Consider the following 133,670-nt stretch of genomic DNA (forward strand, 5'->3'; position numbering starts at 1 on the left):
GTGATTCAACAGATTCCGTGGAAGGAACTCAATAACACTATTCAAACCGTGGATAATTACCATTACTTATTACAAGAACTGTTTCCGTTGGATTTGGGTCGACGTGTGGTGTGTGTCTTAGTGACTTGTTTTCTTGGATTTCGTTTACCAATCGATTCCTTGTGGACTCTTTACCAACAGTACTTACCACCCAAATGGCCTTAAATGGTCACGAGAGACTCATTTTGCTCAAAGCCTTGCGTTTTCATCTGGATACGTCTCGACATCTGCGGGAAAAAAAAAAGATTCGTCAACTTTTAGGTACCGAAGACGTGTATGACGATGTGTGTATAGCTTGAGACTTACACCCCCATTGGACAGATGTCCATGACTGGAAAAAATGGGATTTTGAGGCTTGAACCCAAGAAGTGACCCAGCATGCTCAAGAGTTGTTCAAGGAGAAAGGTCACTTTTCAACCTGTGTTAGTGACAGTGCCAGAAGAACCCGTCCCCCAGGACAGGACTGTCATGGACATTCCTGAGAGGCCCTTTCGGAAGGACACTTGTGTGACCTTGCCCCTGTAGAACCTGTCAGAACCTTACCCAAAACATGTTGTACAGAAACATGTTTTTATTCCACGTTGATCCTTTCCATGTGCATTTTATTGTTTTTACTTAAACCTTTGGCTTTTATGTGTTTTAGTATTTCGTGTTCATTTTTAAACATCAATAAACATGTCCTGAAAAAAAATATAAAATCTCTTGTCTGTTTTTGTGTCACAAGTGACATTCCTGACACTATGGCTACATCTACTGTCTCTGCATCCTCTTCCTCCACTTTCAAAGTCATCGACGAACGCTTAGATTATATCACTTGGGAGGCTTGGTATCTTCGCCATCTCTTTAACATGGTCATTGGTGGACCTAGCGGTTCAGGCAAAACCGAATTTGTCAAACGTTTGATCGATCGAACATAAACATCATTTGATCGATCGTCCACCTCAACGTATCGTGTGGTGTTACAAAGAGTGGTAATCGGCATACAGCCTCTTGCCAGAATGTCAAGGCGATTCCATCGTCGTTTATGGAAGGCATTCCTAACGAAGGCTACGGAATCGTGTCTGACTTCCGTCAAACCCATTTGGTCATTTTCGACGACATGTTAGGAGAAGACGAAGAAGAAATTAAACTGTGGTTTACGCGCAAAGGGCATCATCGTAATGCCAGTGTCATTTTCATCATTCAACATTTGTTTCAACAAAGTAAAGCCCATCGCACCATCAGACTCAATGCTCATTACGTGGTCTTGTTTAAAAGCCCTCGAGATAAATCGCAAGTGCAAGTCTTAGCCAAACGGTTAGGAACGCCTTGACTCACTCAGGCGTACGACGATGCCACTCAAACACCACATGCCTATTTACTCGTCGATTTGAAACCCACTACCTAGATTTTGTACGATTTCGTACCCATTTCTTTCACCACTGGTATCAAGATGGAGAGCCTGTCCTGTACACGTCTCCGTCCACGACTTAACCTAAAATATCTATAAAAACCTTGGACACTTTTCGTCTGTCTTACACAGAGTCAACATGACGTCCATTCAGTCTCATCTTCCCGTCAAATTGATTCATGTCTTAGAGCCAGTGTCAAAGAAGTCTTATGATGGTTCATGGTGACAGCACGTCAATTACTGCAAAGTATCATTCAGACTCCTCATCAAACCAAACGCTTTTTTGATAGAAATAAAGTATCTTTGACACAACTTGCCGATCTCCGCATTGACCCTCAAACCAAAAGCAAATCATTTTGAAACCTGGAGGGAGTGGTACTCTAGGAGGTGTCATCATTCGCTCCCTCTTAAGATGGGATCCTAATGTTCCTAACGCTGTCCCCAGGAAAAAAGCCAAAACGAAGCCCCAAGAAGAAAAAGAGGGCCGGTGTCAAGACCAGGTCTTAACCCCGGAAAAGGAAACGTCCTCAGAAAAGGAAACAGAGAAGTCCTCAGAAAAAGAAAAGCCCACAGAAAGCAGCTTCTAGTCGCAAGAGAGGCACTTCGGCCAGGACGCAACCTTACATTCGCAAACTACGACCTGCAACGACGGTGACCGTGTATCCGGTAGCCTCAGGTTCATCCACTTCTCCGTTTGATGCCACCATGGAAGCCCGTGTCTCCAAGAACTTCTCCTCCAGTGGCGACACCCTCCTCTTTAGTGGCAGTGCCAGCTACTTACAAATACTCCTGCTCGCACAATCCAAGTCCACAAGAGATCGGGCATGTTACAGAGTTTACTAGATTAATCCAAGCAAGAACTGGCTCTATTTAGTCTCTTGCGAACCCCTCAACGACGCGTGTTGCCTGTCCTCAACTTGATACGATGTAAAGACAATCAGTGGCGTCGCGTTACAGTATAAGAAAGGTCTGAGACAAAGCATAATATCAGTGTTTTGGTGCTCCTGAAGACCCAAAGATGTCAGCCCGGGAAAAAATCCCTCATCTAAACACAAAGGAAAGAAAAGGAAAGGACTGCCTCCTCGTTTAGTCAAGCATGGGGACATGTTGTCTGTCCCCGTCCGAAGCTTCTCCACCTCTGCGAAAAAACTCATTCAAACGGCCTCCAAATATGTCATCGATACCGTGTGCGAATGTTGTTTGAACGTCTTGAAAGGCACGATCCCTTTGTCGAAACACCAGAAACAATGCTTAGGCAAACATCGTTACGTTCTTCGCCAAATGGTTCAAAAGAAAATCCAAATTCGTCAAAAGAAGAAGACGTTGGTCCAACGTGGAGGAATTTTTCCACTCTTGTTAGGACCTTTGGTGAAAGGAATCTTGGGAACAATGTTGGGAGGACAAGTGGGAGCAAGATGTAAAGGACCTCTGGAGGCCCAAGATCTCAGACGTGACCTTTGACTTCGAATGGAAGGACGAAAACTAGCTTTAGTGCCTTACAAACGATAAATGGAATACCATCGTTGGCAAGAACAACTAACCCCGCATTTACCTCCCAATCCTAATTTGAGCGAGATGACCCAGTTACAACACGAATTGGAGTATTGATGAACCGCCACGATTTGTCCGAAACAGAAAAATCGTCAACTCTTGCAACGACTGCAACCCTTTCACCAGAAAGCTTTAGATGAAACAGCTCTACCCACTCTAAAACATTTCAAGTCCTAATGAAAAGTCCATCCCCCCCACACACTACCATCCCTGAGAAAGAAGAGAAACGAGATGTTTTTCAAACACCGGCATCAGCTCCCATTTCTAGCAAGATTGCAGCGTCCTTGTTGACCCCTTCCCCCACACCCCAGAAAAAATGAAAGCCTGGGTTAAAAAGATGGTGTCCACTCCTCCTTCGACAGAAGTGAAAAAGAAAGAAGTGAAACCAGAAGTGAAAATAGAAAAGAAGACCAAAACCATTCCATTACCACCTCCACCTCTAGCTTCGACTTCTACTCCCGTGGGCCATCGGACACTTAATTCCGTTTCCAAGGTACCCTTTCGCCCCATCCACAGTAGCATCAGCGAAGAGTGGGTGACTTATTAACAAACAAAAAAATGGAGAAGGTGTTAGCCAGCATTTACTACGATCATCCCATCCTGCAGGTTACACAGGAGTTCAAAAATTGTATCGTGCTGCCAAAACTCGACTGAAAAGTTTTCCTCAAGTGCAACGATGGTTACAAGAACAAGCTACCTACACTTTACACAAACCCATTCGACGCAAGTTTTCCAGAAGTCACACCCAAGTGGAATGCATCGATCATCAATGGCAAGCCGATTTACCGATGTCTCTCATTAGGCCACCTACAATAGCGGCTACAAATATTTGTTTTGTGTCATCGACGTCTTTTCCAAATTGATTAATCCCGCCTATGTAAGAGTGGGGACAATAAAAGAGTCTCTGGACAAAGTGATAGAAGTCAGATGCTATTTGGAAGAGAGAGGGAAATGGTCAGAGTGGCCTTTTGTCAAAAGGGGTGGTGAACAATTGAAGAAAGCAGAAGAACAGACGAGAAAGGTGATATATGTAGAAGTGCAGAAAATCAAAGACAGGTGGGCATAAGATAGGAAAAAACAAGAGAATAGAATTAAAAAGAAAGAGTTTGAGAGGCTTGACCATAATTGGATGAAGATCCAAAAGAAGTTTAGAGCCATGTTCCACCCTGACTTGATGCCAGAGTTCCAAAAAAAGAAGACATGAATAGTAGGAAAGGTCAGGCAATGGCTGAAAAAGTGAAGGAATTAGAAAAAGAAAAATAATAATAAGAAGAAGAAGCCCAAAGGCCCTTTTCGGGGCCATTCATAGGTTTCTTAAAGAAATTGACTTTCATGCCTAATCCTTCAAACAATTTTAAATGTGGTATCTGTGTTTAGTCTCTTTTCTGTGTTATATCAATCTCCCATGTTCAATTCCCATTGTCCCTAGACAGTCCCACTATGTTAAATTTCCATTGTCCCAGGACAGTCCCACCATGTAGTCCCATGTTAAATTCCCATTGTCCCCAAAGTACAAACCTCCTCTTGTAACGTCAATTTCCTATTGTCCCCAGGGGGTCCCACTAATCTACTCTTACTTTATATAAACTTAGTATAACGAATAACCATAATCGACCCTAGGCAGCGCTTATAAACGCCGTACTGTATATTATGATGGATATCCAGATTTGTTGTAATAAGTCCTATGATCAAAAAGAACATACCATGTCACTGTAAGCAATGCAGAATTCCAGAAATGTTCTGTTTAGAAAACAGTTCTACTAAATGCACCCCGGAAAGGTCATCGGTCCCTCCTAGGCTTATTTTTATTATTAACCTAATTTAAGCAAAATAGCACCTGACTAGTTCACAGTTCCTACTCCTCCCCGACAATATAGATAAAGATAGTCATACTTGTGCTTCACATGGTGACAGTTACATAAATAGTCCAAAGTAGAGTCCCTAGCTAAACTTCTTATTCATATTTTCTTTTCATAAAATTATTTCTTCTGGTGATTTTCGTTTTCATTTTTTTCTCTTCTGGGTTTCTTCTTTCGGTTTCACTATAGACTACAGCCCTTCTACATTTCATTTTCGGTCCTTTTTTGGTCCCTTCAAGGCATTTGTCTCTTCCACAGCTGATTGTATTGGTGGAAGGAGAGGATGAAGTTTGCTGAGTCGAGATATCTCAGTTGACAATCCTCGTGTTTCATCATAACTAGTAGAGAGCCATTGCTGATTCCTTTAACATTACTTTTTTCTGGGGGTGGGGGTTCTGGACAAGTTTTTTATTTTATCGTAGGTTATTTATCTTCTGTTACGGATATCTGTATTGTATTATCTTCTGTTATGAATAGATGTATTGTATATTAATTTTTAATATAGTTTTTTAAGTCATTTAGGTTAATGACATTTATTATATTTTAATTCTTTAAATGCAGTGGCTGTCTTGTGTTATGGCAAACGTACATGTACAATACGTGCACATTTTCATTAATAAATCAAAGCTGATTTCAACGGTCAACGGTCAAGTCAACAACAATTTCGGTCAGAGACGAGACGCATTAATTAAATCAAGGTCAAGAAAGCATCGCAGGATACTAGTTGTACATTTGTCCTGTAGATATACTATGACGTTTAATTGTTTGCCTGATCGGATATTTACAACTTTGGTAGCGAACCCCCCTCCCCTTGGTGTTCTGTTTAACTCAGAGCTTGGTATTGGCGCCTAACAAATCTTCTCGAGCCCTAGCGTCTGTTTAATAGAAGAAGACACAAACGATTCCTTTCGTTGTCTTTAATATTGCAAGAGCAGTGGAAAACCTTCAGGCATTTCACCCCAAGCCTATTTGATACAATAACTACATCACGATTATATTTTTGATTTACCGTTTCTCTAGTCTTCTTTTTCTCAGGACGATACACATCAGAATCTCAAATCATCAAGCTTTCAGCCTTTATATACCTATTCCGTTACCCGTCGAGTCTATTCACAAGTGGACCAATCCATTCTCAATAAGGTGATACCTATCAAAAGGTGGACTTATGACGCAGGGGAAAATCACTACAATATTACCCATGCCCTAATTGTTGATTGGTAGCTTCCTGACCACTCGTCATCAGCTGGTAGCTATTAAAGGGTTCCCCCAGCTCTTTCCAAAGTTTGACGAATATGATAATATCCTACATAGGAAATAGTGACCCTTGCATCTATGATGCCATCTACAAAGTTACATGGAAGGATCAAATGGAAACCATCCAATGATTTTCGAAAGTATCAGTCAAGCAAATCTAAAAAATAACTTGAGTAAAAATGACTTTTGCCGTGCTTGTGTTGATTTTGTAACTACATATTATGGAACACAGACAAATAAGAACCTCTGATGAATATGTTAAGTAAGAAGACTACGCATCACTGGTGAGACAAATGTCTGTCTTTTGATGAAGGCCACCAGTTCATGCAGCTCTAAATCATTCCAAATATCAGTAGATGCTAATGACGTAGCGGTTGCTGGATTACTGTTACAGGAAGCTAACGATGGTGTGGATCATCCCGTACACTATTTTTTAAGGAAAGTGAATATGCACCATACAATTTATTCCAAGATAGAGAAGGAGTCTTTCGCTTTGATGTTGGCCTCGCAACACTTTAGGGTGTATGATAGTGTAGCTTCTTCTCGAATTGCTGTCTTCGTCGATCCCTCCCTTTCCTCAACAATATGAAGAACATGAATGGTAGATTGTTACGATGGAGTCTGATGACACACTCATATAGCATCCATGTCAGCTACATCAAGGATCAAGGGAGAATAAAATATGATTGTCGATGCATTTCACGTGCTTAGAAGTACATACTTGTTTTGTAACCATGACTGCATTATTCATGTTCTGAAACAATATTAATTAACTTGTTATGTTTGACATTTGACACAAGAAAGGTTTATTTAATAAATCTTTCTTTTCTTTGAGGAAGAAGGTACCACACACACACATTTTGAATGGAGGATCACCAAAAGTTCACAAACTAGGAGTCCAAAAATGTATATATTTGAAAATTTTACATATTTCTATATGAACTGACATGTGAAGTTAATAAAAGATAAGCACACAGTAAAGCAACAATTAGGCAGCTTATGCAAAACTTTTGTATACACTATGTTGATGCTATTTCATTATTATATATTAGTATATATTTTATATCATGTTTACTTGAAAACTAATTGAACAAATCAATCAAGTTTATGCTAACTTTGTCAGTGATTAGGTTCAATTTACTCAACAATATATTCCCAACAATGACTATTTCATCCTTGCAATTCTAATTTACTTCCTATCTCTCCTCAAACAAGCAAATTTAAACATTCACTATTAGGAATGTATTTATTTACTTTCACTTTTAGGATCTGAGCATTAAAGTATCAAATGTTTGTGATATATACGTATGGAGATGAGTGCTTGATCTGTTTATATTCAAACAATTTCGGGCAATGATCCAGTTTATATGTCAATGGTCTGGTTATATTGCCAATGATCTGGTTATTATGATCTGGTTATTATGTCAATGATCTGGTTATTATGTTTAATGATCTGGTTATTATGTTTGATGATCTAGTTATTATGTTTAATGATCTGGTTATTATGTTTGATGATCTAGTTATTATGTTTAATGATCTGGTTATTATGTCAATACTCTGGTTATTATGTTTAATGATCTGGTTATTATACCAAATGATCTGGTTATTATGCCAATGATCTGGTTATTATGTTTAATGATCTGGTTATTATGCCAATGATCTGGTTATTATGTTTATTGAAGTAGTTACTGTGTTTAATGATCTGGTTATTATGTTTAATGATTTGGTTATTATGTTTAATGATTTAGTTATTAGGGCAATGATCTGGTTATTATGTTTATTGAAGTAGTTATTATACCAATGATCTGGTTATCATGTTTAAAGATTTGGTTATTAGGGCAATGATCTGGTCATTATATTCAATGATCTAGTTATTCCGTTTAATGATCTGGTTTTTATGTTTATTGATCTGGCTATTATGTAAGAACTCTGGTTATTATACCAAATGTACTGGTTATTATGCCAATGATCTGGTTATAATGTTTAATGATCTGGTTATTATGCCAATGATCTTGTTATTATGTTTAATGATTTGGTTATTATGTCAGCAATCCGATTAGCATGCCAATGATATAGTTATTATGCCAATGGTCAGGTTATTATGTTTAATTAGCTGGGTATTATGTTTAATGATCTGCTTATTATGCCAATGATGTGGTCATTATGCCAATGATATAGTTATTATGCCAATAATCTGGTTATCATATCAGTGATCTGGTTATTATGTTTGATGATCTAGTTATTATGTTTAATGATCTGGTTATTATGGTAATGATTTGGTTATTATGCCAATGATGTGGTCATTATGCCAATGATATAGTTATTATGCCAATAATCTGGTTATTATATCAATGATCTGGTTATTATGTTTGATGATCTAGTTATTATGTTTAATGATCTGGTTATTATGGTAATGATTTGGTTATTATGTCAATGATCTGGTTATTATGATTAATGATATAGTTATTATGTCAACAATCTGATTAACATGCAAATGATCTGATTATTTTGTCAATGATCTGGTCATTATGCCAATGGTCTGGTTATTTTGCCAGTGATCTGGTTATTATGTTTAATGATCTGGTTATTTTGTCAATAGTCTGGTTATTATGTCAATGATCTGGTTATTATGGTAATGATTTGGTTATTATGCCAATAATCTGGTTATTATGCCAATGGTCTGGTTATTATGAAAATGATATCGTTATTATACCCATGATCTGGTTATTACTCAGTGTATTGAATGCTCAAAATTATATAAAAGAGTCAACTAACATAATTGATTTGAATGTTACTTTGTGCACAGAAGCTAAAAGAGATTAAGCAGTTAAAAATAACTGCCCCAGTAATAATTTGTGTGAGCAACTTGCAAGAAAAACAAAATATAAAACATATGAAATATTGCAATAGCTTTGTCAATGAATATACATTCTGTTCAATATTCGACATCATCGCCATAATAGCAGCACCCACTATGATTTTAATACAAATATATGACCAACTAAAACTGATTATGTCATAAATTTGAAACAATGTCGTCTCCTCGTCTCTTCTGAATTTTATTGGTTCTCAGCTGTCAAGTCTGGTACATTATTTGTGTGTTCATACATTTTTAGGAGTCTGAAAATAAGAGAAAAAGTATATAACCATTCGAGGCATATCACTAAACAATTACAAAAGTGAACTAATACAACTGAAGAATGATTAATGATAAGAAGATATCTGTGTTTTTAGAAAAACAAAGAATAAACAAAGACGGGTACATAAGGAGTATTAAACAATTATAAAAAATGACAAACCTCAATAACATGTTTTAATGATAATTCACTATATGGTTATTCAATGTCATTCCAGTAACCAAATAAACCACCTGTACAGTGAGTGATTCGTTATAATAGATCTATCGAACGATATACATAATTAACTTTCATTGTCAGTATATTTTTATTACAATCATATTTCTCATAGGTTCCATAAACTAACATATGCAGCTAAACCTCATACAAAATTTAGTAAAGATACATAAATACATTTCGGGAATTATTCTCTTAGTTTTAAGGGAGATGATCCTAATATTGAAACTATTTATGATTCTAGTAATGTAATAATTTATATTCCTCTGCTGTCACTTCCATTAAAAAACACAATAACAATTTGACATTCATGATTAATATATACAGTTTAGAAGTCACCAAGAGTACAAGAAACTTTAACTGCAGAATTCGCTTCAACTATGATGATATGGGACATATGCAAGCTCTTTTTTGAATCAAATGGCCATTTGAAACATTACCTTTCCTCGACTGAAGAGATGTTAACGACCCATCAATATTATATTGAAAGCAAAACGTTATTCTTTCTAATATGGATTGTGTTGCTAGATATGTGGTGGGATAATTTATTTATTGATGTTCCTAGTAAAGCATGGTTATGAAATGCAAAGATTTCATCAAATTGTACAAATCTACATTTACATAGAAAGCCTTGTGATGCCTAATCTGGCCGTGTAACGACAATTTTAAACAGACAAAGGTTACTTACACATATTTTAATTATAATGGTATAGGCTCAAATCACCCAGTATGCTTTAACTATAATAGTATGGGCAGAAATCACTCTGCATGCACATCTCTATATGCAAGACTTGTAATAAATATATTTATTCGCGTAATAACATTTTAATATGTGCAATGGAATGGATAACTAAAAGTTTAAATCAAGTGATGGAAATCCTTCAGTTAATTCTTTTCAAAACATGTGAGATGTATTTTTATTGTTATATTGTTTTGTATGCATACTTTAATTTTGTCGAAGTTGACTTTTATATGATTTCACAAAATCATCGAATAATTTAATGTGTAACATCAAGTGCTGAAATAAAGTGGTATACATGCACATGTATTTTAAGATAACGAATGTGTATGGAAAACACCAATGAAACGAATTATTAATTTCAGCTTTTTTCTCTGTGGAACTATCATCCCGAAAATGTAAAGTCTATCCTAAGAAACATTTGAACCGCCCTTTATTATACATATGGTGATAGAAAAGTTTGCACATATTGTATAAGTTGTACTGGGACAATATGGATATAATCAGGAAGAGTAGGGGTTGGTCATGGATGCGAATGCAAGAAGTGCTATAATTATTTCGTACTTGACAAGGTTTATTTTCCAATATTTATGAAATTGAAAGAACAAATAAAAATCCAGTTTTAGAAAATAAAGTTTATGGTCACATAACTATGAATCATTAAAGTTTACAAGCTTTAAGAGTCATCGGTTCATCTTAGTAACACAAATTATTTAAGACATACAAGTTGAGTCAACTATGCAGTCTTAAAAAATGTACAGCACGAAAATTAAAGTAGATGCTAATTACCATTAAGCTCTGAGTAGGGTCTTGATTCAACTCCAGTCAAATGCAGTCCCTCATACTCTTGTCCACTGGCTGCATCGTGTCTGACAGAGCTTAGTTTGTTTGAAAAGGTAATAATGCAAAACACATTAAATCATAGACTAAGTTGTATCTTCATCAAATAGTTTTAATTTAGTATCCTGTATCTGGAGCATATATTATTAAGGCACAAGTAATCATGAATTTGCTTCAGAAATGTGCGCATTAGCTGAATGATACGGAATAATTCAAGGCAGAAAACTAAAAAATAATATAAATTTAAATGTTAGAACTTTCCTTTTTACTGCCATGTTGCCTTTCTTTATCTCATTGCTATGCACTGTGCTCTATGTGGCCCACATTTCTGGTAGCAAAATAAGCAAATATCTCATTCTGCATCCCTATGTGAATGTTTGGTTTGATGTAATATTTGTTCTTTTGCTTTTATTCTTATTCTATCTATTTTTACATATGTTGTAAATCAATGACTTATCATCGAACATATGGGTATTTATATCCTTGCTGTCTCTTGGCAATGAGTCACTGACTCCTCCTAAATATACTGATACAAAAATGAATATATATATATATATATATATATATATATATATATATATATATATATATATATATATATATATATATATACTCATATCAGGTGGTTATGCTTGAAAAACTTATAACTCATTAGTGATGTCTGTCTTTGACAAACTGATAAAACCTCTTAGGTGGCTCTCTGTGACAAACTGATAACCCCTCTGAGGTGGCTATCTGTAACAAACTTATAACTCCTCTGATGTGGGTATCTGTGACAAACTTATAACTCCTCTGAGGTGGCTCTCTGTAACAAACTAACAAATCCTGTGAGGTGGCTATATAACACAAACTTATAACTACTTAGAAGTGGCTATCTATGACAAGCTGTTAACTCCTTTAAGGTCGCTATTTATGACGAACTGACAAACCCTCTGGTGGCTATCTATGACAAGACGATAATTCATTTGCGGTGGCTATAGGATTCCAGACAACATTAAATACAAAAGCACAATGCTTTATTGATTTTTTGTTTGAAATCTTGATATTTTATTTGTCATTTATACACTGAGTGTATGATGATAAGATACCTGTACGAATGAAAGTATTACATTTCTTTAAATATTCGTGTCATGTGTCTGTACCTTATGTTGGCATTTCTGTTGTCTTCTGATCTGATATCTGTGGAAAGATGTGATTTGCTAGAAATATCATTTTGTTGTATGCCATTCAGAACATTCGCCACACTGAATCAACCCAAAATACAAATATAAACATGGTTATGAAATGCAAAGATTTCATCAAATTGTACAAATCTACATTAATATAGAAAGCCTTGTGATGCCATTTCCGACTGAGTAACGAAAATTTTAAACAGATAAAGGTTACTTGCACATATTTTAACTATAAAAGTATAGGCTCAAATCACCCACTATGCTATAACTATAATAGTATGGGCAGAAATCAGTCTGCATGCACATCTCTTATGTAATACATATATTTACTTGCGTAATATCATTTTAATAAGTGCAATGCAATGCATTACTAAAAGTTTTAATCAAGAGATGAAAATCGTTCATTAATCCTTTTAAATAAATATGAGACGTATTTTTATTGTTTTATTACTTTGAATACATACTTTAATTTTGTTGGAGTTGACTTTTATATGATTTCACAAAATCATGAAATAATTTAATATCTAACATCAAGTGCTGTAAGAAAGTGATATACATGTACATATATTTTAAAATAATGCATGTACATGTGTGTGAAAAACACCAATCAAATTAATTTTTATGTCAGTCTTTTCCCTGTGGACCTACCATCCCCAAAATATGAAGTCTATCCTATGAAACATTTGAACCGCTCTTTATTATACACACCGTGATAGAAAAGTTTGCACATGTTGTATAAGTTGTATTGGAACGATACAGATATAATCATGAAGAGTATGGATTGGTCATGGATGTGAATGCAAGAAGCGCTATAATTATTTCGTACTTGACAAGGTGTATTTTCCAGCATTTATGAAATTGAAAGAACAAATAAAAATCTAATTTTAGACAATAACGTTTATGTTCAGATTACAATGAATCATTAAAGTTTACAAGCTCTAAGAGTCATCGGTTCATCTTAGTAAAAAAAGATCATTTAAGACATATAAGTTGAGTCAACTATGCAGCCTTAAAAAATGTACAACAAGAATTAAAGCAGACGCTAATTTACCATTATGCTCTAAGTAGGGTCTTGATTCAACTCCAGTCAAATGCAGTCCCTCATACTCTTCTCCATTGGCTGCATCGTGTCTGACAGAGCTTAGTTTGTTAGAAAGAGTAATAATGCAAAACACGATTCAATCATAGACTAAGTTGCATCTTCACCAAAATATATAATTTAGTATCCTGTATCTGGAGCATGTATTATTAAGGCACAAGTAATCATGAATTTGCTTCATAAATGTACACATTAGCTGAATGATGCGGAATCATTCAAGGTAGAAAACAAAAACTATATAAATTGAAATTTTAGCACTTTCTTTTTCTAGTGCCATGTTGTTTTTCTTTATCTTATTCCTATGCACTGTGCCCTTTGTGACCCACATTTCTGGTAGCCAAAAAAGCAAATATCTCATTCTTCATCCCTATGTGAATGTTTGGTTTGATGTAATATTTATTCTTTTGCTTTGTGTTCTTATTCTATCTATTTTTACATATGATGCAAAGTAATGACTAGTCATTGAACATATGGGTATTTATATCCTTGCAGTCTCTTGGCTATGGGTCAATGGGTCACTGACTCCTCCTAAATATACTGATAAAAATGAAAGAAATATATACATGCTCATTTGAGGTGGCAATGTTTGCCAGACCTATAACTCATTAGTGGTGGCTATCGTTGACAAACTGATAACCCCTCTGAGGTGGCTGTCTGTGACAAACTTATAACTCCTCTGAGGTGGCAATCTGTAACAAACTGACAAATCCTCTGAGGTGGCTATATGACACAAACTTATAACTACTTAGAGGTGGCTATGACAAGCTGTTAACTGCATTAAGGTGGCTATTTATGACAAACTGACAACCCCTCTGAGGTGGCTATCTATGACAAGATGAGAATTCATTTGCGGTGGCTATAGGATTCCAGACAACATTTGAAAAAAGCACAATGCTTTATTGATTTTTTGTTTGAAAACTTGATATATTTTATTTGTCATTAATCCACTGAGTATATGATGATAAGATACCTATACAAATGAACGTATTACATTTCTTTAAATATTCGTGTCATGTGTCTGTACCTTATGTTGGCATTTCTGTTCTCTTCTAACATGAGATCTGTGGAAAGATGTGAAGTGCTGGAAATATCATTGTATTGTATGCCATTCAGAACATTCGCCACACTGAATCAACCCAAAATACAAATATAAACATGATTATGAAATGCAAAGATTTCATCAAATCGTACAAATCTACATTTACATAGAAAGCCTTGTGATGCCATTTCCGACTGAGTAACGACAATTTTAAACAGCCAAATGTTACTTACACATATTTTAACTATAATGGTATAGGCTCAAATCACCCAATATGCTTTAACTATAATAGTTTGTGCAGTCTGCATGCACATCTCTATATGCAAGACTTGTAATAAATATATTTATTTGCGTAATAATATTTTAATAAGTGCAATACAATGCATTACTAAAAATTTAAATCAAGTGATGGAAATCTTTCATTACTCCTTTTAAATACATATGAGATGTAATTGTATGGTTTTGTTATTTTGTATACATACTTTAATTTTGATAGAGTTGACTTTTATGTGATTTCACAAAATCATGGAACAATTTAATATGTACCATCAAGTGCTGCAAGAAAGTCATATGCATGTACATGTATTGTAAAATAATCCATGTGCATGTGTGTGAAAAACACTAATGAAAAGAATTATTAATTTCAGCCTTTTCTCTGTGGAACTAATATCCTGGAAATGTAAATTCTATCCTATGAAACATATGAAATACCCTTTATTAAACATATGGTGATAGAAATGTTTGCATACTGCATAAATTATTTTGGAACAATACGGATATAATCATGAAGAGTAGGGATTGGTCATGGATGTGGATACAAGAAGCGCTATAAATATTTCGTATTTGAGAAAGTATATTTTCCAGTATTTATGAAATTGAAAGAACTAATAATAATCTAAGATTAGAAAATAAAGTTTATGGTCACATAACTATGAATCATTAAAGTTTACAAGCTTTAAGAGTCATCAGTTCGTCTTAGTTAAAATAATCATTTAAGACATATAAGTTGAATCAACTATGCAGCCTTAAACAATGAACAGCAAGAAAATTAAAGTAGATGGTAATTTACCATTAATCTCTAGGTAGTGACTTGATTCATCTTCGGTCAAATGCACTTCCCCGTACTCTTGTCCACTGACTGCATCGTGTCTGAAAGACCTTAATATGTTAGAAAGAGTAATAATGCAAAACACGATTAAATCATAGACTAAGAGTAATAATGCAAAACACATTAAATCATAGACTAAGTTGTATCTTCATCAAATAGTTTTAATTTAGTATCCTGTATCTGGAGCATGTATTATTAAGGCACAAGTAATCATGAATTTGCTTCATAAATGTACGCATTAGATGAATGATACGGAATTATTCAAGGTAGAAAACCAAAAATACATAAAATGAAATTTTAGCACTTTCTTTTTCTACTACCATGTTGTCTATCATGATCTCATAGCTAAGCACTGTGCCCTATGTGACCCACATTTCTGGTAGCAAAAAAGCAAATATCTCATTCTGCATCATTATGTGAATGTTTGTTTTTGTGTACTATTTGTTCTTTCGATTTGTATTGTTATTCTATCTGTTATTTTACATATGTTGTAAATCAATGACTAATCATTGAACATGTGGGTATTTATATCCTTGCTGTCTCTTGGCAATGAGTCAATGGGTCACTGACTCCTCCTAAATACACTGATACAAAAATAAAAAATAAATAAATAAATAAATAAATATATATATATATATATATATATATATATATATATATATATATATATATATATATATATATATATATACACATGCTCATCTCAGGTGACCATGATTGCCAAACTTATAACTCATTAGTGATGTCTGTCTTTGACAAACTGATAAAACTATCTACATGAAGAAAGCAAAACTCTTTAAGAAGAGGAGCTGGTCATGTGATACATATGATCAGATGCACTTGGATGATAAGTTTTGTTTTGGAACTGGATTTTATTGGCAAAGGAATGCTTTCTTATTTCCAGCATGGAAGTGGGTGATAACAAGATCCCACCAGCTTTCATCCACCAGGCCGTTCCTCCATATTTCCATTCATACCTTCTTTTCTAAATTGTGTGTCTCAAAATTTATTAGTATGTTTGTCTGTAAGATAACCACATGCCCCTGACATAAGTTTTAATATATGGTAAAATATATTGAAATATCAATTAAATTAACTTTTTAATATGTTGAAACATTTTTATATCCTACATCGTATATATATATATATATGGAATCATAACAGACATTTGATACAAAATTTGATTATGTGTATTTTTTCAATGTTGAAGCCTGGGTAGGGGTTCAGTAAGAGATGTACCTCCCTACACCTGCAATATGCTATTGGGAGATGTGACACAAAGGGATTTTAAATGACACCATTTCCAAATCTAAACATATTTCAGAAAAACAGATAGGGATAGTCTATCACGAGTAATTAAAGTCATCATAAAACTTTATTGTGAATCAACCAAAATGGAGAAAAAGAAGCAGAGAGACCGGATGAGGTATTATAATCAATATATAGTTGAGTTACAATTAACAGATAAATCCGGAATGATGTCATCATCAGCCATATCTGTGGTATGCTGGCAGATGTACATTGAGTTTATATGGTGTTTGGAAGTTTAAATAAATTCACTGAATATCAAGACACTGTTGAAATCATGTATACATCAAAATAATGTAAATCAAGCTTTTTATAGTTTCATTATTTGTAATTTATTACTTGATTTTGTTTCAGTGTGCCTTGTTCAAAATGGTCCGTTGTAGTTGCCGCATGTAGGAGAAACTGCCAGGTTGCCCTTTGTCCAGGCAATATGGGCAAAATATCTTCTGCTAGTAACTATCGGGAAGCATCTATACATTAATTCGGTTACTTAGGGTTATGGGTGGGATTGGTTCAAGATTTAGTCTAAAGTGTAAGTATTTAATTTACATGGCAAAGTACAGATGCAATGATAACTATAAACATTTATTGACAGCAAAGCAAAGTATATCTGAAGCAATACAGACATAAATATGAATATTTATATTCATAATAATAACTTGTAAATATTGAAAAGCTTCTGTTAAGTGCAAGATAAACATTTTTATTATCATCAATACATTTTAAAATGATTTGGCTTGTAATAGCTGTTGTCATTCCACTGTATGTAATGAGCTGAAAGATAGTTGTGACAAATGTGAACTATCCAAGTGGGAGAGCTATACATTTTGCATCTGTTTAAGGTATGTCTTTACACATTTCTTGCGAATGAAAACACAACATTAACTACAATAAATACATCCAAAAGTGTTAACGATTCTCACTTTATAACATTCAACAATGAACAAACATACATATGCATGTTTTTTCTAGAGCATTGTTCAAGCACTATGCATGAAACTATTATTTGATGCCGTTACAAGTATTTATAAGGTGCTTATCTGATCATCTTGCATGCATTTATAAGGTGGAATAATAATATGTTATTTAATTGACACGTCATTTATTATTTATAAGTAGAATGATTATGGGCATTTTGTGGGCTTTTTAATACTGAAATTGGTCAAAGTACCCCATGATATTTTCCGTAAATCAAACTCGGGCGTGATTTGTGTATGTGCACCTAAGCCTGAACCAGCCTCTCACCCCAAAATATTATCCAATTGTAGCTATATACCAAATGCCACAGTCTTGATTACAACTATACTACAGATGTGAAATTCTGCTGCTGTATGATCATTAATAACAACTGACTCTTTTCTGTATACTATATTGTACTGAAATAATTTTCTCTACATCCAACCTTTCGTGAGGACATGTTATTTTGGCAAAGCAACTGTGAATATATTTTATAATGACTGTACGGCAAGTATGAGATCATTTTTACATTGAAAAAATTGCCTTGGTTTATATAATAATCATATATAGTATTCTGAAACAAAATATTAATATGTCTAATAATGAGATTAATCTATGAGAAAATGGGTGAAAGTGTGAACTCCCAGATCTAGGGAAGACACTCTAACTACTCTGTTCACCTTTTAAGGTATATATATATATATATATATATATATATATATATATATATATATATATATATATATATATATTGAAATAGAGAGAAAAAGCTGAGATATGTTTTAAACTTTTAATGTTCTGCTTTTTAATTACTGATCTCTAATCATAATTTATTTTTCTCTGTTCATTTGTGTCTTTTGTATTTGAGTTTGTATAATTATTTAATCTTAAACAGTAAACCAAGACAATCTAATACAATATAATGCAAAAGAGGTCAGAGCTAACACAGCAGGTAAATCAATGTCATATTTTATGTGCACCAAAAGATAAGAAACTGAGAATTACACCTGCATCAAAGGTATTGTTTTATAAAAAAATTAAATAATATAAAGTAACAATTGCATCAGCATTACCTTTCCTCTTTCTCCATCTGTACATCGTTGTCTGTAATTAAAATAAATAATACCCTCCTCAGCCACAATAAAATTATTGAAATCGTAAATAATTTTGATAAAGTCGCAAATGGTCCTTATGTGACATGCATGTAAATTTTAAATGTAAATACAGTATTTTATGGGCTTATTATTATCAAAGTTTATAAGGTTGCAAGTTTAATATTTGCCTATAAAAAGCTATATTTAATTATTAAAAATGTATTGTCTTGGTGTTGACAAAATGAATTAGCTAATCATATTTTAACAAAGAGAAAAACTTTTTATGTTAGTGGATATTAGGAGACATAAATGTAATAACTACATACACATATGTTGATGGATAGAATGAAAGATACCTATATTTAGATATGAGCAGACTGGTAGTTGAATAATGAAAATTACTTATGGTCTCTTGTAATTTCAATTTAAACTGTGCATGGTACGTAATCATATTCTCTTATGAACGACACACTAGGTTGTAATATACACTATACATAAATTAAAAGAACAGGTAATATTATACACATTTGTAAAATATACGGTACAGTACATACATGGCTATGATAGGCATATATTGTGTAAAATACACGGTACAGTACATACATGGCTATGATAGGCATATATTGTGTAAAATACACGGTACAGTACATACATGGCTATGATAGGCATATATTGTGTAAAATACACGGTACAGTACATACATGGCTATGATAGGCATACACTGTGTAACATACACCATACGATACATACATGGCTATGATAGTCTATTTTATACAAAGTTGCTAAGTAATGATATATAGGAGTTGTCAAGTGAACACTAATAGCAGGTTATGTATTATACAAACAAATAAAGGTCACTAATTGGTGCAGTTATATTTTTTCTGCATAGATTATGTGACCATTTAAAGAAAAACTAGAACAAAACTTTGCCAAAAGTTAAAGTAATTGCAGATAAGGTATAATATGTCTTGTAAGACCACTGCTATGTGAGACCACCTGTCTTGAGAGACCATATTTTCAATGCACAATTTTATTGACTATGTTGCATTGTGACCTGTTATGAGAGACCACTGTCTTGAGAGACCATACTTTTTTAGCAAAAGAGATGGTCTTTCAAGATAGGTTCTGCTGTATTAACAAGGATGACTATAAGAATCAAAGACATGTCTATAATTTTCCATTCAATTACATATCCATTTAATATAGTATTTGATTCACATTTTCAGAAATTGATAATGACAATGAATCTTACCGCTATCAGTTTGCCTTTTATATCTTCTCCAGAAAAATATGCCCATTCCCACAACTAAAATGACCAGAAGACCTGCACTTATGCCTCCAGCTATCCCAGCGACTTCTACTCCTGGACTGTTAGAGGTACTTGCTGTAAATATGAACAGCCATTTAAATTATATCTAATTATGACATAGGTTCATCGTATCAGTTATACACCTGTTATTGATCTAATTATAAACATATGACACTTCATATCATTAGATGGGATCAGACTATTACAGAAGTTCAGGCAAAACTGTCCACTTTATGTAAAATTGTTGTTGAAGATTTGGTTCCTTTAGAAAGGTCTGAAATAGTCATAGCATATTTAAGTGATTAATTTTTGCCTAATTTCTTTTCCTTCCACAAGAAGTAAGGTTATTATTGTTCCCTCCCAAACATCGGTCCATTTAACTGTCAGCCTATTTCTGACAATGCATGCCATCACTTCTTCTACACTGCATGAAGGATTTAAATTAATGTTCTAAGTATGCTGATGCACTTTAAAGTTAACCTTTTACTCAGGTTCAATTATTTATAAATTTCTTCAGACTTTGTTCAAAGTAAGATATTTTAAGAACTCAACCCATCATTATTTCACCTTCATCACTACTTGGAATGGTTCCTTGAAACTGTGTAGGCTAGATATGTGTTTGGTGCAGATATGCATTCTGGAGTTAATTTTTTTCATTCATGGCTGAAAACGTTTCTTAATTCAATTCGCTGTTGTTTCTTGCCACACCAATTGGAAACCTGACGTGTAGCATGGTTTTAATGTATAACTTTTCTTGATACCTATCATCAATAAAACTGTGAATTATGCATCCTCACTGTGTTTCATGGTCAACTTGCTGCACATACTTTTGTTAAATGCCCTCATTATCTTTCACAGTTTATTATGTACAATGAAATTATTGTGCATAATATATTCCTTGAGTCATGTTTGACATGCATATCAATATGCTTTTACCTAACACTACAATCAAGCCATCCACAAAGGTTAGTACATGTCTGCGATGTGAAACTGAAGTTATTTTGTCAGCATCATTTTCTTCTTTCCATCACAATGACCTTATCCTTTGACATTTTGACTCTAAAATCAAACGTCTTCTCCCTTTTGTCAAGGGCAAGAACCCACAAGGTTTGTCTGATATATAGTATGCAGAAATGATGCAAATGTATGGCAACTATTGTATTCATTCATTCACAGCAACCTTGAACTTTAATCTATTTACTTCAAAATTAATAAGCCTCTTCCCAAACCAAATGCAAGCTATCCACATGGAGTGTGATGGATAGGTGATAGACAAATCAAGATACTATACAGAAATCATTGTATTCCTTTCAGTTCATAGTGAATTTGACCATCAACTCTTTGAACCTCAAATCCACAGGATATTTTATTACTGGAAATGCAGCTGTAGATAGGGAAGAACTCAAACAGTTATGTAAAAACAATTTTGTATTCTTTCAGGCTCAGTGACATCTACATTTAATAAACTGAATCTAAAATCAACAGGATTATCTGTTACCACTGGTGCAAGCAATTAACAAATTTATTAGATAATTCACATTACAAGAAGAATTATAATTAGGAAGTTATGCTAATATTGTTCAAGCAGTAACATAATTCTTAAAATATCATGTCAATGGAATCATATGCTGAAATATAGCAGGGAATGAAATGAAATAGAAAAGATACAACAAATAAATGAAACTAACAAGATCAAATGAACTGAAGTAACACAGGGTACTAAAAATAAAAGAGAATAATTATTGTAACATATTTAGAAAATGAAACGTTAGAGAAAATATTAAAAACAAAACCTACTTTTTAGTTTAAAAAATCAGTTGAAATGTTAATACAAGTTATTAAAGAGAAAATTTATACAACAGCCATATATATATATATATATATATATATATATATATATATATATATATATATATATATATATATATATATATATAACATTTGGTAAGAAGTTTATCAGGAGGCAAAAAGCACCCTGGTCCTAGTGGTCATTAAATAAGTTCATAAAATAAAAGTAGGCTTTAGAGTGGTTGCAATCTAAAACACTTGCAAACTATCATGGTATTATTGGTAGTATAATAAGCTAGACTTTAAAGGCAGTTGGAAAGAATTTATTTTAATTGGTGACTGTAATATTATATTGGTGGCTGTATGAATAGTTATTTGCTGATCTAATTAAAAATTAAAAATTGGCAACAAAAGATAAATCAGAGTGTAATCAATGATTGCATTACTTACTTCTACATTAAGTAGTCTCTAGTAGTCACTCTAAACAATATCATGCAAACAAATCAAGACTAAAGTGATCCTGATCCCTCTCTTGAATATGTATATTTTTTTGCATTCTTTCAGCTTTACATCTGAACTGTCAAAACTATTAAATTTTAACTCTTAAGTGGCACTGCATAACCAGTATTGTGCTGACATGTCAAACCAACTACCTACCCACCAATCTACCTAGTATTGTGACGATATGAAATAGAAAAACAGTACTTATGCATTTTACCGTTACTTATAAATATGTCAAGTAAATCAAGGGTGGATATAGGACTGACAGTACAAATAGTTCTAAAGAACGGGAACCAGCCTAGAAATGGGTGCAGATAAAAATGGAGTTTGGATGGCCAGGATTGATTGATAATGACAGTATGATTTTATTAAAAAGAATCTTTTAAGCGCTTATCCAAGTTATAACTGAAAAAATCCCCTTCTCATGTCCTGAGGCACTGCACCTTCATCCCAGCACTGGCAGAAGAGGTCATGTGGGTTTGTAAGCTTCCAGCTGCAGCTGCACGTGATGACTTCTGCAGGGATGCCATCCTTCCCTGGGGCTTTACTTAAGGACATTTTCTATAAGGCCCTTTTTAGTTCTGCGACAGTAGGTTTCTCATCCAATTCAGTTTCGGTCATAAAAGGGAAGTTTCCAATGCCATTGAGGGCATCATTGGTCACATGGTTCTCTCTGGAGTACAGTTCAGATCAGTACTCCACCCAATTCTCCATCTGCTTGCCTTTGTCATTGATGGTATTGCCTGCGGAAGACGTCAGTGGCGCTGTCACTTTCTTCGTGGACCCATTGCTTTTCATTATGCCATCGTACATGCCTCTGGATGCTCTGACAGAGCTGAAACCAGTATTCATTGGCGCACTGCTGTGCTAACCTCTGCACTTTGCTTCTGGTACACCTGCAAACATGTTGCTTCCTCCTCTGGCAGGGGGATTGCTTGTATTACAGGTGGGTGCTGCGACGTTCTTCTATGGCTCGCATGAGTGTGGCGGAGTTGACCTCAAACAGTCACTGTTCTTTGACTGCTTCTTGCCAAAGATCTGTATGGCTGTGTTGTATATAGTCTCTCTGGCACTGCCGTAGGGAGGTTCTGAATCGAATGCCTTGGAGAGGGCATACGTGAATTCCTTGGCCTTGTTTGAATATGACGTCTTGTTCACATCAATGCACGGTTTACCCTCTTGCCTAGAGCGGTGGATCTTTCTCGGCTTAAACTTCATTTTGTAGCACACCAGTGAGTGATCGGTGTGGCATTCAGCACTGTAAAAGGTACGGGTAAGAAGCACACTCTTCATAGCAGACCGTCTTGCAATGATCAAGTCCAGCTGGTGCCAATGTTTGGACCAGGGATGCCTCCAAGATACATTGTGTTGTGGCTTTGTCTGAAAGAATGAATTTGTGATGCCGAGATCATGATACAAGCATATCTCTAGGAGTCGCTGCCCGTTCTCATTTATCATCCCAATGCGAAACTTGTCCAGACAGGAAGGCCAAGAGTCATGGTCGGCATGCAATCTAGCGTTGAAATCGCCCATTAATATCAAGTTCTCTTCCTTGGGAATTGTGTCAATGAGCGAGATTAACTTGTCGTAGAACTCATCCTTGGTATCTGCGGTGATGCTTAGTGTGGGAGTGTAAACGCTGATCAGGTTGACGGGCTCACTTGTGATGTGCAGGCAGAGGGACAGCAGTCTTCAGTTTCCATGTTGGCAGGTTCTATCAACCCCATTAGAGAGGTCTTGACGGTGAATCCAACACCAAACTTTCTGGCTTCATCCGGGCTCTTTTCTTGCCAGAAGAATGTGTAATTATTTTCTGTGAGGGACCTGGAATCTGCTGTGTCTGCTGTAGTGAGGCAATATTGATCTATAGTCTTGCAAGTTCGTTGTTGATGATTGAAGTCTTTTGAACATCGCTGATTGCCTGGAGGTCATCTGAGAGCTCAGTCAGCATAGTCCAGACATTTCAGGTACCTATCTTGAGGATTGGAGGTTTCCTTGTTTGTTTTCTTTTGTTGTTTCTTGGTGCAGTAGTTACAGTCTGCTTGTTAGGTACTAATGTACCTTAAGCCCTACGCATACAGCAAGGCAGGAGAAATTTGGCGGGATGGCACCTTATTGACTGGGGGCTGCCCAGCTTGAGACTGGCAGTAGATGTCCAGTGAGACCCGATGCCGGTATTGAGCTCCACAAGTGGATTGGAAAGGCATCAAACACTCTCTCCAGGTTGTCGCAGAGAGTGTGGAACAACTGCATGCTGAACCTAACACTAGCGTAAGGATCTTAAACACTAAGATCTCTGTGTTGCATGCCTGTAGGCTAAGCACTCTCCTGTACGCCAGTGAAAACTGGACCCTGTACTCGTCACAGGAGAAAAGATTGATCGCCTTTCACATGTGATGCCTTCAACATATATTCAGGATCACCCGAGTGATCAAGTAGCAAACAACGAGGTGCTTGTACGTGTCAAGATTCCCAGCAGGGTCACCCTCCTCCGCCAACATCACAACAGATGGCTGGGCGATGTACGTCGGTTGAATGATGGACGTATAATTTGAAGCATGCCTCTGGCATAAGGTCGACCGGATGGCCACATCTCCGCTTCAAGGATGTCTGCAAGCACGACATGAAAGCCCTTGACATTAATGTCAACAGCATCAGCAGAGAGAGCGAACAACCTCTAATTGGTTCACTCTCCGTTTCGCAAGAAAAAGCCTTCCCCGGAAATCGCAATAAAATAAATAATCGAGAGAGACTGAACAACTTCTAATTTGTTTACTCTCCGTTTCGCAACAAAAGCTTTCCTGAAAATCGCAATAAATCGCGATCTTGTATGAGACAACCCTATCAACGAACTTAGTAATCTCTAATTGGACTTCTCCAGCCTTTCTCTGACTAGTTTTTCTGACCGCGATAAATCGCAACGATCGTGTCGGTGCCAAGTTGGAGGCAGCACCCTCGTTGCTGCTATTAATTAAAACTTTTAACAAGACTCACACGATATCGTGTACTGGGATCATATAGATTTATTGTTATAAGTCCGTGAGGAGTAGCTTGTGCTCGTGAAAAGAACTTTCTGATGAATATTTCGTAACATGTGAGTATCAACTCCGTTAAACACAGCAATAATATTACAATTATCCCTGATCACTTTAGGAATTTGTATATACCGCTGGGTTAAATAAATCACATCCGTGTTTTATGTCTCACCTCGAGAAAATATCTGAGCAGGGTGGCCTGTTTGTCCAGCAATGATCATCGTAAACGACCAAATTATTAATAGATCTGTCTAAATCATCAACACTCGGTGCTTCACCAATATCGGTTATAAATTCAATAACATCGTCTCCGTTTTCATTTAACGATTTTGCACTTTCATTAAAATCCTTTAGTACATCATAACTTCGTTGATCATCAACTGATGGTGCAACCAAATATAATTTATCCCACTTCATCCACTTCATTATTAAGTTAAGTTGCAGTTGTTTCTTACCACTTCCAGATGGACCTATGATAATCATTCGGATAGAATTTGGTAGCGCTGCATGATGCTTGACTGGTTCTCATTTTCTTGTTGCAGAAAAGTCAGTGGTTTCCATTTTATAAAAATATATTTAAATAATATGGATCTATATTGTGTGAAATGTAGGGCGCGTACCCCACCAAGTGATCTAACAACTATTACAACAAAAAATAATAGATCAGTGGTTACGGATAAATGTGAACGATGTGGTACAAATAAATTTAAATTTATTCCCTCACCATCAGGTGATGAACCAAAACCAAAGCCAGCATCAAAGCCAAAGCCAAACCCAGCACCAAAGCCAAATAATATTCAAAAAAAACAAGGAGGTGATATTGCCGCCCAGTTAGCCAAACTACCAGGAACTCCGTGGACTAAATACCCAGAAGACAAACACATCCCGGGATATCATTATTGTGGCCCTGGAACCATACTTGATATCAGACTTGACAGCCAAGATCTACCAAAACCAAGTGAATATCCAGTAAACGCTATTCATAAAGCGTGTCATGCTCATGGTGTAGTTATACAATTAAAGATTTAGAGCATAGACATTTCGCAGATGTAAAATTAATTCATGCGCTAAATTCCATAAAAAATAAATCTTTCAAGGAATCATTGGCTAATTGATTTGTAAGATCCGCTATGAAGGGTAAACTAGTGCTTGGAAGTGGAACTTCCCATGCTGGTAATTAATCAACCGATTATTATTATCAATGGAATCGATTTATTATTCCCCAAGAGGATACTGGAAGGGTAACGCAGCGATTAGTAAACTAGCTGAAGCAGCAGCGGTTACACATGTTACTGATAATAAATGGTTATCAAAACAGGCAATATGACAAATTTAGCTACCACCACCTAAACAAATTCACTTTGCTCATTTTGATGTCAGTGTTCCTAATGAAGTTCATCAGGCGGATATTTTATTTCTATCACACGATACTATTAAAATCCGAACACGTCAAATAACATACAAATACGCGCTAACTGTCGATGACATTGCAAGTAGATATAAAGATGCAGAGCCGCTATCAACAAAGACATCATCTGAAGTTGCTTCTGCGTTTGAACGAATTTATCAACGTGGTGGTCTACGATGGGCAAATCTGTTACAGGTTGGCCCTGGCAAAGCATTTCAGGGTGAAGTATCATCGTTGATGAAGCAACATAACGTCACCACCAGACGAGTGCATACTGCAATTCATCGTCATCAGGCGATTGTTGAGCGATTTAATCGAACACTTGCTGAGCGGTTATTTGGATATCAGTACGCGAAGGAAATCATTCAAGATACAAGATCTCGCGAATGGGTTGCAAGATTACCAAGTGTGATAACCGCGCTAAATAATGAAATAACTCGAACAACCAAAATGAAACCCATTAATGCAATTACAAAAAAAAAAAACATATATATCCGTACAACGGCATGATTTTTCAGCACAGCCAGTACTGGGTAATCTGACTTTAAGATATTTATATGAACCAGGTGAACTTGAAGGTGGTAAAAAAGAGCGACTGATCCTATTTGGAGTATTACCACACACAATATATCTAACATAACAAGATCTACTGGTAGACCCGCACTCTACAGACTGGATTCAACTGCTCCTTAGCGCAGATTTACACGTGAACAATTACAGATGATTCCCGAGGATACACAATTACCACCACGATCACTTAACTAGCACCTCTACGTCGATTACATTCAAGACAGGTCAGCATCACCTTTTCTGGTGTATGTCCGCGACTACTATCTTTTCTATCCACGGTAAATTGTCTTTTATTATTACTCGATTACTGCCACAACATTGCACAATTACAGCTCGCACAGTTCTTATTCTGCTCTTGCCTTAGCACTATGATAAATTCAACGTCGAGATCAAAATCGCGTTTTTTTGTCACTTTGTTTATAAGTAGCTAATTGTTTTTTTTTATTATATCGTTCTGAAAAACCCGTGATAAGTACATGATTCTATTCGCCGTTGTTTCATTTCTCTTGCGAGTCTGTGTGTAGGAGTTAAAACGATCATATCTGAATTCTGTCGAAATTATTCGATCACTCGAGTCGTCTTACCAGAACCACCCGGCCCGTTCAAATAAACCGTCTTGTGTCTGGATACCGGATCTTACACAGATGCTGCACTCGACATTTCCGATATCTGATTATTTTTGTGATAAATATCTTTAATCGTAACATCTGCGGATTCGGAATAATTATATAATAATTCTTCTTTATTCTCCACGTACCCCATGATACATCAATGTTTGTAACACCGGTTAACAACGTTGCATATTTCTTATCGATATAAAACGAATCCGTTACAACTCTAACTGCAGTGTCAGGGAATCTGTTTATCATCGATAGTAAGTTGATAGAAACATAAGCAAGCATTAAAGATCTTAAATGAGTATATTGAGGTGACTCTCCCTCAGTATAACCAACAATATTTCCCAGCTTTGTTCCGTCGGATAAATAGGCGTTTTCTCCGCTTACAAATATATTTATAAAATCGTATTTAGCATCATCTAAAGTTAATCGTGCATAATGTCGTTTATGATCATATGATCCACCCTGAGTAAATTTACCAATCATTTTTCTGCGGAGATCTTTTGCTTTTTTTTCACTGTTGCTGAGTTTGATCTCGATAATTATAAGAATATCATCCTCGGAGGTATTAGGGCACTTTTCCTTACATTCCTTAATGACTTCATCGAGACTGATATCATCAGGTGTTGGTAACCAAACTTCGGTCTGCTTCCGATATGATATAATTGCCTCACCTACAATCAACGATATCAGTATTGTACAATCAAGCATTTATCGTAATAAAACTATTGGTGCCCAGCGTTTTTCTAAAAAGTGTCATCCAAACCAAACATAACAAACCAGATGAAGACCTTTAGCGAATTAGAATGATACTACACGAGCGAATCCGTCAGGTCAAAATCGGGTAATGGTCCATTAATGGCCACCCGCGTCATCGAGCTCGTGGGGTGTCCAAATCGCGTAAAATATCCTGAACACTCACCCGCTCCAAGAAAACTTCCTGAATAACACGCAACCATATCAACTGATATCATATCATTATAATTATACTTAGTATTCCACAATCCGCCGTGTCCGTAATCACAGCAACTTCATTGTACGTCCTCGAGAAATTCAAATCGTGTTGGCTTCCACAAATATTTCCCTCTGGCTGCGAGAGCTGCAACTGATGGAACCATAAAACAATTAGTTGGTACTTCGTCAATATTCTCTGCTGAAAACTTCAGCGCAAGATTTTTCATTTCCTTGTGGAGAGATTCTTTACGGTATATTTCGCCGTTAGGTCGTACAAATTGATCCTATTTTTCATTTGTCCGAACTTTTAAATAACCACACTGATACGGGATCGTTTTTACCCATCTCATTAATGATATCAAATATATTTCTCCCAGAATTCCCCCAGGAAAACTTCGACGGGTAAAATCTTACAGTTCGATCTCGTGGAAATATTGCGACAGCGCTAGTCCATGCGTGCGCGTTATGATCAATAATTTGAATTGGTTTAACTTTTCCTTTATTCGCTGATTCATATAAAATTTCACCGGTTTTTACTACCATTGGAAATTTAATTTACTTGATAACTCAGTGACATCATTTATTGTAGCTCCGGTATCCTTGACCGATTCAGCCCACTTGGCTATTTTTGTCACCTCGCTGATCAGTCAGAACATTCCCACGTTTCACGTTTGTAAAATGTTCGATTACTCGCTAGGCTACACAATTCAGCCTTGACTCTGTCAAGGATGAAAATCTCATTGGTGCAAGATCATTGATGTTGGTTTTATCATTTAGCCAATAAATTCCATAAATACCGCGGTTACAGGATATGCTCGAGCGTAATAAGGTTTATCAAGGAATTATTACTTAACAGAACAGTTTTTTCATTAGTAAGGACAGGGTCCCGTTTGTCAGGGATAATCCACGTAGCGGAATCTGCTAGCACAATACATTTTATTCTGACAAAATATTTCTGATTATTGCGGTAATCGATAAGCGTTTTTGCCCGTGTATCGTTCATTGTAGCATCACTGACTTCGTCGACACTTTTTTAATGACGTTGTCCTTGATAGAGTCAAGGTGTATAATTTTAAATGTCGACCACGTGTGAGATGCTCCATCATCACGAAATTATTCTTTGGCATCCCTGATAATATTAATCAGATCAGTCAGAGCTCGTCGCCGCAAGTCAGGGGTTAGTCAATCAAGATCGAATCTGGAAGGCTCCCAGGGATTGATCTTTGATAATCTCTCGAATTCGTTCATATTATATTCATACAAATATTTAAATAAAAATAGTATATATATATATATATATATATATATATATATATATATATATATATATATATATATATATATATATATATATATATATATATACAATGTCTCAAATAAGAAATAAATGCAGATGGCTTATGGTAGGATCTGCAACTTCTTGTAATAAATCTAGCGCAAAAGAATTCTGCTGACAACATTTGCAAAGTGTAAAGAGAGGAAATTTGGACCAATACCATGATTGCGCTGTGATGTCGGAGTTAGAAGAAAAACACAGTTGTGCGCACATGGTGGTGGTAAAAGATACAGGGAACTCAAAAGATATTATGATAAACAAAATAATGATCTTGTCCCTGACAGAGTCGGGATTATAAAACGTGTAGAAGATTATCAAATTATGTTTTTAGACAAATTATAATTTAGACAAATAATATTATACATAAAATGGAACAAAAAGAATTTGTCCCAGATCCCACCATCAAGAATTATGAAGCATTTCGTGATGGTACAATCAGACATTGTCAGCGGAAAAAACCAGTTGGTGTTGTTAGTAATGTTGGTTATCTAAGGTTCAAAGTTGGGAATAAAATGTATCACAATCATAGGTTCGTATTCGAATGTTTCTTTGGAGAGATCAAAGACGGTCTTGTGATCGATCATATTGACGGAGATAAACTTAATAGTAAATTATCTAACGTTCAGGCTATTACACAAAGTGAGAATTCTGCACGTGGGAATACTGGTAAATGTAAAACAGTTACTAGGAGAACATTAAGATCTGTCAATAAAGATACTGGCGAAAAGATAACATTTCAGTCAATGAGAGCAGTGGCAAATATGTTGGTATTCACTAGCGTTCAGTACAAGGAGTCGCAGATAAAATATAAAAATCATCGTTTTCATATTTGCATGAAGCTTGGATTTCATTTTCTTATGCCCCACAATGGTGTTAAATATAGAAAACGGAGATAACTCCGCTGAGGATACGTCATGCGATTAGTTTCTTCCCTTTGACCATGTCAAAGATAATAATACAAACATATGTCTATATAAAATACTCGTGAATATATCTACAAGTCTGCATAAAATACTCGTAAATAAATTTTTTTTGTGGATTGTATATTTCTAAAGTCAGTTGAGAAACCGTAATATTCGACAACCGTTCTGAGTTGCAGAAAGAATGACTTACGGGAAGAGTATCGGTTATTTCACTTGTATTTTTCCCCGTTGTTTCATATTAAGAAATGTCATTACGATGTGTGTAATCGGTTTATCAGGGTATATAACGGGATAATGTTTCTTATAAAAAGTATTTTTGTTTTATTAAATAAGTTCGGTTTCTTGGTTCATCTGTTTTTTATGCGATAGTAATTAATAAAAAAAGAAACAACGAATATCCACACCGTTTCCCGAAATATTTTCGGGTATATATTATCCAATCTGACTTATTGGGTACAATCTTGAATTTGTGTATTCAGAACGAAAATTCAGAAGGCTAGTTCAGAACTAAAATTTAGCTGGGAAACTGTTAACTGTATAATGATTTCTCTGTCAAGTACATTGGAGCATGTCGCAGTGGTAGAGTGGATGATTCCTGTTCTGGGGTTAGTGGTTCGAATCTCGTAACGGGCGTATTGTCCACGATTTCGATAATAGGTTTTTCTATATAGTGGGGGCGGCAGTAGCCCAAAAAAACGTTCATGTACATCTCTCATCACGTCAAACACGTGGTGAATGCGTTTTGCACTACCCGGTGTTTGATCTTGGAGACGTGTACATAAACTGAAATGCACAGACAACCTTCTAAATATTCCAACATTTCGTTTCGCTTAGAAAATTCGCTGCAGGTATGTTTGTGACGCCACCCAAAATAACCAGTAGCGTCGATGCATAAGCTCTAAGTCACTTGGGTACCCCACAATAAAAAAACATTCAGAAAGAATGTTCGCCAAAAAGCAACGGTCATAGGGTCCGAGAAAGGTCTCAGAAAAAGGAGAAAAAAGACCATAAGAAAAGTCTCAGTAAAGATAAAAGTGACCCTATGAAAGACACACAGGCCAGTGAAATGATCCATGAGTGCTACTGTTTATCTTTGGTCTAAAAATATTTTGTTTTAAATATATAATCTATTAAATAATGAATTACGAAAATATCAATGATCTAATTTCTGCTATTAAAAAATGTGAGCGCGGCGGCATATATATATCCGAGTAAATCCTAAAAAAAATATTTCTACTTTTGAAACACTGCAAGAGCGAAGGGGTCAAGGAGATACCATCTCGATATAGATTTATAAAGAGGATTCAGACGGGTATGTGTCAATCGCTGGCTACAATAGAAAAAGAGCGAGTAAAGGAATTTGTTTCGTTGTCTCGTGCAATCAGAAAAATTAGATTAGCATTATCTTGTGAATATGAAGCAAAGAAAATAATTAATACTTGTGTGAGGCAACTAAGAAAAATTATGTCAGATCGTGAAACGATCGAAAATGAAAGTTAGAAAGTGAAAGTGGAAGTAGTATGTCAGATTTTCAGCAAAAAAATAAATTTCTGATTACATTGACAGCATATAATTCTTTTGCTTTTCACTGAAATGTTAGAGTTACACGATTTTGACTAATAAATGCACTTCAGAATTAACAAATCATTCAATTTACATGATTTTGACTATCATGTTACTTTCAGAAATAGCAAATCAGCAGATTTACACGATTTTGACTATTTAAATACCCACCAGAATTAATAAATGAGCCAGATTTTAAATGAAAAATAAATTTCTTGTGAAATCTGAAGAGTATTTGTCAATTCACCTCGTTGAAGTTATCCTTGATTTTATTCTTGATGTTGTCAAGGGAGAAAGGAGAATTATTTTTTTCCGCTGTTTTTTGAAAATCGTAGATTTTACGATTGGAATCGTAGATTTTTAGAATTTTACAAGTAAATTTATATTTACAGTCTTATGTTTCAAATCCAGCAAATGCCCGGATTGGTCAGTTAGTTTGAAATTTATTCTTGGTAACAGTGAATTATGACATCGTAGATAGACCGGATTCATCGGTTCTTGTACGATCAGATATCCGGGTGGTTCCTTTGGTGTAAACGAGTACAGAATATATCCTTGCTGCGTTTATTTGATATTGTTGTGTACGTGCTGTAGCTCCCATCAATTGCATCACACACAAGATTGACCGCGACCACCTGGGTTATATTTACGATTTTCAGCGATACATGTCGTAATTCTCTTTGAGGGTTATTGTCGTATCGGAGAAGAGTTGCCTGCGGTAGTGTTTCTCTCCATTGTTCAAGTATTTCAGAAAAGAACTGATCGATTGGTGAATTTTCTTAACTCGGTTGCGTTATACCCGGGAAATATAAAATTTGGTCTATCAGCTTCTGTTGTCCTGAATCTGCTAAGAAATATTTGTTTATAGCAATTTATATCTCTGAACTATTCCATAATAATAGTTATGACAATAAATTTAGATTTAGTTCCTCTGTTATTACATTCATGAATAAAAAAAACCCAAATAGACCTTCCTTACCAGCGAAGACAAAATTACTACTATCCAACATTGCATTTCTAATAGCAAGTAAACAATCTTTGTATGATGGGGTAATTTCGTGATATGATTGTTTGTCCGTGGTATAATCAGATGTTTAGGTTCAGGCGGTATCGGTAATGTCTGTGGAATAATTTCATGCCATCCTAACACTGTTCTGATCGATGATTGATATATATCCACGGCGTTGTCGAGAGAGTTTATCTCGATTGCGGCTGACAGCGTTGGTTCGTGAGTTGTTAATGTTATTCTGGATTCATTCTCTGTGACGTTTTGTATTCGACGTTGTAATTCCTCATTGATTTCTTCGATTTGATAAGACCCGGTTGGTATTCCAATAATGTTCCAGTCGGGCGTACCATCTGGTTTATTTTTATTTGCGAACACCAATTAATTATTTGTTGCTAATCCACCAAATGATTTTGATCTGATATTTGGCCAGCTGTGATATATTCACAACTGTGCTAACGCGATTTCTTTTGCTGGAATTGCAGTTGGAAATTAATACTGAATTCAGGTTTGGTTCAGCTTACTGTTATCATCGTGGTTTTCGGTGGAGTTGTGTTTGCGGCTATCTGCTGAAGTAGTTCTGTCATTATTTATTTTTTCTCCTTTCAAATGGCTGTATATCTCAACCATTAACGCGAATTCGGAATCTTATATTTTATCGTCGCTGAGGCTTGATGATCCCAGCAACGATAATTTAGAATATGCTGATGTGGCTGTGTTTAATCGTGTAATTTAATCGTGCAAGTTTGTGCTCGTGCACGTGGATATCTTTTTCGCGATTAAATTAAAAACACCTGCAAGTGCAGCTGATGCTCAAACGCATATTGTTACTGCTACTGCAGTTGTTACTGGCGTTAGCGCTGATAATACTACCCCGGTGGACGCAACTAACGCAGATATCGAGTATGAGAGCTCAACAAATACTAGTCAATGATGGTTTTTAACGTTGATTGCCATTCACGTACTTGATTGTATGTATATTGTTGAACCCTTAATGCTGTTAAGGACGCTGCCATTATTAATTTACGCAGTAACCAATTGAGGTGTCTCAGCTACAAATTCTAGGTACCACCAGTAAGATGTTGCTGTTAATTTCTTATCAGCTGCTTCCAGTATAAATGTTTCTTCGGTTCCGCTATTTAACTCAACAGACACAACTCCAGAAAACTTTTCAGTTGAATGACACCATGGATACGTTGTAAATATCTCAAATTTTGTAGCGCTGAACAGACAGCCTGTACACACCAGTGACTGTTGCGGTATATTTGATAGTATTATTTTGATTTGACCATGTTGCGAATCCAGATGATACTGTGTACACGATGTTGGTAATATGCCCCAGAGTAACTCAGGATGGAATTTTAATCAGACTAATTTTGTTAACAATCTCAGGAATTCCACTTACGATGTCTTCTTATGTTTATTAATCGTGTCAATGTTAGTTTTGATATCAGAAAGTTTTGCGTCAACGAGCAATGGAGTACCAAAGAATTCCTCTGCGGTTTCATTATTTTTTTAAAGTTTCCAAGGAGATTTGTAAACATGCTGACGTGAACTCGTCCACTCAACGTGGATAATTTACCATCTACGGTGCTGTAGTTAACTTCAACATATTTTTTCGTCGCGGCATCTTCGTCGGATGTTGGATCTCTTAACACTACTATTTTATTTCCGTTCATGTTGAGTTCACCTGTCATTGTGTCATCAGTATTTTTTAAATCATTATGAACACTTTTTATTATTTCATCTCTGTTGGTTGTAAATGGTATACTTGAATCCCTGATTTTTCCGCTGTCCGCAAACACAGGGATGTTATCCGTAACCGCACCGAGTACTCGTCGAACTATGACATTCCATTTGATATTGCTGGTTTTTAGCTTGCCATATCGATCCTGAAGAATAACCTCATCTGGGTCTGTCCCAGACAAGTTTAAAAGATTATTGATTTCCTCTTCAGTCGCATATTTTGATAAATCAATATCAGCGCGTTTTTTCCCTTTACTCGTGCTGAGAGATCTTCCGTAAATATCAACCATTGTTATCTTTAAGGGTTGTTTAAAATGTTACATTTTGCTGCGGTATACTCGTGCACTGCTTTGTGAGATGGTTTGGTTGATTTCGATAACGCGTCAAGTACATTAATTACTTCGCGGCCACATATTGGCGGATTGGTTAATGTTTGTATTGGTAGCGTTGAGTACCAAACTGAAGTGCTTTGCGCTGAAGCGCTTTGCACTTTATTGACATATTTTAGAAATTCAACTGGAGGTGCTAACCCATAAGAATCGAAATAAACAATTCCACTTGGATCAATCACGTAAGCAACCCCATGAGTTCTTGGGCCATCGCTGTTATCAAGATTACTAACCCCTGTTTCTTTGATATTCGGTTGGCTTGGTAACTGATGTCGCACGAAAACGCCTCTAAAATTTTTTATATTTAATTGTTCAGCAGCATTGGGTAAATCAAAATTTGACATCGGTGTAAAACCGCTGGTTTTCAAAACCGTTTCGCGTAACATGATGGTGGAGTTCCTGGAAGTCTTAGACCCGTTCCTGTTTTATATCCCTTCCCAAATGCTTTTTTTAATGCCATTTCAGCAGCGGTTCCAACAGCGCCTAACTCGGCTACTTTTGCGGTAGCTGGGGCCGCAGCAGTCATCACTGCTGGTATTGCTACGAGAAGTGGAAATATATTACCTGTTTAATTATGTCTTTGATGGCACTCGGAGAAAGATGAAGTTGAACTCCGGTTTTTGCTTGTTGCGCTTTATTCAAATGTTTTAGTAGAGTTTTAGTCAACGATAGTTTATTTGGACAACCATTAGAAATCTGATCTTATTTTAACAATATATTAACTCCGCATGCGATTGCTTTTCTCGATTGTAATGTTTTCACTTGACCTGAAGTCGGAGCGACATTAACATGACTATTTGACATTTTTATAATTAATGCGATTGATCTAATTGTCTATATGTTTTCCACTGGTGCATCAACGACTCTCATTCGACCACTACCACCTTGAAGTAACATTGCTTTATAACCGCGATTACTCTGTAACCAGCGTCGGCACCAACTGGCAGGTCACCAACACGAGAGATTGCTATGATAAATCAAGATGCTCCAGCGGAAAATAATAAATCGGGTACAGCGTTGTAAAATCTGTGATATTTGGAAACCAATATCTATATTTAGATTAAGTGCCAGGAATGTCAGCAAACGATGATATACACGTGCCATATGATTATATGCGAATTTTAATGATATATCTTCGGATGGTTCTTGTTGTCCGTTTATTCTCAACGAAACCTCAACAACGTCGAATTGGTCAAATATCATATGTGAATATTCCTGACTACTCAGCCGATTTTTATTTTGCAGCACAACAAAAATATGTCGTGGCGAAGAAACACCTAACACCTTGTTGTGATGCTACATGCCAAGTAAATATATATTTGACAGTACTTTGGATGGTGTATGTGTTACTGTAAACCATGATAACAATGATTTACCACCTTGATCCAAAAAAGATAATAATTTTTCTTCTTCTGTGAATGCTGGAGTTAATACCGGCATCCACAGTGAGAGTTTTTTTATATTTACTTTACCAGCATCAGCAACACAAGCCCCTCGCCAGATCGCATCATTGTCATCACCTTTTCTTAAGAGCACAACTATGTGTCTACCTCCAAAGACAACTTTTGTAACATCTCTGCAAACTCCGAAGATGTGAGACAGTGGAATCGCACAAGGAAAACCTCTTCTATTTCCTAACAACATTGCTCGGCGTGTTGCAAATCCTAAGTTGTAATTTCCGTTAATACCTTTTATAATATCAAATGCACCAGCTGGTCTGTCTTCGTATCTGGGTCAGCTGGTTGTGGATCAGATGCAGTATTTCATGGTGTTTGCAACCTAATATATTGAATATGAGCAGCTGGTTGGTAATATCCTTAGCAAACATCACTGATGGACCAGCTGATCTTGTGTAATCATCAAAATATCTTGCTAGCCCAATTATTGTTGTAGCAACATCGACATCCTTCTGAATTGATTCGATATCTCTTCCATCAATCATGTATACGGGGCTATCAAACAATGCCATCATCCCATTATTGACGAAACCAACTCGTGAATTGGCATGGTATGCAGCATTATCCGCCTTTACAAGTTCACCTTCTACTTGACTAAAAGCCTCACAGGGTACGAAAAATATCTACTTGTATCATGAACTTGAAGTTCGATACGTCCCCGTTGATGTGGATGATTTGCATCATAGGAATAAAATTGATAATCTCGTACTGATGTTTTTGGGGGGACCGGTTCATCTATGTCAAATGCTGTGTCGGATATACGTTTGAACATTTTATTATAATTGCCTATTTTCCAAATTGTAATCTAAATTATCGTCGTCTGACACGAAGTCCACCACCTGCTATCAAATTGCAATAATATTTCTTTGCATTTTTTCAGATCCTTGATCAGCCAGTTTTTTATTTGCGGATTGTTTATTATTTTACTGATGCCTATAGGCATATTTTCAGTGCTTAGTAATTTTAATGATGGTGGTTGTGGTTTTATTAATCATGCTAATCTTTCTTTGATTACCTAGAACGCCTTACCAGCAACATCGACGATTGCACCAGGAGCTTTTTTATCAACAACATTAATAGCTTTCATGGATAATTGTTTTGCAAGAGGTCCAGCTTTTGGTGCTAACCCCGCAAATAACCCCTGTACAACATCAACAAATCCATCTCCTTAAGTTGCTCTGTAGATTGGTAATCGCGAGTTTACTGCTCTGACCTGTCCGGGTCTATAAAATCTATTGTACATGACCATTTTATTTTACTTGTTATTTATATAACAACTAGTCACTATGATAATCATCAACGAGTTCATCAATAAGCCCCCGGTAAACGCTAATATCCATAATACCACACTGCAATAATCGCCGACAAATATCAGTTGCTTCATTAATTATTTCTGGTGAGTTATTTCCGGCGAGATTTCCTCCTATGAGAACCTCTAACCGTTGTACATAATCGAGATTATTATTAGGAAAAACAAAATTATTTCCCAAACCACTACCAGTAGCACCAGATTCTTCTTCTAGTTCTTCATATGTTTCCGTTTATTGCAGAGGTGGAGGAGGTTGATAAGGAGAATCTTCCTGGTGTTGTTTTTTTTGTTTTCGCGGTTTTTGTTTCTTTCTTCGCTCTTCTTGTTCTTTTTGTTTCTGTTCTAGCTGTTTTTGTTGAAAATCATCATGCAATGCTACTCCGTCCAAAAACTTGTTATAAATACCATCTTGTTTGGATATCCGACTAATAACCTGGTTTATTTTATACACACAATCTACCCATGTATCGCGACTAATAGTTTTATTAGCATACTCGGGTTTTAAAAATCTACCCTTTGTGGATAACTTGAAGCAGCAAACAAACCAAACTCTGCTGTATCCTTATTATTTTCAACATGAATCCTTTTATTGCTTGTATACCACATCAGTAAATTTTTCCATAAGAGCAATATCCCTTTTTTGTTCTTTTGTATCCGCGACAGGGTAAACGACAACATTTTGTGGTTGTGCTGCAGCTATACCAGTTGAATGATCTTGTAAAATTTTTCTTGTTTGTTTTGATACTTGAAGAAGACCCTCCTCCTTTTTCTCATCCTTGATATATCCCCACATAACTTTTTTCAGTAACTTTTGTGACGGGCTTAAATAACTATTCTGTACCAGTAGCAAATTCAACTTATGCTTCTTGTAGGTTTTTTCTGAACTTGTCTCTGATAGGAACAAATTTTTTTATTGCTTCTTATCGTTCTCGAGCTAGCCTAGCTGTGTAGGATTCTGGATGTACCATATTATGATGTAACATAATGTTTTAATTAATAGCAGCAACGAGGGTGCTGTATCCAACTTGGCACCGACACTATCGCTGCGATCTTCGCGATCAGAAAAACTCATCAGCGATAGGCTGGGTAAGTCAAATTAGGATTTACTAAGTTCGATGACAGGGTTGTCTCATACCAGATCGCGATTATTTTTGCGATTTTTTGGAGTATAAGTTGAATCAGTATTTAATATGAAAACTGTTTGTTACGATAACGGTGCTATGATTTCATTTTGAAGACATTTAAGTTCGTTGTTTCTCAACTATGGGAGGAGTTAATCCCAAAAGCAAACAATACCGGAGTAAGCTGGCAAGCATTGCTATTTTAAAAATCATTGTTTCTGGAAAAGGTTATTTGCAATAATCATTTGTGATCTATCTCGATGTATTTCCTTTCTATTGTTCTTCTGAATAAACTGAATCATACCATGCCGATAGCATAGATAATATATATTCATTTGCATTAATCGAGTACTTTGAATATTACCGTATTCCTATTTCAGCTATTCCAGAAGAATAGAATTCAGGAAGGTTTAACAAATGATACATATATAATAAATTCTGTTAACCTCTCCTGAGGTTTGCTCATCCCTTCAATATTAGTATTTATGTATTTCCCCAAATTGTTCTGTCCAGATAAGGATGAATGAATCCACTGTAAAATAATTCTTCAATACACATTTCTAAATCTGGCCTTTATTTGCTAATAATCTTTGCCTAACCTTTGCCTAACTCCAAGCAACATTTTTTCTCATGATTAATAAATGTCGAGCACCAGTTTCAGCTCGTCATAAATCTTAACAAAATTAGTTCTTCAGAGTTTAAATATTAAATTCTTATATATGTAAAACAGTATCATCTAAAAGTCATTTGTAAATAAAATTATCAATACAACGGGCCTAAAACAGATCCCTGTATAACTTATTTTCTGATGGACATTAGTTCTGATTGAATGCTACTGATAATAACTGATGGTCCATCCAGATTCACTAGTCTACTGAAGTGTTTGTGAATCTTCATGAAACATGATATACATTTGACTATCATGTGTGCATACATCATGAAGTTCTAGTTTATTGCAAGTCTTTAAATCACCGTCCTGTAGAGTACAATAATGAATCAATCTGACTGCTGAGTGGAAACAATGTTATGGATATTACGTATCATGTTCTATATGAAGTAAGTTTTTCTGTCCGTCTATCTATCTATCTATCTATCTATCTATCTATCTATCTATCTATCTATCTATCTATCTATCTATCTATCTATCTATCTATCTATCTATCTATCTCTAACATACATTTATGTAATGCCCCAGCTCAAGGATCTTTTATCAAGTCCATGATTGCATCTTCTTTTCTTTACAAAATGCAGACATTCTGTATGAAAAGGAACTTGATTTCATCGTCATCTTGAATTTTTCTTTTCTTATGTGCATGGAACAACTGCTAAAAGTGTATACTTTATAAAGTGTTATTTACTCCTCTATAATCCTCTGATTGAATGTCAGAAGAAATCGTACATTATGTTAATGAGAACTCATGCACGGGGTAACTGTCTGAACTTATGCAATTTTGTTTTGCTACAGTTAGGTACGACAAACATAATCAGGCAAGGCATTATCAATATCATGCTGCCAATAAACTTTGAAATCAAACACTAATTAAAAGCGTCAATTTCTGAAAATTAAAATAGGTGGCTGACAATTTAACTCATGTCAAGAGAATCAAGCTACATACCAAATTTGTTTTAAACATAATAATTTAGGGTGTTATTGTGTGCAAAGAAAAGTCAGTGGGTAGGGCAATGTGGTGCTATAACTTCAATGATGACAGCCAACTAAAGTGCTCTGGGTGGCCAAGTTATCAAAAAGTTCACTTAAATAACTCACTTCTGATGATTTCGAGACTCAGCTTAACCATAGTGGGCGTTAGAGAAAGCTAGCCAGTAGTTCCCACGGGTTGGTGGTTAGTAGAACTCAGCCAAGGTGTAAAGAAATTCAAACTGCATACAAATTTAGTTAAAATGCAATAGGTCTGTCATTCATATGCTATAACTCATCTCAACACCCAAAATCAAGCTGCATCCTAATTTTAACTGAGTTGCAAACAATTAAGAAGATTGTGATATGGCAATCGGGGTCTATCACTCCTCTAGATAATGTTGCAAATGTTCAACATTTAACTCAACCACTGTTTCATCGATATCAAGCAGCCTACCAAATGTTGGTTGAAATTCAATAACAGTGAATTCTCCTTCAGATTCAACAATACTGTGAAACCAGAATTTACCCACATAACCATATGCACTAAACTGTTTTGTTTCCTGATAAATCAGTATAATTAACTGGCAGTTGTATTGAAGAACTGCACAGGAACAATTTTTCATAAACCATTATGTTTACATTCTCAATCCAAAAGTGTTCCTATATTCATTTCAATGTTAGAATCACATGTTGACTACAATAAGTAATCTATGATATAGTAAAAACTCACATGTGACAATGACTTCCACTGATTTGTTGGATCCTTTCATTTGCCCTTGGATGGTGTTGAATGCCTCACAAATGTAGTTCCCAGTTGCACTTTTTTGTACAATGCCAAGAGATAGAGTGCTACCGCTATTTATCTGAACATTGCCATTCAACCATCTATATGAGCATTCTGGATTACAAGTAGCCCTGCATATCACGTCCACTGCTTTCTGACCCTCCTCCACTCGATACACAGAAACATCTGGAGTGAGATAAATGCTGTTCCCAGGGCCATCTATAGAAAATAAAATCATGGACAGCTATACATCAGATCTCGAGCATATTTGGAGTGAAACAACTGCTGTTCACAGGGCCATCTATAGAAAACAAACTCTGAAAGTTATATATAAATAAACATAAATATTTGGAATGAGATAACTGCTGCTCCCATGGCCTCTATATAAAATGGACAGTTATACATCGCTGTAAGCTACCAGGTGACCCTAATAATGATTAGAAATATCCGCGATATCTTTGCAATATATTATGACTGGTAGTTCTTTAAACATTTGTTTGACTTTTTGTTAATTATAAATGATTCAAAGATGCTTTCTGATGATCACTGACTGTACAAACTGTTTCACTACTCAACTACCAAAGAAATTAGTTACATGAAGAAATCATGACAAAAAGTCAAATTTTATGATAACGACCGCATTATCTGAATTACGTGCTATGAAAAATAATGTTTGAGAATTTCAGCTAAACACCTCATACCTGTCAGACAAGCAAAACTGAAAGACTAAACCACATGTTTGTTTAGTTATTGTGGTTCAAGCTAGTTTTCCAAATTCCACCTAAGAATCAGAAATATGGTCTCACACTAAATAATACAAAACAAAACCAACACGTTTTCTAAAAGTCAACACATAATTTAATTATCTAAGTTACAAAGTGAAAATTTAAGAGAAACTTACATTCTTGTGAATTATCTCCTAAATAATCCTAACTGTTCTATCAAAATTGATAAAATTTGGAATGTTTCAAGTGAATTTCTATCTCGAATATGATGATGTACCAACAGTCTTACTGGATCGCAATGATATGATCCAAAATATTTTAGTATAAAATATCAATCAGCGCTTTGTAATTACAATGAAATATTTAAATAAATAAATCCTCTCAAATTATAGCTGAACACAATTAAAAGTCACTCCACAGAACATACATTAAAATATGAATTAATAATTGTGATGCTTACAACATTATATAAAAACACAGAACACAACAAGATGACCAGTATGTGGGTCAAACGTTCACATATAGAACCTTCTAAATGTTGTAACAACAGCTAGAGCTTGAACTTGAATAGCAGAAAACAACTTATTTACAACACACAGACAAGACCAAACTCAGAAAGATGATATAATGTCCATGGGAAAAAACAATAAAAGTAGACATATTGTTTACAAATGATCATTATCGTAATGTAAAATATGCAATCAAGGACACAAGTTAACTATGTTGTTGTTGTTATTGTAGGGTTTAACGCCATTTTTCAGCACACGATAGGCTATACATGGCGGCCAGTATTAATGGTGGAGGAAGAACCCGGGAAAACCCCAGAAAGAACCACCGACCCACGAGAAGCTACTGGCAAGGTTTCTCACATACCCACATTAGCCGAATCCGAGACTTGAACCCACCCAGACAGAAGTGAGATGGCAGTGATCCGAAACTGAGAGCGCTTTAAACCACTCGGCCACTCGGGGCCCCAGTTGATTATGTCATACAATACGTTGTTTACAAATGAAGCTTACGATCTACAACCATGGATATATATATATAACAGTGAAGGATAGCAGAATAATGCCTCTACCCTTAAGCACACAACACAAATTAAAGCGCTCTTCATTACGGATCACTGCCATCTCACTTCTGTCTGCGTCGGTTGGAGTCACCGATTCAGCTATGGGTATGTCAGAAAGCTTGCCAGTAGCTTCTCGTGGGTAAGTGGTTCTTTCCGGGGCTTGCTCGGGTTCTACTTCCATCATTAATATTGGCCGCCATGTATAGCCTATCGTTTGCTGAAAAATGGCGTTAGACCCTACAGCAACAACAACAACTACAACAACAATTAACAAAGCCGACACCAGCATCATGGACATTAAATTTAGCAAGCCAATGCCTCCAACATGGACTTTAAAAATACAAAACTGCACAAGAAGGAGAAGCCAACATTTTGAGTCATAGGTGATTGTATCATCCACCTGAAGATCTCACCAAAAAGCAAAACTACCCTGTGCTTTAAAAACACTGGTGTAATCAAATTAATGTTCTTTACATCACCTTCATAGACTTTGAAGTGCTGACTAACAAGATAATAAAGCCTGCCAAGAGCAATACATGACGCCCTGTAAAAGTACCCTGTGGGTTTATCTACATAGGTATCTTGTGCGATGGCCAGAGTTAGCCACCTGTGGTATAGCAATGGCCCAATGTGAAAAGTACCTTCTTGACTTCTTCAAAGAAATGAAAATAAAACTGCATAACATAAAGCTTTAAATTGGGCGAGGAAAAGATCCAGCACACCAATACCCTTAATACAACCAATGAATTTTATGTTTTGCAGTAAACGTCTCAACAGTCAAAGACCACTGCTTTATTTTGGAGCAATACACAATGAAACTGTATCAACCGGAAGACATCCACCATACCAGTGGCCTTTCACATCCTCCACAGCTACAACATTCAACTTGTCATTTAATCAATATGCCAGAACGATAAAACAAAATTAGTTTTATTCCCAATAACATGGAAACAACTTTAGCTTATCCGATAAATATTTCATGCAAACCTCACTTGAAAGGCTTGTGGATGGTACAAACACAACTTTTAAATTACATCAAAATAAACTCCAGAGGTCATGCACAAGTGGAAGCTAATGTACAAAAAGGAAGTATAACCCTAGGAGTGCATAAACCACTGGAATAATTCTCAAGAGAACTTCCTGCAACCCAAAGAGGTCTATTATAGCAAGATAGCCAATAAAGACACTTCTGAGGCCAACTACTGCTACGTCAAAACAACATGGGACAACTGTGACGCCTATCACAAACTATACCTGTTCAAATATGTGTTACCTTGTACCATATTTAACGTATATATTGGGACACCATATTTTCTGGGACACCATAAATTATTTTTTAAAGTAATTCTTTTGTGCATTGTATGTTCTGTTACACTGCATTAATTTTGAGGTCCTACGTTGTGGGATACCATTAAAATCATTTGAAACTTACATGTAAAAATGATCTCAAACGTAAATGTTATTAAAGAAAACTTTTTTAAAAATGTTGTGAGTGTCTTTTTACACTTTTCTTCCTAGCTGCAAATTTGCTAGGAACAAGAGTACTTCTCAATGATGTCTTGATACCGGTTGATCAACTGTTTCTGCAGGTACATCCTTAACCTTGTGCATCACTATACCAACCACAATTTGGATGAACTGCTTGAAAAAGAGGAGGGGCATTCAATCTGCTTAAAGACTATAACATGCATCTCTTTGTAGACTAAAGTCTACTGTCGGTAGCTAATGCCAAGTCAAACAACCCAAGATCAAGAAGTTACATTCTTTACTTGGACAATGACAACTTGTAAGTATGTTCCAGGTGGTTCCTACCCAAAGCTACAAAACATTGAGCCCTCCATGTTCGAAATTGAGATTACATGCCAAATAAGGTTATTTTCTCATCATTCACCTATAGTCCCTGCAGGAATAACACATGGCTTACAATTGCTATCAACCATTACCTAATTGCAAGATGGTTAAACAAAAATGTATTATGGACTATCAGTTCGAATGTCTCAGCAACCTATGTGGGAAACTGACTGAGATCGAAACCCTGGTGCCAAACTTTCAAGACAAGGAGCACTAAGTAGGTGCATCTATCACTCTAATCTCAATATTTGTTAAGAAAAAATACAACAAGATGCAATTTAACGGAAATCCTTGGATACAGACTTATATCGATATAAATAAAAAACTGCACAAGAAAATATACAAGTGAAAAGGATCTGTCCAAGTTGTGCAACAGCTTATTCATTGGAAAAGTGATGGAGAACCCGTGGACGCACATAGACATCAAGCTATTACACAGCATTGATAATCTGTGCCACCTGCTAACAGATATGTCCCTTCCCATAAGTCAAAATATTTTACCATGGCCTGGTTACTCTGCACATGTACAACTGCCGAATGTGCTTGAATCAGTTCGTCTCCGAAAGCATCCTCGAGCTTTCCAAAATTTCCCTCTACAATATTTACTACAACAATGACATGAGTGTATATGGAAACCAGTGTGAACTTTCACACAGACTCGCTGCACCTCAAGGTCCAAAATGAGGCTATCCTGTGAGGACAATGACAAAATGGTCCAGCTTTTACAACACCAATGACAACACAAGGGTGCATGGTAAGATTAAAGACTAGTGCATCAGTTTGTGGGGCTATGGCTAAAGATTGAACTCCAAGTGAGATTAAGGTCACAAGGCTTTGAAGGTCATGGAAAAGTGTTTTAAGGAGTACATGTGCTATGAGCAATATAAGTAGGTGCCATAAAATAGTGTTTTAAAATAACATGACATATGGAGTAGCACTGGGAATCAAATGCATTGTATACAGATGAACTGGATGAGTCTTAACCTGATGAGGAAGAAAAGGTGGATAGTACCAGATGGCATGTCAGCCATATGTTATGTTGATCAATAAAATTTTAGTAATCTTTATTCATGGCCTTGTATTGTATATCTATATTTTTTCTAATTGTTATTTATTGTAGTGATTATCTTTAGTGGGAAATTTGTGCATGCTTAGTTTATTTCTAAGATATTAAAGAAATTGCAAAACTGCATCAGATCTATAAATAGATGCTTACATATGTGTTGACAGTTACTAATAATAAAATTATTATTAAATACATTTACAATTTGGGGCTTTTTTCCAGTGTACATGTCGGTCAGGTGGTATCTTTGAAGACTTAACTTAATTCCCATTTGATAGGTGAAATCAAGTGAGTTAGGATTTTGGAAATTTGTAATTTGGCATGAAGGTGGTAGTGGTATTAGCCTTTTTGCTTGTATATAAGTCGCTAGGACTAGGCAGTTTTCTTATTCTTATTTCTTGTGTTGTTGTTGTAACATCAAGTCTGCAGATGTATTTTATGTTGTATTTAAATATTATTTCAGGGGAAGAACATTGTATTTGAATTATTCAGTGGACATAGGAAGTGCTCATTGGAATATTATATTTGGAACTATTATGAATTATTCAAAGGAGTTCTGGCTCTCCTTGTCTGATACATTCAGCACCCTCATTTCCATTCTCTTGGTCATCCTCGTTGGTAATTCCGGTACCCTAGTTTCTGTTCTCTTAGCCCTCCTTGGCATCACTTCCAGTACCCTCACTTCCGGCTCTGGCCCTCCTTCCTCACCCAACAGCTCTCCACGTTTTCTCCTATCTAATCTTTGGGTGTCTTTTGGTCCCCTCCACAGAAAGCTTTCTCAGAAACCTTTGTTCCAATCTTGTCTGAAGTTCCAAGAACTACCTTCCCCGCTTTTTAACGAATATAAAACTTTGGCACTCGGAGCACAGTCTAGTGTCTCTAATTTCCCTATGAACTGTTCTCGACAATGTCCAGATGTGTAGTGATTCTTTCGCAATGCAGTAAACAGAATGTCTGGCTGCATGAGAAACCTGCCAAAAATTTGATTATCTTAGTTCTGATTGAATACTGGTGGTCTCTTTGGAAACTGTATGGGGCAGTATTATGAGGTGTTACAATGTCAGGTTTCCGGACACCAAGCCTAAGCCGACTGGTGACATCAATGCTAATTGCAAGCAAACAGAGTTTTTCGCCCCACAGCAAGATGTTCAAAGGACGTAACTGCGAATTTGAAGCTAACGCATTGGATAATTGACGGACAGGTGTTTTCTTTGTTTTAGTACAAAACAAGCACAACGACTCATACATGAAAGCATACATAGGATAGAAGACACAACGCAACATAATCAACTTGATGCACAATTAACTGAAAAGATAGCCAAATGCATTATGTGCCTGAAGCTCAAAAATCGTATTAATGAGGGTCTGACAAAACCATGACAGCATCCATTGTATGTTGAATGAGGAGGCAGCCCTAGGCGAGTACCTGCACAGTCTCCTGTGAAGTGAGGATTCTTATCACAGTCGTCATGACAGCAGTGGACATGACTGGTTAGCATGTGGAGCTCCGCATCATTTATTTATAATGATGCTGTAGGCACTACTGTAGAGACTGCTGGAACAAAGGTATCATTGATAAGACGTTTCCATAGGTTGTACCAAAGCCTTTACTCCCATTTGGATGGGCAGCAAAATAGAGAGACCAAAAAGGAATAACTCCAGAGCTTACCTTATCCTTTAATGTTGTTAGGCAGTCCTTTTTTACAGCATTAATCTTTAGTTATAATGATATGGGGCATTGAGAACAACCGTAGCGTAGGCTTATGCTCTGCAAATCCCTAATGTACTGTTATGTTCTTAACATAGCAAGTCTCACTGAAAGCCACATTCTTAGGGTTAGACTCTGCAAACTTGATAATCCTAATGTACTATTTTAAATTTTAACATGGGGAGTCATCGAAAGAAGCCTCAGTGTAGAATGCAAACTCTTGGAGCAGATTTGCTCCATTGGTCACACGAGATGCTAGTGGTATTCTAGGCCATGTCCTGTGGAAACTGACATTGGAGTTCTGACTGATAATGTCCTCATAAATGGAGAAGTCACTAAATCCACTGGAGAAATCAATCATAATATTCATTTCCCAGGCATAATTATTATCCACACTGAAGAAAAAAGAAGTTTCAACCTTGTGGCCAGAGAAAGAAAAGTCTAAGAACCTTTAGACGTAAATCTGTTCTTGCTAGTTCAGGAAATAACACTTCCCTAATATTTATGACCTTGGATGTTAACCCATCATCAATTTAGATTCTTCCCTCAGATCGATGAAGATTATTGCACAATCGTCTCCACTATATGCACGGGAATTCCAAAGACATTCATGTATCCAGAGCTACCAGTCTTCCAACATGCATGAGCAGATGAAAACTGCCAACTCCATAATTTCAGTGAGCATAGACACTAACTTAGGCAAGAATGGGATATCGAGGTTCCAGATAAACATACCATCATTCTGTTAATGCAGATGATGGCATGGACATCACCCTTATTAGAGTCAGTCTTAGTATGACAATTTGTGGTTTATGCCTACTGTATTCCATTATTGCCACCCATGTCATCATGGGGATTGAAGCAGAAGGTCTAGTGTGCAGATGGGCAGAGATTCTAGTCATGCTCATGATCTGACATAAACAGGTTAAAGAAACACAGGACAATAGTTGTGTGCTAGCACATGCCAAACAGAATGCCATCTCTGACCATGTCTGAAAGGCTCTAAAACGGTGAACACACTGCTAAAGAAGAACAATCTCACCAGATACAAGCTGAAATTCACTCTTGGTCCCCAAAAGACATGTTGCTAAGATGATTGACAAATTCAGCATTCTCAGATGGAGTCATGCATTGTGTTAACAAAACCAAACAGAAAACTTGCTGAGAATTAAAAGTAGAATATAGGCCATTTCATGAAGAACTCTCTGGTCTAATAAGGCTCCAATTCAGAATGCACCAACTTATGAATTAAAATAAGACCCTCTTTTATGATGTGACCAAGAACTCTTTGATCCTATCTACTTTAAGCACTAGAAAATACTTGGAAGAAAACAGCTCACCCACCATAAGTACTTTCTGTTATATCTGGCATGTTTCTTTTGTCTTATGTGTAAAACACTTATGTCAACTAGCATGTAAGATCTTCATCAGAACTGCTTTTGCCTGTGAATTGATATCAAGCTCTTGTGTGCTGGTGTGTCAAAAAGTTGCCTAAGTAGGATAAATTTTGGTTGAGGAGAAAATTATATGTTTGGATAAAAATGTCCACATGACAATAGTGAACAATTAGAGTTAAATCAATATTTTATTAACTTATAAAAACTAGAGCAGAAGGCACTTTACCACATAGGAGTAGTTATTTTACTACCTTTCTAATGATATCATTGCCTCCCACATAATACAATCACATTCATCATTTATAAGTTGGATAAAAGTTTTCTTCCAAGAACATTTGATTGAGCAATTTAATAAATGCAGCTGCGGAGTTATCATAACAAAATTAAGTTTTCATTTTCTATACATGTATTCATGCACATTGTTTCTGCTGAAACAAATTTTAAAATGAGACTGATAAAACTTTTTCACACATAAGACCATAAAGCAATTATGAAAGCAATTATTGTGAAATTTCTGAAATGCAAGTGTTCTTATTATCTTAAGGAATTATGAAGGAAGTAGCCATCACTACACTGTCAGCTTCATCATAGATATAAATCCTGTAAGTAAATATTATAAAACTTCATCGTTACTGGTAAAAAAGAATCTTCTTTAGATCATTGTTTTTAATTGCATTTATGGATTCTTTATTTGTGTGCAGCTTAATTTTTAACTTTTTGTTTTTCTTTTGTTTTGGGGTGTTGATGACAGGGCAGTGTATATTGCTTGTGAATTCAAGGATAAATGTGTACTAAGTTTCGTTCCTAATATAAAGAAGGGCATCCCACAAGCTTTACATACTTTTCATGTTTATTTCTTGAAAGATACGCCATTGATAAACTACTGCAGATATCAAGAAAATAAATCCATCATTTCTCACTGTTGGAAAAAGTACTATCAGCCTTCTACCCAGCTGTACTGTGCAAACAATACAATAAGATAAGAAAATATCGTCATTTCAGAAGACATTCTTAAATATGTTGCAGTGGGAAAGAAATGAATAATGACCCAAAAATATGACAACTGAACAAACATAATAAATAACAACTATATTAATGTTTAAATCAAATGATTTCAATCTTATGCTCCAGCTAATTGTTGTGTGTGTGAGATATATTGCCCTCTAATGATCAAAACATAGATAATTTGTAATGGCATTGAAACCATGTCTGCAGTAAATAATGGTGCAATGTGTCAAATGCAATATTATAGATCTAATCAATGATACTGAATATATTCAATAACTTCAAAAAATAAGGTATGATTATTTGCTTAATAATAATAATAATAATAATAATAATAATAACAACAACAACAACAACAACAACAATAATAATAATAATAATAATAATAATAATGATAATAATAATAATGGCTCCATTTAAAGAGGGTGACACAGTTGGTTTCATGGAACTAATCTTACGGACATCCATTACATGTAAATTTATGTTTAAAGTACATGTACATTAATACACAGACACACACACACACAAAATTGATAATGATCCATATTCATATATGAACATAATAAACAGAAAATTTGAACGTATTGCATAGGTACATTGTGTACATAATGTGCAAAAATAGTGACACACAAAAGTGGAAGGTTAGCAAATTTATTTAAATTGTAATGTATTTGTCAAATCGACAGGTTCTTCCACTTTTCAACCGTTTGATGAGATCATGATTAAATGCATTTATATTTGTACTTTCTCTAATTTCCTTTGGGACTCTGTTCCACATTAGTGATTCTGAATACTGAAAACGTTTTTTAAAGAGTCCTTTATTTTTCTTTGGGATGGAAAGGTGGTTAGCTGAAATTTATCTTAAATTGGGAGTGTTGCCTTTTTTCTGGCATGAAATGATTCCATGAGATATAATGGGGCCACATTGTTTGAAGCTCTGTGTATAAGTCTAGCCTTTCTCAAAAAATATGTTCACTTAATGGTAACATTGCAGTATCATTCACTGCATAGGGGATGTTCTCAGCATTGTCTAAGATGAGTCTGCAAGCTATAGTTTGCAAAGGGAATAATTTGTAAATATTCTTGTCAGAGATGTTTCCCAGATAACATAAGAGTAGTCTAGGTATGGCTGTATCTAGCATTTGTAATATATTAACCATGGTTTAGTTGATAGATATGGTCTTATCTTGTTAAATAACCATATACATGAATTGACTCTATGACATATGACTCGAAGAAGTTCATTCCATTACAAATTGTCGTCAATTATCACCCCAAAGATTTTGTCATGGGTAACCATTTATAGGTATATTTCATTCAACCTGAGATTCAAATTGCTACTTTCCAATTTTTCTCTCTTTTGTTTGGTAGCAATAATTAATAACTAATGTTTTTCTCTTGTCTGTGTTTACTTTATGCCATTTTTCATAGACCACAATCTATCCTAAGTAACGCTATCGGAAGGGAGACCTCTAGGTCTGATTTTATCTGTTTGAAATCTGATAGTGTATATAAGTCGGTGGATGTGTTATGTATCTTCAATTTGCATTGTTTGCAAGTTAGGTTTATTATTATTTTTTTATTTTATTATGTGCTATGAATAACTTTGTTTTGGATTCCTCTTGTCCAAAAGCAGGTTCATTTTCTACTTGACCTGAATCATTGTTTTAAATTCTGTAAACAAATAATATATACCAAATATTTTCCCTTTGAATATGGGTCAACTAATAAAATGATCATCTTTGCCTGGGTCAAGGATATTGTGTTTACTATGTTCTCTATTATAATTTTATTAACAGAGTTTCTAATTATAACTAAGATTTTATTCTGAAAACGTGCAAATTTCAGAAATGAAATTTTGTATTAGGTGATAGTTCTTTTAAAATATGTTAACTGTGACCTGAATCAAGTAGAGGACAATACAATAATGTTTTTCGGAAATTATTTGTATGTGCTGTAAGATCTTGAGGCAGAATCAATTGTATTATTGTTGTGTCCCATAGTTCATTTTGGCTGGAATTTATTTATTCAAATTGTTTAGAGACTTTGATTTATAGTGAAATTTCAAATAATGATATATTCTTGGATTGTAATAATGAGATTCAACAAAAGAATGTTGGTACATCATGACACAAACCAGTATAGGCATATCAACCCTTTCAACAACTGGATTTATTTCAGAATACCACTAAAGATCATTCAGAACTTTATTCGTTAGGACATCAACTCGAGGATTTTTTGGGATTTAATTTGCAATTCGGCAACTTCTTTTTACATTTTTTACTTCAAATTCTTCCGAAATTAATTTTTTATTGAATTTTAAGAAGGATGTTGCTTCTCACTCTTTTCTGTTACTTATTTTAAGACTATTGAGTAGTAATAAATGAAATACAGTTGTAAGTGGAAGATTATTTATCAAATGAGAAGGAGGAGTGGAACTAGAAATAATATATGTGGTACTATACATAGACTCTGATTTTTTTCTTATGAAAAATAAGTTATTTTGACACACTGTTTTATCATCAACACATATGATGTAAACCAAACAATCACTAAATTGTCATATTCATAAATGCTCAGTTTGTTGATAAAAGAAAGATGATCAATAAGCTCAAAAGCGTTTCTAAAATAAACTTGTATGGATCCAACTATATTTCCTTTATCTAAGACAGTTACAAAATCCATCTATCTATCATGGAGAACAATGCTGTCTCAAAGAAGTGGTTTTCTCTGAATTCTGATTGTTATTTTATGAAGTTAGTTATATTTTGATAGGTATATCAAAAGATTGTCATGAATATGTATTTCAAGTACTTTGGACAGAGTTGGAAAGATTGATATGGGTCTGTAGTTATTGATATCTTCTTTGCTGCCAGACATGTGAATGGGGATAACGTTTGCCAATTTCCATTTTTGGTGAAACTTTGAGGTGGATATGCTTTGATTGCATTTGTAAGATATGCTGTAAGATATTATTCTGCAGCAGCCCTCATGATATGTGGTTCAATATTATCTAGTCCTATTGATTTCCTTGTTATAATAGTTTGCAAAATTTGAAACCTTTTCATTTGGTATTTTAGGCATAAAATTGTTTGTGTCGGGGGCGGGTTCTGAACAGAAATGTTTTAGTTCATTGTGATTAGAGTTTGCAATTGGTTCCATAATTCTGTAGGATATGCTGACAAAAGGTTTGTTGAAAGTGTTTACTCTTTCAAAAACCTCACCGACAATCTGGCATTCTTGGCTAAATGCTAGTTGTTTAAAAACTTTTCACATAATTCCAACTATTTTCTGAAGCATGATAAATAATTAGGAGGTCAGGAAGTTTACATGTGCATTGATTGATTCAGGCATAACTACTGCTCATTCAGTTTACCAATTTGTGAAACCTTTATTATTCCTTTCTAGGTATTATAATAAATGCTTTTAGATGACAATTGGTTCATTTCCACAAAACTAGCTCTACCATGGAGTTGAACATTATTTCATGGAGAAGATTGTCTGTTTTTAGCTGCATTCCAAGTAATTTTGTAGAGGTTAAACACAGCCATGTTGGGTCTTCTGAATACATAAGGCAAGGCCAAGTTATGGTCCATTTTAGGCAGCAGTGACTTTAAAACTTGCAAGTAGGGTGTCGTAAGTGCATTTATAAAAAGATTTTTAAATAAAGTTATGATGTCTACATATATATACGGTTGGGGAGATGAAAGCAGTGCAAGGTTTTGCGGGGTGCTGAAGTCAATGTAAATTGTTTTGATTGGTCAGACTGAAAATGAACAGTCACAAAAATATAGTGGAATGGAGCAGGTGACCTTCCTATCTATACAAGATTACAATTGAAGGAGCCTAAAATTGTTCTTGTCGTAAAGTACATAATTTTTACTTCTGTGTCAAGTTTTAGTGTTCAGAAACTTCCGCTTCACCAATTACAATTACTTAAGGCAAAATAAATGTTTTTCTTCTGGTTGGATGACCATCCCTGTTTCTCACTGCTGACCCTAACACTTTTCTCCCCCAAGAAGAAAAATCAAATTAAATGTATATGTTTTAAAACAACACCCCCATCCCCAAAAAGCAAAAAACAAATGACCTGCCTACCCTAATTGTAAACCAATGCAATAGGAAACACATAATTAAGGAGGGCTAAGCATCAAGATTCCTAATTTGCACACCAAATTACATCATTCAAATGTTTCAGTAATGTACTTTATTTAGAATTTTCTTATATTTCAGTTTCAAGGCGAGTTCTCCAGTAAATTCAAAATGGAAAAAGACAAAGATGAAACAATACATGGAAGGGAATTCCTGTGTAAAAATAAAAGAAAATTCAAGCAATTAGAAATGAAAATTATAAGTTTAACTGAAAACAAGTTTTAAAATTAATGCATAAGAAAGTGAAACTAAATTACTCTCAAGATGAATAAAGGTCTATTGTTATGTCAATATTGTTCTGTTTCTTGTCAGTTGATACTTTAAATGGAATTGCAGTGAAATTAAAATCTGAAAATCTAAGAAATATTGGCAAACGCTCTGAAATTTCATTGAAGTATCTCTGACATTTGGTGATGTACCAAAATCTTGGCAAAAGAGGACTTTACAGACCCATTTTCTCTAGGGATAGATGTCAAAATATATACTTTGGTAAGGGATCAATTATAATGTGCAAAATATGGCTTCTAAAATTGTGGAGACCTTTCCAAGCCTATATTTAGCAAGACATATGACAATATGCATTAGCTCATCCACAGAACTGATTCTATGAGGGCAAACGATCCTCTTTTTTTACAACGAATTGTTCAATCTTTAAAGGCCTAAATTGACTTTTTACACAACCTATTCATGGATCTATAGGAGTGAAAATACAATAATAAATGCTATTAAAATCATAAACTTTATTAGCAGTTGCTTTACTGTTTAGTTAAAACTGCAAAGAAATAGGCAGCAAGTTACTTGCAAATATAAAAATTGCAAAATTTGTCCTTGACAGTTACATGTAACTGCTAAAAGCCGATTAAGCAATCACGGAAGTGCTATGGAAGTACTGAGCAACTAGTTAGGACTGTAAAATACTCTCTAAACAATTAAGAGCTGCCTTAATATTGCCTAGTTACTGGTTAATTAAGGGGTTCGCTTTGACATAGGATAGGATAGTAGGATTGATTTGAAGAAATGAAAGGAAAAGTATGAAAAAGAACCACTTGAAATATAATTTAACACGTACACATACATACAGTACAGCACATTTTAACTTATCACTTGCTGCAATGTTAGTCACTTAATTCTTTACATGCTAGCTCCATATTAAATTTAAATTTATGAAGTAAACACTTTGAGATCTGTCAGCCTGAGACTATATGGATACAAATGAGTCTTGAATCTTCAATGCCAATAATGGTATGATACGTCTACAGGTTTGATTCACGTGTTTAATAAACAGAGAAGTTTGAAACTGAACTTGAACTAGTCCTAGATTGAAACAGCCCTAGATCTGAAAGTGATGGGGGACAGACTTGGAATAATGCAAAGGATGGTTATAAGCATGACACAATCTTATTGTTGTGTCAGCTTGTTATTTCACCTACAAGAGTCACTGAAACTTCACTGAAACTTCAAGCACACTAATTGTTCATGATTATAACAATAAATCAGAGAATATTACTAAATCACAAGGCTGCTGATTCTGAGTAAATTATCATCATAATATATGTATAACATGCAAAGTAAATTGTAAGGATGGATGTAATATAGATGTGGTGAGGGTGCAGTACATATTATGATGCATCCCCTCACACATTTTCATGATCAAGGTACAACAACATTTATACAGTGTGCATAAAACCTTAGCTAAATGCAGATATTATACCAACATTAATGTACTAGGAAACCCGCTTCAAACTATTACATAGAGCCCAGGAAGAAAGAATGGTTGATATTCAGTGTGTACATATGTATACACCTTAATTATAATGCAGATGATGTACTAGGAAACCCGCTTCAAACTATTACATAGAGCCCAGGAAGAAAGAATGGTTGATATTCAGTGTGTACATATGTATACACCTTTATCTGAACAGACAAAAATGCTGGAGAAAGTATACAATTTTACTGCAACATAATAGAGGTGATCAAAAGGTCTGAAAATTAGATATTATGTAAAATTATTTTTGTACCAGGTTTTGATAATCATCCTTGAAAAGTGACTGAAAGCAAACTGAATAGGACTGAACAGAAATATAGAGCAGAGGTTAATTGATAGTCACAGTTATTTTTGGCATACCAAAATAGCTGATTTGTTGTGGCCTTGGATTATAAGTTTTATACCCATATATGACACGCAATTCAATGCATGGATTTAAATAGATTTAAAATAATAAGCGTTATGGACTTCATCATATAAAGATTGACAAAATGACAAATTGCAAGTTGTCAACTTATTTGAACAATTCAACACAATAATACAAATGTATTTATTCTTCATTGGTTTTGTCTTATTTCTGTCTGTACATCCATCTATCTGGTTTGATTTACTTTTTCTCAAGTGAAACTCTGACTCACTGACCACATGTCACCCCATACAGACAGATTTGATTTGCAAACGAACACATTTACTTATAGGAGGGTCATAGAAAAATTCCTTTTATGCAACCCTAAAGTAAGGGGGTTAATTATAGTCAAATCTATGTATAAATATATATGGCATTAAATCAATAATGGATGTTTATCACTAATATTAAAAATTATTTCAAATATAAAAGCTATTGATCCAGTTACTATAATAACTAATACAAGATATTCAAAGTAAATTTTCATTAATTTGGTCTGTGCACAATGACCCCTCCTCTCACCCACCTTTGACCACAAAAATCCTTTAGAAAGTGAATAAAATCCCCAACCATTGTCTACAGAGTTTGTGTGTGTTGCAGATTATCATGATAATCGCCATTCGACTACTTTGGCTATTTGTGATGCAAGGACTGATTATTCATACTGTCACTATTAAATTTTCAAACTTTCCTCTGCTGTTTTCATTTTTCACTGCACAGGATAATCCATACAGTGAGTATTATAAAGGTACAGAGGTACATACAATATTCCCATTATTATGTTTATTTAATTAAATTTTTTGTTTGTTAGTGGTATTTTTTATTCTATTACATGCGATTATTAGGTAACTTTGTTTACTTGATTTGACATTTTCCAGAAATTCAGTTCAGTTATGTTTGATCTGACTGTTATACTATAGCATACTGTATCTAGTTTCTGACCTTGACTCAGAAACAGTGGCAGTTCTGGTAAACAACTTTTTTTATAAAAAATGTTTTTTTTCTTTCCCAGAGTAAGAATCACTGATTTTAGTTAAGGCCATACTAGGAGCTTGTGATAATTTTCATGTAACAAACTTACATTCCTTCTAGAAAGTTGAATTCTTAACCTCAATCCGGGGATCTATTTTATGACTTAAGTTAGCCTTATACCTAATGTTTTGTATGGAAGTAGTCAGTGGGCTTTAAACGTTTGATACGCCAAATTGTGTTGTTGTGACCAGTTTGGGCTGGGATTTTATTTTCTTCAAATTATTGGATTTCAAGTGATTATTTTCCCTGGAAATACTAAAGTGCTCTAAATTAATATTTGGACAAGGACATTTATTGAAATTTATACAGAATTCAAAAATTGGAATAAATAGTTTCTGTGATTCAACAAGAGGCTGTTGACACTTCAGCACTTAACAGGTTACAACATATGTCAACATCTTCCATTTTGGATTTCATTGGGATTCAAACTCAGTTTTATTCAGGACTTCTGTTTTTTAATTCTTGGATTATTTTTGGATTTGATTTGTATAACCGTAAATTCCGTTTTCCTAATTTTTCACTCTATATTCAAGGGAAATAAATTATTTCTTAAATTTTGCAAGGCTTGTATTCTTCACTTTTTTCCTGTTACTTTTGTAAGAGCCTAGATTCACTCAGGGTGTACTACTGACCAGTGTTAAACAAAGATAATATAATTTTCATGACTATCGCATATTCAACTTACTTGCCCACCACCAAGCAATGCTAGCCTGTTTCCTATATAAACATCGGCAAGATCATGTCAGCTTGACATGACAGTGCCATACACTAAATGAAATATTATCTCAAGGGTCAATCAAACGTAACACAATATTACATGAAAGTTTATCTTAGTAGTGGAAAAGCAATTTGAATTCACAATAGGCATAAAAAGTCAAACTTCTTAGATAAATATATTTATGTTCTCTTTACATGAAGAAAACAAAGATTCATCTCAATGTGGTGGCATCATGCTACTAATATCAAATTTAAAAGACGTACTTACACACAATATTAAGTTGAGCCTCTCTTGACCTTGAAAAATTTCCTCTGTTGGTTTCATCCCGTGCTTCACAGTATATATACATATTCTGATAAGATTTGTTACCCATCAGTGTAAGGGTACTGTAAGATGTGTTTATGAACAAAACATACTCCGGTTTTGGGCCTGGTGTGGAAACGGACTGATCCTGAATTAGTACTGGGGACTGATTCTCTGATCTTATGTACCACTTAATCAAGGCACGTGGTCGGCTGCCATTAGGGGATGTATCACATCGGAAATCTTTATTGGATCCATCTAGAACAGGCACTGGTGTAACAAGTGGTTGACCAGTTCCATCTGTCAGCTGTACAGAAGATACTGGAACTGTACAAAGGAATATAAACATGACAATGAAAAATTAATTAAAATTACTTTCAACCATTCAATTAGGTGGTCTAGATTGTATTCGTTATTATACATGACTAAATGATAAACACTATTTTTGAGGAGAGTAACATGAACATTAAGTGTTCATCACAAGTTAAATAGAAGGGTAGTGTTGACTCTATTGATTACTGGCAAATGACTTTCAAAGATGTTAGAGTTGCTGCACAAAAAGCATTAGTTTCTTATCAGACTTACCATTACTTTAACATCTGAAATTTAGCCGCCAAAGGGTTTCTTTTATTAGCTTAAGTAAAATCCAGTCTGCAAAACCCATTTACTTTAAGCCACAATGACCTTGGCATTTAACCTTTCAGACTTTAAATCAAAAGACTTCTCCCATGCCTCAAGTGTGAGGCTTTAAATGTGTTGGCAAAAATACATGGCCTAAGACTGCCAATATTAAGCAAAACATACTTTTCTATTTATGGTCAGCTAGATGGCGTGTGATCTTTCGATATAAAAAATCAGTAGGCTTATCTTTCCCATCCTGCTTGTCACCTACACAGTTTGTTGAAGGCAAATGTTTGAAAACAAAATTTGTTTTGAAGAAGCTATTTATTTGTTCTTCAGTCAAAGTGACCCTGACTAAAAAGCAGCAAGGTGACCCAAAACTAAAAAGCAGCAATAGCCTACTGTCACTATTGTGCAGCTGAATTTGTCAGGTGGGCTGGCTGATGTGTTTGAAAAAAACCAGATAAATCAAACGGCTAGCCATTTATGGAAGATCACGTTATAAAACTTTGGTATCTCTTTGGGCAACATGTTATACCAAAGGTAAGGGTACTAGGGAAAAATCCTTGGACTCTGAGTAATGTAGGAAGAGAATGTAGTATATGAAAGCTACAATGATGTCTACATGACATCCTCCAGGTTTCAGTTGTTGTTACTGTTGTAGTTTTGGGTTCAAGGTCATTTTTCATCACATTATAGGCTGCACATGAAGGTAATATTTTCAGACGATTAGGGAGGGATTCTGGGTGGTCAGTGGTCTCAAGCGTTCAGCTCTACTAATCACCGCCATCTCACCTATGTCCAAGTAGAGTGGAGTCTAGACTTGGCCAATGTGGGCATATGAGAAAGGTTGCCAATAATTTCACATGAGGTGGTGGTTCGTACCTGAGCCTTCCTCCACAAGTTGTACTAGGTGGCCATGTATAGCCAATCATGTACTGAAAAATGTAACTTAAACCTATGCCGACAACAAAAAGAGAAAATTCTAGCAAAAAAGACTTGTTTGGTGAAGTATGTATTTTTCCAACAAGGACTTATATTGAATACTACCAGTCAGTTTTGACCAATATTATGACTATTATAATCATTTGTGCATTATGTTACAACTCTATGGTCTTAAACTAAATAACAGAAAATATCAAAACCAGCAAGCTTTTGCAAAATTCAACAATGTATTTTCCAAGAGTGACAGTTAAAAATAAATTAAATGTCCATCACACATCCGAAAGTGTAGAATATTCTAAATGAATTCCAAAAATCTTGACTGTGTTGATGTACCAATCTTGAACATGCTGATATACCAATAGTATTGATGTAATACAATGATATCATCTGGAATGTCTTTGAATGAATTCAAAATAATCCCAATGTAGTTTTTTGTCTAAAATGTCAATGAGCACTTTGAAATTCCAATGAATAATTTATATAAACGATTCCTCTCAAATTATATCCGAAAACAAATTAGAACTCTGATTATAGATTCCCAAATGGTGATAATAGAAACAGGAATGAAGACTCTGTTTACAAGAATCTCTCTCTCTCTCTCTTTCTATATATATATATATATATACATATATATATATATATATATATATATATATATATATATATATATATATATATATATATATATATATATATATATATATATATATTCCTACCTGACATATGTCACAATAGCATTTTCTGATAAACTAATGTACAATTCTAAAATATTATAAACAAGGTCATTTCTGTAACAGAGATTTACAGAAAACTTAAGTATGTTTGAGAAGGCTGCCCTGTGATTGTAGAGTCTGAAGAAGAACAAAGCATATTTTACTGCTGAAAGAAAGGACCAGGTATGATTAGTGCATTTTCTACTGCACCAATCACAACATTGTCACCACTTTACATAATAAATCTCAACGCAAATTGTGTCCTGGCCTGAATGATGCAGTTGGCATTCTTTGCTGAAAACTTTGCCTGGCTTATATATCACTTTAGAGGAGTCAGTCTGGGGACTGCTGTGAATAAAAGTCTCGTGTGACAGCAGAATCTTCCACTTAAGTAACACCTTAGGTTGGCATATGAACATTTGAGGACATATAAGTGCTATCACAGTAATGCATTAGTGACCAAGATAATTCCACCTTGGGCTAAGGTGTATACTCTCAACACTCCTTGGTCTGGGGCTGGGGAGACATGCAATGGGAGATTCTTGTGTTTTGTTGCAAATAAATCTATCAGAAGCTTCCTCCATAGTTATAACTATATGATCATAATCGAAGTAACAGAAAATAGATAAATCAACAAGATTTGTAGAACTTAACAAATAATTTAATTTCTTAAATTACCTATAAAATGCAATTTTAAGAGGAACATACAGTATTATGAATAAAATCCAAAAATATTCCTAAAACGTTCTACACATATCCAAAAGAACTGACTGATCCAAATGAATATCAAGTCCTCGAATATGCTGATGTGCCATCAGGCTTCGTGTATCACATTAGCATTTCCAGAACTCCTTTGAATAAGATCCTAATAATCCCAGAATAATATTTTAGTGAATGAGCAATTTGTAAATCCCGTGAATAATACAAACAAATGTTTCCTCTCGAATTGTATCTAAACATAACAATAAACTCATCCGTAGACTGATAATAACATAAGAACATAGGAAATAGCAATGAATTAACATTCCACCTTTAAACTTTTTGTTCTGCTATACACTCGTTTGACCCTAAATAGCATTTGTCCTATTCACTACATGACATCGGCCACAAAAGACATGTCACAAAAGAACCCATCTGACCGAGCCATCAAATGGAAATTACTCCAAACTCATGAACTGGTTTGTTATAACTATTAAGGATCATAAACACATATTTATAGATCATGCAAACTCTACACACTAAATTTAAAACACAGATATGCAAAACATCTCCCCTCATAAAGAAGAAACATAAACATATAAGCAATAAAGGTTTTTCTTACATATTATTCAAAGATACCTATGATAAATAATAAAAGATGCACCGGAAGAATACGTGTGTGTGTTTGTGTATTTTTAACTTGGCTTTAACATCTTGAGTCATATAGCTATGATGTCTGCAGTGTGGCAGTTTAAAGGACTGTCTAGCACTGGGGCATCATGCCCCACCTAATCACATTATCCTGACACCAGGTCGATCAGTCCTAACACAAACCACTTAATGCTGAGTACCAAGCAATGCAGCTGCTAGTAACATTCTTTTATAAGATTTTGGTATGACTAAGCTTGGATTCCAACCAACAACCTCCCATATTTGAGATGGATGCTCTAAACAATTAGATCACTGGAGAGGTAAACAGGAATATGTCTTATGAATGACGCAACATATATATATATATATATATATATATATATATATATATATATATATATATATATATATATATAGCCAATATAGAAGTTATATACACATGAATGTGCATCAGTGATCAGATTGTCTCATACTTTTATTGCCTAATATCAATGTTGTGTCCCTGCAGCATCAAATTATAATCTCAGCAGTCAATGTCTTTAATTTTTCATTATTTTGATGAAGGTATGTGGGTTGAATTCACTGAAAACAATAACTGGAGAAGGAGCTGAATTAGCATACACATCAACGTGTTGCCAAGCCACTATTAAAGCCAACATTCCTCGATATTCGAATAATGTATATGGTGCTTGTTTATTTTCTTTATAGATAAATAGTACACTGGATGATCCAAACCATTTTTGTCTTTCTGAATTAATATGCCAACATTACTTGCATCAGCAGACATTTGAAATGATTGACTGAATTTGGAGTTGAAAGAATTAACACACACTTAGGTATGGCCTTTACTTTATCAAAAGGCTTCTGACATTTGTCAGGCCAACAAAGCATGTTTTTTTTTATTCAAATTGTCCAGGGGTTCATCAATTACGGACAAAAATTGAAAACAAAATTCCGATCATATCCAGCCACACCCAAAATTGCATCAACTGCTTTTAAGTGATAGGCACAGGGAATTCAGAGATAGCTTGAACCTGAACTTCTAGAGGTTTCACTTGGCCTTTTTCGACAATATGTTCTAAAAATGTAACACAAGTTCAAAACAACTCACTTTTACTTAAAATATAAAATCTTTAAAACTGTCGCTGTATATAATGACATCATCAATATATCTAGCACAGCCATCTCTACTATATGTTACCATGTTCATTAAATGCTGGAATGTTAAAGAGAATATTTTTCATACTAAATGGCATCACTTTATGTCAGTAAAGTACATTTAGACTTGCAAATGCCAACATTCTTCTGTTCTGGGTACCTGTAAGTGGAATGTGCCAAAATTCCTTTCAACAGGTCAAACTTGGTTATAGTTTTCATTTCCAATTTTGTCAAAGTAGTCTTCGATTCTTTTATACTAGAAATGAATCTGTTAAGGTGACACTGTTTACTGTTCAATAATCACCACGCATGCATAAAATATTATGTGGTTTTTGACACAGAAATGCACAGTAAACTCCAATCACTTTCACTTAATTCAATAAAATCATTCTCCAACAAATAGTAAATTTCCTTTCTTAAATCTTCCTTGAGACGATTCATCCTGTAAGGATGCTCTCATGGGTGTTAAATCTACAATTTCTGCATCATGGTAAATTTTCTTTGTTCAGTTTGGACCATCTGGAAACAAGTACTTATATTCATTTAACAGCTCTTTCAATTCACTCTTCCCTTGTGGCTGTAAACGTGAAATTTTTGTTCAAGATTCTTAATATTTCTGAATTGCAAAGGCTGATTAAATCAATGTCACTACAATCCAATTGCACACCATCGCTTATGTCTTCACAGGTACATCTAAACTGATTGACTGATTGACTGCTTATCTCTATCAACATACTTCTTTAACATATGTATAAGGCAGAGTTGTTTCGATTTCTGTCACCCATTAGTGTTTGTGATATAATTTAAGTCACTTACTTTCTTTAAAACTGCGAAAGACCATGTTACTTGATGTGAAGAGGATTTTGATGTACATGTATGGAACAACAATTTGTTTGATCACTAAGGAAAGGTCAGCACTGGCTACAGCAGGTGTTCTCCACTTGCTCATCAGTACCGTATTTTTCTCAAACAGGAGATCTTATGATCTTGTTCCTGATGACCAACAAGTGATTATCTTTTGTAAACTTGATTAAGTCAAGGGAATGAGTGGTAAAACGAGGATGATTGTGATTAATACCTTTTGACTGGTCAATACTAGGATAAAAAAGTGGCTTCATTCAAAGACTGGGCAATAAGAGTAAGCTAACGGAATAAATTCCTGATCAACTTCATTCTCAGAAGCTCCTTTTGGCATAGCTCCAGTAACTGCAGAAGCAGGGTCTAAATCTGGAATTGCATTTTCAAAAGGATTAGCTTTTTGATCCAAACAAGGCTTGTCAGTTGCAAGTGAATTAACCACAACCTTTTATCCAGGTATGCCATTGTCAAGCAATAAGGAATACCATCAATGAGGAATGAATACATAGCTCTAACAGTAATGGGTCCCTAGACTAAGTCAGATGATTAATTTACATTACTGAATGGAACTTGAATAATGCTGCTCTCTATGTCCTGAATAAGAATAATTTCAGATGAAAAAGACTAATCAGACAAATGCAATGTACCAGATAATAAAAGACTCTGAGAAGCTCATGTGTCCCTAAATATTTTAATAGGGATAGGATTAGCAGATTCACCAATAAGTAATATAGAACCTTTCAACATGAATGGTTTATAATTATCCATAATAAAATCAGACTGTGTTCGCTTGACCCAACCAACATGTTAATATAAATGACTATTACCTTGAACTCTTAGAAATAAGAGCAAATGGAATAGCTCTATCTTATGCATATCTGTATTGTCTCTTGGTTGATGAGTGCCTTTAAATTGCATAGGATCCATAAATAGGTGCTCACTATCTTTTATATTAATGTTAAGAATAAACGAGTTTAGGATAATTTCCATTGGATGGGTCGGTCAGGTGGATTATTTTGTGACATGGGGCATTGTGACAGATGTCAGGTAGTAAGTAGGAAAATGTGCTTTAGGGCCGTATACGTGTATACAAGGACATACAGTGTAGAGGTAGACAGTTATTCATTCATATTTCCTATGTTCTTACGATGTATTAGTCTACAGACTTTTTAATGTTGCATATGGATAACATTTGAGTTGGAAAATTGTTTCGATTATTCAGTGGAATTACAATGTGCTCATTAGACTAAAAGATTATGCCGGGGTTACTGTAAATTTATTCAAGAGTTCTGGACAATGCCACAACGATACATGAAGACTATCGGCACATCATTATATTAGAGAACATGGAATTCATTTGGAACACTCAATTCCTTTCGACTTGTGTAGAACCTGTGTAGGATTATTTTAAATTTGTTGTGAATTGATGACCAAAAAACTACAAGTTTTGTAAAATTCTACATATAATGTATTTTCCAAGATTATACAAAGAGAAACTTAAATAAAAGAGTTATATTATTGTGAATTAAATCCCAAACTGTCCAATGAGCTGTCCAAGTGCAAACGTTTTGAGTTCCACAAAGAAGTTCCAAATACATTCCAGTTTAGAATGTGTTGATGTGCCTGTAGTCTTGAATGTGATAATGTGCCAATGGCATCGGATGTGATGACATGCTAAGTCTTTTGATGTATCACAATGACACAATCCAAAATATTCCTGACCGAATTCACTGTAATTCCAAGCTAATGATTTAGTCAAAGAAGTATTAATGACCACTTAGTAAATCCAGTGAATAATTTAAACAAATAAATCCACACAAATTAAAACCTGAACACATCAATAAGACTGGTTCTACTCTGGATTTTAAGGTAGGAATTAGTAATTTTTCAAGTAAGTAACGTTGATATAATAAAGTAAGATACAATAATACAGCCAGGATGTAGAAGAGTTTCCGTTCTAAACCATTCAATGTCGTCAACAAGATTAGGAATTTCCATGTGAAAAACTAATGTCATAGACTCAGATTCAAATAAACATATTTACTACCAATAATAATGATCTTAATATTTAACAAACAACATAGATAAATACTAGCTATGAATTATGTTATTTAAAAAGTAAATGTCCCTAGTCAGGTAGACTATTAATCTGAACTCTTTGACTAATGTTGCTTGTCTACAAGGTTGTCATAATCTTTATTAATCTTTTTAGATGCGCACCACCTGTAAAATAGTTGTTCTTTTTCTCTAGCAAACTTTATATAGGTTAGGCTAATTTCCTTTCTACATTTCCATTACTTCTATTAATATGCTTTTGGCACCAACTCATAATCCTCCAATACTCAAACATTAACTACACATAATTAGCACTTTATGTAATGAAAAAGAGGTTTATGCTTCGTAACTTTGCCAGTACACTCTGCAATAACAAAGTCCAGTGCTCTCCTGGCCATTTCAGATCATCAGCAATTTCCTCAAAATGATGAAATTATTTTTTGTAAAGGGGATACTAACCTAATATTAATGTTTGCATCAAAACCTGAACTTTCATGACGGGAGTGCTTTCTGCTTACCAGTTCTATTTCTTACCATTTCAATTGCATTTCCATTTCTTCTTCTTCGTTTGCATTTTCGTTTATCATTCCTCCTTCTAAGTTTGCATTTGCATTTCCATTATTAATACGAAAACATGGGAAATAGGAATGAATTAACTGTCCCCTATACAGCCTTATACGTACCCATATGGCCAGAAATCACATGTTTTTCCTGCTCACTATATAACATATAGCACAATACCCCACATCAGAAATAGCAACCACCTAACCGAGCCATTGGATGGAAATTAGCCCAAACTCATAACAGGTTTATTATAAATATTAATATTAAGGATCATAATCACCTATACAAACTTGGTGATTAATAAAAAAGACTCAAACTCATGTACTCGTATGCACAGCAACTTAGCTTTGCCGATCACTTGATAAATCCATCTTTAAAACGGAATCATATGCTTTCCTCTATTAGACACAATTTGAAGATTTGTAATGGTGCAGAGAGTTTCGAATTCATCAAATGACTCTGACTTGAACTGTATATGTTGACCTTGAACACACTGTAATGAGTTCCCAAATCAAAATTAAAAGCTATAACCGTAACACTGTCAGCATCCATTGTTATATAGGAACTTCTTGACACGGCCAGACAGGTAGTCATCTTTACCAGTGGGTTATATAGGGACATGTTAACAATGTTAGTATCATACTCATATGTAGAGGAGCCAACTAGATCGTAGCAAAGCTGATTATTACTGGTGATTTTAAAATAAATACTTTTGATAAGACAGGAGGTTTAAGAAAGCTCCCTTTCAATCAAGTCACTAAAACTCCAACAGGTATAACACAAAAAATATTCTATATGCTTTGACCTCACATTGTGTGACTTTGACACAAGCAAACATAACACTTATTCCGATGTACATTTTCCGAGTTATACTTGGAATTTTGATTTAAAACATTAGACGTCCGACGTTTTCCATGGTTCTCCTAGGAAAACCTAGGAAACCTCGGACAATGCCGATATTTTGTCCAAGGTTTTATAGATGCTATACCTGTATCTGTTGTAGTTGTGAATTTAATTATTAGTTTAGATGTCGATGTATCCAAGCATAGCATACGTACATCACTACATAAACATCAAAGGAATGTGACATATGCAGTCTTATATCGGTCTCCATAAATAATGTGGATGCAATCAAACACAATATTTCCAGCATTAACGTAGATCAACATTGTCCTAATAAAGAATAAGGATATCTGATGTGAAACAAAAGTAATCCTTGCACATGATGAAACCAATCAAGAACCTTAAAATAGTGAACAAATTGATCAAATGTATCAGCTTTGACTTGAAAACGAGAGTTTTTATCAACCCAACTAGTCACAGAACTATTTGGCCATTCATGCTCTTCTCATATGAACTACAAGCATTTTTATCATTTCAATGGAGATTGCGTGGATTATATTGGTGGCAGTCTCATCATTGTTGATCTAATCATTTCGGAGATGTTGGACTGTTATGGGATCCAGGTTCCTTTAGATTCAGTCTGAAGATTGTTTTTGTCATGTCTGCACTGGAATGTGACAATGACAATGTAATTCTACCCAGATTTCACTAAGTTTAAATAATTTCCAACTCTTCATTCAGATTGCTGACTGCTGATTTCTCTCTCTAATATTTCCTTTTCCAAAATGATTTATTAAAAGTCATTATTTAATTCAAGCAATAGATACAATAGTGCTTGTAATTTGGGGATACGCAATTTTTGTTTGTGTTAACATGCCATGATATGGAAGGTATGCAGAATAACAATGCTTGATATACACCTCAATAATAATGGAGCAGAAATTTTGATCAGCATAATATTATTCTCATTATGGTATGATATTGTTCTTGTTGTGGGCTTAGTGCCATTGTTCTGAACATGATAAGTTATACCTGCCTGCCAGTATATCTGGTGGAGAAAGAACCCAGGAAAAACCCAGGAAAAACCACTAACCCATGGGAAACTTTAACTGACCAGCTTTCTCTCATTCTGATGATGGTGATGGCCGACTTGAGATTCACATCCACACACTGGTCAGTTGTCACTCTGTGATCAGTAAAGGTGAGTGCCTTAGACCACTTGGCAATCCAGGGCCTACATTATTGCATCTAATAATGATTATGTCATGTGAATCTTTTTAAGTAGGTAACAGTTAGTTTAATAATAACTAAATTCTCAACATAGAACCTTGAATGATTCCACCACTACAACCATTTTCCTGTCCTGTGAAATAATGTACACAGCTGTTTTTCAATAGATGTGAAATATTTAGATACAAAACATTAATTGGCCTAATAATATCTGACAAAATGTCTGATTTCGTTATCTCAGGCAAAATAAAATCTTTTTTATTATGTATAGTGGCTTGAAAAGTCATTCTCAAAAGTAAGAAATAATGTTTACGAAAAAATTATTCAAAAAAAATTGTATTCACTCTGTCAGTAACCTTGACCTCTGACCCAAATCAACTAACTTCTTTTGAACAACAAAGGCTTTCCCCACAATATGAAACATACATTTCCAGTTTTTTTCCCTGGAAAAAATTGAATTTTGTTAAGGTTCACTTTAGACTATTACTGTTCTTAGAAAACATGCAATTTTTAAGCATTGTTTCTTGAGCTTATCTAATAACATCTGAATTAGACCACATAATAAACCACTGAATGTATATATTGAAATTAAAATTCGTATAAATTGACATGTAAATCATGCAAATTTACAGAATAAAAATATGAACTTTACCCTAATTAACTGCATATGCTGGTATAAAGAGAGTAGTTTGAGAAAAGAGGTTGAACAATTTGACAATAATCACTGACCGTTTAAAAATTATTCACTTTTAATATAACAAAGAACTGGTAGTTTTAATAATATTTTAAAGAACGAAAAAGCATAATTGATGCCTGCATGAAGCAGTAATATCAATTTTCATTGCAAGCTGGCTATGGACTGTATGTTTAATTATAGCCATTGCTATTGGCACACTGAGTATGGAATCCTGCTTGACAATTGTCCAGCATTTGGTACCTCTATCAATTTTGCAATGCCGTATAATAAAATTGAATGAAAATTCAAGTTGGGGTGGGAGTGGTGCATACCTTTCTAATGATGATAATGTTTAACACAATTTTAACAGTATGACTTACCAAATATTAGGCAAAGATTTGTTACAATGCATTTTCATTAACATTATATATAATAATTTTATTTTCTTCTTAAATGTACAAAGCTCACATGTTGTAAATTACCGTAGATACTTATGTATAAGCCGAATAAGTCAGAAAAATATAGGTATGGATGAATGGAGGTCGGCTTATCTGCAGGCCAAAGTATGAACTTGAAAGAAAGTTTTTTTAAGATTTGTTTGCTTTACATCATAATGGCTGTAAATTTTGGTACACAAAAAATATATATTCTCAGTGTCCCAACACTTATTAAACTATTAATAACAAGCATGATTGCCTTTTGTTATGTTTTTGCATGTGAATATTTTCTGATTTCTCCAACACGAAATTAAATAATTCATGAGCCAGTTTGAGTTTACCCGGTTGACCAGGCTGTACTCTAATGTACTGTACTTAGTGCAAATCGTGCCTAGTGTCACTTTGACACTTGTTTATTCCCAAACACATTAGATGCAGATTTTGCTTTATTCATTTTTCAGACCAAACCCCATTTTCCCAGGTAACACTTCAGCTAGTTGGTAATAGCTGTTTCATTTTTGTTGATCCAATCACTCACGAGTTAATCTTTTTCAGTGATATAACCCATGCTATAAATTTAAGCAATATTTATGAAAATGTACACGTTTAACTGTACAAGGCACAACCAGCATAACAGTTACATTTTGATGAGAAAATGGTAATAATAAAGGGTAAATTTCTGATTATAGATCGACTGCGATCAACATCAATCTCTTTTACTTTTTGTATTTTGTCAACAAATACTTAATTTGCCTCACAATGGAAAGCTGGATGTTTCAACAGCTCCTTTGTGTTTAATTAGCGGAATTGTCTTTTTTGATTTCTGACAGCAATACAGTTCAGTTAATGATGAAAACCTTGAAACTGGCTTGGACTGAGAGGGACTTTTGTCTGGCAACTATTCAAGTACTTTGATTTGTAATTATCTTTCACTCCGTAATATTAGCACGATTACTGTAGTGTTGTAAAACAGGGTGTAAGGTCACTTAGATCAAAGCAAACTACATCTCACCTTTTATGGTATTAGCATAATTTTCTAAGCATTGTTTCTGAAACTTCATTATGGTATTTTGGATTTATCATTACAGTTTAGTGCCCATGATTCAAATCCAACCAATGTATTTAATTCAGTGAAATGTACTTCATTCAGCACGTGTTCAAACATAGCAATGTACATGCGGTGGTGCCATTATATAAATACACTCACTAGCCTAATTGCGGGCATAGAATGAAACCCTATTGTTGTTCAGGGATGTCATAATGTGATAATATTTTAATGAGTTAGGTATTTACAGTATCAATTAAAACAAACACATAATTACTGGTGCACTGATATTAAAAGTCTAATGCATTAACACATAAATGAACAATATTGTAAATGCATTTAGAACTTACCACGTGCATCTAGCAATGTTTTCTCAGTCTTCTGGGTCGACTTACATGCGGGTCATGCAATTGTTAGTGTTTATGCCTATTCAGTATGGTGGTCGGCTTATATGTGAACGGGTTAATATGTGAGTATATATGGTACCAAACAGAACACTGCACTGCCATTCAGTTAAACTGAGCAATAAGTTTTAGTGTACTTGAGGAAACGCACATAAATGTAATGGGTTTTCTGATTCACCTCTAGCATGTTGTGGTACAAACGTTAATTAATGTTCAAACTGTGACTTTTTCCTTCAACAGCCATATTGTGCCATGTGAACAAAAGTAGTTTCTGATATAGTTTTCAATGGCTCCTTCCTCAACTTGAGAGAAAAGACTGAGGATGTTCGAACATGTCTGCACAATGTGACCCTAGACTGGTGTTCATAACTTTTACGGAGGAAAAGATATAGATATGATGCTGGTTATGAGACAATAGGTCTGCTTAACCAATCTGATCACCTAAGTCCTTGGATTGACTATGCAGATATGTTAGGTAAGCACCCAAAGTGATCCATCGAACAAAAGTACCTTAACTGACTGAAGAGCTTTACAGCGTTCTAAAAATCAAGATTAAAACAGAATAAATTTAACTCATGATCAGTTCAATTATAAGTCATTTACCTGTGATTATGTGGCAGCTGAAAATTATTTTTTTCCCTAACGATGACAATACTTGCAAAATGAAAGGAATCTTTTCAGTCTAAAATAAACCTATTCTTGCTCCCAATATTTTCCCTTTTTAATGGAATCCTTGTATGTGACAAATTATTGCTTCATGTTTTTCTGACTTTTACATTTATATTTTGTTTTGGATACCTTTCCCAGAAATTTAAGATCTTTAGCCTTTGCAATATCATTTGTACTTTCATCTAATTATTTACCTGTTATGGATATTTCTTCCAAAATATTTTGGTTCACATCTTCATTTTTAAATTTTCTAAACTTTTTGACTGGCATCATATTGCTAATTTTTGTGCTGCGATGTCATTAATTGCTAATACATGCATATGCGTAAAATTAATTTATAAACTATTAATTGTATTACCTAAAATTTATATTGTCTTAATTTCTATAATTTGTTTATTGTAAAATTAATTTTATAGAACTCTGTTTAACCCCATCTAATTCTCAGTGGCATTTACCATGGGTTGTTTTTTACTTTCATCTTATAAGCAGACTTTGTTTCTGAGTTTTAATATGAAATTACCAAAAAGGAATCTTCTGACATTAAAGATGTAAAATTAATATGAGAGAGAGAGAGACAGCAGAGACAATAATGCTAAAAGAAAAAGGAAACTGATAAATTAGCATATTAATAACTATTTATAATTTCACCCTATTTAAAATAAGGAGTGTATCTGTCCAAAATATGCTTCATCTTCAAAGCTGTACTTATATGCTGGCCAGAACAGTATCCATCTACCATAGCTAACAATCAAGCAATGGGATTATAAGGCTGAAAACAATCATAGGCATGGCTGAAACAAATTAGATAGTCCAAAACCAGGGACTACTCCATTTCTGCACTTGAACAAATGTAAGATGGCAAAAGCTGATTCGAAGGCAGAAAAGACCCAAGCTAGCCTATCACTAACCTTGTTAACTTTACAAAATGAAGCTTGTGAAAGCAAATTGAAGCAAAGTCATTCATACTGTGAAAGCAAATATGGTGCACTTAGGTGCCACATTGCTTCTTGAGCTGTCAAAATTTTAACAAAACTAACACTGGATACCCCTCAGTCCTAATGATCAATTACCCAGGTACCTGATCAAAGGGAAATTGTATCAAATGTGTCAAGACCTGAAGTTAAGTCCGCATTTTTTAAAATTCACAGATTATGAAATATATCACTACCTAATGTCATCTTCTATATAAATTCCAAGAATTCATCCTCATTGTTTGAGGCCCAAAAATATGTGTTTCAGGGTGGCCGATCGTCTCTACCATAATTTTAAAACCAGTGCAATCGGAAACACATACTTTTTCACGTTATAGAGTTCTGAAATTCTCAATCGTCATCTAATAAATCAGTGTGATCAATATAGTGACCAGAAATATCTGACTCTCTTTCCTTGGTCGCACTATCATATGCAGATGATTATTTATAGACTGAGCTTGAGCTTTGTAAGTAACACTTGGACCATACAATCTGTGAAATCTATTAAGGTTTGCAACTGAAGACATGTAAGTTGTGCAGCAAGATCAAATAATCACCTCTGTTACTTGCAACTGATCAACACTTGTGGTGCAATTAAAGGGTTGTCACATGGGAAAACAAGTTATGTCATGAGTGTAAATTATTTACTGGAAGAGTCACACCTCTGCTTGGCAATGAAAATGAACTGTTATTACCCTATTAGGTTGGAACACCGTATTTGTGCACTGTATGTTCTGGGACACATTGTTTTTTCGAGTCGAAAGTTGTGGTACCCCTTTTAAATCAATTGAAAATTACATGTTGGAAAATGCACTCAAACTGAAATTTAATTTTGGAAAATATAAACTGCACTTGAGATAAAACTCTTTAATTCACTGCAGCAGTATCTCGTCAACACAGCCTTTCTCCTGCACACATACGATTTAATGTTTCGGTACATGAATATTTGTTTAACTTTGTCATGCCATGAAAAATTGTTAGCGGCAACACATCACCAGAAGAAAAAACTGCAAGGAAAAAAGTCAGATTTTTTAAAACTCTGCACTAGTCTTGCTAATTATCACTCTTTTGACCCCCATCTTATCGTCAGCCCATCCAGGAATGTGATCAAAGTACACTATAGTTTCATCGTCATTGATCATATAGTCGACGAAATAATCTGTTTCTCTTCTGGCCTTCATGAATTCGTCATGTGATTTTATTTTCTCCTAATCTTTTGGGCGATGCTGGGTCATCGATGCTCGCGCACACAGCACTATATTGTTTCACTTTAAAAAAACTGTTCCATTGTTTCAATTTATTTTCAATATTTCCCTGAATACCGGTGAAAAGGAATTAAGGTTAGCTTCCTTCTCTCGGCCTTCTTTGTATATTCAAAATTAAAAATTATAAAATCAGCATACTTAAAAGAATTCATAGTCGGCTTCAAAGGTCAGCTTGCTTTGCAATAAAATAACCTTTGTAGTGATATAATTTTTAAACAAATTCATGCTTCAGAGTCCAAAGTCGGCTTCTGAGGTTGGCTTACATTGCAATAAAAATAACCTTTGTCTTTGATGCCATGTCGGTAAGTTCAAATAAGAAGTTTACTGCTGGCCTCCAGTTGTGTTTATTTACCACATGGGCTTATATGTGCTTGTCATCTTTAGTTATAATTAGTACAAAGGTGCACTGATGTCTGCGGGTAAATAGTAAGGATGATTCTGAGACCCTAGCTGGTGAAAAGATTGTCATTTACACTCAAGTGAATTTGTTTTCAAATGATGATTTTTATTTGCGAGATACTGTCATACAGTAGACCTGGATATAATTCAATCTTGATTGTTTGCACCTAACGCAGTGTCATACGTGGAAAAAAAAGAATGGCGTCTTCAAGATATCGGTTGATTATTTCCCTCTTGTGTGCGTTTTTCTTTTAATCCAATTTTCAGTCAGATATCATCTTCAAACCTTTGAGCACAGCCACACACAATTTGTTCTCAATGTTCACGTCAATGAACAATGTGGTGTGTGTTATTGGACATAATTGATATACGCTACAGTATACTGATTTCATGGTCATATTTTATTCTTTAATGCTCGTGTTAAAAAAGGAATAAATGATAACAATACAAGGTTAGTTTCTTCATGTTTACATGTATTATCATTTAAGCAATTTATTTATCCCTTTTGTTGCAACGTGCGCGGGGGGTTGAGCACAAATGCATTTTAAAAAAATTCGTTTCTTAAGTCTTGGGACATATGACCAAAATCAAACAATGTTTCACCGTAAGTTCTGGGACAGGAAAACAAACAATTATTTTATCCTGGCCCATCATATAGGGTAAATAAGGTACATGTATTTCTTCTGAGGCAAAGGATTGTCAGCTTTAAAATATAGTGAGTGCTCTTTAGAAGCACTGGCAGAAAACTTGCACACGGTCAACAGGTACCCTATTGCTCATATTATTACCTGGGTAATTATGTAAGGTCAGGTACCAGTTAACAGCTTTAACTGTTTCATTTCATTTTTGCGGTTTGAACTCCATTTTTCAGCACATGATAGCCTTAAAATGGTGACCAGTATATCTGGTTGAAGATGAATCCTGGTAAACCATAGGAAGAGCCACCAATCCATGGGAGGTTTCTGGCAAGCATTCTCATAATAGAATCTTCACCAAGATGAGACTGGAACTCCCACAGACACAGGTGGGATATCAGTAATATGTAAAGGCAAACACCTAGACCACTTGACTTACCTGCTATGCCTAGTTGCCACCTTGTGTCTTAAGCCAAAAACTAAATATATTATTCCAGTTTCATGTTAGAAAACACTTACTGATTGACATTTTGTTTTAAAAAATGATCCCCCCCCCATTTACCGAAAGTGAAAAATGGTTGCATGATTAAACTGGAATCCTTTGAGGAAAGATTATGTCAGTATTGCTCAACACAATTTTTACAATTGATATGCACTAGGTATATAATTATATCAATTACGTGTAATTTGTCTGATATGACTTGCTGTAGATATTTGAACTGATTATGTAAAATGCATACGAAAAGGTAAGTTATTACCAAGTCATGCTTTCTAATCCATGTCTTGTAGGCACTAAAGATTTGGGGAGTAATATCTTAATGAGATGTGCTGACTCTGAATGAAATGATGTATGATTTGTTTTCAACACTTAGAAAATCTAGAATTGATTTGTTGGCAGCTTTGTTTTTTTTTATAAAAAATCTTGATGATCAGAAACTTAAGATGACACCTAGAAAAGGGGAGTCTCCGAATCTTTGAATCGATCACATTAATTACATCTGAAAGTGGTTCTGGATAAAGGCATACTCTGCTATTGATTTTTCAGTTTCATAGAAGCCCTGTAGCAGCTTGTTCTTGACGAGTGACAAGGTAAACAATCAGTACAGCCCTGAAGGACATGAAAATTAAATTTCCAACCCAGAATGTTTCCAGCTTCCAACCTTTCAAAATTACCATAACCATAGCACTCAGTTCTAAACATAGACATAAATGTATTTAAATAAATCATTTCTCTTGCTAAAATTTTCACTGTTACTAACTTACCTCTCTGAACTATTGTGACAGTGGATGTGCTAATACATGGTGAGTAACATACTCCTGATGAAGCTCCCATTTGACAACGCCATGTGAGATTGTCATCAGTAGCAACAGTTACACTCATTACTATATAGACTGTCATCCTTTGCTCACAAGTGATGTTGTAGGAATGAGAATCTCTACTGGCAACCTTCGAAAACGAACAATCATTTATGTTGATTACGATAGTCGGGTTATCAATATCATTTCTGAATAGATGAACAACAAAAATGTTTACATCCTCACTGATTGCACATGTAAATGATAGTGATCCTCCAATATCAAAGTAAGGTGAACTGCTTGCAGTCAGTGTCACTGTAGGATTGGCACCTGGAAAAAAGAAATAAATGCCATAAATTGATCTATTCCCGTTTCCAAAGATTAATTTATTTTGGGTGCCATTCCAGATGTAATTAATTTCACGTTAGCTAAATGATTTTCTCTTTCTGTAATTAAAGAAAAATGAAGAAATTTGCTTATGAAAATATATCCTGACACTGCCATAAAAGTTATAAAAAGTGCATATGTGTGTTTTGGATTTTTAATGTAGATTTAAAACATTTTGCAGTAATATCGCTAATATGTCTGTAGTGTGGCAGATTATATTGATGTCTAGCACTGGGGCATCATACTGCAGACATTGTAGCATGATGTCCCACCCAGTCACATTATTCTGACACCACCTGGCTGTATTTTTTCCATATTATACTCTGGAAAAGGACCGTATACCATGGAAAAACATAGAAAACCATGGAAAACAGTGGAAAAATGAAATATTTTGCAGAATTTAGCATGCCTAGAAGGCACCTGTTAGTACCATTTTTATAAGTCTTTGGTATGACTCAGCTGGGGTTTGAGCCCACGACCTCCTGCATCCGAAGTGAATGCTCTAACCACTAGGTTGCCGGAATAGTCCAAAATGGTGATTAAGAAATTCTTTTTGACAATACAGAGATATGAATTAATACAAACCATAAACCAGAAACTGATTCTTTTCAATCATTATTCCAAAAATACTTCAGAAACTAAACACGCCTTCATAATGTCTCCACCCACGTAAGCCTGTTTTCCTTGGTGGGAGCAAGTGGTCACCAGTAATCTTGGAGTAAGAGCCGTTAAAATAAATTTCATTTTTCAACCACTAGTCAGGATAAGTGGTTTCTTAAAATCCAAAGTTTCAGTCTCTTGCCTAAACTTTATGATAAATATGTATTTTTATTCACAGAAGAATGAAAACAAATAAAGTATAAGTATAAAACGATTCATTTCTTGAAAAGTCTTGACTTTTTATTGTCAAGGTATCTTATATGTAATATATGTTGATCAGTACCATAGCGCCTGTCCTTCCATCAGTAAGAATGAAAATTAATGTACTGAAATTCAGACTCACCTAACTTTTTCTCTTAAGACTTTATCAAATGACAAAGCAAAGTCTCTTGCCCAGAGTCTGTTGTTATACTTAGCGCCAAGTTTAACACTGATCTTCGCCTGGAATGCACACAGCATTTCCATATAAAACCAAATGGTTTTCAATATATGCATGTTTGTTTAAAGGGAGCTCCTGTTTTGTTTTTTTTTATTTATTTTCCATTTCGTTCTCACTTAAATTTAAAATTACATTTTCTAGTGGCGTCTTAGCAACTCTAACTTCAGGGATTTTTGTTCAAGCCAGCTAGAGTTGTTCTTTTACAGTACTGCTTTTTGAGGTTCAAATTGTCATGAGACATGCTTGATTAAATCCTGACATTTTCATCTGTCAATGACCATTTATTGTAATACAAAAACAAATGTGAAGGAATAAATGATGAGACAAGACAAGATTTCTCTATTTCAGATTGCACAGTCCAGATATAAAGTAAAAACATTGTAAACATCAAAGATCATATATATCATACGTACAAATATACATATACATTTAAACAATTAACTGTACCTTGCATTGTTAAGAATGAAATTAGGTGGCACATTTAAAGAGTAATTCCCTCCATCTATAACAATATAAGAATTTAAGCGAAAGTCATAAATGGCCAGATAGAGTGATTAAAGTATTAGGATTAGCACTTGTTTTGAAATAGGAAAAAAGCACTTCTACATCTAAAGCTTTACAAGAAGCAGAAATTTCCCTGTTCTTGGCTGCATGCATAATCATCTGTGCACAATAAACAGCACTACTGTTGAGGGTAATCTTTTGAATAAAGGATGGTCCCTCCTATTTCAAGGTACTTAAAGTACATACCATCATAAAATACATAAAATACATCACAATATATTGTTTAAAATTGAACAGCAATCCAATTGTCATGATATTTAGTATATTTAACACATTGAACAAGATACCATTCTTTTCAGTATTTAGGGAAAGGATTTACCATAACAATATATTTAAAAACTCCTCAAAAGCAGAGATGTGAAAATATATAATATAACTCAACTTTATCACTAACAGCTAATGGAACGCTACCTAAAATTACAAATGATACAGCATATTTATATCATTTTAAAACTTTAAAACAATACATAAAAATATCAAATCATTTCACGTCAGCATTTATGTCATGGAACAAATACAGTTCATTGTTCACTATAGGCAAAAAAGACATCTAAATTCATCACCCCTCCTATTACCCTAGAATCACAGCAGAATGATATATGTGTCCAGTGAAGACAATGATAACATCTAAATTGACCACACCAAGTATCAGAGCAGAACAAGAGATATGTCCAGTGTGTGCATCAACATCCATTGACCCTCTTTATTACCCTAGTACCACAAACAACATACTTGTTACTTAGTGAGTTGTAAAATTGGTTCTTTTTATAGGAAACATTGATATTCAGGATTATAAATTGCTTTTACATGACCACAACAGCATAAATCCAAAGGCTGAGTCAGGTGACTAGTATGGTGGTGAGTGTTGAGAGGGGATGAAGAAAAAATACAATTATGTTGTTTTGGTTTAGACCATTGAAATAATTCAGGATATAAATGTGATTTGTAACCATCAAACAGAATTAGTAATACCCATCTTTGGAGTGACTGTTTACAAGCTTGGGAAGTGTTTAGTCAACTAGTTCAGCAAAATAAAAAAGACCATCTTTGTTAGCTTGAGCATTACATTCCCCATCAGATTTAATTTCTCTTGATGTTTCATCTTGGAACTCGTATTTTAATGGGGATGTGGAACAGCCTAAGTTCTTTTCAATCGGAATCTAAGGCCTCTTTCCATGCAAAATTTGCAAGGGGTATGGAATGTTTCTGTAGCTTGATGAAATTGAAATTTGGCCATCTATTGCTAAAGCAATAAAACAATTAATAGTTGGTTACCAGATGCAGATCAAGTTTCTTCATGCAGAAAAGGTTCAGAGAGGTTTTCAATGGGAATCCACCACCTACAAACCTCCAGTGATACAGCAGAAACAATGGTAAAGCAATCAAAGCAGAACACAGTTTTGAGAAAGGTGACTTTCAGGGATGTTAGTTATTGAAGACAAGGTTTAAAATTGTCCCCCAAGGGCTGGTCCAACATGCTTTTGTCAGAGAGTTTTCATAATAAGATATTATTCTAATTATTTGTGTGAAGGCACCATGTCAACATGATCATCCACGTAGTGGGAATAGGGATACCAGAATTGTAAAGATGTACAGCTGGCACCATTTTCATTAAGGAATAACCATATATCACGATAAGTCTACAATTGAAAACACCATCATATAGCCGTCTGTTTGGAAGGACTAGAGATATAGCAATATCTTTCAAGCTAGCTAGCATGGTGGCCATCTTGAGGGTCATTTTCATTCAGGACCAGTTTGACATTATAAGATCTCTTTGAATGAAAATTGCAATGTAAAATGAGTTTCCAATTAAGAGAAGTAGTAATAACAAGATTTTCAAGATGACTGCCATAGTGGTTATATTTGATATCAGATTCACGCAGTTTTCATTTAGTTCCTGACATTGGATTTCTTCCGGTGAAAGCACAATGATGATATAACCAACCATCTGGAAGAAGAAGCCATAATAAGATTTTCCAGTTGCCCATTCTTGAGGCCATATTTGGAGATAAGATCAGGACGTTTTTAGGATCAACTAGACATCTTAAAATGTCTTTCAGCAAAAACTCCTTGTTGATATGATCAAAGACATTCAATCACAAATAGTGATAACAAGATTTTCAAGATTGCTTTTCGGTAACCAATTACTTTACCATTAGATTTGTATCATTTTCATTAAAGTGTAACTTAAAGACATCATGAGAAGTCTTTCTGTGAAAACACAATGCTGATTTAGCCATCCATATAGGAAAAGTAGGAATAACAAGATTTTCAAGATGGCAGCTGTGGCAGCCATACTATATGTTCAAGGTACATCATTTTTATCCAACGAGACTCTGTGTGTGTGTGTGTGTGTGTGTGTATGTGTGTGTGTGTGTGTGTGTGTGTGTGTGTGTGTGTGTGTGTGTGTGTCAGTGTGTGTGTGTGTAAATCTCCATGACAATCCTCTAAGTACTATAAGAGAAGTATACAAACTCATGCTAATGGAAACTAGATCCTTAAAGGCTTGCAATTCATTCTGATGTCAAGTACTATAGTTGAACTGTTCAAGGCATTGATAAACTGATTGTATGCACACAAAGATAGTTTGTATTATTTTGATTACCTCAGAAATCCTAGTGTTTCACCCTGATACCTCCAATGAGGTTGAATTTAACCAGGTATGTAATCATTGACGGCAACACCATCAAAACTGTCCATAAGACAATGAAATGAATTTTGTCTGGGTCAGTCAAAGTGCTTAACCAGAAGAGGAATGCCCCAATATTAACAGTTAAAGGCTAGAAAATGTCCCTTTGTCCATTATAATTTGGATATAATTTACTAGCGGTTATTTAGGGACGTTCAAGTATGCTCCCATTATTTAAAATGCATACGTGCAGCTTTCTTATTGCTGCCTTCATACCGTTGCCAGATTTGACTGTTGCAATCATGGATGTGATTGCATTTGGTTTTCAAACTTCAAAACTGAGTGAAAACTAAATTGTTAATAAGTATATTGGTAATTCCCAACCTTTTGCTGCAAACATACAGATAATATCAAATAAAAGCAAAAGTGCATAAAGGGATTATAGTTCTTTCAAAAGTAGTGAAGACCATTCCAAAAAACCCCAGACTGTTACATTTTGCATTTGTTTTAGCTATTAACACACGGCATTAGGAGACTGCTGTGGACAGGCCTTAATGCCTGTGGAGTATGAAAGCTGACATCTGAATAGTTTTGTGGCATTTACAGTTTGTTTCACTGACACAATAAAACTTGGTATAAATTTCCAGCAAGTCATTTTCTGACCTCATAGCATGGTGTGGCTTTTCAAATGCAATCAATTTATTGTTCTGCCTCTTCATCAAACAAAATTGATATGTATGCATTATACATTGCAACCCATATTTCATTTGTCAAGGTTCTATATTTATCAACTTCATCTAGTATAAGCTTGAACTCTATGATTCTGAGGGAAGACATTGCCCAGCACCATGGATATGTGTTCAATGATCGTACTGAACCTAATATCTACCAAGGAACGGATTCCTGTTTATATTTTAGCGTTTAGGGTGTACTGCTGGCTAATGAGAATTTTTGGCCATAGAAACACATCTGCCAACTTTGAGGCAAGTATGATTAAGGCTGCAAAAATTGTTATCAATCTGCCAATATCCACAGCCTATAATACGCCTGTAGTTTTGTAAACAGTGGAGTCATTGTTTGACCTCATCATTCAACAAGGTTTAAGACTTGCAGTTATTTTTCAAGCAAACATTTGGAACTTTGGGTACAGCACCAGCATAATTTCTCTATAAGGAGCACAACATAGTTCCTCCAAATCAGGATAATTGAAATTCAAAAGATGTTTTAATGACTCATTTTTAAAAACTACTCTCAGCATTAAGTGTTCTGCTTCCAGTTACTAACTTACTTATTCAATTTACCTCAACAGCTATAGGGTTATACATTATGGTGCAAGATCCAGCAGGGCTAAATTGTTTGAAAAAAGAAACGAAAACTGCATTCTACTTTTAAATCGTTTGTATTTTAAATAAGCTTGGTATTCTGTCTTTCTGCGTTTAATTTTGAAATAAGGGTTGACAGGCGGGCCATCTAGTTGTGTCCATCCAGCATGTACATCGAATTCATACTGAATATAATTTCTTAGTTCAAAATCACTCACTGGTATCTCCATTAACATTTTCCCGACTCCATAATCTGTAAGACTTTAAAACTGTAAAAATCATCGTCTTCAACACTGTTATCAGTTAGTATTTGCCAATGAAATCATCAAATGAAGATGAACTGCATTGTGAATCAGCCATTTCAAGATTTCTAGGCAGCCCCTATTTATTTTTTAAAAAGCATTTGTAAAACTTCCTTGATGCAAAGTCTGAAGAATGCGAGAAGCATTATCCAGGGCCTAATGTGTCAATCAACTCAAGTTTTACAACCATTCATGTCCAGACAAAACTCAAATTGTAAACAGCAGCCTAGCTGAGAAATGACAGATGTCATGGCAAGTGCTGTGATGTGATGTGTCACAACCAGTACTTGACAGGCTAACAGTTATATAACAAATTATACTACTAAGAGAACATTTTTATATGCACAACTTTAAACGAAATTGTTGAATTTCTCATGTAACACTGCCCACCATGTGCAAATATGTTGTACAAATCTCTGTTGAAAGTAACATGCACTCCATTAACTTTTTTCATTTAAATAATAAACTGTGCAATATGAGCTCATTGATATTGGCTGAGCATAACCTGCTCCAATATAATTTTCCATAGGCTACAGTCTATGTGCGGTCAAAGGATTCTAAACCAAAATAACCCATATTATGATAATGTTTTGTCAGTCAACAATATTCCCAATCGTATTTGCATAAACTAGGTATCATACATGTAATTGTATTTAAAATCGTGAGGAGCTAGAATTTTGAAAATGCTGTGGAAAATCTGCCTGGAATTATTGGGTCAATCATTCTTGCCGTTGACCACTGGCAAGGATGGATAGCTGACTGGAAACCTTGTGGTGCTTGTCATCACAGTTGCTGTTGCATTTTTTCTGCTTATCATCTCTCACTATGCAGACAAGTGAGAAGGTTAGAGTCACAGGGACAGCAAATCATTCAGTTGTAAAGTGACCACATGGTTCTGAGCTTCTCTATGATGTCACCCACAACTGTTTTGTTTGGCTTCATGGTCTAGAGCTTCTCCCTCATTGTCAAAGTTGCCACAGCATTTTCAAAAGAATTCTAGCCCATAATAATTACAAATACAATTAAACTTACAAGAAAACAGGTAATGAAATGAGATCAGACTGATCAGTTTGGTTGTGATGTCCCTCTCAGCCAATGTCGGCAGTATTTACCAGTACCTGCATTATGCACTGGTAGAATTTTATGGCAAGCTTATATTTCCTGGCTTATCCTTTCTCTATCATCTTTGGCTAGGCCCATGCCATTCTCCACCCAGACCATCTTTCTCCCTTTACTTTCATGTGGTTATCAAAAGTTACATGGTGCTATTCAAAAGGAAACCATTGCAATCTTAAGTTCCTTGTCTTAAGGCTGTCAAGCTCAAACACCGATGTCCAATGCAAAATGGTTATATCTCCAACAATTTCTGTAAATATTACACAACATGCTTCCGGTTTTGGCATTGTAGTAACCATATGTACATGTAATGTAACAGCTAGTATTTCTGAAACTTTGCCTCCACATTTTGGTTTCTCAGTCGACTGTTCATCTAACCCAACATCTGTGTCAGATAGTTTTATAATTATACATTATCCTCACTTTCTTCATTCTTCAATCCACTCTGCACATTCGTACCAAAACTTAAAATCCAATCTGTCATTTTCCTCCCAGGCTTTAGCTACAATCTCAACTTCTGGATATAGATCAAAGTTTGCACATCCACAAATGTGATTAAAGGCCATAAACTGCAGATTAATTAATTTTCTGCTACATAATATTTGCAGAACTTCCAAGCATTCTTTCTTAACAAGCTACATCTGACTTTAAATGATTAGTCAACATACCCATGACACCTGAGGTGCAATACTAATGTGATACCAGCAGAATAAAATTCTTTCCAATGCTATTTTGAACACAAAAATAATGATAATATTAAATGAAAGTCACATAACAAGAATCTCTTGAAGGTACTGATGCTCCACTGGATGAAAACAGATTCTAGATATTCAAAAGCAGACCATTTCTTCATTTTAATTGTCAGTGTTAAATCATCTTATATCCTGTTCTGTTACTTAAGGTTAGATCCCCAAGACAATACAGTTCACATAGTTGGGATAGCAAGATTTATAAGATGGCTGCCGTGGTGGCCATATCGGATGTCAGATTTGCACCATTTTCATTTAATGCTAGCTAGACATCATGGAAAGAAATTTAGATTACTGATATGACAATTCATTCCGGACAAGTAGCAATAACAAGAATTTCAATATCGCTACCATTAAGGCCATATAGGACGTCAGATTGGCAAACTTTTATTTAGCACCAACTAGAAATTATAAAAAAGTATTTTAGTCTTGATATGATTATCTATTCAAATGGAGTAGCAATAACTGTATTTTTAAATAGCTGCAATGGTGACCATATTGGACATCAAATCAGCAACATTTTCATTAAAGACTAACTAGATATCATAAGAAGACTCATAGCAAAACGCAATGTTCATATGACCATCCATTCAGAAGTAGAACTGATAATATTTTCCAGCTGGCAATAAAAGATTGTCAAGATGGCTACTATGTTGGTATTTTGGATGTCACATCAGTACCCTTTTCATTTAGGTCGACTAAACATCATAAGAAATATTTCAGTGAAAACCACATGCTGATAGGACCATCCATTTAGGAGGAGTAGTAATAACAAGATTATCAAGATGGCTGCTGTGATGACCGTATTAGATGTATGACCAATATCATTTTCAAAATAGATCAAGTAGACAATGAAATTGAATGTGTGCATAAAGTTTCATGACAAATTTCGAAGTTGTTTGGAAGAAGTAGTGATAACAAACTTATCTAATGGATGGGCATGAACAAGAGATCATCCCATCTTTTGGTTGATGACAAGTAGAGTTAAAAGTGCCCAAATCACAAATGGCAGTGACTTAAAAATTGTCAAATGTGAAACAGATCAATGTATGAAGGTTTTCTTTCTACTTTAATTTAACAATTGTATTTTTCACTGTGTCAAAAAAGTGTAACACTAGCGATCATAAACATGCAAGACATATCCCATAATGCTATGAGTATTAGCTAACATGGAGTGCAATAAATCAAGAGAGAAAAATAAAGAATTTCATTTGACAGAAACATCTTACCTGTGTATTTGCATGTCCAATTAAAACTATAAATTATTCCTATAATAAGGAAAGCAACACGCATCATGGTGAGGAAATCGTCCAAATTGTATTCAGTGGTTACAATTATGATGACACCTAAAATTAAATGAAATAGCAGAATAAGTACAAACTCACGAACATGACGAATAAGATATTATTTACAACTTTTATTTTTTTATTCTAAATTCATTCCAGGTACTACCAGAGCACTAGGTCTGGACTATAATTATCATTGAGTGATGCAACATAATTTTGACATTTTGTGCGTTAGGGTGTGTGGGAAAAGATTTATAATTGGGTTATGCCACATAGTTTTGCATTTGCTGAGCATCTTAAGTCTCTGAGAACAGCTAGGTTGGAAAATGTGGATACTGTTCAAATCAAAGATGGAAAAGGTGGCCATTTTGAAGAAAGAGGGACCAATTTGGTCAAAGTTAGTGCCTCAAATAACAAAAAATGAACGCAGAACAAGATAAGTGTTATAATTCATCACTTCTTAACTGTGCTAAAATATGAAAATAAAAAGTTCTATTCTCTTTTTTAGCACATGTTTTAATTTGCTTTAAACTTGCAGGCTATATTTCCAACATACAATCAATCAATCATGTGCACATTTTTAAGTTTTGAAAAAGCATTGAATTTTTAAACTTTGATGTCACATGAATGTATCTATCAAGTGATAAGTGCATCTCCAACTGCTTATCCAGTATAGATGTGTCCTTTTAAATAATATTATCAAAATTTCATGTAAGAAGTGAGCTGTCAGTAATCTGTAATAGCGAGCACTTTAGACCAATTGGTCACTAAGGCCCCCTACCCAACGTGAACCAAACAAACAAAAAGGACCTTATATGATGCGTTCTTCTCAAAACTGATCTGTGTCTACAACAGCTATCAGTTTGTGGTCCTGTCACCTTGTCCAATCTACTCCCAAGCGGATTGAAGAGCATAGATAGCAAAGGAATGCTCAAGTTGGTCTAAATAAGGGTTAATTATCCTTTAATTAAAAAAACTATAGTTTATCACAATGGACAAAGGTCATCAGACGTGTTCATTTCATTAAAGAAAATGTACAACTTAAATGATTGGCTTCAGAACATAATGTTGCACCAGTTGTTCATATGTGGGTCAACCTCTTATACTGCAGGACTGCTTTGTCCAAAGATTGATGTATCTTAGAAACACAAGAAGCAGTTACATCCCCTGCACTGAATCTTTGTACATTACAGATTGATTGGTGGCGATGGACAAAAGAAGACATTATGATGAGTATAATACACAATAATTACTTATATACTTGTAATATTACAAAATAAGTAACACCATCAGAAAAAATTCTAAAAACAATTGAATGATATTCATTAACAAATTCAAAGGGTATTTCAGATTTTCTTCCTTGGGTGGTGTGTTGTGTACAAAGAGATTTGTAAATGATTATTACACAAGATCTGAATTTTTGTAATTTCTTTTTATTTATCTGCATAATATTGTTAGTAATATAAATACAAAAATATTATATAAATTAGAAATATATATTACAGTATAAAATTATTTTCTTGTCATTTATTTAGTAACAAAAGTATAACAAATATTTTATGATTTATTTAATATAAAAAATGCTATTTTTAGTTTAGTCTATATTTTAGAACAATACTCGAAAGTTCATGTTCAAGAATTGTACAAGGGGACATAATTCAAATGTTATTCTTTAACATAACGTAGTTTAAAGAATGTAATATATGTTACATTTACCAACTGGACACTGGCAGACACATCAAATAGTTCCAAGGCTAAAGATAATGTAAAATTTTCATTAATTTATCAATTCAAAATATTGTATTAAATACATTATATATTATACATTTTTAAAAAGTAACTGTTTATTTATTCATAACTGTTCTACTGTTAAATACATTTTAAAAAAAAACACAGAAACAATAACATATGTGGATGACTTGAAGCAGTTGTCCTTCAAGGGTGCAGAACAGAGTTTTTTCTTTCCACACATGATGTATCAGCCTTCCCAGTATAAAATTGTATATACCTAGCATGTAGAAAAAGACATGAATAGTAAAATACCATTTTTTCAACTAAACAAGCTATGTTCCTTGAAGATGCATCAAAGAATTACAAAATCAAGCCTACACGGTTTCTTAGATGCTAGGGTACTTGGTATGATTTTTAGACATGAAAGGCATGATGGCAATCCAAAAATGCAATTTTATCAATTTTCATTAAAACACTGTCCCACCTAATTTCATGAAAATGTATAGATCACTGACATCTCACCGCTGTCCACATGGATTCAAGTCTCTTCTTGGACAATGTGTGGTATATGAAAAAGCTGGCAGTAACTTTGTGTGGGTCGGTGGTTCTTCATGGGTTCTTCCTTCCCCAAATATACTAGTTATCATACATAACCTGTCATGTACTGAGAACCGGCATTAAACCCTTAACAACAGCAACATACATTTTACTAAAAGCTTCATAGTAAGTCACACTTGTTTACAAATATCTGCCCCATGACATATTCATTTTCATGAAATCTAATGCAAATTTTTGACCGTTGTCATAACTGTCTCTTTATATGTTTATAAACTTATTTCAAGAGGATATATCTATGTTTAAATTATACTAGCTAAATAATATGTATATTAATGGAGATGATATTAAAAGCAAATCCTATATTTATTCATAGTTGCATGGTTATGTTGTTGGCGTTGTTTATCTATTGATATTAATATGAAAATCGACGAGACTGATATTAACTAATGGATTCCCTCTTGAATATACTTTAAAGTATAATATCCTGTGATAACAAATGTAAACATAAAATATATTCAAAGAATCAACCATGAATTCATGTAGATGTATTTACTTCCGTCTCCGGTATGGAGACTTGTAATTAATTGTTTTTAGTTTTCTAATATTTTATTTAAAATATTTAATTACAGTGTTATGTATATTTAATGTTTCTTATTTGATGCTTTTTTCCAATGATTATATGTTATGAATATCTATATTATATACTTGACTTTTCTTCCTAATCCAGTTAATAGTGTATCTGACCTGTGACATTATATTTTGTAAACACCATAATATACATATCCACTTTTTATCTATCACTGCATAATAAATTCACAGATCATTATCAGTAGTGAACATATTTACTTCAATCTGAGTTTAAGATTCAGTCTTGATTCTGACCTTAGAAATTTCCAGAATGAAAATGTATTATTCTTGGACTAAAACATTACTTTGGCACTATGGTGAGTACAGAAAAAGACAATTTGGATGGTATTATTGTAAACAGGCAAGTGGAGACCATTCACCCACTTTACATACAAGTTCAGGTTTTGATGTTGCCAACAATATTAGTTTTGTACCCCTTTAGAGAAAAAGAAGTAGATAAATATTTACATTATTTTGAAGGAAAAAAAGACAAAACTTTCAAATGGCCATGACAGTGCTAGATTTTTTTATCACAAAGTGTGCTTACTGGCAAAGCTCATAAAAAAAGAAACTGGATTGACACATTTCTAATTTGCAAAAAAAGAACAATTATTTGACAGGTGGTGCTTAGCAAAGAAGTTTGTTTAAGACAAAAATAACCTCAGACAACTAATATTAGTTTAAGAGTTCAAGAATTGCATCCATTGTGATGTTACAATCTGCTTGATAAGCAGAAGGTGTAAACTAGAAAATGCTGCTTGTACAGTTGATGATTATTCCTTGACACACAAAGTTTATTATTGATAAGTCTTCTTCTCAGCCGTTTTGGGTAATACAGCAATCTCAGTTTCATACGTGCACTTTCAAATCTCAACCTGGCAAAACGTTTGGGAATCAAGTTTCTGATCAGACAGATCAAAAATCATTATCTCTTTCTAAACGAACCTATTGCAAGAAGGGCATGTTATTTCTGATTGCTACAGATTGAAAACTAAGCACCATAATCAAGACATAGCTAATCAAAATCCTCTTATTTCTAGGAGGAAAAGGTCATGGTCATGTACTGAAACCAATATATTTGTTGGGTCAAACAAACTCCTGTCTGATTTTATTATGGATAATTATGAACAGTTCAGGTCAAAAGGTTCTATATCACCCATATGTGATCCTACCAAGCTGGTACCTATCAAACTTTTAAGAGATACAGGAGCTTCTCAGAGTCTTTTATTATCATGTACAGTGTCTCTTTCTGAGAAGACTTCTTCTAATGAAAGTGTTCATTATTCAGGGAGTAAAGTGAGCCTTTGTTGGTGTTGCCTCCAATGAAGCGAAAGTTTGCATTTTACTTTCATCAGTACGTGTACTGATTGCAGTGGTTTCAGGCATCCTGAAATACAAATTTATATAATACAGTCACAACTGCAAAGAAATACAAGAAAACCTAATTATTCAACCGTTAATGTATCTACGATTTACCTGTTAGCAAGTGAAGCTGGGCAAGATTGGGTCAGGACCTATGGAAATTAAACAACTCAGTTGTAGAAGACTAAGAATAAAAGACCATAATTACAGTACTTTTATAAACCTTTTTAAATAGGGAATATTACAACCAAATGGAAGAGTTGTTGGGAGGATTAAGAGGACAATTAAATCAATAACCAAAACATATTGTCAAGTCAAGTAAAACATAAGACTCGGAAGGCGAAGAGAATGCAATACAATAATAAATATTTAAATACAGAAATAAGCTTGCAAAATTAACTGGCACAAAATAAGGGCAGAAGAATTCTCCAGTTTATATATCAAAGCAAGAGTGATGCAAATCATGGAAGACATAAGAAAAAAAAATAGCAGGCATATCGATAAACTAATAAAGATAACGTTACCATAACTAAACTAACACACATAATGGAATAAATATACAGCTTTTAAAAAGACCTAAACATTACACAAATATATCACACGGGGTGCTAGAAGAATACGCTGGGAATATATAATTTTCGTAAATCCCCCAGGATCTAGGTCTTAATGCGAAAAACTTAAAATATCAAGTGAAATAATTGCAGCATTCAAATAACTCCATCAAGGCAAATTAATTGGTTCTTGTGGCTTAACGACATATTTATATATTAGCTTCAAATATCTCATAATTCCAATTTTAAAGATATTATATGTTAATATTCTATCAAATAATGAACTAACGTCCACAATGAAAGACGGGGTAGAAACACTTATGTATAAAGGGAAAGGAGATGTAAAAGACGTAGCGAGTTGGTTATCGATATCGCTTTTAAATACAGACTATACAATACGTAGCAAGATCCCCGCTAACAGAATTAAAACATGTATTGGAACAATAATTAACATTATTTTCATAACAAAATTCTAACCGTAAAAACAGCGATTGATTTTTTTGGGGGAAACTAAAGGAGTGGAGGGGGCATGATCTTGTAGATCAAGAAGAGGCTTTTGACAGAATAGAGTATCGTTATATTTATATAGTTTCTTATATACGTACGATGAAATTTAATATACAACGTTCAGCGAGACAGGAGTTTCCCTTATCGTTGATATTAAAATGGTAATTGCAAGGTCTTGTAAATAAATTCCAGACTGAGTGAAAGTTTGTCATTCTTTTCCCTGATCGATAGGACCAAGGCAATATATGACATTAAGTAAAAACTTTGTTACTTCATCCACACTTTTGTTGGGGAGACCTTCAACCTCAGTTCACCTGACAAAATTATATGTTCCTGCAACAATATATTTGTTCCCATTGTCTGTCATTGGAAGAGGACATATAATATAAATTCCAACTAAACTCCACACTTTTGATGGCACGGGTAAAGAATTCAGAGGAGGTTCTGTTTGTATTGGCCCTAGATTCACTCTGTTGTTTTTATAACAGTCGTTGACATTTTTTATATGTTGTTTCATCCCCATCCAGCAATACACTTCGTGGCACTTCTCATATGTTTTGTCATGTCCACCATGTGTATTTACCAGTTAAAATAAAAATATAACAATTCCATATTACTTGAAAAGTAAAAGAAAAGAATGTTTACAATTAATAATTATGTGTTTTGTGTACCACAGCAAGAAAGAGGGGAGTTTTTGTGAGACACTGTTGAGGCAGATGATGAAAACAGACACAGCATAACAGAGAGGAGAGTAAGAGCAAGAGCTAGAGAAAAAGAAGAGAGAAGGGAATTGAGATATAAAACGAAAGGAAGGGAGAGAGAGAGACAGAGGGAGAGAAGGAATGAGAGGAAGAGGATTATAAGCGTTCTAGAGACAGATGGTGAAAACAGAGAAAGAGAGTAAGAGAGTAAAGTGAGAGGACAACAGAAAGAAAGAGGAGAAGAAAGAGAGAAAAAGGAATAGACATAGAAGAAAAGTGATAGAGAGAAAGAGGACATAGCTGAAGACAGAGAGGAAGAGAGAGAGAGTAGAGGAAGAGAAAGAAAGAGGAAGACAGACAAAGGAAGAGGTTGAGAGAAAAAGACAGGACAAGAGGGAGGAAGAAAGGGAAAGGGAGTAAGAAGACAAGAGAGAATACAAAGAGACTATTGTAGGAAGACAGAGAGGACAAATAAGAAGAAAGAGTTTAAAACAGAGATGAGAGACAAGAAAACAGGGCACAAAGGAAGATAGAGAGAGAAAGTGATGAAGAATGAGAAGAAAACAAGGCATATGGAGATAGGAAGCAAGGATGACATGGAGGAAGAGTAAGAAAGACAGCGGGTACACGAGAGAGAGTGAGAGAGAGAGAGAGAGAAGAGAGAGGCACAGAGAGAGAGAGAGAGGTAGACAGTATTAAGATAGAGAGAAAAAAGAGGAAGACAGAGAGCAGAGACAAACAGCTTCCACCCCCTGCAATAATGATGGATAATTGATTTTGATAGAGCATGGATGTATCAATATATTAATTAGCTTAGCAAGAAGTGTTAAATTGTTTGGGGTTGTTTTGCATTGTGACCAATAGATCCATGCTTTGTACATGTTGTCTGAGTATCTTAGAATTTTGAATTAATATTATATTATGATTATTAATTTCTGAAGTATTACTTACCAAAATGAAAGCTTGCTAGGACTGCTGATACTTCATTTCTTCTAAGAAGTTATCTTTGTAAAGTACACCACTGCTTGCAGTAAAGTCTTTAACCTGAATTCACTCTTTCTCTTACTGAGAGCTTTGAGATCTGCAAGATTTGCTGGGTAGGTGCCATCATTGACATCCAATATTATATCAATGTACAACTTGTCATCCATGATTGTGAGTCAGGAAGTAATATTACGGATATTCAACTTTAATTATACCAAGATTTTATGCCACCAGATGCTCTAATAAATGGGATTATAAACCAATTTCCTGTAGGGAACACCTGGAATTACCTGTGATAATTACTAAGTATACAACATATGATATTTCTGGTGGGTTTTTGCAATATACAAGTTTTGTGGCTTTATTTGTTTTCAAATCTCACCACCTTTCCCTGATCCACTGAACCCCCTAAATATCAGTTAGAAGATTAACATTCACCTGTACTGTAATCATCACACCTGTGACACTTTCCTTAAATATACATAAGGCAAGGAACACCTATAATACTTACGAAGCTGGTTGCAAACATCCTATTGTATTCTTTTTAATAAGCAATTTCAATAAAATGCAAAAGTATTTTATACATGCTAATAAAAACTGACAAATTGGGACTATCATATTTCTTCCAAGTGAGACCTTAAAATAGTTATATATCCTCATCTTATATTTTAATTATATATAAAATCCAAACAAAATAAGAAAAACATACAACCCCATCAATGAAGAATGGACATTAATACATTTATGTTAATATGGAAGGTTGTAAAATAAATATTTATTTTAATATGGCTGGTTTTAAAAATAAATATATTCATGGGGTGGGTGAGCAGGGATTTGTTCTTATAAAATTCTTAAAATAAGTTAGTATCTGTTTCTATAAATTTAGTTTTGCTATTTAATTGTTCTAATGGTGTAATTGGGGGAGATAACCTAGCCATTTCTTTCCCCAAGGGGGACATTTTCAGCTGGAGGGGGGAAGAATTTATTAGCCATTTGTTCCCCCCGGCGAAACGTTTAGAGGAGGATATCATTGACTACTATACATGTACTGCTGTTACAATTTATAAAGTTTTTAGTATGACTCAGCTTGGGTTCAAACCCACTACCTCCAGCATCCGAGGCAGATACTCTAACCACTTAGGCCACTGGAGTGGTCTCCATCATACAACAGACTTCAGAGTAGACAGTGAGACTAGCAAGTATACATTAATCTATAGAGAAGTGGCAATATGTGCTGCCAAGTGTGGGAGGTATTCTTGAAAATTTGGCATCTAGTTACCCTCTCAGGGAACATGCTACTCAACACTGTTTTATTTGTAAGAAAGACCCATACAACATCAATATCAGAGTGTACACCTTAAATTGTATTATTGGGATTAAGTGCAAAAAATTCCCTCTACTTACAACTAAAATTTTACCGCCATTTTTCTGACATGTGAGAAACCTTAACATTCTTGGCACCACAGACACATATTCCTTGCTTACAATGTACCGACAAATTATGTATAATAACCCGTATGTTATTTGGGTGTAGGATAAAATTCCCACAACGAAATGAAGGATAGGATATAGTCCACTCTGCCAGAACAAGTGTTTTAACTTTTTCTACCGTCAGAAAAATACTAGCGTATTTTAAGATGAGATAGGAAAAAAAAGAAATTCGAAATATTAATATTTAATTTTATTAAGGAATTTTATGTTAATACAATACTATTATGGTTCAGATTTTATGTAATGCACACAATACTAGTCAAATACAGTGCACTCAATTCTTAGTATATCTTTATGCTAGGAATGCTCTATTTCCAACGGATATGGTATACTTTAAAAATGCAAGTGTTAAACAACAGCTGAAGGATTTAATGCAATTGATTAAATGTGTCTGTAATGATGGTTATAAAAGTGAGGTGAAAAACACACATGCGTGCAATAAGTCCTTATATCATTAGGCATCTTAATCTCCTTATATGGTATAGTTATGATCTAACATCTAACACGCACACAAGGCCCACACTAAGCTTCATAATCAAACGGTCCATGGCGACACAGAACGATGTGCATTTTTGTTGGTTAAAATTTTGTTTAAAGGGGATAAACTTATACTAGGGGAGGGAATTATGCTCTGTCTTTTAGTTTGAAAGGGAGGGAGGTGGGTATTGTCCTGGGGGTATTTTATCTGTATCCGATATTATTTATACTAGGTAAACTACCCAAAGCAACGATACGAGACACCCCCACCCCTAGAATGGTGCGGTGCATAGAAAAACCGGAACGCACCGATACGCTGGAACGCACCGAAACGCCGGAACGCAATAGAAACAACTAAATGCAACAACGTATATACCATAGCTGGAAATTGTGATATTTGCGACATTTTTTAAAAGAAAAAAAAACATTTACTATTAATAGCGTCTAATACAATTTTTTCATAAGTTGAATGCTTAATCTATTACCAATAAATATATATTAGTAATGATTTTTTGATAATGCCGGGATGAATGAACTTCGTGAAAATTAGCAATTTAAATAGTCGTACAGTGTAAGTGTAGCTAACTAGATTTATGCGCGGACAATTATTTTAGTGATCTAAATACAAAGATAGATGCAAAAATGGTATGCCAAATCATTTCCGTATTTATTTTGGAATTTACATTATAAAAAATTGTTGGTCCCGTGATGAAGAGTAGTTACAATTTCCATATCAATTGTTCAATGAAAATAATAATAAAAAGTACAGGCAGTTTTCCTTTCATGATAGCTTTTCTTCAATACCCATGTGTATTCACTTCTTTATCAATGGCATTATTTGCATATATTGCTAAAACATTAAGCTTCAAATAAAAATGAAACACTAGTCAGTGAAGATTAACACCAAGATTCCAGTGAACCACTGATAGCGAATGTCAGACCTTTGCAGATTATACAGATTGCAGTGTCGGTATCAGGAAAGACTCAGCGATCACACTGTGTATTTCAAGGTTCCTTTACATGTTTTCTGTATAATCCTTATTTAATAAGTAACAACACCCCGTTTGAGACGCGAATACAAGTTTATGCAATCAACTCGCTTTCTGATGCACTCGGTCTCAATAGAACTTGATGTGGCATACGATTTCAACATTTTTTTTGTAGCGATTACTTAGACACTCCTGTCTGAACTACCCAAAGCGATAACCAGTAAACTTGAGATATATGATACTTGTGCCGCTTTCTTCCCTTCACTCATTACGTTTTACGCATCATCATTTACACTTTTATTTCAAATTCATTTATCTTTTAATAAACTATTATTTTCCGTTTTCTGATATTTTGAGTAACTTCTACATGGATAATTTATGTATCTTTCTAATTACTGTTCGTACTGAAAAATGTTCACATGTCATCTAAAGATGAAGATATTGAAAATAAATACTTGAATTACATACCTATATGACGAACACTTGGTCATAATGTTTCAACATAAATAATTGGTGTTTGAACCATCTAACCTGTCTAAATAAGTGTTTTTGCACAGGGAAAATGTATGTTATTTGATGAATGCATATTATTCATAGATCTCAAATTAAGGGTTTTGGAACAATAGTAGAAAGATGTTTGATGGCTTTCGTGTAATTTTATTATAGATGTTTCATTTAGGTAACAGTTCTGAGTTCCATAATTGGACTTTTCTGTATGCATGTAATTTAAGATCTGTGTGTGACTGTTTAATTGTTTGAATATCCAATAAAATATTCTGATCTTATGAGACTTTCTGATAGCCACATATTTAATCTCGAGTTGTAGCACTGTTTCAACATTATTGCCTACCCATCTATTTTGTACATTTATTGATCTACACTAGAGATACACCGGTTTGAAAATTAGGAATAAAGGTGTGCAGATTATTAGTAATATTTGCTTTTATAATGCACTAAAATGAACATCGTTCAATTATTTACATTATTCATTAAAATTTTAATTATGAAACTCATAGTTACCACATATCAATGAACACATTTTCCTAATAAAGGCAATTAATGACCATTTGGTGTTCGTAAGCACAAAAGGCCAAAATGACTAAGGTCTTTATACATTTATAACAGAGATATTATTGATTCGCTTTATTTCAAATGTTTTCTTTCACAATTAGTATTTGCCTTCTTTTAACTTTGTCACATTCAGTAACTTGCGTTATTTTGTTTTTGGTAATGGTCCATTTTTATACTAATCACCTCTCCTATACAAATGTCTAGTGTACTGATATGAAGGCATATCCAGATGCAATTGCAGGGGATAATATGGCCATATTGGCTTGTTTACTTTGCAATGTTGGCATATATATGTGCTATTTCCGAATAAGGTATAAAATAATCAACACCAATACGTAGAATGTGTGACCGGTTTCGCTTTAATGCTTCATAAATTTCTTTTCATAAAAGCTGGGGAGAATAAAACGAAGTCGAGAATATCATGGAGAAAGGTGTCACTCCGCATGCTTATGATCCACGAGAGAGACTCGCACCAAAACCTTTGCGACCATCAGACGTCACGGCGCCCAGCTACGCTACATCAACTACGGAACGAATGGACAACTCGTCTGTGATTTTCGTACCTTTTGCACACAAGAAGTGTCTGTTCTGAAACATCGGCGCCAGAAAAATCGCAAAGGTAACGAACATATTACAAGTATGCAATGAATACATCGCCGGTGAGAATTATTTTTGCTGTAACACCTGAAATTCCATACATGTCGAATGCATGCTATACTTAGTCCAGCCCCGAATTCGAGTTACCTGCAACCCAGGCTAAAATACATCTATCCATGTCACAAACAGAGATTCACATGTGTCCAACAGCGACATCTCCATCATCCCCCAAGTCAACGACAGAGGCAAAGGCAGTTTCCTTTCCAGTGATAGTGACTTTAACTTTTACAATTTTAACTCTTTCTATATTAAAGACAATACGTGTATTGTTTACTATCCATTTGATATAAAATTCGTTTCATAAGGAGAATATTTATGGACTGTGGTAATTCTCACACAGGTATGTTTTTGCTATACCATATTTTGTATCGTGAATTACAAACATTACAAGGTTAGGGCGTTAGTTTCAAAATATTTCCAAATAACTCATCTAATTTATAATGTATTTAATTTATTATTTAGTAACAATAACTTTTTATATACCCATTTCAGTAACATTCATCGCACTTGCTAAGGTTTCTACTACAGAGAGTGAATGAACTTTAACTTTAACTTGCATTCCAGACTAATCTTTTACATTAAACCTGTTCGTACAGAAATCTGAAACCACCGTATACATGTTTCGCTGATTACACACATTTGACAATATCTTACCCTATTCGCCTATCTTAGGGAGAATTGTAATTTCCGCCTAGCCGTCTCAAACATATTGACGCAGTTGTTGTTTATTTTGTCAGTCCAATAGGATTCGATACTTTTATTGAAGTTTCTCTCTTATGTTTTCATACGAATCGTATTAATGTGTACCTTATGGTATTATGTCTCGGCGATAACGCCAAAGAAACGGCTCTAATGCCTTCAAACCAGTCAGAAGAGGTGCTTCCTTCTCTGGTTAGGCAACATTGATTGATATTGTCGTGTTGTTCATTACATGTGTATGTTGAAATGATAAATATTCAAAGTGTCGGAGCGACTGATGCATGGCTGTCATAAGACATAAGCAGCTATGGCCTACATACGGCCAATGTCTGCGTCTACTTTGTTGGGAACGATAACGGCGATACATTCTCTTTGCTACGTCACATGTAAATTCAGCAATACACGCCCATTTCAGAGTTGTACTAGACCACATTGAACCAGTTTACGATAATAATCAAATTTGCACTTTTGCTCTTATTTTAGATGCGATTTTAAATTCATACATGCGCAGTTCAAGGTTTGATTGCAAGTTTTGGTTATTAGGGTTGGACTAACACAACACTAAATTTGTTAATTTCTTTACTCTTGGTTAATGCCAAATTCTGACGCCATTCTCATCGCAACCATTTTTACATCATTGTTGCTGGAATTTCTTTGTTGATATTATGTATGCAATAGGAAGATAAACTCAATATTGGCTCACTAGTACTATCAATAAGAACGGGAATTCTTTTCACCACACTTGGCAAAATAATAACCGTAGTCTCCCATACATGTTATGCTGATGTTATACAAATATTTTTTTTTTTAAATAAAAAGTAGTAAAACTAACGTATACAACGAAAATTTAAGAGAACAAGAACTGCATGCTAATATTGGTGTTATAATTATTTCACAAGACTAGTTGTTGAAGTAGATTGCGTAGAATTTTACTGAAATATTTTAAAACCCTTTTGATCATTATTTTCCTTCAAATTTTTATTTAATGTCATGCCATCATCTTTTTATTATATTTTTTAAATTTTATCCGATATTATCAAATGTTCCATTCATTGCATTTGGGATTTTGCTAATATTTTACAAAAATAATCTTATTGCATTTTCTGTATTTTACTAAGTACTTTGCAGCGATTTTTCTTATTGCATTTGTTATATTTTACTGAGTATTTTGCAGTGGGTTTCTTTATATTGTACATTTTGTATTTTACTAAATAATTGCATTGTTTTCCTCATTGTATATTTTGTATTTTACTCAGTATTTGCAGTGTGTTTTTTCTCGTGTATTTTTGAACTTCACAATGTGTCACTATGTTTTATTATTGCATTTGTTATCTTTCACCTTCTACCTTCTTTTTACGAATGTATTTTTTTTTCTTCTCTCGAGCCTCAACGAATCGGCTTAAATGGCCCGGAGGGTATTACGAGGACAGAATTATTTAGTACAAATAATAAGATTGAAAATGTCTCTAAATTCTATTAAAAGCAATGTTTGACTAAATTATATTAAAAGTAAGTTTTGATTAAATAATATTGGAAGTACTTTCCTATTAAATTGTATTGAGATTAAATCCATTTATTTTGTTATTACAATTATGCACTATTAAATAGAGATTGTGCCCTTATGAGAAAAAGGCAAAACCGTCTTGTACATACATTTCCCTTGTACCATAAGTCAACAAAAATTCTACATTCGGTAAGTTGTGTAGATAGTGAACCAGACGAATTCCAAAGATATTTCTATAGGGGCAAATTAGATGCGCTTGAGGAATTGTCTACCTAAATGACGTACATAGACCCAGACGATAGTCTGTAAGAAATTATGAAGCCTCACGTTGAGATTCTGGAGACCACAAGAACTAGACGCATGTCCATATTTGGCTTTGTCCAAAGAAACTGATATAAAAAGCGTCAGTCCACGGACATGCCAGTTATTCGCCAGAAACTCAAAGAGGTTTCTGTCTTCACAAGTAAGAGTATCGTGTGCGTAAAATTTTTCATATAGTATAAGGAATTTTAGTGTTATACAAATGTTCAGTGTTAAGATGTTAATCTAACATAAGTACGTTTCAACATTAGATTATATTAATATTTCTTTACTATTGTTTAATATAATGTATTGGAAAGTTTAATTGTTTGAAGGATTTATATTTACTTGTAATTATATTATTGATTATAGTAAAATGCAGCGTCCGCTACCAACTTCATACTCAGTAATAGTTAATTTAGAAAAATTAAAGTCACCGAGACCTAGGTCACGTTTCACGACGCAGCATAAGTTTACGCATACAATTTTCGTAAGCTTTAAACGTAAGAAAATCGTACGCTATTTCGTGAGTGTGTTTCAAAAAGATTTACGTAGGTACATTTCGTACGTGCAAGAAAACTCTTTTGCGTAAGTTGCTCTTTTGCATGGGAGGTAGATAATACATTGGTAAAATATAATAAGCACATCAAAATACTTGCAAAGGATAGAGGTGACGATGAATAGCAATACATAAACACATAAAACTATGCAGCAAAATATGCCTTGACTTATTGGTCATAATGAATGAAATGTAGATATCATATCTGATTAAAGAAGTCTGTTTGTGTGTGTGGACGGAGTTATGATTTTGCAACTCACATGCGCTGTCCGAATTGCAGCACTACCACCCCAATCCCAGTCTAACAATAATAAGACGGTTGCTTTCTTAAATAATACACAAATTTAAACAGGTGTTTTTATAAGCAAAATACACTTTTTATCAATTGCACATTTCTATACTGTAAAATCTGAGCTGTTTTGATTTATTTACGCTCTAGGCAAGCAGCTGCTTTGTCTGTCAAATGGGAAAATAGTAATTATGTGTGTGCGTGTGTGTATTTGTGTGTGTGTGTGTGTGTGTGAGAGAGAGAGAGAGAGAGAGAGAGAGAGAGAGAGAGAGATTGATTGTCGAAATATAATTGAAGACGAATAAACAATTTAACTCACTTGGTGAATGTAACGGCTAAGCCATAGTTCTTTAGCTGTCTATGTCAAAATGGCTATCTAATCACTTCACTATATTTATCAACTTGTATTTCCTTTACATTTATAAATATGCTTAAAGGGCCTCATATAGCCGTTTTCCACAACAAACCAGAAGAGTCCACCATGATAGATGAGATGATTAATGGGACATTTAATGCATGCAATCCTTACAACCTTCTAGATTTACTTCATATTAATTTCAATACTAAAAAAACAGTTTTAGTTAGATATTAGGTTAATTTTGCTTAAATTATTAAATCTCTTAAGTCTAAAACCTGAAGAGATAAAATACCACTCATTCTTGCTGCAACACCTCCTCTCTGTAAATAGGCTCGTCAAACCGTGTGATAAAATTACATTGTGTACAGTGGAAAGTGATGTAGATCCATTTCGTTCGAATGGGGGATCGTCTCAAAATGATATCTCTCTCTCTCCTGTCTCTGTATATGTCTCTCCTTCTGTCTCTGTCTCTCTCTTTCAGACACAGACATACACATACTTCATAAATTCTCTTAGCATCTGATTAAGGTCAGTTAATGACCAAATATTAATATATTTTAATTATTAAACAAAAATAGGTTTAATTCTTTTTATTTAATAATACATTCATGTAAAGAAATCACGTTCTATAAAATGTTATGGTTTATTTCTCTCATTATTTGGATGAGATCCATAGAAACAATGAGTGGTTTAATCTTCCTATCTCTTGAATACATTGACGTCTTCAAGTTCTGAAAAGTCTATTACATGACATACTTCAAAAACTATATTGTTGAAAGCTATCGAAATAAATAAATAACAATGAAGTCTGATGAAGCAGGCACATATGTGTATACACTGTTCAAACGAACTTCAATTTTCTTCTGTAGATCTGTCTGTCTGTCAAGAGACTTTTAACAACAATGAGCAAGAATCATTCAACTTATACAATGAATCTTTGCTAACATTTTTTGTTTAGTTTTTCGTAGATGACCTTATTAGATTTTCAGGGCATTACAACGGTCGTTTATATATATTTATATTGTTTTTACATATATTAAGTCTGTTTTCTTAAAAACAAATAAAACATATGTTACCCAGATTAAGTATAGACCGCTTGGGGTCAGAAAAGAAAACCTTGACATTTAATAGTCATATTGTATTCGTATGTAGATGACCTAACTAAATACTCTGAAAATTCCATGATTTATTTTTCTTCTATTTTTAGTTTTCACATAATTTTCAGAGTTTTTTAACTTCTCCTTTTTGAACATAAACCTTTTCAAAACTATTAAGCAAGAACACTTGACATGGACAATGCAAAGAAAATGTCTCGCTTTTTTGTAACTTTATATAAATAAAACCGAAACAATAAATAAATACATAAATAAATGAAAGTAATTCATATACTCCTCATTGTTCTCGAGGCATAGACGTTCTGTAGAAAATATAAACATTTCAAAAAGTATCCATTCTTATCATTGATCAAATATTAGTATGTTCCCTTGGATGTCGTACAATATGCAATAATCTTTTTCTTCTTTTGTGTGGTTTTTCTTGTTTTCTTTTTGGGGTGTGGGTGTGATGATAAGATTACCTTTACATCAAGCAAAGGTGCTACCAAATGAAACACTGAGACGAGAAGTATTATAATACAATGATACTGTAGAAGCCGTATAACCTTGTAAGAGATTACTGCGGATGCAACAGCCTTAAAGACGAACAAATTGAGAAAGCAATAACATAACAACAAATAAAATAAAATAATAAAAAATAAATAAAAAAATAATAAAAAACATATAATTAACAACAAGATAGCATATAACAATTATATACAGGGAGGTATGATGGGGTGAGTTGTGAAAAATTTCTACAGAAAAGGGAAACACTTCCGCACCCCAGAAGGAAATTGGCTCAACTGACGCCGCAGTCCCTATCAAAGAGATTCCCTCCGCGCGCTGCCGGAGCGAGAGCATTGCGATTGGCTGGGCAGAAGACGTGATTGAAAGATTTAAATATATTGGCCCTTGACAGTGCGTTACAGGACAAATCTGGCTGGAAATTGTAGACCCAATCTCACTTCCCATAATGTCCTTACGCGAGCGTAAATCGTTTTATGTGATGTGTTCATTCACATGTAGAAGAGGGGTGCAAGATGTTGTTCGAACGAAAGTGAATGAGAACGATGGTTTGTATTATTAACTTGTTTGATGAGATTGTAAAATGAAATGTACATGCACCAGCCTACTCTTTCCGACATCAATAGAGTCAAGAGGAAGATAGAGAGTGAAAGGACAGAATACCCTAGGTCAGTCATGCAAATATTACAAGTTAACGTATATGGGTACATAATTGAAACAAAGGCAAACGTTGTGTTTGATGCTGACAACTTTCGTGACTTTGTATTAAACATAAATGATATTAGTGAACCAAATATATGCTATGTATTTACAGCATAACATAACTATGTGGACAAAGTCTATAGCTAAAAGTACTAAGAAATTAAACAATGAGACATAGTATATACTACAGACATTTTTTGAGGCTGCGACCGCCATAAACAGAAATACAGCAAATAGAGCTTGCTGTATTTCTGGCAGGCACAGAAACGTAGGTGGGGCAAAGAACAAAAATGTCCAGCGTCAAAGAAAAGATCAATGTTGATCAAAATTAAACCGATGAATTCTATATTGCCGGGGCAGTATAGCACCCTCATACTCCTCGGTAGTTAGGATATATCCAGCATGGATGGAGGATTGGGAAGAAACTTTAAAACTGATGCTCGCACTTCCTGAATGCGCTGTTGGTCTTCCGTAGCTGTTAGAGCACCCTCGTACGCTCCTGGCGGTCGAAAAGGTAGGTTGACACAGATTAGTCCGGGTCGAGTGAATGATATCCCAGCAAAGCACGGTCGATGCCATGGTTCTAGGTCTGTGAGACCTTTTAGTCTAACCTAATTCGTTTCTTAAATACATCTGAAATGGCCATATTGATTATTTAAACTAATGGAGAGAACACGGTCAAATTGTCAGATATGAACTCTTTATATGGCGTCCAAGCCAGCTTATAAGTGGTTTGTGTAGCTGGGTGAAGGATGTTTTTAAGCAAGTGGTCAAGTTGGGCAAGGTTGGAAGAAGCGGAATACGATGAGGGTGTGGGTCCGCATAGGGAGCCATGGCGTAGAAACTCGAAACCTGTGGGCGAGAAAGGGCATCGGCGAGTCTGTTACGTATACTCAGTATATGTTATGCCCTGATCAAGATATTTAATTTAAGGCAAAAGAATATAAATTTGCGAATGAAATGCGTGATTGTTGTGTCATTAGAGGATTGTTTGTTTATGGTTTCAACTAAGGCTTGATTGTCAGTGTGGAAATAGACACATTTATTGGATAAGTGTTCTCCCTAGACCTCAACTGCCAGAATGATGGGTTAGAATTCTAGAAGCGTTATATTTTGATATGCCCATGTCTGATCCCAGAAGCCATAGAAATAGTGTGTGACCCGGATGGCACTGGATCCTACTGAGGCAGAAGCATCTGTGTACAAGTCCAACGTGTCGGAGGTCAGCCAAATGTCAGGTAATAATAATGGATCTACCGTTAAAAAGGGTTAAAAAGTTTTACCAGGCCTTTAAATCTTTCTTTACCTCTTTTGTTGATCTAATGTGGTTTTGCGATGCCAATTGTCAAGTTGATGAGTCGCCTAAGGAAAGCTTGTCCCGGCCAATCAACTTCGCAAGAAAGTTAAGAGTACATATGATGGATTGCAACTCCTTGAGAGTAATTTATTTCAAGCAAGATAAAATATAGGAGCTTATTACATTTTTCTAATCTGTCAATGGGAAGGCGAACCTCCATTCTCACGGAATCAACTTTGTATCAGAGTTACGTCATGGTTGTTGATGGGGCAAACGTTTTATACGCAGCCATAGTAACGCCGATGTCGGCACATACAGTCAGGAAGAGATCGAGCTTCTGCTGCCATTGGACACGAGTTGCATCTAGTATCAAATCTCGCCCAAAATACGCGTCATGTATGTTATTGATAAATTTGTGTTCGCATTGAAGAGAATTACGAAAGGTCTCAAATATCTTGCAACTGGAACTACAACCCATTGGTAAGCATTTGTCAAAACAATACATGTTCCACCACAGAAAGCCAAAATAATGATATTGCATGGGACAAATAGGAGAATATGGAAGCATTTGATATGTCTGTTTTTGCCATAAAACACCCCCTATCCAGCTGTTTGATACATGTAGCAAGAATCCACTGTCCTACTGTGATTTGGACGTTCCTGTTTTTGGAACAATGCTAAGTACAGGACCAGTACTGTGCATATCTAATTGAAATTTGAAACTAGCATCCTGCGAGTTATTCATAAGGGTAGAAAAACCTATGTATGAGCCCGCCCATTGGTTTGCCTTAACTTTATCAGGGATTAGAGCTGATGGTGTGACCGACGAGCTTACAAATTTTGATTGTGAATGCCCACCGGACGTAGAAACGATTTGGACAACGTTACCTGTATCCACAGCTGTACCTGTAAGTGAAGCCTTGGTTTTCACAATGGCGCAGGAGACCACGGATGCTGCTGGTTGTCTGTTGCTACCGAGGGTCCATGTTGAAACCCAGTTTGTATACTTTTTCCCATGGGCGGCCTGCGCATAGCTACCAGCTGATCATATTTGTCATGGATCTCCTGTGTCACATGGGTGGTGAGCCTGTCGGAGACCTCTTGAGTTATACAATAAAGAAGATTGTGGTCCAGCCAAGCCCCTTCGCTGGATGATCCAGGTTGAGGGTTGGCTAACGTTGGCGTTGACAATGGTGCCTTCTTTATGGGCCTATTCACCGCCTCTTGGATTTCGGACCTTGATTGTCTGGATCTCTTCACTGCCATTTGCAACGCGACCCTCTATTTAAGTGGCATTCTGTAACGAATGTCACAAAAAGTTATTTACATATATTTCAGTGTATTACTACGTAGCAATCGTTGCAAATGAATAACCCTTATTGTAATGTTATGAACATCACTGTTCACTCTAGGGAGATGAGGCACAAACTTGGTAATAGTAAGAAAGAAAAAATGAAGAAAAGAACAAAATTTGAACATTATGAAAATGATGGGTCATTGTTTTAAGGTGCGGAATGCAACATAACCAGTATCAACAGAACAATTACAGGTCAGTGGGCCTAAACGAGCTTGGAAACACAAAACCCATTAGCATGGAGCGAAGTGGTGGAAGCAGAAAGCATGACTGACTAATCAAGTGTCAAGTAGTGAGGTGCGGGATCCAAGTACGCAAAGCATGAAACTCGTAGCAACCGTAAAACGTAAAGAACCAACTGGTAAACACACAGGCCAGTGATGCGGAATCAACTGGCAATCACAAAATCCAGTGGTACGGAACCACCTGGTAAACACATATGCCAGTGATACGGAATCAACTTGTAATCATAGATTCCAGTGGTACGGAACCAAATGGGAAACAGAAGGCTAACATAAAATCCAGTGGTACGGAGCCAGCTGGCTAACACACAATCCAGTGGTACGGACCCAGCTGGAAATTACAAGCTAGTGGTACAGAACCAATTAAAAGAAAAGGGTCCAACTAAATACTGCTAATCCCGACCTCAGAAAACCATGCAAAGCCAAATCAAGAAAGTGCACTTACATTGTCAATCCGATTGATAAACAAACTAACCAACCCGAAAGACCACTTGTCAACACAATTATGCAGAACGAAATGACCGAAAATTGGGGAACAAAGTTCGAATTTCGAACAATCATAAAGTATTAACAAAGAATGACACCATCATGTTGGAAATGTTTGTTATTATTCCACAAACGGCTCCTCTCACCGACCATCGACAGAAAATGCAATCTTCCAATATGTTACAACGTTTGGTCAATATTCGACACCGCATAACAAAGACACACAAAGCCAGAAAAAAGCATATTACAGGGTCCATACAGAATTCTGAATGATGAATTCAAAGACTTTCCCAAACTTTCAAAGACCACAAACATAGATTTCCAAGACCTAGGTTTGCTAACATTTTTTTGTATACAAGTTACGTTATATGAGAAAAAAAAGAATGCAAAATAAGATAATATTGTTTAATGATGAAATGAAACTGAACGGGTCTTCAAAAGAAAGAAACCTGAAAAAAAATCTAACAACATTGAACAATTTTATTTGTGATTATGGAAAGAAATTAAAATGTTTAGGTTTATTTCAATTTTCAAATACTTTTAAAGACCTCAGAGTAATCAGCTTGATATTCCCAAACTTTCAAGGCCTTGACAATGCTACCTCATTTTTTGCCAAACTGTCAAAGACCTTCAAAGACAGTATACACCCTGGTATTAGGAAGGTGCACCTATGCTGCAATATCAGACCGATGAATGAATAAAAAAACCGAAAGACTAGTGTTATACATATACCCCCATTAATAGACCGCGAATTTGGAGATAAATTAATTTGGATATTTGAAATTAAGTGCAACAAGTAGGCACACTAATGCCATATCATTGGAGCAGTTGAAGCTTGCAACAAACGTGGAGTAGTTTGCAATTACTCTTAGGCTATTATATTTATGAACTGAATGTATGCACGAGACGATGGGAAGTATATATACGTTTAGCTTAATGGTCCTCTGGTTTAATGTTGCGTACGACAGAGAGATCGAGCCAGATAATTGTGTCGATTATTCTGCCCCCAACTCCATGCATATAAATTTTAGAATAGCGCAGAATATTAAAATCGGGACGTAATTGATCGTCTATTTCTGATTTCAAATGAAGCTGAAATCTTTTACAGATGGAATGACCCAGTATGAGTGTGATTTAATGTATAATAAAAGAAACGTTAGCCAAATTTGTGGAATCGAAACAAGTTAATGTAAGTAAATACTTAACTTCCAGGACGATTCGACTGGGTCAAAATTCCAGGAAATGAGAGAGGTAACTAACAAAGTGAACCGATAAAAAACGGAGAAAAAATTTCTACAGAAAAAGGAAACACGTCATCACCCCAGAGGGAAATTGGCTCAACTGACGCCGCAGTCCCTATCAGAGATAATCCCTCCGCGCGCTGCCGGAGCGAGAGCATTGCGATTGGCTGGGCAGAAGACGTGATTGAAAGCTTTAAATATATTGGCCCTTGACAGCGCGTTACACGACAAATCTGGCGGGAAATTGTAGACCCAATCACACATCCCACGAATGTCCTTACGCCAGCGTAAATCGTTTTAAGTAGGAAAAGGGAATACTAATATTTATGTAGGAAAAGGGAATAACACTATTTATGTAGGAAAATGGAATAACAATATTTTTCTATATATAGCTAAATACTTGAAATAGAATCCTGCATACCATGTAATTCAATCACGATAATTAGATTCTTAATTTTTCAAAAGTCTTTCTCTCAAGATTTGTTGCCATTTCCGCCGCTGTTTGAGTGATTGCCCAGCTGTTTGATAATCAGTATTGCGCATATAATGTGTACTCTAGTGAACGGCCATCTTGATTAAATTATTTCAGTTTAATTTTGACAGCATACACTGTGCAGAGACAACATTTAATTCGCTATAATAATAGTTTACTCAGGTTTAATTAGACGCAGCAATGTTTCTTAATCACAACATTTGTAGATCTAAGGAATCATTCTACAAAGATGCTGTTTCAACGAAAAAAATGAAACATAGAAAGTGAGAACAGTTTATTAAGCTCAGGATGGAATCATAATAAACCACTGGCAATAGTATATGAATTTCTCTATAGAAATGTTGTGTCGAAATGAAATTTTGTGTAATATCCAATTGGAATTAAATACTGTATAAATGTTGTGCATAATGCCACCCAATATTTTCTATTTACTTTCCATTTAAATATTTTTCAACAATACAGATATCACTTTTATAAATATTAGTTCATTGTTCAAGATGGCACGATTGTGTAAATTAAAGTACCAGAGTTTGCATGAAATAATTTATAATATTAACCGTTATGAAAAATTGATTAATTTCAGTTTGTTGAGTATGCAACTACCTGATTTTGGTGATGATGAAGATGTTGCCGACGATGATAGTTTACAGTAAGGACTGCCTGATTTTGTTTTTATTTATCAAAAGACAGCGGGGACATGGTTGGCCGAGTGATCTAATCACTGCCATCTCACTCGTATCCGCGTCGGTTCGAGTCTAGGGCTCGGCAAATGTGGGTATGTGAGAAATCTTCCCAGTAGCTTCCCGTGGGTCGGTGGTTCTTACTGGGGTTTCCCGAATTCTTCCTACACCAGTTATTCTGACCGCCATATATTGCCTATCAAGCGCTGAAAAATGACGAGAACCCAAAACAACAACATTACAAGACAGCTGCTATTAGCATACAAGGTGAAAATGTTAACATCGTCAATTGCAAACATTCATAAATAAAAGGTATGAAAAAGAACTTAATCTACTGGTTTGGATTTTCAGCATCTTGATTTATCTCTTTATTAACATCAATATATTCTATATCACACTGGATGGAATACTTATCTGTATATCTGCAATTTCTGACCTTGAACTACCTTATATAAAAGAGTAATTTTGCGTCCGTATTTTTTCAATGACTTTAAATAAATTAATGACTTTCTGTCTCGCTTGTTTATATTTTTCGGAATAGTCAAGAAAAGAAAATGTATCACACAGATATTATTGCTTAAGTATTTATTTGTTTTACAGAGAACGCTTATAAATATTATTTAAAATAGAGAAGGACCTGCTATGTATTATATATTTGAATGTGTAGTCGCATCACAAAACAACTCTCTCACTGTAATTCTCATTCTCCACAAACATTGTTACGAAAGTATGTTACGGCTGCATGGTATTGTCATAACGTTACGTAAAATTGTAAGGGAAACTTAGGAAAAAAACATACGTGACTCTCGTTAGTTAAACACCCATAGTAGCATACAAATATCGTAAGTAAAATCTTAAGAAAATCATAGGCGACGTTGTTTTATGAAACGAGGCCCAGGTTTTTTAATTCTCCGTTAATAGATGTGTTGGTAATGTTGAGTACCACAAGTTAAATTACCAGATTGGGACGGCAGTACCACTGATATATTTTAAAAATTCTATTGGTGGCGCCAATCCATACGAATTCAAATAAACAACACCAGGTGAATCAACACCGCATGAAACCCATTGAGTAACTAGACCAAAACTTCCATCGAAATTAAAATTAGACTTGGGGAGTTTCAGCCAAACGTTACTGGTAGTCACAGATATTGACCGTACCGCATTCCTGGTAATCTTAGACTCCATCCATTTTGGGGATATACTGAAACCATTTTCTGTTGCTTTATTCAATGCCAGGGCGGTAGCTGATCAAACGGTACCAAAAACGACTGCTTTTGCAACAACTGGAGCTACAGCGACAATTAGCGATGGTATCACCGCCAGAAGTAAAAATATGCCACCAGACTTTATTGTATCGTTAATCACATTGTCGAAAGATCACGCCGCACACCGGTTTTTGATTTCTTGGCCTCATCGGATTGTTTCAGCTAAGGTTAAGTCAACTATATTCCATTCGGGCCGTTGATTTTAGAGATATTGTTGTTCAACAGTTTTTCTTTGATGCAGATTGTACTTTTTTAATCTGACAAGGTTTCATTTTGACATTGACCTGTTGATATGACATTATAATATTATGAAAGATTTAAAATTACATATTTTTCACATGTACGACAACTATTCTCATTCGTACAATGACACATTTGAGCTGCATTGAATTATCTGATAATAGTACAGCGATTGCTTTGTAACCACCAGCTGGCGCAGCACCAACATTACCTCGCACTTGTACGTCAGCTGCTTACGATGACACGCCTGGGCGACGTCGTTTTGGTCGAAATTCTTTATTATATAGTCGGATGTTTCTGATATATGTTTATTCTGAACGAAATCGTAGACATTGCTAAAATAAAAAACACCCTTTGGTTTGCTGTATGATAGGTAGACCTGTTGTCATGCTGAAATGCAACTGATGTATGTCGTGGTGCTAAAATGCCGTGCTCTGATGCGATCTGCCATGAAAATGTTCCTGCTGCGCTGGAACTGAGTCTGTGATCATTGGCAGGCACGACAACGTTTATTTTCCACCACTTTTCACGAACGATAACAACCACGCCTCTTCTGCAGCGATGGTGATCATCGTCGGCATCCATCATACAAATTTTATTAGTGTTACTTTGTTACGAGTTTATGCTCTTAAAATAAGTAACATAAATGAGTGAAGACAACAAGCTTTTCAAAATTTAACAAATAATTTTTTCCCTAGAATACAAAGTGAAAAATGAGAAAAACTAATTACGGTTTTAAGAATTAAATCCAAAAGTAATCCAAGAGTTAAAAACACAAGATCTAGTAATAAAAAGTCCTGAATGAAACTGAGTTAGAATCCCGATGAAATCCGAAATTGAAGGCGATAACGTCTTTAATATCTTACGAAGTGTATATGTGTCAACATTCTCTTGTTGTATCACATAAAATATTATTCCAGTTTTGAATTCAGTATACAGCCCAACTGATTTCTTTAAGCAAGAATTTTTTCAGAGCACTTTTGTATTTCCAGAGAAAATACTCACTTGAATTCAACGGGTCAAATGTTTTAAGCCCAACTGACAAACCTTTATCAAAACCTCAGTTAAAACGCTAATCAAGACGCAAAACAGATTCCCGGATGAGGGTTAAAAGATCATTATTCTGGAAAAAATAGAAGTTTGTTACCAATTGGCACATGATAAAATATCACGTAGTCAAGGTATAACATTGATTCAGTTTGATGATTCTTACTCTGAGAAAGATAAAAATGTTTTTAAAAAATGCTTACCAGGCGATAAAACTAGATACAATGTTTCATTATCTATAGCATATAACGAAAATAAAAATAAAAAAATATTAAAAACTACCAAGCAAATTAAATTTTCTCAACACTTCACGTCATAAATAAAAAGAAATCTTTTTAAATTAAAGCTTTCTTTTTACCAGAGGTCAATTATACATATGGTTTAATACAAAAGAACATAGGAAAAAATCTTATGAATGATACAAAGTATACATGAAATAATATATGTTCCATACAAGTGAAAGTGCATCTACTATTAAATTCTCTATTCCCTTGATGTGCCTGATGTCAATATATATATATATATATATATATATATATATATATATATATATATATATATATATATATATATATTTCCGTAACACAAAACTGCACCTTAATAATCACAGATTTGTGTGTTTCATCTTTCCGATGACAGTAAGGGGATTGTGGTCACTAAAGACAATAATTGAGAAGGAGCTGAACTTCAAAGTGTGGTAATGCCAATATTAAAGCCAAACATTCCTACTCGATTGTGGAATAATTTTTCTATTGCTTATTTAATTTCTTAGAAAAGAGCACACTGGACGGTCAACACCATTTTTATCTTTTCGAATCAATACTGCCCCAACCCAAACATCACTTGCATCAGCAGTTTGAATGATTGGCTGAAATTTGGAGATGTAAGAACTGGGACACTCTTATGTATGGTTTTCAACTTATCAAAAGCCTCCTGATATTTTTCACTCCAAATTGGAACAAAATCGTATCAGTTGCTTTTTACTGATAGGCACAAGGAATTCAGAGATAGCCTTCACCTTAGCATCTATAGGCTTAACGTGTCAATGTCCCACGATATATCATTGAAATGTTATACAAGTACGGCAAAACTCACCTTTGGATAAATTAATTGTCAAACTTGCATCAGAGACTCTGTCAAACAATTTCGGAATTGTCGCTAAATGTTCTTTCCAGGTGTCGTTATAGATGATGACATCATCGACGTAAGCATCACAATTATCTAGACCAGAGGTAGTCATGTTCACTAAACGTTGAAAAGTACTTGGTGAACCTTTCATCCCAAACTGCATAACTTTATATTGATAAAGTCCATATCGAGTCACAAATGCCGAAATTCCCTTTGCCCTTTCCGTCAGTGGAATTTGCCAAAATCCTTTCAGAAGTTCAGCTTTGGTGACATACTTTGCATTTCCAATTTTATCGCTGCAGTCATCGATCCTTGGTAATCGAAATGAATCTGTTTTAGTCAGACTGTTCACCTTTATATAATCAGTGCACATGCGAAAAGTATTATCTGGTTTTTGAACAAGTACACATGGTGAACTTCAGTCACTTTTACTCGGCTCTATGATATCATTCTCCAGCAAATAATACATTTCTTTATTCAAACATTTCTGTTTGAGAAGGTTCATCCTCCACGGGTGCTGTTTCACAGGTGTGGAATTTATAATTTCAACATCATGGTAGATTTTGTTTGTTCTTGTAGGAATATCTGGAAATAAGTGATCATATTCAAGTAATAACTGATAATTCCTTTCTCTTTGTTGCAAATGTGAAAGTTTCTGGTCCATATTATTCATAATTTCTGAATTTCGAAGATTTGATACTCCAAAATCAGTCGAGTCCGATTGCATTCCTTTGCTGAAATCCTCACTGAGTGGGACAGGTACAACTAAATTAATTGCATGATTAACCTGGCTATTTCTCTCAACGTATTGGTACTCCTTTAAATTAATTACATCCCAAGAGTACTATTATTATAATTTAACTCATTTATTTTCTTCTTAAATTTGTAAGGGCCGTAATACCTAAACTGAAGAAAAGTTTGAAGAATTAGCAAGGGAGACAGAACACTATAAGCATATTCAAAAGTTCTCTGGTTGTAGTTCTGTCAAATCATAAATTCACCGTTGACTTGAATTGCTAGATGTCAAACTTAAGCATAAATTGCTGTAAAATTCCAAGCCAATATTTTGACCCTTGATCAGATTGGACAGATTTGGTAAGGCCATATTGAGTTTAGAAAAACGTTATCAAAGCTTTTACTATTATTTTAGTTTTTATATTTCTCAAAGGAATCGCCTCTGGGAATTTTGTTGACGAACACATTATGGTCAACAGGCAATGTCTACCTGACATGGTCTTACTTAAAGGACCAACACAGTCTAACATTATTCTGCTGAAACGTTATTGAAAGGCAGGAATAGGTTGCGGCTGAGCCTTAGGTATCGTCTGATTGGGTTTTCCTACAATTTGACAAGTGTAACAAGATCTACAGTATTTACAAACATCAGTTTTACTTGTTGCCCAATAGAAGTGATTCAAGCTCTTGTGATAAGTCCTATTAATCCCTAAACCACCAGCCTAAGGAGTTTCATGGGCCAGACTAAATATTTCCTGTTTGGATGATTTTGGAACTACAATTTGATAATTCACTGACGACTCGTCACCAGCAGGCACCTCGGGAGGTCTTCATTTGCTCATAAGAAACCCATTTTTAATGAAATAAAAATAGGTACTTATGTGGCTTCCATTTCACTAATGGCCCTTTGAAACAAACAGGAGATCTCAGGATATTTTTCTCTTCAACGACAAGTGATTTTCATTTGTCACCTGATTAGAATAAATAGAATGAGTAGTTAAAAGAGGATCACTGCGATCAATACGCTCTACATGTGTCAGCTAAAGTAATACTTTCCTTATCAACATCATTCTCAAAAGCTTTCTTTTCCAAAGCTCTAGTAACTGCACAAGCTGGGGATAAATCAGGGAATTATTTTACAATATAATCGACTTTCTGATCCAAACGAGGCTTGTCAGTTTACAAATGGATTAACCATAACCTTATCCCCAGCTAGGTCATTGCCAAGTAATAAATGAATGCCCTCAATGGGTACGGAATCACTATTCCTACTGTCACGGGTCTTGAGACTAAATCTGAAGAAAACTTTACACAGTGGAGAGGAACATTAATAAATCCACAGTCTACTCCCCTGAATCTGAAGACTGAGACTTAATCTGAAGAAAACTTTACACAGTGGAGAGGAACATTAATAAATCCACAGTCTACTCCCCTGAAAAAGAACACTCTCATTAGAAGAAGACTTCTCATAAAAAGGCAAAGTACCTGGTAATAAAATATTCTAAGAAACATCTGTGTCCCTTAAATTATTATTAGGGATGATTTTGCCGATTCACCCGTAAGTGATATAAAGATATAGAACCCTTCGGCATGAATGGTTCATAATTCTCTATAATAAAATCAGACATGTGTTTATTACGCCCAACACATGTATTGCTTTCAATACATGGCCGTTACCTTGACCTCTTAGAAATAAGACAATTTGGATCCGTTCTGCCTTGATTCATATGCTAATTTATCATTTTGTAGCAATCACAAATATCGTGTCCTTTCTTCTTACAATAGGTACACGTATGAAGATATAACGATTTCTGATCAAACCTATCCGAAATTTGATTTCTAAAACTTGTGATGGATTGAAATTAAGAAGGGCTCGTATTAGGCTGAAATACGTTTTTGCCAGAAGGCTGCTAAGTGGACAGCTTACTTGCAAATGAAATGTTATAAGCTAAGGAATACTTCTCAGCAATACGAGCAGCATTGTCCAAAGTCTCGACGTTCTGCACATCACGATAAGTCTCAATGTCACTATGGACACAGTTCTTGAACTCTTCAAGTAATACGAGTTGTCTGAGATTTTCGTAAGCTTGATAAACTTTCTTGGCTAAACACCATTGATCAAATACCTGAATTTTTGCCGATAAGCCTCATGGACCAACTCATCACCCTTTAATATGTATTCCTTAACCCGGTTATATATAGTCAGCACCCTTATGTACTGACAGGGATGCATGCATATTTCGGGCTTTGCCAAAAAGTGCCCTAAGTAATAATATAGTCCAATGCTCCCTTGGCCATTTCGAATTTTTAGCAATTATTTTACAATGAGGAAAATATTTGCCAATTTCTTTTTCTCTGAAAGGGGGCAGAAACCTAATATTCGTATTAACATCAGAACATGAATTTGAATGTAAAGTGGGAATGTGCATTTAATTTGCCAGCTCTAAGTCGCTTAGTTTAAATTGTTATTCACTTTTGTCCTTTTCTTTTTGCATGTGCATTTGCATCTGTCTCTCTCCTCTGTTTCCAATTGCATTTGTATTTGTTTCTCTCTCTCCTTTTTCTCCAATAGCATGTGTTTCTCTTCTTTCTATAACTACATTTGTTGTTCTCTCCCCCCTTTTTCCATTGGCATGTTCCTTTCTCCTTCTTCCTTATCTAATTGTATTTGCAGTTGTTTGTTCTCTTCATCTTTCTGAAGTTCAAGCCTTTTTAACTCTAAGTCCATCTTGTATTTTAATTTTATTTTCTTTAATTTTATGTTAGGGTCTGATAGACGTACTGTTCAAAACCAAAGGACTTTTATCCAAAACATTTTTTTCCAACAAATATTGGACCGAAATATGTTTTTATTTCTTGCTTCGTTAAAGAATCTTTTCCTCAGAAACATTATATTTTCAGACAAATTGAAGCAATTCATCTTTTTTCAAGAATCCTAACGGATCCTAAGTAGGATTTGAAATAAAGATCTCCACTTTTGATAACATTGTAAAAAGCTTGCTGATTTCACTTAAGATTTATAAAATATGAAATAATTCTTGCAATTGAAAATTCTGAAACAAGGAGAATTCAAATTTCAAAACAAAGTTTTCTGAAAAATCTAAGCCAAAATTCGTATTCCATGGACGAACTCCAAATTTTCTATTACGAGTTTACGCTCTTAAAATAGTAAAACAAGTGAGTGAAAACAACAAGTTTTGTAAAATTTAACAAATAATGTGTTTCTCTAGAACTCAAAGTAAACAATGAAAGCACAGAACTTTCTATACATTTTGTATAGTCTTGCCTTTAATATAGCACTTGACTTTTTTTCTTCAAATTATTATGTATTATCTTGAAGTTGTTACTTGATTGTCTCATTTTGATTATATCATCATGTATTACCTTACCTCTAATGTATATCGGTGTAATTATTCTATATGCATTACCCTTTCTTGCCGAATTCCCGTCTGAGCATATGTGTTTACTGAGCTACACAGTATGGTAATTATCGTCTGCATCTTAACTTTTCTTGTTGAATTCCCATCCACTATAAGTACCTTTGATCTACAAATTACAGTGATTAATTGTGTAATAGTCTTGATTTTATTGGAGTAGAGTTTTATTGGAGTGGAGTTCCCATTTGATTTAAATCACCAGACAATAATAATTTCTTTCCTCAGTTTACAGTGGTCTTACTAATTTTGGTGTGTGCCATTGAGATGGGGAGGGGCCATTTTTTTAACGACTTTGTTACTGTTTAGATGGTAATGATTTTGGGTCAGTGTCTCCAAACCGAGATACAGACAGAACTATGGCAGTAGTGATGGCTGATTGGTGACTTCAACATTTGCAAGCCATCGGTCGTGAGCTTGAATCTTCTCCAGATCAGCCTGAATCAGCTGGGCAAAAGAATTGCTCCCATTACATAAGGCAGTATACAGCCTTCCTGTGTTGATATGCCGTCAAATAAAGACATTTCTCCCATTGCATCGGCAGTATAGGGTCTTCCTTTCTTGATATGCTGTCAAATAAAGACATTACTCCCATTACATTGGTAGTATACAGTCTTCCTGTGTTGATATGCCTTCAAATAAAGACATTGCTCCCATTGCATCGGTAGTATAGAGCCTTCCTGTGTTGATATGCCGTCAAATAAAGACATTACTCCCATTGCATCGGTAGCATAGAGCTTTCCTATGTTGATATGCCGTCAGATAAAGACATAACTCCCATTGCATCGGTAGTATAGAGCCTTCCTGTGTTGATATGTCGTCAAAGTCCACGAAACAAAAAGAACTCGTACAGTGCTAATATCAGTGAAGTATACGGTTTCAGGCTTGTTATATATCGAAATCATCAGACTGTGAATACAAGATAGAACCTGATCTCATCCCATCGTTAACACCATCACTAACCAGTCTAGATCCTAGATCGTTTTAAACTCAACCAAACACATAACACCATCATCACCCAATCTAACTCATAGATCGCTGTTTATCTCATCCCATCACTTAACAATATCACGCAGTGTAGATCCCAGATCACTGTTGATCTCATCCAATCACTAACATCATCATAATCCAGTCTAGATCCAAGATTACTGTTAATCTCATCCAGTCACTAACACCATCATCACCCGGTCTCGATCCAAGAGCACTGTTAATCTCATACAGTCACTAACACCATCATAATCCAGTCTAAATCCCAGATAACTGTTAATCTCATCCAATCACTAACACCATCAAAACCCATTATATATCCTAGATTGCTGCTAATCTCATCCCTTCACTTAATATCATCACACAGTGTAGATCCCAGAGCACTGTTAATCTCATCCAATCACTAACACCATCATAACGCTATCTAGATCCCAGATCATTATTAATCTAATCCAATCCGTAACACCATAATAACCCAGTCTAGATCCCAGATCATTGTTAATCTCATCCAATCACTAACGCCATCATCATCCAGGCTAGATCCTAGATCGCTGTTAAACTCAACCTAACACTTACCACCATCATAACCCAGTCTAGATCCATAATCACTGTTAATCTCATACAATCACTAACTATCATAACCCAGTCTAGATCCATAATCACTGTTAATCTCATCCAATCACTAACACATCATAACCCAGTCTAGATCACAGATCACTGTTAATCTCATCCAATCACTAACAAAATCATAACCCAATCTAGGTTCCAGATCACTTTTATACTTATCTCAACATTTAACACCATTCCCAGTCTACATCCCAGATCATTGTTAATATCATCCAATCACAAACACCATCATCATCCAGTCTAGGTCCTAGATTGCTGTTAAACTCAACCTAAGACTTAACACCATCATCACCCAGTCTAGATCCTAGATCGATGTTAAGCTTTACGTTAGAGCCTAGATTACTGCTAAGCATCACAGCTCAGATACCTGACACAGATCACTAGGTTTTTTACAAGTTTATGAAAAAGACACTACATCCATAGCATGTAAATTGTACTAGCCGTATCTCGAAACGTAGAGCATCGCCTTTTTATACCAATGCGCGGGGTGGGTGGGCAGCTTGCTCGTTCTACTTGTTGTGCATAGTTCGCAGCATTAAATTAACCATTTCAACACAGAAACTGGACCAACGTTTTGAACAGAATAGACCTCAAGTTGACAAACTGAATGTGTTAAATATGAAAGTTGTGTTAGAATAATAAACTGCATGCCGAACGAGCATCTGTCAAATAAAAAGTCTTATAATACACCACACAGGTTTTGAGGACCAATGACAAACAGCAGCAGAGGAGGTGAACAGTCCTTTTTGTAGAAGCGTCCAAATACCGAAATAAACCTTTCTAAAAAAGGGATTAATAACCTTAAAAATCAAAATAACTAACTACATTGAGGACTCTTTCCGAGAGTTTCTCTCTAAGAGTCCCTCTTGGGGTCATTCACGCTATTTCTCCGACCGTAAACTCGTCAATAGCGATTACATTACGAAAATTGAACCAACTTGAGGTCGCCCCTCTCTGCTGATGAAATTAAATCATTATGTTATATCAAAATAATGGTGCATCCAAAATCTCATACTGCAATGATGGCTCGAGAACGATTAAAATCAATCAAAAAATGTCTTCCAGTGAGAGATTCATTCAGAGAAAACTTACAAGCGCAGCAGGAAGCACAAGTTGAATATGAAGAAGACACAAAAGAATCATTTAAACCCGTCACTGCAGCTACTGAAAACATTACAACTGTCATCAAAGAAGATCTTCCGGTATCAAAGCAAACAGCAGAAAAAACAACTGAAAAAATAGCAAGAAGAACTAAACAAACAAAAAAGATTTAACGAGATCTTCCAACTGATATAGCTGCTGCTCAACCTCCACCCGTCGGAGAAGAAATATTTGAAGGTATTGGAAAACTTCGTATTGAAGTCGCCGACGTGAGAAAAGATCTTGCACCTAAACATAAAACAGGAAGAGGAAATGTTGAACTGATTAAAAAATTTAGAGAGGAGTTAATCGAAGATATTAGAAATACTGAAGAAGATCATTTACCCGAAAAAATAGTATTTGGTATATATAATAAATCTAAAAAATTAAAACCCGGCCATGAAAAAGCAAACAATGAAATTTTAATTAAGTGGGTATATCATATATATTACAACATAAAACAAGTAAAAAGTAATGATTATAGATACGATGCACTTGTTAAAGAAATAAAAAGACTTGATGAAAATAGTCTACAACAAATAGAACAACAGCAAGAACCTTCATCCACCTTTGCAACAAATAGAAAGACAACAAATATAACAACTTCCTCCACCGCAGCAAAAACCTTCACCCCTGCAGCGAGCAATAGACCAACCACCTACTTTGTTAAAGGATCAAATTGAGGAGTTTAAAAGAAAAAGGAAATAGACGTTGGCAGGAAAGGATGATGATGAGCCTCTGAGCGCTTTAGAAGTGGTTTCCTGACTACATCAGGAGGAAATAATCTTGTTTGTCCTGATAATATCCTCAATGACGTGCCACGGTTAGAAGTTCTTATAGGAGGAAAACGTGCGGAAATAATTCACCAGAAATAATTACTGAAGCAGCTGATATTTGTCAGTGATTATTCCAAGGTGGTATTATGGTTATCGGTGTTTACCGAGAACTTATCGATGAACTTGTTGATGATTACAGTGACTAATTGTCACCATGATTAGATAAATGGCAAATAAAATAAGTGTACACAATAATCATCGTAAATCCGTACCTAAAACTCACGATTACCGGTCTACAGAGTAATATACGGAGATGGGTTTGGTGATGTTGTTCAGGGATTATTTACAAGGATGGCCCCAAAAGTAGCACCTATTGCAAAACAATTTTCAATGAAGGCTATTGATGTTATTCGTGAAACGACTGGTGCAATTGTTAATGTTGCTGGTAAGGCGTTCTCGGCAATCAAGGATAGACTAGCACGGTTAATTAGTCGAAAAGCACAACCAGTAAAATTACCTCGCACTGAAGGTATGCCTGCAAATGTCAGTAAAATAGTAAATCAAGCCGCAAATCAAAAACTAGCAGAGATGGTTTTATCATCCGGTTCTGATGAAGTACAAAGAAATATTACTGCAAATTTGATAGCAGGAAGTGGACTTTGTGTCAGACGACGATAATTTAAATAATGGTAATTATAATAAAATGTTCAAAGGTACACCCGACTCAGCATTTGATATAGAAGCCGTACGTGATTATCAATTTTATTCGTGTGATGTAAGACAGCCAAATCAACCGGGGTGTATCGAACTGCAGGTTCAAGATACAAGTAGATAATTTTTACCCGCTGAGGCATTTATTGAAGTAGAAGATAAACTTGTAACGAATGTTGCGGATAATATAGCATACGCTGCCAATTTGCGAGTTGGTTTGGTTAACAATGGAATCATGGCGTTGTTTGATAGCGCTATATATATGATTTGTGGAAGAAAAATTCAATCGATTCATAAGGATGTCGATGCTGCTATAACAATAATATTTGGTCTGGCAAGATACTCTGATGATTATACAAGATCAGCAGGTCCAACAATGTTGTTCGCTAAAGATGTTATTGACAACGCTGATCATGTTCAATATACCAAAATACGGACATCCCGAAATACTGCATCTGATCCACAACCAGTTGATTTTGAACATGCAGCTGGACCAGATGATGCTTTTATATTATAGGAAGTGTAAACCCAAATTTCAACTTGAGATTTGCAACACAGCAATTAATGTTGTCAGGAAATGATAGTATTTTTTTCATGTGCAATTCCACTGTCTCATATCTTCGGATTTTGCAGGAATGTTAGAAAAGTTATCTTTGGAGCTAAACACACAGTTGTGCTCGTAAGAAAAGGTGATGATAACGATGCAATCTGGCGAGGTGATGGTGTTGCTGCAGGTAAAGTAAATGTAACAAAACGCTCATTGTGGATGCCGGTATTAACTCCGTAATTCACGGAAGAACAGAAATTATTGTCATTCATGGATACAGGTGGAAAATCATTGCCATCATGGTTAACAGTAAAACACAGATACTGTTCAAAGTACTATTCCAGATGTATTTACTTGGCATATAGCATCACAACAAGGTGTTTCTGCGCCACGAAATATTTTTGTTCCGCTGCAAAATAATAATCGGACAGGTAATCAGGAACGTTCACATATGATATTTGAAAAGCTGGGTGTAACTGAGATTTCTTTACGGATAAACGGACTACAAGAACCATCAGAGGATATACTACTAAATTACACAGATAATCATGTGGCACGCGCATATTACCGTTTGATGACATTTATGAGACGTGATAAAAATGTAGATACTGGTTTGCAAATATCACAGTTAGAGTTTATAAAATTATGTCCGATTTATTATTTTTCGCTGGAGCAACTTGATTTATCAAAACAATCTGTCGTTGACATACATTTCAGAGCACGCGTTGGTAACCCGCCAGGTGGCGGTGTCCCTTACAGAGCAATCGTGGTTATACTCAGCGACAAAGCGTTAATAGCTGCTGCCGCTCCAGCCGTAGCAAAAGCAGCTGCGTTAGGTGCTGTTGGAACCGCTGCTGGAATGGCACAGAAGAAAGCAACAGGAAAAGAGTATAAAAAATGGAAGGGGTCTAAGATTACCTGGATCTCGCTGAAGAAGATGTCTGAGCCTTCCAGGATCACTTCGTTAGATGCAAAGCGTTTTCTTCCAGAATCACATTCTGATTTACTTGATACTGCTAAACAACTAAAAAATAAAACCTTCAGAGTTGTTTTTAGGCGAGATCAATTATCGAAACAACTGAACGAACTCGAATTGGGTATTAATAATTTCGACTCGAATTCAGGACCCGGTACTTATTGGGTATCATACGCACTTGATCCACGAGGAATCGCTTATTTCGATTCGTTCGGGTTAGCTCCACCGCGTGAGTTTCTCAAGTATGTCGCGCCACTTCACATGCGAGTTTGGTATTCAACTTTACCCACAAAATCAATGACAGATCCGCCAATATGCGTCCGTGAAGTAATTAATGTACTCGACGCTATATCAAAATCATCCAAACGACACATAAAGTTGTGCATGATTATACGAGTAATCGCTTCGTTGCGCGCAAAGCGTTTTAAACATATCTTAGATCAAGGATTTATATGATGGTTGATATTTACGGAAGAAGATTAAAAAAGATGACATTGATCTGTCGAAGTATACGACTAGAGATGAACTCGCTGATATTATCAATCTTGCTGGAGTTGACCCAGATGAGCTTGTTATTTTTCAAGATCGATATGGTGAGCTAAAAACTAGCAATATCATGTGGAATGATATAGTTCGACGAGTACTCTGTGGGGTCACGTATAACATCCCTGCGTTTACTAAGGACGGAAAAATCAGGGATTCAAATATGTCGTTTGCAACCATCAGAAATGAAATTGCAAGAAGCGTTGCTAATCGTTTAAGAAACACTGGCAACACAACGAGGGGAGAACTCAGCATGAACGGGAATAAGATAGTAGTGCTCAGAGATCCAACATCAGACGAAGATGCCGCAACGAAAAAATATGTTGACATTAAATACAACACCGTAGATGGTAAATTATCCACGTTGCGTGTCGAGTATGACGTTCACGTAAACGCGTTTGCAAATCTTCGTAGAAATTTTAGAAAGCTTAATGATATTGCAGATGAATTCTTTGGTGTTCCTCCCACGGCTGATACGAAACCCTCTGATATCAAGACGAACATTGATACGATTAAGAAAACACAAGAAGACATCGATAGTGGGATTCCTGAGATCGTTAACAAAGTTAGTCTCATTAAAATTCCACCTTGAGTAACCCCTGGCATATTATCATCATCGTGCACACAGTATCATCTGGGTTGGCAACATGGTCAATGCAAAATAGTACTATCAAATATACTGCAACAGTCACTGGCGTGTACAGGTTGTCTGTGATCGTGCTGCAAATTCGAGATATTTACAACGTATCCATGACGTCATTCAACCGATAAGTTTTCCGGGGTTGTGTCTATCATATTAAATAAAGGAACGAAGAAATATTTATTCTGGAAGCAGCTGATAAGAAATTAACCGCAGCATCTTACTGGTGGTGTATAGAATTTGTAGCTGAAACACTTCAATTGGTCACTCTATAGAGTATAATGGACGTTCAAAAATTTAGGTATAATCAAGGACGTGAATGGCAAACAGCGCTAAAAGATATTGTCGAAAAATATACGGTAAAAGTAAAAAAAAAATATCGACGACGATTGGTTATCGTCGACGTGATTGTTTATTCGATATTATTATCAACAATGAAAATGATGGCACCAGTAGCTGTAACAATCTGTATTTCAGTCACAACAACGATTGCAGGTGTTCTTAATATCATCGCAAAAAAATATGCACTTGCACGAATAAAGAAATATCCGATTAAACGACAAAATTACACACGGCGACAACAGCATATTCCAAGTTATCTTCGTTGTTTCATCAGGTCTTAGTGATGGAATTATCTCTGATTTCGAGTTTTCAGGGATGATTAAAATATATCACGATGGTACTGGTATTAAAGGTAAGAGTATAATCAATAATGACGTCACAAGAGTTACTTAGCAGATCGTGACAAACACAACTCCACCAAAAACAACGATGATCTCAGGAAGTTCGACTAATCGTGAATTTAACATCAATTTTCCAGCTGAATTCCAGTAAAAGAATTTGCACTAGCGCAATTACGGGTATATCATAGTTGGCCGAATATCAGATCGAAATCATTTAATGGTACACCAGCAAAAACTTCGCTTGTATTTGCTAATAAGAACAACCCGATGGAACTCCCGATTGACAGATTGTTGGAATACCAACTGGTAGGTATGAGATTGAAGAGATCAATGAAGAATTTCAACGTAGAATAAAATCAATAACCGGAAAAGAATAAAAAATATCAATTAATGTTCATGAACCAACCTTATCTGCTACGGTTGAAATACACTCGTCCGATTACGTCGTTGATATTTATTAATCTTCGATCAGAAATGTCTTAGCGTTGGCCTGAAATCCCGGCATAGTATCATAGACCATCAGAACCAAAATTAGATGAATTTCTCACTGACGAAGCCAAATTTACGAAGGTACTAGGATATCAATTTTCTCGTCATTATCCAATATGGAGAGATTCTATTACCGCTGATGGTGAAAAACTTATTACACCAACACTTCCTCACTTTGTTGTTATTGATGTGACAACTTCAAACCACGAACGTTGGTGAAAAATATGTCAGGATTATATCCGACGAAATCAAGGCCGAGTTCACAAATACATCAATAACATTAACACAGTTGTTTAAAAATTATATCCTGGAGTATCCTAATAACGATCTGAAAAGGAAAATTGTTGAAACAATACAGTATTTAAATCAAATTGTGTCAGATCTTAAATACGTTAATCGGTATTTTATTGATATTATAAATGAAAGTATTTATCCACTTAAGGCAGGTAAAAGTATCCAACAAGCATATCTTGATCATTATAAATTAACTGAAGCTGAATTACTGACATTTACATTACCAGGATTTTCCACCACCGAATTAACAAAATCACTCAACGATATTATTAATGAACATTTTCCTAAAATCATTGAGGTATGGAGAAAAATATTTCCACCTCCGCTTGTTCTCAGATATCACAATGATCTACACGGAAAAGGACGCCACGTGTCACCAGGAATCGTTAATATAACATCAACGATTGCGGTTAATCTACTTTGTGATGTGATCAATGGCAACTATCAAATAGATCTTGGAAAATCAAATCAGGCTCAACAAGGATATATTTTGTACACGTTCACTCCACAAGTTCCCCCTGGGGATTTGATCGTGCAAAAACCAACCAATCTTGTTTATCTACGGTGTCATAATAATCTGTTAACATGAATACATTACAAACTCACAGACCAACTCGGACGCTTAATTGACCTATGGAGACAGGAATTAATTGTGAACCTGTATGAAAAGTCTTAAAGATTTTTATCGTAATAATATTTGATCAGAAATATTTTATTTATACTGTTGTATGTTTCTTTGTTTTTTTTTTGAATATTTTATTTATTTATGAAATATGCTATTTATTCTGAAATCCGATATTTTTTAGTCAAATTTGTCATTATTTTAGGTCATTTTAGTCGATCTGATCACAGAAAATTCATCAAATCATAGTTTTTTTTGGGGTCAAACCTTAAGCGATTCTCTAATTGATTTATCGATAAATCGTAAAAAGCCAATAAAATTAGCTCAAAAAAGAGGGTCTTCCTGCGATTTTTGTTAATCTTTCAGGTGATTTTCGGAAAAATGTTTTTTTAGCGATTTATCGATAAATCACTTAGAGAATCGCATGAGGTTTGACCCGAACAATTTAGGGAATCTGATGAATTTATTTGATAAAATCGACTAAAATAACCGCAAAAATGACAAATTTGTCTAAAAACATATGATTCCAAAAAAAAAAAATAATAATTTCAAAATAAAAAAATATTCCAAAAAGAATTACAAATATTTCAGAATGATACAATAATTCAGATAACTGAAATATTTCAGAATGATAAAATATGTCAGAATAAATAAAATATTCCAAAATAATGTAAAAATATTTCAGAATAAATAAAATGTTTCAGAATAAATGAATATTTCAAAATAATAAAATATTCCAAAAAAAATATTTCAATATAATAAAATATTTCAAAATAATACAATATATCAGAATAAATAAAATACTTCTGATGATAAATATTACGGAACATTTCTGATGATAACTAATTCAGAAAAATAAAATATTTCAGAATAATACAAATATTTCTGATGATAAATATTACTCAGCGCTGACACCAGAGTTACTTTGTACAGCTTCATGATCTGACATAACTTTTCTTAATTGCCTTTTACGGTATTCATTTTTCTTTTTCCTTCGTACTCATTGGATAGTTCTGATCTAATGTTTCTACTGCGGTAGAGAGAGGAACGAATTCATTGAGCATCGCCTAAAATAGCTAGCAACTGACACATCGCCGTATGAACTTGTTTTACGAACTTGTACTCAGATGATAGTGTGTACATTCCTTGATTTTTTTTGTGCTTCTAAAATTTCAAAATCAGAAATATTTTTTTTCAGGATTCAGTTCATCAGATATATTATTAACGTTTTTTCTAGTTTGTAATAGCTGAAATAACATCATTGATATTCTCCTGGTTCATTATATAGTATATATATATATATATATATCTTTAAAATAAGTTTTTAACCATCTGAAGTGTTCGATGTATCGTTTTTTCATTCACAAATAATAATAAAAAAATGATCTCCCATATGAACTTCTAGCCTACCACCGCATTCTAACAAGTTACGAGGTACACATAAGGAGAGCACAACCCTCATAGCTCCTAGCCTGCCACCGCATTCTAGCAAGTTTAGAGGGTACACGAAACACAACCCCTATGAGAGCCCCTAACGCGTCAAACAACGGTCTAGCAGGCTCAAGTGGACGTGTTTGGTGAGTGACGACACAGACAGCACAACCCTCCTAGCCTACCACCGCATTCTAGCAAGTTTAGAGGGTACACGAAACATAACTTATTTTTAAGGATAGCACGACATAGATCTTAATTAATGTATAAGTTATTTCTCTGGATAGCACGACAGATAGTATTTACAATATTTACAATAAGGACAGCAAAACGCAGTATTTACAATATTTACAATATGGACAACACAACATATACGGGAGCCTTCTCTACACTCAACAGATTTTGACACCCTCCCCAATAAGCCCGTGGGTGATACAAAACATGTATCCACCACTTGGTGACGTGGTGGGAGGGTGGTGTTTTCCGTTGAGTTTCGAGTCCTCGACGCAGCCCCCAATTAATTATTAAAATTGCAAATACGCGTAACCACCGACAGTTGTCAGTCGTGGGATTCGATCGCCAGACCTCGGGTTTCATGACCCGATGCTCTAGCAATGAGCTACTGAAGCATCTTATATTTATACGTTTCACAGATAATTATATAGTTATCCATCACTGAAGAAGAATCAGCATTAAGTATTTTTGCCCAAAATAATACTGAATTTTAATTCTGAACACATGAATTCAGAAAAAGTACGCTGTATGAACGTATTTCTGCTTAACAAGTCAGATTAAAAACGTTAATTATTTTCGGGAAACGTTCTGGCTACTTGTTGTTTGTTTCATTAATTACTATCGCAGAAAAAAATACAGATAAACTAGAAAATATTGTTTCTTAAAAATATATTATTTATGCTTAATAAAGGATTACATGTACCATAATGACGGTCATTGATGTAATTAACCGAAAATGTAAAGAGATTACTGATATTCTTCCCGTAAGCCACTCTCGACAAATCGAAATTAAATAAGTACGATTTGTCGAATTAACGCTACAATATTACGGTTTCTCAACTGACTTTAGAAATGCATAGCAAACCACAAAAAATATTATTTACAAGTTTGTAATTATGTACAACAATTCTCCGCTTGCACAGAATGCCTTACATGATTTAATCGCTCTAGGAATTTTTGAGTATTTACCAGTCCCTCCCCGTGCAGAATTCCCACTCTTTGTAATAGCCTGAATATTCTGTATAGAGTTGTTCTGAGGGTTTGCGTCAATATGATCGATCGGAAGACCATATTTGATCACCCCAATGAAAACACTCGTATATAAATCGGTGACTGTAATAATGTTTATTTCCCCCAGTATTAATCATTAGATAACCATGATTGTTAAACGAACCAACTGGTCTTTTCCACATACAGTGTCTAATCACACCATCACGATTTGCTTCGTAGTTCGTTATTTTGCAAACTCCTGGTTTATGTGTTTAGCAATATTTTGCTCCATATATGTAATATTATTTGTTTAAATCATAATTTGCCTGAAAACTTATTTAGATAATCCTCTACGGATTTTATAGCTCTGTTACCTTCATTAGTTTTTATCATGGTATCTCTTAAGTTCCCTGTATGTTTTACTATCACATTGTGCACACATCAGTGTTTTACCTCCAACTCCGACACCACATCGTAGACATGGTATTGGTTCTAGACTTCCACTACGAACGCTTTCCAAGTGTTATCCGCAGAATTCTTTTTTACACAATTTATTACAAGGAATTAATGAACCGATCATCAACCATTTGCATCGAGACATTGTATACATCATACTTTAATTTAAATATTTGTTTGAAATATAATATGAACGAGTTCGATAGATTATCCAAGATCAAGCCCTGAAAAATATATAAATTTAATCTAGACAGGATATTTCCAGACTTACTAATTAAAAATCTGGTTGATCCGAATAATTAAAATTTGATTAATACAATTCATGATCCCAAGGAAGAATTTAGTAAAGATGGTGCATCTCATGTATGGTCAACGTTCAAGATGATACGCAACACCAAAGATGTCGGCGGAGTCAATGACAGAGTGATTGATGCTACAATGAATGACGAACGAGCAGCAACTATCATTAACTACCTTGACAATCGAAAATATCTTTTCAGACTAAAATTTGTCGTGCTAACAAAAACAGATAATTGGATTATCCATGACAAATATGATCCTGTACACCATGGTGAAAACAATTGCCCTACTTAGTAGAAATTCCAAACCAGGAATGTTGACTGGTATTGACAAACCGTATTATGAGCAAGCATATCCTGTAACAGCAGTTATTTATGGAATCTATCCGATAAATGAAAAACCCAGCGTTGATAATCTGAAACCAATGAAATTTTCAAAAATAAATTGTGTAGCTGAACGAGTAACAGAACATTGTACCGTTTCGACCAGTGGAAACGGTCTAACGGACAAAAGACGTACAATAATAAAAGAGTGTGAAAAAATGGCTATAGATACCTAGGCATCTATCAAAGATGTCGCTGAGTTAGGAAAAAAATTAAAATTCCCAATAACCTTAAAAACGATAACTGGAGAGATTTTATATAAATCCAAATATAAATTAAAATGAGCTTCTATTGAAATTATTGATCATAATGCGCATGCATGGACTAGCGCAGTAACAGTGTTTCCACGAGATCGAACTGTTAAATTTTATAACGATAATATATTTGATTTTATTAACGAAATAAGTACAAACGATCCTTTGTCAGTATGGTTATTTCAGAGTTCTGAAAACGATGATGAACTGATTAGACCAGATGGAAGTATTTGTATGGAAGAAAAAGTAAATTTGATCAGTTTGTACGACCTAATGGCGTTATTTATCGAACAGATCTTCTTCACACAAAAATGAAAATCTTACAATGAAATATACTGATGATACTGAAGAACTATTGAGCAACTGTTTTACTGTTCCGTCAGTTTCTGCTCATTTTGCTAGAGAGAAAAACTAGTGGAAACCAACTAGATTTGATTTTTTCAATGATATAATATCCAGTTGTGACGAACACGGGCATGGTGGACTATGGAATACTTAATAATATCATAAAGATGTTATTTCGATTGATATGTTTGCATGTTTTCCAGGAGGTTTTCTCGGATACGGAGATTGTTCTGTATATTTCAGGAGATTCGGTCTTCCGACACACGAAATGACCATAGTATCGATAAATGGACCATTACCGGATTTTGACTTAACTGGATTCGCTTGTATCGAGTCATCTGAGTTTGCTAAAGATCTCAATACGATTTGTTGTTTGGTTCGGAAAACATTTTTTCAGAAACAATGTGGGCACCAATAGTATTATTATGGTATATACTTGATTGTAAAATAATAATATCGTTGATTGTAAGTGAAGCAATTATATCATATCGGAAACAAACCGAAGTTTGATCACCACAACAAAAGGAATATTCCTTTGATGAAAATCCCGATATGACCGATTACGAGAATAAAATTGCAAAGATCTTGGAAGAAAAATAATTGGCCATTTCACCCAAGGAGGATCATATGATCAATAACGACATTGTTCAAGACTGATTATGGACGATGTTGAGTTAGATTTTATAATCGCTGATACAACGAAAAGAAAAACGTTTATAAGTCGAGAAATAGCTTTCTTGCCAAAAGGAAATAAACTTGGTACAATTGTGAGCTATATGGACGGTGAGTTACTTCAGTATACTCATTTAAGATCTTTAATGTTAGCGTACTTTTCGATAAATCTATTATCAATGATAAATAAGGTTTCTGAGTTTGCTGTAAGAGTCTCTACGGACGCGTTTTATATCAATAAAAATTACTCAGGATTGTTGGAAAAATTCAATATCGATACTTGGGCATCGTGGGGAATAAAAAAAGAAAATATACTTAATTATTCCGAATCCGCTGATGTTGAAGTTAAAGATATTTATTGTAAAAAAATATCAAACATTAAAGATGTCATCTGCACCATCAGTGTACGATCCAATAACCAGACACAAGACAGTTTATCTAAAAACCACTCGAGCGATCGAACTATTTCAGAACTCAGACATGATTGTGCTAATACCTACACACAGACTCGCCCGAGAGATGAAGCAACGAGGAGTGCAATCATGTACTTATCATAGCTTTATTAGGTACAAGGGATATGCAAGGACTCCTAATCGAATTGGAGAAAAATACATTCCAAGGATTATAATTTGGGATGAAATATGTACAGTGTCTTTAGAAACATTAAAAACAATTCTTGATTGGTTATTAACAAAAAATACTGCTAAAATACTACTGTGATAATGTGTGGCGATCATGGTCAACCATCACCTTTTGCTGGAGCATCCCCACATGACTGGTTAAAGAATATCGTTGATTACTATGAAGAAATAACTGATGATCATAGAGCACTTGATGTAGAATTAAGTGAGATTAACATGTTGATCAGACTACAGCCTAATACAATTTAATGTGAAATAATACGTAAAATAATTTCAGAGACTTCAATGCACGACTTTCTGCAAACTTGGAGACCAAAGGATTTGATAGTTGCAAGTAGAAAGATAGTTCGTGATACACTTCAACAGTGATTGTTTCAGTTACATAAAGAACAGTTTTCAGAATTAACAGTGCCGCTGTGTTATCGACCAGCAGATACGCGAAGGCAAAATATTGACGTTAATATACCAGGACAGACCGAGAAACAAAATCTTATTCTAAACGA

General features: G+C 34.9%; 1 protein-coding gene across 2 annotated transcripts; it reads right to left on the reverse strand.

Annotated features, from left to right (window-relative positions):
- Nucleotides 1–5,741: 5,741 nt before the first annotated feature.
- LOC149792838 (uncharacterized) lies at nt 5,742–102,536 on the reverse strand. Of its 2 annotated transcripts, XM_089966610.1 has the most exons (13): nt 102,422–102,535; nt 86,989–87,105; nt 77,556–77,918; nt 59,419–59,781; nt 42,207–42,479; nt 20,055–20,186; nt 18,782–18,812; nt 15,405–15,484; nt 14,321–14,357; nt 13,249–13,337; nt 12,168–12,204; nt 10,975–11,063; nt 5,742–9,213 (listed from the first exon to the last, which is right to left on the reverse strand). In XM_089966610.1, the coding sequence occupies exons 2-13, from the start codon at nt 87,053–87,055 to the stop codon at nt 9,206–9,208; spliced, it is 1,569 nt and encodes a 522-aa protein (XP_089822736.1). In that variant the 5' UTR covers nt 87,056–87,105; nt 102,422–102,535; the 3' UTR covers nt 5,742–9,205. The 2 variants fall into 2 exon arrangements, with proteins under 2 accessions (XP_089822736.1, XP_089822737.1); XM_089966611.1 differs by lacking the exon at nt 42,207–42,479 and having other exon boundaries at nt 102,422–102,536.
- Nucleotides 102,537–133,670: the final 31,134 nt, after the last annotated feature.

Source organism: Sinohyriopsis cumingii, chromosome 8 (assembly GCF_028554795.1).
Source record: "Sinohyriopsis cumingii isolate HCF-2022 chromosome 8, ASM2855479v2, whole genome shotgun sequence".
In the NCBI taxonomy this organism is placed as follows: domain Eukaryota; kingdom Metazoa; phylum Mollusca; class Bivalvia; order Unionida; family Unionidae; genus Sinohyriopsis; species Sinohyriopsis cumingii.

What these genes read in the sequence shown, in the direction of transcription:
- LOC149792838 (XM_089966610.1), bottom strand. Translation starts at nt 87,055, where the DNA reads ATGATGCGTGTTGCTTTCCTTATTATAGGAATAATTTATAGTTTTAAT. An exon ending in TAAAAGGCAAACTGATAGCG is followed by an intron (nt 18,813 to 20,054) that starts GTAAGATTCATT and finishes TTTTAATTACAG; the next exon opens with ACAACGATGTACAGATGGAG. An exon ending in ACCCTACTTAGAGCATAATG is followed by an intron (nt 12,205 to 13,248) that starts GTAAATTAGCGT and finishes ATCTTTCCACAG; the next exon opens with ATATCAGATCAGAAGACAAC.